We start from the raw sequence: 143,151 nt of genomic DNA, 5'->3' as shown, positions 1-143,151 counted from the left end.
GTTTTTCGGCAGACTCTGCTGCCCAGTAGAATGAATTATTCCTCACTCCCAAAGTTCAGTTTTCAAAGGAAAAACATGAACTGTAGTGTTAAAAGCTCAGCCTTCAACCATATAGCCATAAGTACTAGAAGTATATGTCTTTTTTCTTAAGTAAGGCAGCACCCAGACACCACCATGTGCCTCAAATACTGCCTCTCTATTGCTTCTTTCCATTACATTAATGAAATTGCCTTTCATGGAAAGCAAATGCTTGATGTATAATTGCTGACCTCTGTTCACCTTGCATTTTGTCCTTATTTCTCTGAATGCTCAAGGCTGATGTTGATAAGCATCCCAACCAGCAATAAGACCAAGAAAACTACAGCAACATCCCTTATTGCTACCTCTTATTGAAATGTGATCTAAACAATTCAAATCTGCTTTTCATTTTCAATTTAATGTAATTATATCTGTTTCCTGGCCAACATCTGCACAGTTTCCTTGCTACCTGGATCAGTGATAAATGTATGATTTGCAACTTATGAGTGCCTTTCAGCTAAGATAGTCCTGGTATTGACAGAAACACCAATAAGATTTTTATGCATGCTTCACTTCATTATTTTGCCATGATCTACATTTACAATAATAAATGAATTTGGAACTGTGTTTGTGCTATGCAAGATTCTAACTCACCTAGCTCCTTTAGAGCATCCTATACAATGAATGGCTGACACACATTTCTGCTCTTGCTGTTTCAAACCAACCATCACATCACCACTAATGACAAGGTGCTGAAACACTCTAATAATTAACCAGTGTCTTACTCCCACTACATTTCATACAACACTGAAAACACTGTTGTTCAACATGTTATCCTATTCATTTACTAGACACACCAAAATAAATCAAAACCTGTGATAAGATAACAGAGTTAAGGTATTTGCCCGTTCTTGTTGAGCATCTTCACCAATCATCTAGATGAAGGAATAGAGTGCATCCTCAGCAAGTCTGCTGACAGTATGAAGCTGGGAGGAGTGCCTGACAGGCCAGGAGACTGAAATGCCATTCAGCGAGACCTGGACAGGCTGGAGAGCTGGGTGGAGAGGAACCTGATGAGCTTCAACAAGAAAAAGCATAGAGTGCTGCACACGGGGAGGAATAACTGCATGCATCAGTACACATCAGGGGCTAGCCTGCTGGAAAACACCTCTGAGGAGAAAAAGCTGGGTGTCTTGGTAGAACAACAGATTGGCCATGAGCCAACAGTGTGCACTTGTGGCCCAGGTGGCCAATGGTATTCTGGGGTGAACTGAAAAGAGTGAGGCCAGCAAGTCGAGCGAGATGATCCTCCCCATCTACTCCGCCCTGGTAAGGCCACATCTGGAGTACTGTGCCCAGTTCCAGGCTCCTCAGTTCAAGAAAGACAGGGAACTGCTGAAAAGAGTCCAGCGGAGGGCTGCAAAGTTGATTGGGGGCCTGGAGCATCTGCCATAGGAAGAAAGGTTGAGACACCACAGACTGTTCAGCCTGGAGAGGAAAAGACTGAGGGGTGGATCTCATCATTGTTTATAAATATCTAAAGTGCAGGAGTCACGTGAATGGGCCCAGACTCTTCCCAGTGGTGTGCAGCAAAAGGGGCAGTGGCCAAAAACTGTGATGCAGAAAATTCTATAAAAACACTAGAAAGTACTTCTTTATTTTTAAGGTGACAGAGCACTGGAACGGGCAGCCCAGAGAGCTTATGGAGTATCCTTCTCTAGAGATATTCAAGACCTGCCTGTGCTTTTCTGTGCAACCTGCTGCAGGAAACTTTAGCAGGGGGTTGGACCGGATCTCCAAGAGGTTCCTTCCAACTCTTATGATTCTGTGATTCTGTGATCAGAACTTTCTTTCACTGTAAGCAATCAGTTTTCCACCTTTAACCACTGCTTACTGCACTATCAGCCCCCCTTGGAAGGGGCTGAAATAAAAGTCTGACCAGAGCAAATAGCCCAAAAGAGTGGCTTCCAAACATCCACTGCTGTATTAATAACATCAGTTTCTTCCATTAGCTTAGGAGGGCAGCAGCTGTGCTTTCCTTTGCCTATAGGAATCGCATAAGGTTTTGTAGCAATTATGATATCCAGCTACCACATGTGTCAGAACATTATTTCAAGCAACAAGATCTGAATGCTGGAGGGAAGTACTGTACAAACATATACTCTTAGCAAAATTCCACCTGTAATTACAGCTTACCCTACACCTCAACAAAAGGTAGTCTATTTGGAAACATACCTCCACCCAACAAAGTATATCTACACCTTCTCTGTACATCATGCTGCTTCTGAATTCAGTGCCCTCCCTCACCTGTAACCCCCAGCTCAAGGTTCAGCTGTCTGTCACTGAGGAACCACTTTGGTTCAGCCCTGCTGCATGCTACTGACTCAGCTTTACAAAGAAATGTGCTAAGGTGTGGAAAAGCACACAAGTGAAAACTACACAATAAAAGTAAAAACACAAAGAAGTTATTGTCAGGATGGGATAGTCAGCATAGCAAGGACTCGAGGATAAATGCTTGCATATGGGGTGTAATACTTTAATTAAAAAAAAAAAAAAGTTAAGAATTGGAATTCTCCAGTTTGTTCAGGTCCTTCTGAATGGCAGCAAAATCCTTCTGGTTGGATGGTGTATCAGCCACTCCTCCAAGTTTTGTACTGTCTGCAAACTTGGTGAGGGTGATGCTCTGTGTCAGCATCCTGGTCATTAATGAATGTATAAATAGTACTGACACTGGTGTTAACCAGACTTGCCTTCAGCTGGGCTTCGTGCCACTGATCACAACTCTCTGGGCCTGGCTGGGCTCACTTATCCATCCCATCATTTGTCAGCCTGGCAGGCTTTCAGGCAGCCTTACAGGAAAGAGTATTAAACGTAGTTTCTAAAGTCAAGGTAAACAACACTGAGTATTCTCCCCTCATCAAAGAAGCTAGCTGGCTAGCTGCCTCATCCTAGAAGGCAATCAGGATGGCTAAGCATGACTTCCCCTTCATATATAAATCCTGACTACTCTTAATCTCCTTGTTCTTCATGAGTTTCATAGTAGTGTCCACCTCTGCGGTAGACTGACCTCACGACAAGCAGAAATGGCAGAGAGAGTGCGCAATAATAAAGATAAGGAATGTTACAGTGCTGGTGTATTTTTAGCACTCGAGGCTTGGATGCAGAAAAAAACCAGCAACAATACAACCTATTTTAGAACTAAAATGCAAATGTATCAATACTTTGTAAGGCTTTTATTTTACCATCAGTAACTGGAACAAGAAAATCCCTTCTTAAATATTATTTATACTCCAGTCACTCACAGGTCTATTGAAACCACTGTGATATTTATTCTCCTTTCCTCTCTTGTAGGACAAGGCTGAATGGAACTTCCCACAGAGTAAAAAACTGGACTTAGTCCAGCACTGATTTTAAACTGTACTGTTTTTTTAACCAGCATAAGTGTGAATGCCTAGATGTACCAAACTACAGAGTAAACTGATCACAGGTATAGGAGTACAACAGAATAGACAGAAAGACACAACCTCACATCCACACTGAGAAAGCTGGGGATGAAAGGTGGCTTCATTAGAATGCCCAAGAAAAGCAACTTGTTTTATCAGAAAACTTTTAATGACCATTTGTCAGAGACCAACCTATTTGTAGCCAGCAAGTCAGGCAGGGGTTTTGATGCTGCAACACATTGTTTCTACCATTCTGTTTACAATAAGCCACTATTTCCTCTCCTCCACGTGGCACAGCAAAACCAAGAGCACTTTTCCTTTCCCATATCTTCTCCCCTTTGAGACTCTACTCCCTCTTACTAAACAGGATCTTGCAGCAGATACCACAGAGTGTCCACACAGTTTGGGCACCCTTTTGTAATTTTCCTGTATTTTTGGCCAATCTTTGTAGTTTGTAGTACAGTAATTATCACTATTAACTGCTTTCTTATTTCTCCTAAATATTCAGCCAAACAGGTAACAACAGTTTCAGATATGTAGCAAGAACATTTCTTAACCATACAACAAAACATAATAGTGTTCAATAGATTTCTGAAGAAAGAAAATGAGATGGATACTCCAGGTATGAAAAAATGCACGCTTAGAGAACATGTAAAAGAAGATAGGCATATGTCACTCCTGAAACCTTGCACTGCGTATGTACCAGTCAGATTCAAAGTGAATAGCAACATAAACATTTAGTTCTAGTTCTAAATATGGTTTTGTACTCTTTATCCTAATGTTCTTCTACACAGGATGACTGCATGCTGGCAACTGGTTTACTCTGCATGTGTCATAATTGTGGGCATTCCTAAAGCACTCCTAAGTAACCATACACGTAGTAGAAAATATAGATAAGGATTGCAAAGGGAATGGATCGATGCATTTAATCCAAGTCATGTAGATAAAAACTGGAATTGCTAATGACAGTTTTAGTAACCAATTACATTGGTTAAAATAAAATGCATATATACAGATAACTGTCTTGCATTATATCTTTAGTGATCTCTGATCTCATAAATCTGCTACTTCTACTCTTTACTACAAAACAACAAACAGTTTCAGTAAATAAAATAATTACAAGCAGAGCTTCCAAGCAGCTTTGCAGTGGCACAAACTTCCTCCGTTCCTAGAACATAATAAGCTTGGTACAGTGCAGGGCCTGCAGGTTATTAGGCTGAATGACAGGATGGCTGACACTAACAGCCTACCTCAGTTCTCCTTTTCAGCCAAATCTTCGAGATTAGCTTCTCTTAATTCCCTAGTTCATAGAGTAAAAAGATGAGGAAACTAAAATTATTTCAGTGTGGGCCTCGTCAATGCACTGTGACTCTATTCTTTCCTACAATTCCTACATACTTGCAGAAAGGTTGTGAAGGGGACCACTGGAAAAAAGCATACTGGGCTTCATGTTTTAGGACATGCACCAACTAACAGTGGTTTTGAATTGGCCTCTCTCCCTCCATCTCTCTCTATAATTCTGAAAGGCAGTGATGGAGAAAAGAAATGGGAATAAATGAGGGAACAGGCACATTAATACAAGAAGAGGATGTTGGGAAGGGAAGGGAGGTGCAACCATTTCTACACTTCCAAAAGTATTCATTGCCTCACAGACCGCCACAGATCCTGACTGAAGCAACATCTTAACTCTTCCCTCTCTCGCAGGATTTCAGGTAGAGTAAATATTTATATCTAAATAGCCAGCTTTATTTTGGCAGTCTTAAAAATTCTTATAAATTCTCCAGAATGGAGTGGCTAAATGGTAACTAAAATGTCATGCAGGGAAATGGAGCATTCAACTCTTCATGCAAACTGCAGCCTTTAGGAAAATACTGCACAAAGGGCACAGTGTTCAGGATGCACATCCAGATTGGGCAAAACCTACACAGCTTGAGTGCAAAAAAGTGTCCTCACTTGCAGGCAGGGTGCCCTAATCACCAGGCTACCAGTTGATTTAGGATCAGAGGACTGAACACAGAATGCAGATGATAATGCACTCCTACTGATTCCAGAGTTGAACACACGTGACTGCATGACTCCATACTGCAGTGTTTTAGACAATCAGCACTATTCAAGCCTCTGCTTTATTCATGTTAAAGAACTACTGGATCAGCATCCAGCCTTTTCCTTTCCTGGGTGAGCAAAGCAGCTATTAGACAAGCAGTGTTCATACAAGCACACATACTCGAGCCCCAGAAATGCTTGATTGCTGTGTGCAGATTCAGTTCTGACATGCTCTGGCAATAGTGGAGATACTGGCCTGAAATTCTTTAAGCAAAAACATTCAACTCAGCCCAGTTCCCTCAATATGCTCTGGGAATATCTAGCTGATGAACTCCTCCAGGCACAGCGGTAAGAAATACCAGGCTTAAGGTAAAATGCTTAAGGTATGAGCTAGGCTGCAGGGCAATCACCTCAGAAGCACACCTGAGAATGATTCAAAGCTGTTTTGGAGCTCTGGGAAGCTTTGAAATACAAATTTAAGAATCCCAAAAGCTCCAGCTATCTCTAAGACTGAACAGCAGCTGGTTTTGGGGACTGCTGCTTGCTGCTTGTGATTTAAGCATGCAAATTGTGAGTGAAGCAGGAATGAAAATTCCAGTCATTTACACTGACCTAATGCTTAGTCTTTCACTCGGTGCAATCCTGCACTGACAGTGGAAATTTCTGAATTTATCCTAATATTTGTCAACAGTACTAATCCATCAAAAATATGTTAGTTAGAACCATGGGTCTGTTCTGGATCCAGGTATGAAAAACTACATCAACCGTGAGGCTTCTATGTTCTTGTTACTATCTTTGATTTTGTTCCATAATGACAGAAGCAGAAAGAGAAGCGGAAATCTGCAGGTTCTCATAAACCAGCATATGAAACCAGAGCAGAGCTGCTGCTTAAAATGGGAACTGTTTGGAGTTGTATGTAAGACACAAGAGTTGACTTGAAGAACAGTCATTAACAAATCTAGCTACAGTTGACAAATGTAGGCCTATGTTCACAAAGATCAAATAACAATCTACAGATCTCCACCAGCCTTCTAAAGCATGTGACAAATGGCATCAATTCACAATACTTCTTTCAGCAGAAAAGAATGAAGTTTAAGGAAACAGGAATAAAAGCTCAGAGCAGCACAGTGGGAAATATTTCTATTTCACTCCCACAGAATGCAAGAATAATTCTGTGAAACTTCAGTAAATGCTTTTTAAAAACAATTTTGGTTTGTGAAAACATTCCTAACTAAAATAGTGTTTATCTGATGATGAGTAAGTGAAAAGAGCTGAAATAAGAATATAAACATTTGAGAGTGATTGGAAAGGGAGAAATAGCGCAGGTCTTAAAGAGACTTGCTATCTGACTGTACTTGGCATTTTGGCCATGATAGGGCCATCCCAACAGTGTGTTTACAAGGGTGCAGGCAATTTCCCACCAGCAATTTCCCGTTTTTTTAAATATGAAGAAGCAGTCATCACCCTTCTCTGCTCATCATCTGACTCAGGCTGTACCGATGGAGCCCTTCTCAGCATCAACCAACAGCTTCACCGTGGACCTTTACAGAAAGCTGGATGAAACATCCAAAGGACAAAACATTTTCTTTGCTCCTTGGAGTATTGCAACTGCTCTCGCTATGGTCCATCTAGGTGCAAAAGGTGACACAGCAATGCAGTTAGCAAAGGTAAGCTCTGAAATCAGCAGTGTATCACCTTAAAGCTGGCTCCCACATGACATGCATTATTCACCTGCCTACACAGAACAAAAAGGAGTAACATGAGAGAACAGTGATTTGTTATCATGTTGGCTGCAAGAAACTGCGTGCAGACCTGCAGGGCACTGTCCTTCCAATTTACTTCCAAGAGCTCCCTTGTCTGCTACTACCTCTACATTCAGCTTACACTTACAGTTGGCACAGCAGTCTGGCAGAGTGAAGTCACTGACATTAGAGACATTCTCATTCTCCACACCCAGTTAGTAAGCTTTAACCCAAGCTTGGCTGCACAGCAGCAACATCTTTCTTTGCTTGTGACATGGTTAGTCCATAAATAAGACAATACACCCTTGAAGAAGGAATGGTTTCGACTGGATATCAGGGGGAAGTTCTTCATAGAGAGTGGTGAGGTGCTGGAACAGGCTGCCCAGTGAGGCTGTGCCCCTTCCCTGGAGGTGTTCAAGGCCAGGTTGGATGGAGCCCTGGGCAGCCTGGTCTAGTATTACATGTGGAGGTTGGTGGCCCTGCCTATGGTAGGGGGGTTGGAGCTTGATGATCCTTGGGGTCCCTTTCGACCCAAGCCATTCTGTTATTCTGTGAATAATGGGGGTATACTAGAAATGAAAATATGATACCACTTATGACTTTTGCAAAAATTTCAGTGTTGTACTCCTAGATTATATGCATTCACATAAGCATTTCTCTGTGCAATGTACTTGAGTTGTACATTGGTGCCCCAATAGTAAGACTCTGAATCACACTGTGTTGTTTGTTCTGACTGACAATGATCTGAAAACAAATCTCACATTGCTAAGCATGACTTGACCATTTTTCCAAATAAATCCATGTCTGAGCAATCATATTGATATGTTGTTAAGTAGTGAATATGACTAAAATTTATATAATTATGGTATGGTTGTAGAATCTAAGTCTGGAGTAAGGTCTTGTTCTCTATAACTTTAAAAGAATTATAGGGTACAATCGCTAAATTATCCTAAGTAGAAAACTAACATCATTACATAACACTAGAGCACTTATATCTTCACAGAACAAACCGTTCTTAGGAAAATCTATCACTGCCACAGGTTCTTCATTTTAACCAGACTGCAAGAGAAGAAAGCCCTTCTGAGAGGACAGCACCTTCTCTGGGGAGACCAAAGAAAAGAGACATGGTATTTATTTCGACAAGACTCACAGAAACAAGTCTCTGAGAATGGGATAGCTCAGCATCACTGCCTTAACCTTCTAAAATTTGTCTATACCCACTGTCCTATTTCAGTAAGAACTATACATAAAAAATGTGAACAAGCAGGTAATATTGCTGCAAAACTCACAAACTCAGAACTTCAAAGCAGAACAGAGACACTGACTGACTTTCACATTTGTTACTTGCTTTTAGTTGGTCTATGGCAATAGGAATAACTAATATTCCTACTAACTTCAGGATTATTTTTTTTTCCGGACTGTAAAACAGCCATTGCCTTCACATCTGACTCCACTCCTGCCCTCCTACACTCTGTTCCAACTCTGCCATGCATCACACATCAGACAAACAAAATTCCCCTCTCAGCTAACACACACAGATTCACCCTTGCTCATCAGCTCCACAAAGACTTGACAGCAAGATGAACTGCACAGAACTTTTTTTGGTCTTCAAACGGACTCCTTAAGCTTCAAAAGTCTGTAAACTCAAACAAGCTGCGTTTCTTTAGCACAGAAATTAAAGGAGAGCTCAAAGAAACCAAGTTAGAAAAACTGGAAATAAAAAGGAGCAGTTACACCATTCTCCATCTGGATTAATGTTCAAGATAAATCGTTATGTCCACGTTCATTTTAGCTATTCACTGCCTTTGTAAGTTGTAGTAAGGTCTGCCTGGTGAAGTCCTCCAGACACTTCTCTCCATGACCTCTTCACTATGTTCCCATTGCCTTGCAAAACCTATCTACTGTTCTGTTCTCTGACTACCAATTTCTTCCCCACATGTTCTTTCTGGAAGCCTGTATCTCAGCTAGCGTGAAAAAATACCAGAGCAAGGAATGCCTTCTCACCAATCTTATGACAAGTCCCTACGCACCAGCAGCAAACAATCTCAGTGCCTCACATGTAGTGCATGGTATTTGCCACAGAGCAGGCAATTATACTGAATTGGCTCATAGGGAGCAGGGGACAAGCAGCTTACCCCCATAGTACCAAAGCCACAGCTGACAAGAAAGATCCTGCTCTAAAACCATCAATACCCACATTCTGGACAGGTTCCTTCCAAATTCCAAACAGCAACAGCAAAATTCACATCAAACAGAAAATCCGAATCAACTCCACTTCCTGACATTAGTGCCTGTCTGAACAGAGTAGCTCCTCAAAAGCTGCAATGCTGCCTTAATGATTTTTGTAATAACCAAAATTAGGCTTGAGTGTGACTGAAATGAGATGACCCAACATCCTGGGTGCACCACGTGAGGACAGCTGGTGTCCTCAAAGGTGTAAGCAGCTCCGCAGAATGAAATCATAACCCCAGAGGCATAAAACATTTTATCCAGTTATGCACAGTGCTGCAAAAGTGACAGACAGCCTACGACGAGCTCCATCCCTGCACACACCTTCTAAATTGAAATGATCTGGGGATTTTAAATAACCACAGAAGGCGTAACGCTTCAGACATAAATATTTCCGTACTAATTGGTGCCTCTTTCCAAGGGTGCTGAGTATGAGGAAACTGAAAACATCCACTCTGGCTTCAAAGAATTCCTTTCTGCCATCAACAGACCTAGAAACACTTACTTACTGAAAAGCGCTAACCAACTGTTTGAGGACAAGACCTACCCATTACTGCCTGTGAGTTGAACATTTCTGCTTAAGAATATTTTTACAAAAAGAGCATTTGAAATATATATCTGACAATCACAATTTTCCAAATGTTCTGCCTTTTAAATCTACTGCAGCCTTTAGAACTGTAAGAGTTCTACAGCTGAACTACAGGAATCTCTTTCCTCCTCCTCTTAGTTTCCAGCCTTTTAAACAAGACCTTTCTCTGCGGTCCCATGGATACTCAGCTTCCTCAAAAGCCTTTGGTGAGAAGTCTTCCAAAATGCCTTTTGGTAATCCAAATTGGCTGTAGTGGTTTGACCTTGTCATTTGTAGGCTTCTTGTCACCTTCAAAAACCTCCCAAAGATTTGTGATGTAGGACTTCCTATTACAGAATGCTGTTTCAATACACCACGCTCATCTACGTGCCCAGTAGGCCCGCTTATTCATTTGCCCTGAGCAGACTCATGAGTTTGTAATTCCCTGTATCTTTGAAATCTTTTTAAGAAATGACATTGTGTTAATCACCTTCCAGTTTCTTGGAAGGTACTGTTAAATGAGGTTACCGTTCTTTCATCTTGGAGGTAGTTTTAGTCTCCTGAGTAATTACTCAGTCATTAAATTAAATCAGTCCTACTGAATGCTCATTGCTCACATTCTACATAATTTTGTGTAACTATGGTTTAAGACTAATCAAGGAATTTCCTGCTGGGAATTTCCATGAACAACTTCACAGAAGACAGCAGTGTAAAAGTCAGTTCTAGTTTATTCTACCATCACATTCCCTTTATGTCTGACCCTCTATTGACCTCACAAACTCTTGGCAGCTTCCTTGACTGAAGCAAATCTTAGAACATTGTTTAAGTGTATGTGAGGCTATTCTTCCTCTTGTACTGAATATCATAAAACATAATACACACATACACTTCAAGTTCTTCTGAGAAATCAAAAAAATTTTTTTTTTTTAAAGTGTAGAATGTTTATTTCATGGGATCTCAAAATTTCAAATTTGCACACTGGATTTAAAACACAAAAATTTGAAGTACTGTTTTCTGTGAAACACAAATACTGAACTTTGAGCAGTCCTTGCTTATTATTTAATATAGAATCATAATCATAGAATGGCCTGGGTTGAAAATGACCACAAAGATCATCTAGTTTCAACCCCCTGCTACATGCAGGATTGCCAACCACCAGACCAGGCTGCCCAGAGCCACATCCAGCCTGGCCTTGAATGCCTCCAGGGATGGGGCATCCACAGCCTCTCTGGGCAACCTGTTCCAGTGCATCACCACCCTCTTTGTGAAAAACTTTCCCCTAAAATCTAACCTAAACCTCCTGTCTCAGTTTAAAACCATTCCCCTTCGTCCTATCACAGTCCAACCTTGTAAACAGCTGTTCCCCCTCCTGCTTATACGCTCCCTTCAAGTACTGGAAGGCCACAATGAGGTCTCCCCAGAGCCTTCTCTTCTCCAAGCTAAACAAGCCCAGTTCCCTCAACCTTTCTTCATAGGAGAGGTGCTCCAGCCCTCTGATCATTTCAGTGGCCATCATCATAGAAAGTATCAGAATTTATTTTAAGAGTTATCTAGTTTCAGATGAATTACATTTTCTTCAAGTCTCTATTAGTAGATTGCATAATCTGTTGAAATTATCTTTTTTACTATTTTTGTGCTTAAATTTAACTATATACGCACACATTTTCCATTTCTATCGTTCAGAAATTTTTAGAACTCATCACAAAATACTACCAAGCAAAGCCACAAGCTGTGAACTTTAAGACAGATGTGGAACAAGCCAGAGCACAGATCAATTCCTGGGTTGAAAACGAAACTGAGAGTAAGTATTGCTTTTACAGCTTTTTCTTCTCTGACTTCAAAATCATTTGCGTTTCCACGTGAATTGCTCTTGCAGTAAAGGATCCATAAAGGGTAGAAACTGGGGGGAAATGATGAATAAATTGCAGTTAAATGTCTCGAAGGATGCCTACCTCCAAAACTAACTGTTGCCCCTTGCAAAGCCTTTCCCTTGACTCTTCACATCATATTCTCTTCTGAATTATTTCTGTTCACAAGGAAGCAAAAGTAGATACTGGATGAGTCCACTCTGATTAATGAAGTTTATTTCTGCAAGCTTCAACTGGTTGCAGCTAACTTCACAGAAGCTCTTCTTCACAAAAGCTTAACACACTTAACATCTTTTACTACTAAAACTGAAATAAATGTTTTTAAAAATAGTGATGCTTCAAAAGCCTTTTATATACGTACACCATGAAAAATGTACAGGGGAAAAATCTCAGTGCAAACACTTTTGCTAGATAGCTAGGCACAGAGAAAGCACATCTGAAACTGGTGAGTCGTGCAGTCATACTGAATTAACAGTTCTATTTGATTGATTTTTAAGGGAAGATCCAGAATCTGCTACCTGCAGGATCTCTTGATTCTCATACTATATTGGTCTTAGTAAATGCTATTTACTTCAAAGGAAACTGGGAAAAGAGATTTCTGAAAAAAAATACATCTGAGATGCCCTTCAGATTAAGCAAGGTAAATTCCTTTAAAATGTCTATTATTGCTGAACAAGAATTCCCTAAATATTTCATGCGCATTTCATACGCCACTGCAACAGCACTCATAGTAGAAGCAGATGGTATAAACTCTGAGAACAGCAACACTGAAAATAAATCAACAGTCTCACTTACACAGATGCACAAGAATGGATTTTCAGGTAAGTTAGTAACTTCTTGGAACCAAAATAATTGAAAACACCATGGTTAAGCAGCTTAAGGACAAGACGAGATTTCTCTAAGTACTGAGATACCATTTTCAGAAGAAATTCAGTTACTTCTGAGAGCAGTACTTGGACACCTAGGTCTCTTCTCATGCTTTTCAGACAGAGGCTGTATAATCTGAGCTCAACTAATCTAAACTCTATGTTCTTTCCAAATACCCTGCCCATTGCGAATTCCCTCACGGGGAATTTCCAAGAGGGTTTGTCATTCTAGCCAGGTGCACACGGATGATGTGTTCATCACGCACTGTGGGCACAACCAAGCTTACAGTATTTCAGTGATTGTGCTCGGACAATTCCCAGTAGCTGACAGCATGCATATTTTTGGCTTGTGTCAAAGGTGAGCAGAAAGAATTTCCAATCGAAACACTTACCTTGTTTGACATAGATTATGAGTGCAAACACCTTCTGTATGCCTGGTGATGTCAAGCAACTGTGTCGATACTGTGGTTGTGTTATCTGAAACCTACTACGCTACATGTGCAGTTTTAGGACCTGTAATCGAACGTGGTGCACAGAAAGGGTTTCATTCACAGGGTGGCTGATAGCAAAGCCTGCTAACAGATAAGCTTTTGCACTTGTGTAACAATGGAAAAGAGAGAGTGGATACATCACTGGTCTCTGAACATAATACAGCATAACAGTTCAGAAGATTATTGTGTAATATAATTTCTTTTAGTAATCCAAACTTCTACAGTTTGGGAAAGAGAAAAAGCTAGCAGCAGTCACAGCAAATATGGTTCATAGGTAAATTCAATCAATCAGCACTGTCTGGAAGTATGCAAAAGGGCTGATGACATCCAGAGAATGAAAGTCTGGATTTTTTTTCCTCCCAATCAACACATTCACTCGAGAAAGATAAAGTTTTGGGAAAAACTTGAAACATACAAAGTAGTTACTTGCCTATCAAAGCTAACTCTATCAAAAGAGTGAAAATACATTGCATGTAATTACGTTATCAGGTAGTGTCCATGCCCTTTTTTTTTTTTTTTTTTTTTTTTTTTTGGAAGATCTCTGTGACTTTAAAACAGGAGAAATGGCACTGGAGAAGTATTCAAACGATGCTGAGTCTTACACTTGTTTACAATTTTTTTGCCTTCAGTTCAGCAAAGCAAGTATTCTTTACCATTCACCTTACGGAAAAAAGTACAACTTTTTCTTTTTTCTTTCTTTTTTTCTTTTTTTTTTTAAACATCTGAATCATTTCACAGACCAAGACTAAACCAGCACAGATGATGTTTCTGAGAGATACATTTTTGATGCTCCATGAACAAACAATGAAATTCAAAATTATTGAGCTGCCGTATGTGGAAAATGAAGTCAGCATGTTCATACTCCTACCAGATGACATCAGTGATAACACTACTGGGCTGGAGCAGGTAAAACTGACATACTGCATCACATGCACTACAAAGCACCAACAGAAATCAATGAAAACAGTGAGGAAGAATGAACTTCAAATGACACAATGACTTCTCAGTCTAGGTTTCGGGTCATGTTAATGATGCAAACATATTAATCTACCTGACGACACATCTAAAAAAGTATACTCCCTCAGCATATTTGGTGCCTCCTTTTCTACCTCCAGAACAGCAGAATAATGAAAGCAAGAACCAATTCTAGGAGAATTAATCTTCTGAGAGCTCTACTCATCAATTTTATGTCATCTGCAGTCCGGATTTCCACCTTATATTTTGTAATGCTGCTTCTCAAATTCTGTGTTGACTACCTTGACCCATGAGGTACGAACAGCCACTCATGATCATGCTGAGATTAGCTTCTGAATCTAAATACATCAGGCAAACATCTTTTTATTTGTTCTTGAGGTTCCACGCATTCCACTTAGCGCTACTAAGAGAAATACCTTATATATTCACACATACCACGCACTTACTAATATGGTTAAGCTGGACACTGCATAAAAGCAATACTTCTCATATCTGCTTTCAAAATAATGGATTATTCGGAAGGTTCACTCTACACCTCACTGCATTTAAGGAAACAGATAGGAGTATAGGTCACTCAGCACTATGCAGGACCATGTCCTAGTGGATATTCAGCTGCACCCACAGCTGGTAGTTGGACCTTTTAAATATAGAGCATTAGACACCAATGTGCATGCCTTATTTTTTCCTGTTGTATCATAACTGTATTCTTCTAAAATTCATTGCAGGTAGAAAGAGAGCTGACCCACGAAAAATTAGCTGAATGGTCAAACTCAGCCATGATGATGAAAGTCGAAGTTGAACTCTACCTGCCCAAGCTGAAGATGGAAGAAAATTATGACCTTACGTCCACTTTGAGCAACATGGGGATCCAAAATGCTTTTGACCCTGTTCAGGCTGATTTCACAAGGATGTCAGCAAAGAAGGATCTCTTCATATCAAAAGTTATTCACAAAGCTTTTGTGGAGGTCAGTGAAGAAGGTACTGAGGCAGCAGCTGCCACAGGTGTCCTGGTGATGAGGTCAAGAACACCTAGAGTAACTTTTAAAGCCAACCACCCTTTTCTCTTCTTCATCAGACACAACAAATCCAAAACCATCCTCTTCTTTGGCAGACTCTGCTCACCTTAGAGTTACTCCCTGCTCTACAGAGCAAGAGATGCTGGCTTGCCAGCTCAGGGGCAGAGCTCCATACTGCTGCAGCTGAGGGGACTGAGACCTGCACTCTTTCTGTGCATATTCCACAGCCTGAGGCAAAGCTTCAGCTACTCCAGATAGCTACAGCCGTGCCCACATTCACTCGCACAAGCAGAGCACCTGATTCAGATGCATCTTCACACTTCCACCCTGCCACAATTAGCCCCTGCTCCTCTTTAGCTTTTCACTGGCTCTCTGCGTTACAGAGGCAAACACAGCCAAAGCTGAAGCCTTCACCAGTTCACCTCCATTCCACTGACTGCCCCGAAGAAATAACAAGGACACGCTCCACGCGGGCTGCTTCCTCTCACTGTCACAGGTGTGGCAGAAGAGCCTGACCCACGCTGCTGACTTTACACAAAGCAGCGCCTGCTTCAAACTTAGCAGTACTGCTAATAAACGACCCCTCGCAGCTTAGTGGTGCTTTCTGTCGGCTCTACCAGGAGGGGGAGGCAGAAGGGGAAATCAGGCAGCAGGCAGCGAGGCGAGCACCACGAAGGCACGAACGGCTCCGAGCCAAGATGGCCGCCTCCCACCGCCGCAGGGAAGGGCTCAGGGCCGCCGTCCGTAGCTCAACTCCAACCCGCTCCCCTACGATAGGCGGCCCGTGGTTGGGCAAAAACTTCCGGGAGAAGGGCGGGGCAGAGGTCGGGGCAACGTTTGTGCTCGGTTGGGTGAGTGCGGAGCGTCTGCGCTGTCGTTTTCTGCGGGAAGCACGCGTTGGTTTTTTGAGGGGAGGCGGCGGCGTTCCCCTCGCGGCGGCGCTCCGAGCGGTTTCAGCGTGCCAGGCTGCCGGGCGTTGGCCGAGTGCTGGCGGCGGAAGGGATGTCGCAGTGCTCCACAGCCCTGTCATCCAGCCCTGTCTCTGGGTTTTGTGGCAAACAGGCGTAAATCGATGGAGAGGTGCGAGCTTCAGCCTGCTCCTGAGCCGCAGGGAGAGCGCGGGCAGTTGAGCTGCGCCCAGCCTTATTAGCGCTGTAAGGTGCTCGGCGTTAAATTGCTCCTGCTTCAGGCAGAACGGGAGGACTGTTTCAGTCCGAGTTTTCTTTTTGTCGGTGTTTTTATGGTTACGGGGAGAGGGAAAAACGAGTACAGCTGCAGCTGTTGAACGTAGCGAAGCTCCTGCCGAGAATTTGTCTTAGGGGAAACATGCCTGCGGAAACTTGCTGCTACCTCTTGTTTGAGGCCATGAATCATTAATACAAAGTAGGTGTTGGCTCTGTTTTATAGCAACGTACCAACACCAGGCACTGCCTTAGGGGGAAAAAAAAAAACACCACCATCTTTATTGCTAGCTGATATCCTGCAATGTCAGCTGGCACTTATCTGTAATTTACTCTGCTTTCTGGCACTCATTGCACCTTCCTGCAGGTGTGTAGCGTAACTTTGGGCTAGTTAGCTACCTGCTCGGCTGACGTATGTGAAGTCTGACAAGCACTGAGCTATGTATGTGCCATGAAGTTCCAAGTAAATAGTTTACTAATCTGTTTCCATGATGTAGACAATAAAAGGCAAACTGCAGAGGACTTTGATTTTGTACCACAGCAGGAAACTGCAGTAATCTGTCATGCTGACCAGATAAATTTCATTTGAATCCTATAGATCGACTCATTCAGTTGGTTTCTGGCAGACTGGCTGCTAGGTCTAGAACACTAGTGAAGAAGCAAGCTTGAAGGGAATACTGAAGATACGCAGACTTTGAGAAGGTGAGTTTGTAATTCTACAATTCAGATGCCTTTCTGCTTCGGTTTTCCTGTAAGGCAAGTAATTGTCTTTGTGGAGTCAAAGGAGACTTGTTCTGTCATATCATAGTGTGCTCATCTCAAAAGATGTAGTATTATTTATTGCTTGAAGAAGACCAATGACTTTTCTCACTACCAGAAAGACACTGAGGCCCCGGAGTGTGTCCAGAGGACGACGATGAAGCTGTGGAGGGTGTGGAGCACAAGTCTTACAATGAGTGGCTAAGGGAGCTGGGATGGTGCAGCCTGGAGAAGAGGTGGCTCAGGGGAGATCTTACCACTCTTACAGTGATCTGAAAGGAGGTTGTAGTAAGATGGGGCTTGGCCTCTTCTTCAGGTAGCAGCAATAGGATGAGAGAGGGTGGTTTCAAGTTGTGCCAGAGGAGGTTCAGGTGGGATGTTATGGAAAACTGCTCAGAGTGGTGAGGCACTGAAAACAGGCTGCCCAGGAAAGTGGTGGAGTCATGTCTCTGGACGTGTTTACGAAATGTCTAGATAGGGCACTTAAGCATATGGGTTAGCAGACGTGGTGGGAATAGGTTGACATTTGGATTAGATGATCTTAGTGGTCTTTTCTTACCTTGATAATTATCTGTTTCTGTGCCAATGGGAATTGCTCTTGCTACATATATATTTTTAAAACATAAAAACATTAACTGTCTCAAGTATATTGTATGGAATTTAAAATATTTATTCCACCAAACCAGTTTTTCATAACTTTCTACCCAAATCAAGATATTTGCTATATGGTTTATATTGTGAAATGTAAAAGAAGTAGTTTGTCAGTTTGTGATCAAATAAATTTAAGCCAATCTTGTTTTTTTTTCTCTCATAGGCTTTGAATGATGGATAGCCTCAGTACAGCTGTTTCCACTTTTGCTCTCGACCTCTTAAGAGAGCTGCGTGAGAAAAACAACACAAAGAATCTGTTCTTTTCTCCTTTTAGTATTTCTTCTGCTTTGTCTATGATTTTGTTGGGTTCGAAAGGTAACACTGAATCCCAAATAGCAAAGGTATGTATCCAAACTTAATGTATTGGATTTGATGCATATATCATCTATTTGATAATATATTAACTGCAGATCTGAGATTTGTGTTGCAATCTGTGACCTCTAATTGCTAAATTGTTACAGTCAGTCTGGCCTCAGAGGTCAGAAATCTTCCTGAAGTATGTACATAAGCAGAACCTGTTTCTACGGAATTTATGTACAGGAGGACTTCCTGCAGTGTGAAATCAAGAGATTCCTGGGTTTTGGGATGTTTGGGTTTTTGTTTGTGATATGGAGATCTTCCTTTTATGTCATTAAGAGGCAGTTGGGATTCTTTTTTTTTTTTTTTTTTTTACTTCTATATTTGTATTTGTAGAGCCAGAGATGAATCTCCAATAAGAGAAAATTTTTTCTATTATGTTTTTGGGCTTAATGTCACACTATGCATACTTCAAAAATGTAGCCAGATAATCAAGGGAAAGAAAATCCAACATATAAGCATGTCACATTAAACAGTCCGAGATTTCGAGAAACAAACAAACAAACAAAACCAACCAGTTGCTCATTCAGTGTACTAGTTTATGTTTTCACAACCTGTAGTCTTAATCCTGGAACTTCCAGAAGAAAGAAGTGATACAGAGCTAAGAACATTGCTCTGAAGTTCAGTGAGTACCCCAGCAAAGATTCAGAGCAAGGCAAAGCTGCATGGCCAATGAAAAGTAAAATTCATAATGTAAATTTGTAATTAAGTGACCTGGAGAGCAGTTTGGGAGTATAGTGGTGGGCCTGTTGTAACAGGGTAGGGTCAAATCTATCATTAAGTGTAGTGCACTTTATTCTGTGTTCACTAAGGTGCTGCCTGCCTCTCTCTTTCTGGTGTTGTAATTTGGAATAGATCATCAATACTTTTTCATTTGTACCTGTGGTAGTAGTCAAGAGGAAGAATGAGGATGAAGCTGAAATGTTGTTTTAATGGGAATTTAAATGTTTGCCTGTGTTAACATCAGCTCCAGCAGTGTATTTCCTGTTATCACTTGAAGGATCAGATTTGCATCTAAGGTATTAAATAAGATCCTTTGGTGCGATTATAATCAATGTGAAAAATTATGTGGAGTTTTTGTTTGTTTGTTTTAACTTCAGGCTCCTTTGTTTCTGGATTTTAACTGAGTTTTCCTAGGCTTGGTAGGGCGGAGATCATAAAGCCTAAGTTCTCTAAGAACTACCTTGTGCAGCATTAAGAAAAGGGCAGAATGTGTCTGCACTCAGACTTCTTTGGAAGCTAGACAGATTCCTTAGCAGGGGGGTAAACCAGGTAACCTTCGTAGCTCCTTTCCAATCTCAACCATTCTGTGATCCTCTAACACTTGGACAGAATGAAGATAGACTCATTTTTCGGCAACATAATTTCTTACTCATACAACATCAGTCTGGGTGCACTGTATGTGACTTGTGCAATGAAAAATCCGCTGGCTTCAAGTCTCAGATTTTAAGCCCAAAACTCATTTAAAAACAAAACAATTGTGCTGAAGCAAGTATGTCAGAGATGACATAGACTCCACAGAAGGTATTTGTCTCTCTGCAGGTGCTTTCTTTGAACAAAGCTGAGGATGCTCACAATGGGTACCAATCGCTTCTCTCTGAAATTAACAACCCTGAGACCAAATACATCCTCAGAACTGCTAATCGACTTTATGGAGAAAAGACATTTGAGTTTCTCTCAGTAAGTAAACATTAAATTTGAGTGTTGTGAGGTATAATGTACTTGCTAGCTATTTCCCCTGAAGTTTAGATAAAGGCTTTGGGTTTTACTTTCCAAATTTTTCTAGGCTGAGACCTACCAACCTGACAGTCTATGCAAAAGGCAGGATGTTAACTGAATGGAGAAGCTACTTTATATATAAGCTAATTATATGAATGCACAACTGGTGCAAAAACGTGAAATTCATCAGACTCCGAATCTTTGGGGTTTCATGATCCATTTTGGTGGCTTCTAGGATCAAATGATTGACAAATCTCCTTGCCTTTGATAACCTGTAACTATGATGAACAATAACTGCTACTGCTATCTAGCATGGGTAGAACTTTGTAGTTTCTTTTCTGTTAATCAAGTAATCCAGAGAACGTGCTGAGAGGAGTATGTGACTCTTTATATTTTCCATATAAGTGTGTATACACTTATAAGGGTCATAAGTACTGTTATTCATGTTTCTTTAGATGCTTTCCTAGTTGTAGAGGTATGGATCTAATTTGTTTTTGAGAGTGTTACAGAGTTGTATGTCTAAGAAGTCCTGCAGGAAAACAGATGCTGTTACACTGTCACTATGGTGCTCTCTTGTTGTTATTACTAATTTATAGTCTGTTTTTAATAAAAATGCTGGTTTCATTCCACTGCTAGATTAAAATTATGTGGATTATACTCTAAATGTTTCATCTGTGAATAAGATGTCCCTATATTAAACTCACTATATATTCTCACTATAATAAAACAAATTGTTTTTCCTCCAATCTAAAAATTTTCTGTTAGCCTGGGAGTTTTAGCAATGAAGTTTATATAGGGACAAGCTTATAACATTGTATGTTCTCTCATTCAAGCAAAAAGAAAACAACCCAAACAATCATTTCTCAGTTGAGTACTGTAGAATGTTCTGGTATATTAAAGAAGCCATTTGACTTAATAACGTAAAGGGGAAGATAATTCCTAGCTCAAATAAGTGATAAAACAACTGATAAAAACATGTCAGATGAAACCTGAATGGCTTTATGTGAAGCTGAAGGAAGAGAGGAAATAGATTTTTCTCAGTGTACTTAACATCTGTGGCTGAATGTCAATAAAATATATTGCTAAAAAGCTGTTTTAAACATTTCTGGCAGTCATTTATAGAATCGAGTCAGAAATTCTACCACGCTGGGCTAGAACAGGCTGACTTCAAAAATGCTGCAGAGGATTCCAGAAGGCAAATAAATGGCTGGGTGGAAAAGAAGACTGAAGGTGAGTGTTCTGCAGAACTCCCTGCTGTCTTTAATGTCAGCCAGGGCTTGCATAAACAGCTCTGTCAAGGTGTAATACTGTCATTTTTAAAACAAACAAAAACCTCACCCATTGAGATCCGTCTCTGGTTGGAACATAATTCCCTTATCTAATCTATCATTAATACATATTAGATACTCAGTATTACAACAGTTGCTTATGTACCACTGTTCAATTTGTGTTTCCTAAAGGTAAAATTCAAAAACTGTTGTCAGAGGGAATTATTAATTCAATGACCAGACTTGTGTTGGTGAATGCCATCTATTTCAAAGGCAACTGGGAACAGAAGTTTGACAAAGAGTGCACAACTGAAATGCCATTTAAAATTAACAAGGTATGATATGTTAATGTGCTGACAATGAAGCTCTTTGTAACATAGAAGAAAAAAAACTGTTCAAGTAGAGTACCTAAGGTAGTCTGCATGGAGCTCCCTATACTCCATCCCCTCAATATGAACACTCCATTTAGCTTCCCTTAAGTTTCACATAATTACTAAAAGCTTTAATATCACACACTTATTTTACACTCTCTCCTTTTTTCCTTTACTCCTCTTGTTTGTGTTTGAGAAACGTGGTGTGATACATGAACTTAGAACTGCAGAAGATGCTCGTATGAAGCTGCTAGGCTGTTTGAGAGTCATAACCAGTTCCACAGAAGTTGGTGAAATTGACTATTTCAGTGTAAAACAGAACAGAACTTCCACGTGTGCAGAAATGTCTGAACACAGCAGTCATCTTCAGTCAGAATGCTTTTCTTTTTGCTGTGTTTCTACCAGTACAGTGATAGAAATGAAATGAGAGGAAGAAAAAAAATCTCTCTTCTCTGTAGGCCTCCATGCTTGACTTTCTTTTGCTTTGAAAAGTACAGCATGGCAATTGAGGACTTGTTTATTATCATTAATAGGCTACAGCTGCCCCTTAGAGGTCACTTTCCATCTCTGGGTGTCCACCTGGTAATGTGAGCTGCTTAAGAACTCACCTGCTTAAAATAACCACTATACAAAATTGAAGCCCTTGTGCCTAATTTCAAACTTCAGTATATATATCCAAGAGTGCTTGAAACTGCTAATACCACTTTTCAAGCAGGGAATAGTAATATTGCTCTCACACTTCAGAAACCAGTGGACTGACTTGTTCCTGTTAGAAAGGGAGGTTTATTATCAATTTCCCACAGAAGTGTCACACAAAGCCCAAGCTTATGTTGTTGCCTAGAGCTTTTTCCTCTTCCTCCTCAGGAGGCAAATCCAGTGCTGTTTCTCTAGGTATGAGTCTCAGCCTAGACCTTTTCCTTCCTCTTTGCAGACACACAGTTTTTGGGATGCAGATAGCTATTGGGAAAAGTTCCAAGATGTGAGACTGGGGGATGCTGCCTTGGCTCATCGAGTAACACACTGTTAGATGTGCAGAGAACCACAAACTTCTTTCCTTACGAAACTAAGTGGCTTACATTTCTGTTTTCATCCTATTAATGACTAATCACCAGTGGGCTACAGAACTCAAATAAGCAATTAAAAATCCAAGGTACCAACCTGAAGTTTTAAACTAGTTATTTCACAGTCTGTCCAGGAGTAGTTACTTTAGCACACTAATAGCCTTCTGAGCATTCTGTGACATCTATTTTATCTGTGACTTCTGCACTTTGTTGTGACTCACTGGATGATGCTAGCATGCTGTGTGGCCTTTGCTTATCCATCATTTTTATGTGTCACTGATTGCTGTTGCAAAATCATTTCTGACATTGTTTTCACAGTCAATGGCAGTCATTTATAGAATTGAGTCAGAAATTCAGTCTCAATAGTCTTTCCTCTAAAAACAAAAAATGGTGAAGGTAAGGGGAAGAAGGGATTAGGCTCCACTGAAAAGGAGGAAAGTAATGTAGACAAAAGTAACTGATGCTCCATGCAAAAATGGAGAGAGATGGGGGAGAAACAGATAGTAAGAAGGTGAAAGATTTATCCCTCCATGTGCCTTTTAACAATTGAAAGTGAGGCTAGAACTTTCCTAGCGTTTGTATTACTTTATGTCACAGTACTTAGAACCACATGGAGTGAAATGAAGATATCAAAGTTGAAATTATTTTGTATTCATTTAAAGCAAGGAACATAAGCTCTGCTTATTACCAACTCTGTTTAGAGCTAGTCACTACTTCTAAAGTGAGCAAATATGTATTCTTGCTTCTTTACCCTAAAGCAAGTTTCACAGATATTTCCACACTAGCAATTACCAATTAAATCTCAGGGATTCTTACTTCGTATCTCTTGCTTTACAGAAGAGTGACTGTGCTATACTATGTTATACAGTGTACTTAGTTCTCTGTGCAGTCAAATAGTAAAAAGCCCTAAGTAATATGTGAAGCAGGCATCCAGTTACGACTGCCATGCCAGCCCAGTAGTAACTCTTGGTGTCTCCTTGTTTTTAGAATGAGACCAAACCTGTGCAGATGATGTTCAGGAAAGGTAAATATAACATGACCTATATTGGAGACTTGGAGACCCAAGTCCTTGAGATCCCTTACGTTGGTAATGAACTCAGTATGATCGTTCTACTCCCCGATGCAATTAAGGATGAATCTACTGGCTTGGAAAAGGTAAGTTGTTGAGCTTAGTGCAAAGGCAGTTTGTGTCCTGCCTTGAAAGAGAGTTTGCTATCGTGCATGTGTTCATAGTTCAGTTCCAGAGCTATTGTATCACTGATGCTCAAGACAGACTGAAATGCTCCTTGTGTTTCTGCCCCTAAAGTGGCATGCCATTTATCACTACTAGCCAAGCTGTGTGCTGCCTCATTACGAAGAGGCTCTGAAGGAGGCCTCTTACTCATCAGAAGCAGGGCTTAGCTGTAGTTATGGTGAAGCCATAGTATGATGAGCACCAAATGAGAGGGAATTTGGGGCAGCTCTTAGGAAGTCCTTATTAGAAGTTCTACAGTTTGACCCATAGATCTTCTTACTGAAGATGTGACAGGTTGTCACTGCCCTTCTACTTGGAAACTGCTCACAGAATAATCCAAGTTCCCTTGTGTTATGTTGATAAGATACAGATCATGCTCTGGCCAATGGGTTAATAAATTTTGCATTTTTTTCCTAATGCTGCCTTTAAAGGGTGTTGTAAGCAGGCTTTGTCACCAGCCCATCAGCTGAAAGATCCTGAAAGGCTGAAGAACTGGGTTCAATTTGTCTGGGACCTGTCATCAGTTCTCCTGTGCTTTTACTTTCTATATGTAAAATAAGGTTTTTACAATCTGATAATATTTTAGAAACTGAACTTTACTGTATCTACCATCCCCCAAAAAACATACAGAATTGATCTCAGCTGAAGCAGTAGCCTCTACTAAGAAATACAACTTGTACTTCTGGCTTGAGACCCTGTAAGCTCCTGAAAAGATGCATATTACATGTAATGTAAACACATACACAGGCAAAAGTAGAGATTAGTGTAAAACTTTGACTATTCTTATTTTAATTATCTAACATTGGGTTATGTTTTTTGTTTTTAAGCTGGAAAGAGAACTTACATATGAGAAGCTGATGGAGTGGATTAATCCTGAAATGATGGACAGTACAGAAGTGAGGCTGTCTTTACCCAGGTTTAAACTAGAAGAAAACTATGATCTGAAACCCATCCTGAGCAACATGGGAATGCGTGATGCATTTAACTTACAGGCAGCGAACTTCTCAGGAATCTCCTCTGGTAACGAGCTTGCGCTCTCTGAAGTGGTTCACAAGTCCTTTGTGGAGGTCAATGAAGAAGGCACTGAAGCAGCAGCTGCCACAGCAGGGGTGATGTTGCTCCGCTGCGCTATGATCGTTCCCAACTTCACTGCCGATCATCCCTTCCTCTTCTTCATCCGGCACAACAAAACTTCCAGTATTTTGTTCTGTGGCAGATTTTGCTCTCCCTAAAGAGACAGAACTGCCATTAACACAGTGATGTGATTTCCTTTAGGGTAGAACTGCTCTTTTGCACTTATTACTTCTTTCCACTGTGCCTGAATCCCCTGATCTGGTTGTCGTTTTGGGCTCGCGTAGAGTAACAAAGCTGCTTACACATACGCAGCAGCTTAGAACACTTAATATTTTAATACTTAAAACAGCTGCCTTACACTTTGCACCTGAGTTGTTTTCTTCCTGGCACAAGAAACATGAACATCCCACTAGCTCAGTGAACTTCCACCTGTCATGTATCTTGCTTGCTTTTTGTGGCCACCAGATAGCAAGGCAACATTAAAAAAAAGAAGCTGATTTTGTTTCTGACTATAGCGGAAGATATCTTAGGCTCTGCTCCCCATTTTTCTTCCTATCCCCACTTATTTTTAACTTTCACTTTCTTTACTGTTTTGGTAATGGAGGGAGGCTTTGGCAAGCTGTTTCTAAGAGTTACTAAGCACCTGCACTAGACAGAGGTTTTATTGTAACTGGATAGCTCTTACGCAAGAATAGGAATAAAAGTTCTGTTTGTAACAAGTGATCTTACAGGTTTTCGTGGAATATTCTTATCTTAACACCACATGTGCCACCTGGGAATACTAGCTATCACCTGGTTCATTAGTCTTTAAAAAAAAAAAATGTTTAAAAAACAACAAATGCCTATGAAGTATTTAAGTGACAGAGCTTTATTTTTTTTTCCAATCTTTGTATGTTTTTACCTATTCTGTGTTTGTTAAGCATCTTCGTTAAACTGGATGCCAAGGGTTTCTTAACACAGTGATTTGTTTTGCTGTTCTTGAAAGAATAAACAAACTTCTTGTGAGTGCTGTGGGAGTCTGTTTCTTCTTTGACCATAAATATTGCAATTTTTGTTTTCATATCTAGTGTGAAGAAAACAAGCACGTAATGGTGGAAAGCAGTCATCTTTCATGTAGCTTACTCAGAATTCATTGCTTAACATAGGCTTTTCTGAATGCTGCAAAACCAAGGTGCTTACCTGGAGTATGATGGAGTTCAGGTGTTTACCTTTGAAGGATTCATAACAAGGAGTTTTTAAGGCAAAGGCTCAAAGTCAGAGAATCACAGAATGAATTGGGGTGGAAGGGATTTTAAAGATTATCTAGTTCCAATCCCTTGCTGTGGGCAGGGCTGTCCAGGGCTCCCTCTACCCTGGCCCTCAACACCTCCAAGGATGGGACACTCACAGCTCCTGTGGGCAGTCTGTACCAGAGCATCACCACTCTCCAAGTGAAAAACATCCCCCTGCCATCTAATCAAAATCTCCTCTTCTAGTTTAAAGCCATTCCCTCTTATAAAAGTCACTCTCCCTCCTTATTTATGTGCTCCCTTTAGATACTGGAAGACCACAGCGAGGTCTCCCTGGAGCATTCTCCAGTCTGAACAAGCTAAGTGTTTGTTTCTAGATGGGACATTGCAGCTCCTCAGCCCTGTGCCCAATAGTCACCATTTGGGGCAGGGAAGCTGCCAATGTGCTGCCTGTCAGACTAATGCTCAGTCAGTGCTGGGAGAGCAGCAGTGGGTGGAAGGGAAGTGGGCAGCCTCTGCTTCCAGTCCTTTGTCTGGGAATAGGGTGGCAGCAGGATGAAAAACAGAATTTTTTCTGCCCCTTTCCACCTCTAGAGGCTGCTGCTGGAGCGAATTCGTGGTACCACACTATAAGTGAAAGCAAAAGCATGCTGCTCATTCCTTTTCTAAACAGAAAAAGCGATCACGTTAACATCTGCCGTAAAGCAAAGCCGTGAGAAGAGAGAAGCGAGAAGCAGCCGTATCTGCAAATCCCAGTGCAAACAAAAAGGAGGGATCCCAGCTGTACAAGCAGGAAGGTTTTACAGCATTGCCTGCCACCAGCCTTTGCGTAACCATCTGCCCGCCCCAGTGTTGCACCTTTCACCCCACTGCCAGATACCTCACAGCTCCCAGTGGCCCTACCTCCAGCTCACTGCTGGGTTCTCTCCTGCTGGTTTGGTCCTCCCTAGCAGCTGCAAAGCATCACAGGAGGTAAGTGCATGCTTGTTGTTTTCACAGCCTGAAATGAATCCAGCCCTTAGAACATACACTAGGGCATTGAGGAGTGCTTTCTGAAGCCTTCACTGAAACCTTTATTTTCCAGCTGCAGCCATGGAGAGCCTGAGCAATGCCAACGGCAGGTTTGCACTCGATCTCTTCAGAAGGCTTAACGAGACCAATCCATCAGGAAATGTTTTCTTCTCCCCTCTCAGTATTTCTGCTGCTCTGGCCATGGTTCTTCTCGGGTCCAGAGGTAATACAGAGGCACAGGTGGTAAAGGTCAGCAGTAATTTCTCATTTTATTAAAATTAAAAACTGTTAAGTTTTAGAGCTCAGACAATGAGAGGAGGGCATTAATTGTGTGGGCAAGGTTTTTGTCATGCTCACTCTTCCCCACTGCTGTTACCTGCCTGCTGCACTCCAAAGCCCTCCTATTGTAGCCCATTCTTCCTCACTTCATTTGGGTTGATTGATGAATTTGGAAACTAACTTCACTGATTTATCTGTCTTAATTTAAATTGATTAGCATTTCCAGCAGCAAGTCTTTGCTAGAATTTGTGAAGATTTAGGCTAAATATTTGTAAGGGGGGAATTTTTCACTGAGAAAGTGGTGAGGTGGTGGCCAGGTTGCCCAGAGAAGCTGTGGGTGCCCCATCCCTAGATGTGTTCCAGACCAGGTTGGCAGCCTGAGCCAGTGGGTGGCTGCCCTGCCCACAGCAGGGTGGTGGAAATGGGTGGGCTTTAAGTCTCATTCCAGCCCAACCCATTCTATGATTCTATGAGCCTTTTCCACAAAGAACTATTGTTTTGCAACATGTATTTAGTAATTGTATGCATAATAACGCTAAGCATATCTTACAAGTAAAAAAAATAAAGAGCTGTATTATTCTAAGTATGACAATTTTTATAATACATGATGACATTACCCAAGACCCAGTGTTTCTGAGGAGCCGAACTCACATGTCCATTCTCACAGTATCCCTAGGTTGAGCAGCAGAGGTTAAAAGAAAACGATGTGGCTCCTTTACTGGGTGCTTTGTTGTGGACCCAGCTCAATCCTTTCACACTCCCCAGCCTGGTTGAAAGCTGGGGTAAGTAGTTTCCGTATTTAAAGTTAGTCTTCTAGAGCGGGTGGTTTCACAACAACAGTTGCAAATTCTAGTGCAGGTAGCAGTGTGCCAATTTCCTCTCAGATTCCTGTTCAAAAGAGACTCTGCCTCTTTTTTCTCAGCAAGGCAAACACCTGCTAGTGCAAAGGGAAGTAAGCAAGAATTGTCGCTCTAGTTCCTATTAACTCTTTTGCCCTATGAATAAGCTCACCTTTGTATTCTGAACTTTAGGAAGAACTTGTTTAGACCATTAATTGCTGTCATTCTTAGTGAAAAGACAATAAAACTGAATCACTGCTTGTAGAAACAGACTTTGAACGTATATTCCTTATAACTCAACTGTCAGCCCCACCCAGGAAGAATCTACTGGGAGCAGAAATAATGCAAGAGAAGCGCAGGGGAGTTGGAGACAGAAGGTGTTTCAGCACAGTAACTTTCTATAATGCACATTCCCATAGCATAACGTTTAATTGATGAGAACATCAGTTAATTAAGGAGATAATGACTGATGAGTGTGAAGCGTGTAGGCATGGAGAAATTCATTTCTGGGATCATAATCCTACCTTAAGTTGGAATCACAGAATATCCCATGGTGGAGGGGACCCATGAGGATCCAGCTCTCAGCTCCACAAGGCACCACCCACTATTGTGGATCCTGCTGCCCTACCTGCACACCTTGGCTAGTCACTTTCCCCACAGGTACTTGTATGCACACTTCCATATTATAACAGCTTTGAATTTTAAGGCAATAGTTGTCTAAGAAAGCACTTATGTTTTCATAAAACCACCAAAGATCATAGCTCTTAGATTTTCTTAGTACCTCATCTTCCCCGAATGCTCAGACAAGCTCAGTAGTCCATGGAGGAGACACATGCAAATAGCACTCCAATAGGACTCTGGGTCACAATCTATTGCTACAGCTGCAGCTAAATGTAAAGCAGTAGCTTAATACAAGTGACATGGATAGCACAGCACTAAGGGACAGTTTCACTTGTTCTTTGAGGTTTACAGCTTCCAACTTCCTTCTGCTTTCTTTCTTCAACATAACTACCAGAGGCACCATACAGATACGCTTCATGTTCTTTAAAAACAGCAGTAGCAGCAGTTAGCCTACCTCTTTCATTTCAGACATTTCATTTTGATGAAGTTGAAAATATACACTCAAGATTCCGGGCTCTGACTGCAGACATAAACAGAAGGGATTCTTCCTGTCTCCTACGGATTGCCAATCGACTTTTTGGAGAGAAGTCCTACAGCTTTCTGCCGGTATGGGTACACAGAATATAGCTGTGTGGTGGAACCTGGGGGGAGGCTTTGAAATGTCATTATCTATTGCTCTCCTGTCTCCAGAGTGTGCCCCATAGCAAAAATGTCACACTAGCAAGTCCAGATGTCAAAACTACCTTTCCGCATCAATAAGCAGCATAGCTCAGGTGTTGCTGTTGTTATAGGAATGCAGCCATTTGAGTATTTGAGATAAAATCATGTCTAGACATCTTTCTAAAAGTTACCAGGCAGTCTGCACAAGTGTCGCACACATGCACATGCACTTCTGTGTCTTTAGAATGTGCAGATGCCTATAGGATGCACCTAAAGGATGTTATACAACAAATCCCTTTGCTTGTTCAGTTCCATTGCTTTTTCCTCAAGAGAAAAAGCAAGCCATGTAGATTCTTAGCTTAGAGTATATATAACATCCCATTTCTCTGTCTGCTGTTTTTTTAGACTTTTCATTGGTCTAGTACTACATAACTGTTCTCAAAAATATGTTAAGTAATCTGGGAGGAGATTCCCAGCACGCCTAAACAGCACACCTCTTAACAAGGGAGCCGTACCTCTGTGTGTATTTAGGTATTGCTATTTTTATTCCTCTCCAGCTCTTGCTGGGAGGAATTTGTTCTTAGTCATGCTTAAGCCTGTTTCAGGAGAATGACAGAAGTGCTGGAGCACCTGCAGTAAGCACTCCCTCAGATGTATACGTGGCAGATGTACAGTGAGGCTTACTCACTGGTGTTTCAAAGAGAAACAGCAAAAAAAAAAAAAACCCCACACCCAAACAGACAATGCACTACTAGAGCCCCACCTCAGAGCAGGTGATAACCTTTGCATGTTATCTACAGCGTAAAGATATGTTCTCTTACCTATGTGCAATGACAGCTGTTCTTCATGTTCCAAAAATCTAGGACTTCCTGACTAACACTCAGAAGTTATATGGAGCTGATTTGGCTGCAGTTGATTTTCTTCAGGCTCATGGCGAAGTCCGGAAGGAAATTAACCAGTGGGTAGAGGAGAAAACTGAAGGTGAACTATTTTTCATTAATGAAGGAACTGGCAGTTTTGCATACTTCAGGAGCAGGAACAGCCTTTGTTTCCTGCCACCTGGAAATGGAGAAAACTCATTTTCTCCAGGGATATTAAAATGATTGGTTGACAGAATCAAAGAATACCTAAGCAAGAGATTTCAACAGCTACATAAATCATAGAATGGCCTGGGTTGAAAAGGACCACAATGCTCATCTAGTTTCAACCCCCTGATATGTGCAGGGTCGCCAACCAGCAGACCAGGCTGCCCAGAGCCACATCCAGCCTGGCCTTGAATGCCTCCAGGGATGGGGCATCCACAACCTCCTTGGGCAACCTGGTCCAGTGTGTCACCACCCTCTGTGTGGAAAAACTTCCTCCTAATATCTAACCTAAACCTCCCGTCTCAGTTTGAAACCATTCCCCCTTGTCCTATCACTATCCATCCTCATAAATAGTTGCTTCTCCCCCCCATTTAAATCCATAGTTTGTGTTCAGGCCAACCCATGCAGGCTAGGTATACAGACATAGATTTGTACTTATGAAATGGAGATCACTGACTACCTAAAATGACAGCCTAGTATTATATCTTTCTTAATCTGATAATCCTAAACCTGGGTATCTTCTAGTTTTTGCTTAGCTGGCTGCAGGTGTGGCAGGGGATGCCACCCTGAAGTGATGTGCTGCAACTCTCTGCAGCTTAGGCTGCCCTGTGTCCTTTTTATCTGGGTAGTTAGATACAAACCAGCGGAGATGACAAGTCATATGTGACAGTCATAACTACAAATACTACATTTCCATCAAGTTACTGTATATCAAAAATTATAGCATGTACTAAGTATGGTGAAATAAAGTGACAGGTACCGAAAAAAGACCATATTTAATCAGAGGAACGGACTAGAATTGTCTATTTCTATGGCATCAGTATCTCTGTGGATAATTCACATGCAATCAACATGTTACACGGTTTTGTTGTGACCTCCCTTTTTTTGTGCCCTCTGAAGGTAAAATCCCTGATCTGCTGTCTGAAGGCTCATTTAATAGCATGACCAAGTTGGTACTGGTAAATGCTATTTATTTCAAAGGGAACTGGGCAGAGAAATTTGAAGAAGCCAACACTGCTGACATGCCATTTCGGTTGAACAAGGTACAACAGATATATTTTGGTAGTATATATCTAATAAAACAAGTTAAAAAAAAATGTCTTAACCTGAATCTTCACTTACAATAATAGAAGAATGCAAGCATGGACATTTTTGTGAATGCTTTCAGTTTACAAAAGAGATTCTTTATGAATTTCAGTATTTCAGCAATTTCTTCTATCACTTACTAGAACAGTGTCAGAGGTGATCCTCACATGCAGCCTAGGACCCTGACTGTGCCTAGCTGAGTTTCTGTCCTTAGGCTGGTATGAACCGTATCAAGATGGCTGCACATTCCATTTGAGCCCCATTTTCTTGTTCTATATTTTGGAACATATAGCTCTACGAGGTATGTATTCAGTCATCTGATTTACACTGAACAGGATTAACCTTTGGTTATTTCTGCTGTTAGAGAAATATAAAGGTACAGCAACTCAAATCCTGTTTCAATCTCTGCAGTGACTGTGCTATAGAAGATGAGGAAGAATGAAACATTACAATTCAATTACAATTCTATCTTTAGAAAAATCAGTTGTTAAACTGCCAGTCAGGAATCTGATGGAGGTGGTTTTTATAGTCACCTGATATAGTGCAGTAGGGGTTTCTGCAAGAACACAATTCTTATGTTTACAACTGGTCTTTGAAATTGGTATTTTAACATTTTCGATACCTTTTAACTACTCAGAATGAAAGAAAGACAGTGAAAATGATGTATCAGAAAAAGAAGTTCCGTTTTGGGTACATCTCCGACATGAAAACCCGTGTTTTGGAGCTGCCCTATGATGAAAGAGAATTTAGCATGATCATCCTGTTGCCTGATGATATTGAAGATGACTCCACTGGACTGCAGAAGGTGACCCATTTAAACTAATGCAGTTATTTAAGTGATACATTCAGCCGCTGAAAATTAAAGCCTTTAATGAACCTATGTTTTTAGAACTCCATGTCCATCATGCATATTTTTTAGATAATGCTCTGCTAACATCACAAGAATACACGCACACTGTGCATTGTGGAGAGGAATTGTGTTCTATTTTTCTTGTGGCCTTTAGCTTGCTGAACAGAACTCTGAAGATGAAAACTGGTGTTTTTGTTTTGTTCTCACGGTGGAACTTCCATTACCTTTGAAAGTCTTTATTTTCTTAAACTTACATTAGGCAAGTTTTTCTACTAAATAACCAGTAATCAGGAACATATCAGCATCTTCAATCTCTCTGGTGATTATTTTTGTTAATGATTTTTAATTACCTAATTCCCTTTAGTTGGAATAACAGGAAAAATGATTGGTTTTAGCTACCAGTGCATGTTTTTGTAGTCTCTATCTAGCAACAAGAAGCAAGCATCTGTTTTACTCCATTGACTGAAAACTGCAGCAACTTCACTTAATTTCAGTAGCAGTCATTAAATCTGCACTGAGCTATCAAAAACAGGGTAATCATTTTACACTTGCTTTGTAGTTGTATGGTACTCTATGCAACCCTCTAAATGTTACTGGAAGTAATACACTCCCCTACTGATGAGGTGTAATTCTTTGTGTTTTTAATTCTAGCTGGAAAAGCAGCTCACCTTTGAAAAGCTCCAGGAGTGGACGTGTCCAGAGCATCTATATTCCAGTGATGTCCATGTGCATTTGCCAAAATTTGAGCTAGAAGAGAGCTATGACCTTAAATCAGATTTAGCAGCTATGGGCTTGTTGGACATATTTGACAGTGCCAAGGCTGACTTGTCAGGAATGTCAGGGGCACATGACCTTTTCCTCTCTGAAATTGTACACAAGGCTTTTGTAGAAGTGAATGAGGAGGGCACAGAAGCTGCAGCTGCTACTGCTGGCATTGCGATGCTTTGCATGATTATAGAAGAGGATTTCAATGCTGACCATCCTTTCCTTTTCTTTATTCGCCACAACCCAACACAAAGCATACTTTTCTTTGGCAGATATGCTTCTCCATGAAAAATAACCCATCATTTGCAAAACAGTTTCTGCTGCAATCAGCAAATGCTTTGCTTATGAGCAAGTTGAATTTTGATACAGAATGTCATGGTTCCTGTCTTGAGTTCTCAGTAACTGTCACTATGATTCTGCATTTCACATTTAAATAATCAGATAGAAAATGGATTAGTAACTCTTAGCCTCCCCAGAGATTCAAGTTCCTGTACTCACTAGGAAGTAACCAAAAGAGTCTTAACTTCTTTGGCAGAAGTAGTCTTCTTTTTAAATTGGGCTAGCAGTGAAAATATTCTTGGAAGAAACTTGAACTTTTAGGATGCCAGATCACTCTCTCTCTTTGTACAGATTTCTCTGTATTTACAGAGAAGGCTGACAACACCCAATGCAGTACAGTCATTCCTCATACGTGTGAGCTAGGATGTAGTTGGAAAGCTATCGCTTCCATAAGGTCTTGTTCTTCAAATATACATTAACATCAAAATAATTAATTTAATATCATTAAAACTTCCAGGTACCAAAGGACTTCCTCCAAAACAGCTGAGTTTACCCAGCTCTGTCACAGAATAGAAGGTCAGATAACATTTGTTTGGAGACATCTATTAATAGACATAGGATTAAGCTATTTAAACAAAAGTAACCCCTTCCAGACATTAGCCAGAAAACTTACAATACAACTTTTAAATGATGAAAAAGAGAAACTAATGTATTTAGGTGATATGTCTAAAGAGAGTTTTTCAAATGTGGAATTAGGTGCCATTTTAGTTATTGAAAAAAATGTGAATGTTTCTTCAAGTTCATGTATTTTCAACAGAGGATAGCTTCTGGCTAGATGCTAGGTGAACCTCAAAAAAAAACTTTTCAGCGTCCCAGAAGATGACTGCCTATAGCCTGCAACAAATGCTTCATGTTTATATACAAAATTCAACATTTGTTGAGATCTGATGTCCACTACCTGTTTATACATAACTCCTTACATTGTACAGCCACCTTATACTTGGGAGCCAATACATGCTGTTAATATTCCATTTAGTTCCAAATGTTACTTTCCTGTGTTGTGTATGTTTTGGATACTGTTTCTTGTGTTCACCTGTACAGTCTCAGTTCTAAGCAGGGCACAGACATTTATGCAATTGTAAACTGCATTGCAATTTTTTCAGTTAAGCACCAAATAAAGAGTTTATCTTCAACTCATGTTCCAAACAGAGACATCTGCGCGTCATTTTGTATTTCAGAGTGCAAAAGTAACTGTCACTGTGACTAGAAGGCTAGCTCCAAAGAAAGCCACTGGCCCAGTACACACTGTCAGATGTATGAAGCCCTTGGCCTGTTCAGAGTAGATAAAAACAACAAAAAACAACCTCATCTCTAAAGAAGGAATTATTACGTGAACGTAACGCAATGGAAAGCTCAACAACACAGCAGAACAGCAAGATACCAGGCTGCAATGATCAAGGATTCACTCAGATCCAAAAACAGCAGGTGCAGAAATAAGGAAAACCAAACCCTCCTTACCTTCAGAAGGCCTAAATCATCCTCAGATAAACAGGGATCTCCAAATAAGATACCTTTACCTCCACTGCCAGCTCTTAAATAAGGTCTGGGAAGGGGTGCATCCTGGCTTCACCCCTTCTGGTCACTCAGCTTCATTGCTTGCACCTGAGCTCCCCTGGGCTGGCACTGCCTTCCTACCAGGTGCTCAATCACTGTTTCAAGCAATGGCAACTTTTCCACTGCGGTGAATCATTAGCTTCCCCTGCAAGCGTAATGGCTCCATCTGCTAGCACAGGGAATGAGGACTGAGTAACGCCTTACATTAAATGGCAGTCATTGAGTTGGCATATTAGTTACATGTTTCTGTGTTACTGGTGCCCTGGTTTCAAAGGCTGTGTTTAGTTTTTACACTTAATCCAAAATTCAGAGGAAAGTATGCTCATTGTGATAGGAATAAGGCAGAAATATTAGTGCTTACATAAACTCTTTATGATAGCCCATTAATTTCAGCAATTTAAAAAGATTTTAAAAAAACACTCCACACTCTGCCATTTGGCTGATATCTATCTGAATCATACAGTTTGAGTTGCTCTTCCTACAAAGTAAATGTCATAGCCTGGATAAGTAGGACAGCTATGGTTGGGTTTCACCTCCCCTTACCTTAGAGATAAATTTATATAATGAGTTAATTCAGAGCACGTTGAGTAAGGTTTGCACTGTTGAATCTTTTTGCATAATTACATGGGACCACAAATCAAGTGAAGTACATAAACCAGTGAAAAATCTCAAAAGTCATGGAGGCAGATACACGTCTTCATTTTTCGATATGTTTTGACTAGACAGGAATATCAGTGACCTGGGTGAGGGGATAGAATGCACCCTTGCCAAGTTTGCTGATGATACACAGCTGTGAGGTGTGGCTTATGCACTAGAAGGCCATTCAACAAGACCTGGGCAGATTGGATTGCTGGGTGGAGATGAACCTGATGAGGTTCGGCAAGGAGAGGGGCAGAGTCCTGTAGATAAGGAGGAATAACTGCATGCACCTGTACAGGATGGGGGATGACCTGCTGGAGAGGAGCTTTGCAGGGAAGAACCTGGATGTCCTGATGGGCATCAGGCTGGCCATGAGCCAGCAGTGTGCCCTTATGGCCCTGAAGGCCAATGGGATCCTAGGGAGCATTAAAAGAGTGTGCCTAGCAGGTCAAGGAAAGTGATCACACATATGTGTATGTTTGGTGCCCCTGCTAGGCAGGGGGGTTGGAACTACATGATCCTTGGGGTCCCTTCCAACCCGGGTGATTCTGTGATTCTGTGATTTTGTGATTCTGTGATTCTGTGATCCTTCCCTCCTACTCTGCCCTGGTAAGGTCACATTTAGAATACTGTATCCAGTTATGGTTTTCACTGTTCAAAACAGACTAGTAGTTACTGGAGAAAGAGTCCAGTAGAAGACCACAAAGATTATCAGAGACATGCAGCATCTTACTTACGAGGAAAGACTGAGAAACCTGGGACTCTTTGGCCTGGATGGGATTCTTATCACTATAAAAATTGAAAGGACAGATATCAAGTATATAAGGCCAGCCTCGTTTCAATGGTGCCCAGGGACAGAACAAGGGCACATAGTCACAAATCAGAGCATAGGAATTTCCATCTGATCATGAGGAAAATCTTTGAGGATCACAGACCAGCGGAACAGACTGCCCAGAGCAGCTGTGGATTTTCCTTCTCTGGAGACATTCAAAATGCACCTGGATGTTTTCCTATGCAACTTGCTGTAGGGAACTGCTTTAGCAGGGGGTTGGATTGGATGATCCCCAGAGGCTACATCCAACCCCCATAATTCTTTGATTCTGTTAATATGATCACTGCAATTAACTTAAGACTGTGGAAATAGAAAGGTGCAAATGAAATCAGAAATTGGCTTTTTGCTACTCTTTATCATATTGAACCTGTCGGATGTTTTCATGTCATCTTGTGACACCAAGTAAAGACAAGTTCCTACACATGTGCATTAAATGTCCATGCAAATTCTTACTTCTTAACAATGCATACTTTGCTCTGAATTTTAGGAAATTTGCTTCCTATTTATTTTCATGAAAATTGCAGTAGATACAAAGAGCAAAATAATACTCATAGAGCAAATTCTCATCTACAAAACACTATTTTTCGCCATACTCCAGCCCTCTGCTGAAGGAGGTTGAATAGTGTAGGCTGCACAGGAAAGGGTGAGTGAACACTTTCATGTCAGCACTTGGTACAAAAAGCAATGCTACTATTTTGTACTGCATCCAGACCAGAACAAGCCAAAAACTGTCTATCCACATTTCAGAAAGTGTAAACAGTTCATGGAAGATAGATTACTGTAAAAAGAAAGAACACATGCAGTATAAACGTGCAAATTTACTTCCCCCGAAGTACCGCAATTACAAACAAAAATCATGGAATGATGGAGGGTGATGGAGGCTCAGGCTGGGGCCTCTGTGTTTTTGTCTCTGCTCACCTCCATCTACATGTCTAGAAAGTACAGAGACAAATCACCAAAGCAGATCCCCTCCCAAAACATCCACTGTGACAAAAGCAAAAACTTATCAGAGGAAAGAGAGACACAGAAGTGTAAAGAATCAAAATCAAACCCAGTAACAGCAAACAGCGATTTAATCTACTTTGTCTTGAATTGCATGAATTTTTAAAACGGAGAACAGCTTTATATGACTACAATCAGGCTGGGAGCCTCGGAACAATAAGTTTCCATCAGAAAATTTATAGAACAATAAACCATCTTGTTATACGTGCCTGGGTCTGTGTATCATGGCCTGAGCCACCCAATGGGCCTGTGGGAAGACAAGGTGTGAAACAGTGATGTGCAAAACAGAGACGTGTGAAACACTGACACTGAGCACACGAGATGTGGGGGGGAATGGAGCGGGCAGCGGCGCTGCGGAAAGCCCAGGAACGTGTGCTGGGGCTGCAGTGCTGCTGGCATGTGTGCAGCAGGTGAGGCCGGCGCACGGTGATGAGCAAGCAATGGACGGCGACATCGCTGTGGGACGGGTGGTGATGTCACCCAGTGAAGGTGAGCACTGGCGACACGGCCGAGCCGTGGTTTGTGACGTCTCCGTGCGACGCATTGTGACTGCTTGGCCCACGCTGCTTGAACGCGGGCGCGGCAGCCCGGCCCGGCAGTTCGTGCCTGGCCTCCGACCGAGCGACTGTGCGAGGACTGGAGTGTGGACAGGGCGAGCTTTGGAGCTGAAACGTGCTCTGGGTGCTGCTAGCGCAGCTCTCAGACGCCGTCTCAGAGCCACTTTGCTGTACCCCGACCCTGCTGGCAGCAGGCAGCCGGGACATCGCGGAGAGGCGCGTGCAGCAGCGCAGGTAGGCAGTGTGGCAATGCCTCACGCCAGCAGCATGGAGGTGACATTAGATACCTACAGCCCCACAGACCTGGAGAAGTGGGACAGCATGGTTGCACCATGTCACGCTGCCACCATTTTTGTTTCCACTGCACCCAGCCGTCCAATAGCAGCAGGCCCCAGGGTCCACACTGCAAACAGGGCATGCGGTCCATCATCCATGCAGTGCGGGCAGACAGCAACTGTGAGGAGCTGGTCCTCAGGACAGCCAAAGCAGCATCCATTACACCATATTGGACCTATCAAGCTTTGCCATGCTATCTTATGGCACCATCTAATGGCAAATTGGTTACAAGTTACACGCGTAGTAAAAATACATAAAACCTTTACTTCCCCAAATCTATCTTTCACCATTACAAAACAAAATCACGGAATGATGGAGGGCGATGGAGGCCCAGGCTGGGGCCCCAGTAGATGCAGCAATGGACGGTGAGGTCACCAACCAAGGGGTTGTGATGTCAGCAATGGAGATGGCTGTGACCTCGCTAGCCCTTTCTGTATAGATCTGGGCTCTGGCAGAGGCCAGCGTGCACTCGTGCCTGTACTCCAGTTGAGCATAGATGTGAGACTTGGAGCACTGAGCGAGTTGGTTGCGTTGAGCTGTGGGGCTGCTGGCACCAGTTCTTGGTGCCCGTCCCACAGTATCAGCAGCGTTTCCCCCAGCCCTGCCTGCCTCAGGCAGCTGGGGCCGCAAAGGGTGCACTTGTAGCGTCAGAGGTGAGTGGTGCAGGACATCACGGCCCCTGCAGCAGCTGGTGGGGAACAGGGACTAGGCAGGTTTGCTGCTGAGGCAGCGAGTGACCGCAGGCTCTCTCTCTCTTTTGCAGTTCGTAACACCTTCTGCTTGCTGCAGCACCAGCGAGGGGAGCAGCTTCCCGACCTCAGCTCTCCCCAGCCCACCGCACAGCCCGGGGCCATGGACGTGGCATCCGACTGGGTCTGCCCCATCTGTGGGCAAATTCGGGAGGATGTCACCTACGTGACCCCCTGCCAACACCAGCTGTGCTACGGCTGTGCCATCTGGTGGGCCTACAAGAAGCCGAGTTGTGCCGTATGCGGGCACGAAATAAGAACTATCCGATACTCGGTGAGGTCGGATGATGACTTCCTTGAGTGTGCTGTCCCGCAGCCCGCAGTGCACTCAGATCAAGATCAAGGCCTGCAGGAGGAGCAGGGGCCTGCAGAGCCGGTGCTCATCCCACCTGAGCACAGCTTCCCAGCCGAGGTCTGGGCTGCATTTTTCAGAGAACATCAGGGAGACCTCGAACCCCTGCTCCAATGGCTGCAGGAGGAGATCCAGCAGCAGTCCAGCGATGACTGGTGGGAAGTCCATGCGGGACAGTGCACCACCATAAACTTCCTGTGCCAGCATGGACTGGACGAGGAGGCTTTGGTGCAGGCGCTGCAGCTGATCACCAACGGTGATGTGGTGCCCTTCGTGAGAAGGCTCATCGGCACCGCAGCAGCCCTGTACGGCCCCACGATCCGCCACGAGCTGGACCACCAGGACAGCCATGCTGCTGGAGGACGGGAGGACAGCCCTGCAGCCAGCGCCATCACCAGCACCTCCCATCAGGAGCCTCCCGCCTTGGGCCCAGGCCGCTCCACCAGCCCCGCAGGGCCCAGCGCCGAGGAGCTGCCCGGCAGCTCTACTGGGGGACCCGGGCGCCCCAGCACCGCCACTGCGCCCTCAGCAGAGGAGCCCCAGGAGGAGCCAGGGCAGGCGGCGGCAGCGGGCCCCTCCGCCCAGGGCAGGGACCGCTCGCGTGGGGGGCCCCGGCACCCCCCGAAGAGGAAGGCCAGCAGCAGCCGCCAGGACTCGTCCCCACCCCGCAAGAGGCGGCCCCGGCGGCGGCGCTAGGCCGGCACCGCACTGCCGTCACAGCACGGCTCCGGCGGGCCGGGAGGACGACATCTACCTCTCGGCCTGCTGCTTGCAGACTAAATAAATAAAATGAACATCTTTTACAACAAAGAAGAAAAAGTCTCTGTGTTATTGACCAGGCCGTTGGCGTTGCTGTCCCTACCCATGACGCTTCCTCCATATTCCACTCCTTGGGGAGGGCGTAGAAACACAACCTTATTTCCACCACCAGGAATCGGCACTCATGGCAGTGCTAACAAAACACGTGAGGGCTTCAACAAGTCGGAGATGGAGCACAAGTTACTCCAATGATCTCGCCATTTAAACTAGCGGGGGGAAGGGCAAATTTCTGCCCCTGGGGTGGAACACCTCCTGGCCACACCGCAGCCAGGGCCACTGTATGGGAACTGCTGAGTCACGGCCTGAACCTCTGATTGATCACCTGAGGTGAGCCATGAGTCAGCCAGAGGAGCACAGGTGAAGGCAATTCACCTGTGCTACCGGAAGGGGTGGAGCCAGGCTCCACCCCTCCTGGACCTATTTAAGAGCTGGCTACCAGAGGGGAAGGATCTCTTCTGGAGATCCTCCTCTTTGATATCTTCTAGTGAGCTCAACCCAAGGGTAAGCTCTTCTACTTATTCTCTTTTGTGATCCTTGTTTGCCTTACTCTTTTGATTATATTGCAATTATAACATCTTGGTTATACAGCTTTGCCTTACTCTTTTGATTATATTGCAATTATAACATCTTGGTTATACAGCCACCCAGCTGGACAGGACCCAGGAGTCCTGCCGGACTCTCAACTGAACCGGCAAGGAGCTCTGCCCGCAAAGGTGAGTGCTGAGCTGGGCTGCACGAGGTGCCAGCGTGCTGCCAGCATGCAAAGGGCGCTGATCCTGCCCCTCTGCTCAGCTCTAAGGAGGCCGCAGCTGGAGCGCTGGGCCCAGGCATAGGCTCCCCAGTGCAGGGGAGAGCTGCCCTTGATCATCTTGCACATCCTCAGCCCTGGGATGTGCTAACTGTCCCTGTCCCAACTGACCAGGGCTTGCTCGGCTCAGTGCTGAGTTTGGAGGATAGTGGGGCTTGCTGTGAGGAGCAGGGCTTGTCGTCAGCCTCAGAGGAGCCAGTCCACCACGCAGGTATGACACTCCCTTCTACGTAGGAGGACAAAGCCGAATTATTTAAGTGCAGGCATTCAATTTGCATGGCTCAGCTGTTCAATCCAAAGTTCATGCTAAAACACAGCTCAGAATACAAGACGGTGCTTTACTACAAGGAATATCCTTTCCAAAAGCATTTACCAAAATGTTATGCTAACCATCGCAAGTGATGCAACTTCAAAATCATAGAACCGTGGAATGGCCTGGGTTGAAAAGGACCACAAAGATCATCTAGTAGGCAGGGCTGCCAACCACCAGACCAGGCTGCCCAGAGTCACATCCAGCCTGGACTTGAATGCCGCCATGGATGGGGTGTCCACAACCTCCTCATGCAACCTGTCCCAGTGCTTCACCACCCTCTGAGTGAAAAACTTCCTCCTAAGATCTAACCTAAATCTCCCATCTGTTTAAAATCATTCCCTCTTGTCCTATCACACTTTCCACCCATGTTAACAGCCATCCCCCTCCTGCTTATACGCTCCCTTTAAATACCGGAAGGCCACAATGAGGTCTCCCCGGAGCCTTCTCTTCTCCAAGCTAAACAACCCCGGTTCCCTCAACCTTTCTTCACAGGAGAGGTGCTCCAGCCCTCTGATCATCTTAGCGGCCCTCCCCTGGACCCATTCCAAGAGCTCTTCCTTGTACTGGGAGTCCCAGGCCTGGATGCAGTACTCCAGATGGGGCCTCACAAGAGCCAAGTAGAGGGGAACAATCACCTCCCTCTCCCTGCTGGCCTTCCCTTTTCTAATGCAGCTCAGAATACAACAGTGTAATTACAACAGTGGAACAAACAAAAAGCTTCCAGGCTGCAAGCACGCACCGCTGGCTCGTGTCCAGCCTCTCGTTCACTAGGACCCCCAAGTCCTTCACTGCAGGGCTGCTATCAATGAGTTCTTCCCCCCAGTTATAAATAGCGGAGATTGCCTCGGCCCAAGAGCAGCACCTTCTCTTGGCCTTGCTGAACCTCATTAGGTTGACATGGGCCCACTTCTGATGGTGTAGCTCCTTCTGGATGGCTTCCTCTCCCCTGCACCGCTGCACAGCTTGGTGTCATCTGCAAACTTGCTGAGGGTGCACTTGATGCCATTGTCTCTGTCACTGATGAAGATGCTGAAGATCACCAGTCCCAAGACTGACTCCTGTCCTGAGGGACACTGCCTGTACCTCCACCCTGACACCGTTGATCACCACTCTTTGGCTGTGACCAGCCAAACAATTCTTAATCCACTGAACAGTCCGTCTTTCAAATCCACACCTCTCCAGTTTTGAGAGAAACAATCAATTCAGAGACTTTCATGACTACCCTGGTTCCAAAAATAATTTACATTTGCCATAGAAGAAGACATGATAAATCAAAGGATCTTCAGACTTACAAAACCACACTGCTGACATAAGTATTCAAACAAATGCAAAAGCATTGTTTTCTACAAGTTTATTAGTTGAATAAATGTTGTTGGAGAAAATTTGAAAAATCATAAAAGGAAGAACTACACTGCAATTATATTTAGTTTCCTGCACTTCCTCCCACAGTGTGGGAGAGGACAACACAGTCTCTTTGTTCTTCTGGAAAATAAACATTCTAAAAGTCTGAATTGGATACACATTTTGAAAAGCAGCATGATCATATTCCTTATTTCTCTACAAGAGCCAAAAATGGAAGATACTTTTTTCTCCAATTCCCTCGAACCAGTGGGTTACAGAAGTGACAGAACTCTATTGCAAAGCTTACTTTTGTATTTCCATACTGCCTGACTGCAGTGGTTTACAAAACTCCTTTGGAATGACAGCAAAAAAACAAGAATATTTCAAGGGCGGAGTGACTTCGTCCTCTCAGCTCCAGAAATATTGGGCTGCAATCAGCAGGGAAATCTTCATCCCAGTACAAACGTATGCATCATAAAAACAAGAAGTATTCAGAGCAGGGCTGTCACGTTCTTCGTTCCTTAAAGAAGTCTGTTCCTTTCAGCTCTTCTGGCAGATAGTCCTGCTCCACAGGTTCCTTGTACATGGGGTTATACTTGTAGCCTTTACCATAGCCCAAGTCCTTCATGAGCCTCGTCGGGGCGTTTCTCAGGTGCAGTGGAACTGGTGGTAAAGGTCCTGTGTGCATCCTCAGACATTCTTTGACATTGCCATACGCCCTGTACACCTCTATAGACTTTGGTGCTCTTGCAAAATACACTACACATTGTGCTAGAATGACCTGGAAACAAGGAAGGGGAAATGTTAAATGATTTGTTGTAAGCTCTAGTGTCTGTTATCCAGATGTTTTGTGTAGCATGACAAGGCCTTCATTTATATACTGACCTCCTGGTGCTGCTACTGTATGAACATTATTTCACAACAACACAGTCCTTCATGACTTTGGCTACTTGTAAAGAAGAGCTACTTTACAACAGCTGGATATATGACTATTTATAATTGAAAGAAAACAAGAATAGGAACAAAACAAAATTATTTGAAATAACACATGTGCTCAGTGGCATTTCAAGGACAGCTTCTATTTCTGGAGCAACAATGTTTTCTCACTCCAAGCCTTGCCTAGAACGGACCAATAGCTTTGCCTTGCTCTCACAATCTCAGTTTCTTTCTGATAATTACAACAAGATCTTACAATTTAAGTTACTCTTAGAACAGTGAACTAATGAAGCCTTTACCTCGCATTCTGGCATTCCAATGAAGTGACAACCTTGATAAGCAGCAACTGCTTGTGTTAAAGCCAGAGGATCTGCCAGCCCTGTAACAAGGGATAACATGAAAGCAGGTTAGTCAGTTTACTAGAATCACAGTGTTTCTTCTTCTCTGCCATGGAAGGCTACCCATGCACACTTCAAAGCTGCAGTCTCAGGTGGTGGTGGAACACCCACTAAAATACTTGGCAGCACATGAGATAGATGCTTTCCATCCATAACCTTCTCCCTTTTCCTTTTGAAAGCCTGAATCTGCTGCCACAGAGTGGCGGCCTGAGCAGTAGCAGGTAGAGTAGGATTCACTTCCTTTTTGTGAAAAAGAAATGGGGAACTATTGCTATACAGACATAGCTTCCCCAGATCTACTTAGTCTTCACTCATCATTTACATACTAAAAATGTTGCTGCTTCTGTTGCTCACGACAAACAAAATGCCTTAAAACTACTGACCCACCTATCATGAGGTTTGCACGTCACGGTAGGCTTTAGGCTTCCACAGTAATTACAACAGTGGAACAAACACAAAAACCCAGACATCCCTGCCACACACATTCTCTGTGACACAAGGTGTCCTACAGTCATGGCTAGATTGGAAACTATCGGTATTTATACACTGTCAAAACCTAACCTCAAAAATCTTTGTTCCTCCAGCAACAGTCACCACAAGGACGTCAAATGTAGGCTTCTGTCTGCATACACTTTTTGTTGGCCACGATCCATTTCACTACTTCATACCTGCTGTGCATCCAGTATTTGTTTTGGTATTTATTTCACCCCTACCCTACAAGTACTAAATGTTGAAGGTCAGAAGACTGGCAGATCTTAGTCCAACACAGTATCCCAACCAAGAAATGCTGAAAGTATGTACCTATATCTTCGCTTGCAAACCTCACCAGCCTCCTTGCCACGTAGAGTGGATCTTCACCACCTTCAAGCATTCGAGCAAGCCAGTAGAGGGAGGCATTTTCATCTGAGCCTCTCATAGACTTATGCAGGGCAGAGATGCAATTGTAATGTTCTTCTCCTATTCACAATGGGGGAGCAGAGATAAAGAGAGCTATTTGGAGGAAAAGGAGCAAAATACATTTAAGAGAACAGAACGTATTTCTTTAGATCACGGTAGGTAAACATAACCTGCTTCATCCAGTTCTCTTCAAACACGCATCATGCTGTTCATCGGTGTTTTCAGCACCTTCATGCTCTCACATGTTGATCACCACACCAGCAGTTAATAGCACAGTAGATAAAGATAAGAGTGGTCTGCTCTGTTGCTTAAACATTATAGGGCCAACAATTTGCTTCTGACACCCTACGGCCTTTCCTTCAGAAAAAGGAAAAGAAGTTGGGAAGAAGACCATGTATCTGTATCTCCTAATGCACACAAACTAAGGTATGAGAATATATCAGCCATGAAACATGGCTTTGGGATCTATACAGAGTGCTGAGAAGGCAGCAGAAGAATAAAAGAAAAGCAATTATATATGCAGGAGATATCTTAGAAAAAGAAATTTCACATCACATAAAGCTTGAAATAAAACTTGAAAACAAAGCATGTGGCAAAGACAGACATGAGTTATACACAGACATGAATTATACACAGGAAAAAAGGAAAACCTTGCAGTAGTGCCAGGATTTAGGATTTGTTGTTCTTTGTATTCCACATCATGACATCCTGTAGTGCACTGGGAGTTGAAGTGTTACTGCTCCAGTTCCATGGGCTGTTGATATTCCAGGTACCTGGTTCTCAGAAGAGAAGAACTACATCTCCCAGAAGATGGGACTGTTCCATTTCCATGTAGAGGGAAAGATAGAACTGCCCACAAGTCATGAAACAGCCCCCTTCTCTTACTGTTCATCTCTGTAGCGTGTGCTCCCCAGGCATCTTACCTAGGCATTAGGGTTTGATCCATCTCATTGTATGTAATTTATTAGTTTCAATTCCAATCAGATAGTATAATACTGTGTTATTTCACACTTTGCTATTATGTTTGGTAAATTAGTTTTCTCCCCTAGCTTGTTGCCACTGTTCTGTTTTTCAGCCCATCTCCTTTCCCCCTCTCCCAGGGAGGGCATTGGTCTGTGAGTCCCTCCATCCCCATTAGTCACGGAAACGGGCCAAACTGGCCCACAAACCATTGACATTTAGGTATACCACGATGGCACACCACAACGTTTGGAGGAAATAAGATCACAGCACACAGTCCTGACAAATCCCCTACGAGATGTTGCGTTCATCCTTGAAAACAGTGAGCAGCTCAAACGTGAAACACACAACATGAAATAAAGAATCCTCAGAAATAGAAGGGACTTCTGAAAGTCATCTAATCCAACTCCACTGCAGTGAACAGGGACATGCACAGCTAGATCAGGGTGCCCAGGGCCTGATCTAGTCTTGCCTTGAAAGTACCTAGGGATGGGCCATCAACCACATCACCTGTGCCAGTGCTTCACAGTCCTCATTGTAGAAGATTTTTTCCTCCTGCCTAACCATTGCTTTACCAATTTCCATTGGTTCATGCCTGACCAATCTGGTGGCCTTCTATGATGGAGTGACGGCATCAGTGGACAAGGGAATGGCAACAGAGCTCATCTTTCTGGACTTCTGCAAAGCCTTTGACGTGGTCCCTTATCACATCCTTCTCTCTAAATTGGAGAGGTATTGATTTGAAGGATGGACTGTTCAATGGATTACGAACTGGTCGGCTGGACGCAGCCAAAGGATTGTGATCAATGGTTTCATGTCAAGGTGGAGGCCCATAGCAAGCAGTGTCCCCAGAGGGTCAGCCTTGGGACTGGAGCTCTTCAAAATCTTCATCAATGATGTAGATGATGGCATCAAGTGCATCCTCAGCAAGTTTGAGGACAACACCATGCTGAGCAGTGCAGTCAATACATTGGAGGGAAAGGAAATCATCCAGAGGGACCTGGACAGGCTGCAGAAGTGGGCCCATGTGAACCTAATGAGGCTCAACTAGGTCAAGTGCAAGGTGCTGCTCTTGGGCCGGGGCAATCTCAGTTATTTATACAAACTGAGGGGAAGAACTCATTGAGAGCAGCCCTACAGTGAAGGACTTGGGGGTCCTTGTGGATGAGAAGCTGGACATGAGCACATGAGCCTTCATGTGATCATTAGGCAGAAACACTCTGAGCCACCTCTACGAAATCAAGTACACAGAGGATGGCTGGGAGCAAAGGTTCTATGAGACAGCAGCCACAAGCCAACAGCAAACATACAAAGGTGTTACATGAGAATTGTACCAGTAAACTGGTCAGATTTTCCTCTTTCTCCTCCTCCCTAATCGTGACTTCTTTCCCACACATACTCCGTAATATTTTTCTTCTCCCTCCCCACTGCCTATCTGCCACTTGCCAGCTGCTAATATACTGATATCTGCACAGCTGGCACTTCCTGACAATGAGCCATCATTTCCTCTCTGTAACAAGGCTAAGAGCAGACACATACACTACAACAACCTTTTGAAATCTCTCATCACAGCTTTTCAATAGGAACAGTTAATTGAGCTGCATCAGGCACAGCATACAAATGCTACCTGGCATGAATGTATGATACCATAGCAGAGGAATTTAAGTACTGTTGAAGAACTTGCACGGGCATTCAAGGGGATCTGTGTGATTTCTAATATCAGTCACTGTCTTTCCACCCTCTCACATAAAAATGCATGGTGGCCAACCTTTGCAATATCAAGTCACAAGATTAGCAAGAGTGGTTAGCGTAACAGGAAGCCTTGAATGTGTTAGATTTAAGTGACCTGTCCTAAGCAAGTTCCAAAATTCATTACCTTAAAAAGCTAGTCTCAAAGCAAAGCAAGCCACTCAGGTTTTTGAATAACACTGTTGTGAACACGACCACTACCAAGACTTTCAATGAAATAAAGACATCAATGGAAGTTTGCCGGCCACCGCAAGAACAAGCCTCCTAACCAAAATACTACTTTTTGTCTTAGACTTGCCTCTTAGACCTCAATATCCCAATAACCTTAAAAAAAACCAAAACATTTTACTACACAACTATTGGCAGGGTTGCAACTATGTCTCTCAATCCACCTATGCTTCTGAAGCAGAGAGAACAAACGAGGAAATTCTGACTGAGCCTCCTCTAGTGCAAAGAAAAAGCAGTTTTTAGGCCAGATTTAACTGTATCTGCTGCTTCATCAGAGCAACTGCTACGCAAGGGGGAGAAGTAGTGGGAATTATGGAGGCTCTTCCAAATGCTACTTTGCAGAAACTGTGTCAGGTACTCACCTGCTCGGTCATAGAGGATGTGCGATCGCTGCAGACCCTCCTTCACATGTTCTTCCGTTATGAGAACTCCATCCACAGAACAACCTTTGGTAAGGCTCAGCACAGTGGTCTTCCCTGCTGCCAGTCGGGCCTGTACTGCTAACTGAAGTCCATTCAATCCAGTCCTCGCATCACCATCACAAAGGTAGGCGAGAGTACTTAGAGCTTTTTCCTCTACATACACAGGTAATCTGCAACAAGAATATTTCGTGGCATTATCCCACCTCATGCTCCTCCCTCGCTGCGCATCATGCTAGGTAAGGCATTTCTTTATGGAGTCTGTCAAGAGGCAACGGGGTTTAAGCCAGCACTCCAGAATAACTGTACCTTCTTCAAGGAGTTTCAAACACCCTCTTGGTGTTTGAATGAGGAAACAGAAAAATGAAGCAAGATGGTCAAGTATCACATGTATCAAATTACCTGGAAATCAAGGGACACGCACAAGCAAGCTGTTGGCACAGTGCGCTGATGAGAGCCAATGATTGGAAGTAACGCAATGCTTCCCTATTCCGTGATCTCTAACCCAACACATTCAGAACTTAAGAAAAACAAACATTTAGCACTCAGAAGAACTGAATCACAGTAGTTTTTCTGAGCAATTAAAACCTCAAATTTTAACAGTCTGTACAGATTTTTACAAGTGTGGCACGCAGGCTCTCATACATTGCTGGCAAAAACACATAGCTAATAGTGGTGACTGTTGAAAAATGGTGTTTGGTAGATGAGAATTTGCTCTATTAAATAATGTTATTGTGCTTTTTTGTATCTGTGGTAGTTTTTACAGAAATAAATAGGAGGCATTATTTTCAGAGCAACCTACACACTACCATACGCATGGTTCTCTGCCTTACACTGTTCTCTCTGAAGAAGGACTCTATCCCAGCAACTCTCTTTCCAGCAAGGAAATCAGATGGATGTTCCAAAAAGTGAACAATTTTCCAGCACTGTTCAACACAGAAGACCAAAAGGAAGCCCATGTTAAACACTGATTTGCAAACCAGCCAATTCAAAACCTCTCAGTACTTCTAATACAGACACTCGCAAGCTGAACTGCATGGCGTCTTGGCTTGCCAACAGGAACCCAGGAATCCTTCATTTCACGGAGCTGCATGCCTACTGCATTACCTAGCACCAAATACATCATGTACCATCTAGTTTATCATCTGACTTAAATTTGAGATACCACACTCAGGGCACCACTGAAATGATAAAAGTAAAAAGCCATGAATGAAAAGACGAATGCATGTTTTTTCCTTTCATGTTCCCCAACCCCCACTAGTTCACTGAATGCTTTACAAGGCACAATGCGATGGCAGTGAAGATGACGACAATGTAACAACGCATATCTGACCGTAGGGAAACCCGCTAACTGATGTAAAACTGATAAGGAAACATTACACGTGTGATGGCACAACAAAGAAAAGGATTCCAGTTTCTGTAGTGACGCTCTGTGTTTCTTAAGAATTAAATTCTACGTTGGCTGAAAAGACATTAACATAAACCGCGGTCTTGTCTCTGCTCACCTCCTTCAACGTGCCTAGAAAGTGCACAGACAAACTCACAAAAGCAGAGCCCATCCCAAACATCCAACTGTGACAAAAGCAGGAACTTATCAGAGGAAGGAGAACACACAAAAGAGTAAAGAGTCAAACTCAAACCCAGTAACAGCGCACAGCTGGGAGTGATCTCCTTAATTTTTGAAACGTTTCAGTTGTATCATGATCTTTGGCTTGAATTCCATGCATTTTTTAAATGGAGAACAGCTTAAGATGAGGAATCCGAATTTCACTATGTAAAAACTGCCCAGTGAAAAATTCCAAATTGAATACGAGGCACCAGTGATGCAGGAGAAATAAACAATCCCACATTATTCAATGCAGTGAAAAGCTGTAGCAAGTGCACCTCTAATAAACCTTCTGGCACCTCAGTCAGGAGGTCAGCACAGCCACCTCGTCCACTCAGTTCGGACGTGGCAACATCAGCTGAACACCAACAGACCAGAAGTTACATGTGAAGCATGTCAGGCTTTTATTTCATCACATTTCACAAACTAAGTAGGACCAGGATAGCAATCCCTGACATGCATCAGATAACCACTGTAGGCCTGACAGTGGAAGTGTATGGGGTACGTAGCAAGCAAACCCTGTGCAGTTACTGAACAGAACTGTTCAGCAGGCTGTTACCAGCTGGGACTGCCTGGGGTTCTTGCATAGGTGGCCATATTCAGGCTCAGTACGCACACACATCCTATTCACTGGTGGTCAGTTAATTTCACAGCACTTTGACAAGCGCAGACAGTTGCCCCTGTGGCAATTCAGCATCTCTGTAATGAAAACCTATTAGTAATTCCAGTTCTCTTTTTTAGTCAAATGCAGTCCCCTTTTGCTATCCTGCTCCAGCTAATCAGCAGCCTTAAGCTGCTTCTGCAGTAGCTGGCTTTTCAGCAGACCAGACCACTGCACACTTAAGATTGAATAGAAAACATCAAATGCATCAATGAAGGAATGCTGCCAGCATCCGGGATAGCAGCATGACCATATGTTCCAATTTACTGAAAGGTTCACTCAACAGTAATTATGCAAAACTCATAGAATCACTAAGGCTAGAAAAGACCTCAAAGATCATCTAGTCCAAGAAACAGATGAAAGTGGAAATTTTATTGAATAGTAAACGTTCCTGCTGCACGTGCCTGGCTCTGTGTGTCATGGCCAGGGCCACCCAATGGACCTGTGGGAAGACACGGCCCAGGTGCCACTGACTGGTGGGAAACACTGACACTGAGCACACGAGATGTGGGGAGGAATGGAGCGGGCAGCGGCCCTGTGGGAAGCCCAGGAACGTGTGCTGGGGCTGCAGTGCTGCTGGCACGCGTGCAGCAGGTGAGGCCGGCGCACGGTGATGAGCAAGCAATGGACGGCGACATCGCTGTGGGACGGGTGGTGATGTCACCCAGTGAAGGTGAGCACTGGCGACACGGCCGAGCCGTGGTTTGTGACGTCTCCGTGCGACGCATTGTGACTGCTTGGCCCACGCTGCTTGAACGCGGGCGCGGCAGCCCGGCCCGGCAGTTCGTGCCTGGCCTCCGACCGAGCGACTGTGCGAGGACTGGAGTGTGGACAGGGCGAGCTTTGGAGCTGAAACGTGCTCTGGGTGCTGCCAGCGCAGCTCTCAGACGCCGTCTCAGAGCCACTTTGCTGTACCCCGACCCTGCTGGCAGCAGGCAGCTGGGACATCGCGGAGAGGCGCGTGCAGCAGCGCAGGTAGGCAGCGTGGCAATGCCTCACGCCGGCAGCATGGAGGTGACATTAGATACCTACAGCCCCACAGACCTGGAGAAGTGGGACAGCATGGTTGCGCCATGTCACGCTGCCACCATTTTTGTTTCCACTGCACCCAGCCGTGCAATAGCAGCAGGCCCCAGGGTCCACACTGCAAACAGGGCATGCGGTCCATCATCCATGCAGTGCGGGCAGACAGCAACTGTGAGGAGCTGGTCCTCAGGACAGCCAAAGCAGCATCCATTGCACCATATTGGACCTATCAAGCTTTGCCATGCTATCTTTTGGCACCATCTAATGGCAAATTGGTTACAAGTTACACGCGTAGTAAAAATACGTAAAACCTTTACTTCCCCAAATCTATCTTTCACCATTACAAAACAAGATCACGGAATGATGGAGGGCGATGGAGGCCCAGGCTGGGGCCCCAGTAGATGCAGCAATGGACGGTGAGGTCACCAACCAAGGGGTTGTGATGTCAGCAATGGAGATGGCTGTGACCTCGCTAGCCCTTTCTGTATAGATCTGGGCTCTGGCAGAGGCCAGCGTGCACTCGTGCCTGTACTCCAGTTGAGCATAGATGTGAGACTTGGAGCACTGAGCGAGTTGGTTGCGTTGAGCTGTGGGGCTGCTGGCACCAGTTCTTGGTGCCCGTCCCACAGTATCAGCAGCGTTTCCCCCAGCCCTGCCTGCCTCAGGCAGCTGGGGCCACAAAGGGTGCACTTGTAGCGGCAGAGGTGAGTGGTGCAGGACATCACGGCCCCTGAAGCAGCTGGTGGGGAACAGGGACCAGGCAGGTTTGCTGCTGAGGCAGCGAGTGACCGCAGGCTCTCTCTCTCTTTTGCAGTTTGTAACACCTTCTGCTTGCTGCAGCGCCAGCGAGGGGAGCAGCTTCCCGACCTCAGCTCTCCCCAGCCCACCGCACAGCCCGGGGCCATGGACGTGGCATCCGACTGGGTCTGCCCCATCTGCGGGCAAATTCGGGAGGATGTCACCTACGTGACCCCCTGCCAACACCAGCTGTGCTACGGCTGTGCCATCTGGTGGGCCTACAAGAAGCCGAGTTGTGCCGTATGCGGGCACGAAATAACAACCATCCGATACTCGGTGAGGTCGGATGATGACTTCCTTGAGTGTGCTGTCCCGCAGCCCACAGCACACTCAGACCAAAATCAAGGCCTGCAGGAGGAGCAGGGGCCTGCAGAGCCGGTGCTCATCCCACCTGAGCACAACTTTCCAGCCGAGGTCTGGGCTGCATTTTTCAGGGAACATCAGGGAGACCTCGAACCCCTGCTCCAGTGGCTGCAGGAGGAGATCCAGCAGCAGTCCAGCGATGACTGGTGGGAAGTCCATGCGGGACAGTGCACCACCATAAACTTCCTGTGCCAGCATGGACTGGACGAGGAGGCTTTGGTGCAGGCGCTGCAGCTGACCACCAGCGGTGATGTGGTGCCCTTCGTGAGAAGGCTCATCAGCACCGCAGCAGCCCTGTACGGCCCCACGATCCGCCACGAGCTGGACCACCAGGACAGCCACGCTGCTGGAGGACGGGAGGACAGCCCTGCAGCCAGCGCCATCACCAGCACCTCCCATCAGGAGCCTCCCGCCTCGGGCCCAGGCCGCTCCACCAGCCCCGCAGGGCCCAGCGCCGAGGAGCTGCCCGGCAGCTCTCCTGGGGGACCTGGGCGCCCCAGCACCGCCACCGCACCCTCAGCGGAGGAGCCCCAGGAGGAGGCAGGGCAGGCGGCGGCAGCAGGCCCCTCCACCCAGGGCAGGGACCGCTCGCGTGGGGGGCCCCGGCGCCCCCCGAAGAGGAAGGCCAGCAGCAGCCGCCAGGACTCGTCCCCACCCCGCAAGAGGCGGCCCCGGCGGCGGCGCTAGGCCGGCACGGCACTGCCATCACAGCATGGCTCCGGCGGGCCGGGAGGACGACATCTACCTCTCGGCCTGCTGCTTGCAGACAAAATAAATAAAATGAACATCTATTACAACTAAGAAGAAAAGGTCTCTGTGTTATTGACCAGGCCGTTGGCATTGCTGTCCCTACCCATCACGCTTCCTCCATATTCCGCTCCTTGGGGAGGGCGTAGAAACACAACCTTATTTCCACCACCAGGAATCGGCACTCATGGCAGTGCTAACAAACCACGTGAGGGCTTCAACAAGTCGGAGATGGAGCACAGGTTACTGCAATGATCCCGCCATTTAAACTAGCAGGGGGAAGGGCAAATTTCTGCCCCTGAGGTGGAACACCTCCAGGCCACACTGCAGCCGGGGCCACCCAGCTGGACTGGACCCAGGAGTCCTGCCAGACTCTCGGCAGAACCAGCAAGGAGCTCTGCCCGCAAAGGTGAGTGCTGAGCTGGGCTGCACGAGGTGCCAGTGTGCTGCCAGCGTGCAAAGGGCGCTGATCCTGCCCCTCTGCTCAGCTCTAAGGAGGCCGCAGCTGGAGCGCTGGGCCCAGGCATAGGCTCCCCAGTGCAGGGGAGAGCTGCCCTTGATCATCTTGCACATCCTCAGCCCTGGGATGTGCTAACTGTCCCTGTCCCAACTGACCAGGGATTTAATGATGCAGAACATCTTAATATGTAGTATCTGAATTTCAGTTTTTAACATCTGTCCCATGAAAAATTCCAAATAACACGAGGTGCTAGTGATCATCCAGTTAATGTAGGAGAAACGAGAAAACAATTCCATATTCTTCAACGCAATGAAAAGCTGTAGCAAGAACACTTGTAATAAACCTTCTGCCCCCTTCAGCAGCCCTGCCAGTTCCAAGAAGGATGAGGTGCCAATCAGGCTCCCATTCCACCTCCACATTGGATCTGTCAGTGCCTGGTAAGGAGCTGGCAGAACCTATGGCAGGGCCCCCTGGCACCAGCCCACCTGGGGGGACCCAGTGAACCTCCAAGAGGAAGGCCAGTAACTGCCAGGACCTGGCATCACCAAAGCAGAGGCCACCCAACCAGCAGCAATACAACAGTGATGGAGTTGGTGAGACTGGGGCTGTGCAGCAGCTGGGCCACACAGCAGCCCCGTCATTGCTGTCCACGTCCACCATGGAAATAAAGCAGAAACAAAGAGTGAAGAAAATGTGCTGGTGCTTCTAACAGCATAATGGTCGCAGCCATTACCTCCCTATCCCTAATGCTTTCTGCCCTTTTTCCTGCTGCTGTGCCGCTGTTACATTCCAACCAAGATCCCCATGGGCCTCAGTGAAGGGAAGCATAGATTTCTGCATGGGAGGAAAGTCACCACATTCTACCCAGCTGGACAGGACCTTGGAGTTCTGCTGGACATTAAGCTGAACTAGCAAGGGACCCCCTAGTCACTAAGTTGAATGGTGCCCTGGGCTACGTGAAGCCAGGTGCTGCCAGCACGTGAAGGGTGGTGATCCTGCCCCTCTGCTCAGATCCCAAATGCTGGACCCAGAACTAGGCAGCCCAGCACAAGCGTGATGACATAAAGAAAAAGATGCCTCTCTGTGGTTCAACTCTACAGAAAGAAAAGACCACAAGTGAAAAAAAGAAGCAAGGTAGTCTAACCTTATTATGAACTTGCAGCAACAGTGGGAACAAGACAAGAAAAAGCCACCAAGAAAACTTAAGGAAATAGATCATGGTCAAGTACACTTTTCCTTTTGATAACTGCTATATATGCACATAGTGCAGAGCCAATGAAACCGATGAAATTCAGCAATGGCTTCACTCTCACTGCGCACACAAGGTACCTGTAGAAACTAGCGAAGATTCACCATCAAGGTAGAGACCATTAAGAATCATCTTCCTTTCCAAAATCTAAACAAGGTCACACAAGTGACATGATACCAAGACCATCTCAGAAACAGATTCCTAGTAGCAAATGCAGAATTTCACACTGCACGTGGTTAGAAACAAACTTACTCCTTAAGGAAACTGAAACCATAATTTAACGTTCATGCCCCTCTTCTGCCTTTTGGCTGGAGCTCTGCCTCCCTTCTGAAGTGGGCATTCCTCACATCTGGGGACATGCAGTGCTACAGCACCTTTTTCAACTCTGAAAAAGGTGACCAAAGTGAACAACCAACTCAGCTGTAATTCTTAACATCTCTTTCATTTGTTCCCCAGGATAGATTGAACACTTATCTACCTGTGTCTAATGCTAGCCCTGCTGTCTAGATGTGGTGAGGTAAAAAAGGTGAAAGAAGACACAGCTGCTCCTGGAGAGTGGTAGGTGGAGAGGAAATGAAGGAGCAAAAATAGCATGGGGTGTGAAGCAAGGAGGAGTTAACAATGAGACCAAAACTGAATCAGAGAAAGGGATAGAATGGCTTAAAAAAAAAAAAAAAAAAAAAAAGCCAAATTCCACAGCAAGATTATCTATGAGCTACTGATCAAAACCAGACAGCAGTAGAAAATACAAATAAAAAAGGTTAAACAAGATTGCAACAAAACCTCTTAAATTCTGACTTCAAAGCATCTGGCTCCCACTTGGTAATTGGTGTGGGGCACTTTCTCTTCATGGATATATTTTTGAAACTGTGTTAGTCTGACAGTCTGCTTGCCAGACTTCTTCGAGTTTGATTAAACACCACATTGTGCTGTTTAAATCATCTACTGCTAACAGGAGGTTACAGATACAGGGAATCCAGTGAAACCCAAACCCAAACAACTGCAACTGAAACTATGCCTCATACTTTAATCCTATACAGAAAGGAAAGTCTCTGAACCTCAGTCAGGGTGTGGCCACAAGCACAGCTGTGCCTTTATGTTAAAGATGACATGTTCTATTGCCCTCTCTTCCAAGATTCCTATCACCACATAGATGTTAAAAGGAGTAAAAACAAGCCACGATACCTTAAAAAAATGAAAAGGATAATAAAAAAAGAAAAAAAAAAGGCAGAAGAGGGGACGACATCTTTCAGTCCCTTTCCTGACCACAGCATCCCAGCTAGCTATCCTTACTGCTTGCATTCTGTGATAATACTGAAAGGACACAATATATTCTCTTTCATCTAATTCACAGAGTGCCTACACACTTCCATCACATCAATACACTTCAACTGACTAGCAGTACACATCACGAAACAATTGTAATGATGGCTTTCATGAAAGCAGCATAGGACCAAGCATTATTCTTATTTGCTAGCTAGCCATTTCAAAAGTCAAATATACATCCCATAGAGATGAATCTTGATCTCACTTATTTCAGACTCTCCCCGGAGTTTAATATGACTATCTGGTTTGGACAAAAAGGGGCAGAAAAAATAAATAATCTATTAACATCTCACAGCAAACACTCTCAGCACATCACAGAACATAATGTAGCATTTATGCTGAAGCTACAGACCAGCAACATCCTCTCTGATTCCATTGAAAAAACCCTTAGAAAACAACAAACTTTTGTCACGCGCTTCCAAGTTAATTTAATAGGGGATGCCCCATCTGCTACTAAGTGGAAACATGATGTGTTCACAACCCATAACAAGAAGTAATGCACATTAGGATACGAAAAAGACTCAGTTACAGGCTTCCACAGCAAATCCTCAGCAGAGGAATGGATTTAAATATCCTGGGGGGTGAGCCAGGAGCTACAGGTCCAAGTATAAAACTCTGTCCTAATCCAGACGGTAAGATTATGTTTTGGATGGAGAGAGCCAGTGCTCTGAATTCTCTCCCTCCTGTCACCCTGCTGCCCCTGCCATATGCTGCCACTTCTTTTCTTTACTATCAGAAGTGGCTAGGGTTTCTCTTCCCACCCCCTAAGCGCTTCATCCTCTCCCTGGCAGGCAGTCAATTCCTCAGGCTGTGCACGTTAACACCCTGCAGCCCATAAAGTACTCACTCTGAGCTCTCGTCGCTGCTGCCAGTCGCAGAGCTGCTGTGCTGGTTGCCTTGGCCCAAAACTTGGACCCCTAAGGACTTGACGGCCCGCAGCAAAATTGCCTCCATCGCCTCAACTGAGAGCTTCTCCAGAACGATCACCCGGCAGCGGCTGAGAAGAGCGGCGTTGACCTGGAAGGACGGGTTTTCTGTTGTTGCTCCTATCAGAGTCACCGTCCCGCACTCGACGTGAGGAAGGAAAGTGTCCTGAGTATGGGAGGGAAGCAGAAACAACTGATTTCAATCAATGACAACCTGAAACATCCCATGTGAGTAGGCTACCTAGCATTTTCAAATACTTTCTTTTGCGTTGTGAGTCTTTGGGTTCCCTGCTGATGTGACAAATAACCTCACTGACAAGGCAGCTCATCTGCTCAGCTAATTAAATGATTTAATTTCATACACATGGTGAGCTGTTCACCTTGGTGATCCATTCTTGCAATGAGAATGACTCTACCAGCTAAAAAGGAAGCATCGAAAGTCTGTAAACTTTTAGTTTACTTAGGCAACTTCATTTTGTTGTGTGGCAAAAGAGGTAACATGAAAATGCCTTATCAAACATAACAAATAATGAGGCTGCTTCTAACTCTTTGAACCAATGTGTAGGGCTACAGTTCTCCATCTAATTCAATAGAACATCTCAGAAAACTACAGGAAGATCACAACACAGTTCCATATCCATGTCTTAGTTCCATAACCATGGATGTATCCTTAACCGTCAGGACAGAATTTAAGCTTTCCATGGCATGACTAAAAAATATTATATGTAGGAAAAGAAATAGGAAACAAACAGCCAAGTAATGGCTGCAGCAACATACTGTCCCAAAGAACCATGCTATGCCTTTATTTTCTCTGTTGTTGCAGAGAGGAGAGCACAGCATTAAAACAAACACTCTGTGCAAATCTGCATTCCACACTTTTTAAAAAGCAACCTGGAATGTTATCACCATGGTGCAGGCTGAAATGAAGGTATGTACAGGAAATGTCACTAATATGAAGTAATAAAATTCCAGGAAAATGTCATCTAAAGCCCAGTACACAAATCAACTACAGGTACAGCTCAGCCTTTTCTTTCAATCTTTGAATCACAGGAACAGCACATCGATGTCCAGCAGTTAGTTAGAGACATAAATACTGCATTACTTAATTCATTTACCACAAGCGTTAAAATTAAAATCAAAAGCCCAAAGTAAGTTATCATCTTAAGCAGGGAATTTCACAGATGTTCTGACAAAGGCTTTTTCCAAACAAGCAGTGCAACACAATACCTGCTGAGATTTATTGAACCGATGGATCTCGTCGATAAAGAGAATGGTTCTTCTCTTGAAGAGTCTTTTTTCATTCTGGGCTTGGTTGATGACATCTCGAACATCATTTGTCTTGGCACTTGTGGCTGACAGTGTCACAAACCTCATGCCTTTCTTTTTGCTGCTGTTGGCAATTATATGTGCGAGGGTAGTCTGAAAAAGCAGTAGGGGATAACTTTGTAACAAAAATAATTTGGGGCACAAAATACTAATTTGAAGACAGTACATAAATAACAAAAACATATATTTTGGACACAGGGACAGTGCTGGCAGTTCAGAGAATAGGGTATTTTAGTTCATGCAACTGTAGCCCACAGAAGACTCAGAAACTTTCCGCTAGGAGTAGCTGCCAATTCCACACTGCATTTCTAAGGCTTGCACTTTTAAGTACCAGACCTACTCAGTCTTAACACTGAAAATGCCAGCAACGACAGCTGTCTCTCTCACCATTGAAGAAAAACTCTTCTCCAAAGACACAGTTGTCACGGGAGATGGGTTGACTGCAATTCACTGTACAATTATTCTGTAGAGTATTTTAAAGGATGAATAGCTGGTCTGAGATACCTGCAGAAGAGCTTACAGCGTTATTGCATTTAAGAAAGAAAAAGCTACATAAATGTTGTTACAGCTTTTTCTATTTCCACCACACATAATAACTAAATTTGTCAAAAAGCAGCTCCCCACAAAAGAACGAGAGCACTGAAAAACTACATGCTTACTTCAGAAAATGTAGCTCAATCTAAACAGTCAAGAGTCATCAAGCCTGGGGTAGAAAAGGGTAGCTGCCTAAACCATTGGCTAGTTTCAGTAAGCAGCTCTGTTGTTCTTCTCTCCTTGTAGACAGCTCTGTCACACTGTCATTTATTTATAGCACATTTCATTGCCCCCAGTAAAGCACAGAGGCAGCCTCCAGCACTACCTTGCAAGCAGATTCCCTACACCTGAACACAGGCACGGTCTTCAGACCTTCCATCACTCCTCTCAGGTGTATCTGCATGCCTTAAGCTGTATTACCTCCGTCTTAAAGTACTGCTAGAGAAAAACAGGCGTTTTCTCCATCACCTCACTTCTGTTAAAGGGGGAGGCGAGGACACTGGAGAGCCTCAGCAGCTGAGGAGCAGGACAGGTGCTGATAAAACTGCTTCAGAAGACATTCTAAGCACTGAGGTTAAAGCAGCAGGTGCTTCAAACCTGATCCTCTTGAAGAGAGACTGCAGAAGCCACCATCTATCAGACCACTGCCACTGGCAGTGTCCTAACAGTGCTGCTCTGTCTCTTTAAAGGATCTCCACATCTCTGATATGGCAACCAGCCTAAGATGGGACGGGGGTAACAAAGGGGAAAGATGTGTTATTATCTATCTTTGCTTTCGGTTTTGTAAGAGGTTCCTGTCTTCAGAAGACGTATCATTTCATGTCTTGATGTAAGACTTGAGCCAGATCCCCTCTTCTCTCTGGGAGCTCAAAGCAGCAGCCCTTCCCCTCCTGGGAATGCTGCAGAAAACAAGACTGACATAAGCATTTTCCAGAGTGTTGTTCAAGCCTATAGACATCAGGGAGGGCTGGGAGACCAAAAAACAGAAAGAAGAACAAAAAAAACCCCAAAAAGTGACACTTGAAACCGTGCTAAGAAAACAAAACTCTAAGACTGAAGTTGGTGTTTCCTTACAAAAGGGACTTGATTCAACATGTATTCATGCCTCACCAGCACTGAAAGCAAGAAAACCCCCAATATATCAAATCTGAATATGAAAAGTGCACCACTTCTTTCTCTAACAGTAACAGTGGAGAGAGGAAAAAGTAGAATTTAATTTGCTATTCTTCTTACAGCACCACTTAAACTGATAACTCACACTTCATCAATATCAGGTGACATAGATGAAGAGATTTGTTAAGGTCAACACAAATCTAAATCGAGGCATTCAAGACTGCAGAGATCACCTTTTTTTTTTTTTCCTGCACACAGGGTGAATGGCTTTTTCCACTGTATCATTCAGCACAACCTCCAGCAAGGGTCAAAAGTCAAAATTTTTGCACGGTATCTCAGTACAAGCAAAGAAATTGATACTTGTAAGCCAAAAAGAAACTGAACCCTTGAGTTTTTCAGTCAGTCAAATCAGACATACAATCTTCAGATAAAATGTTTTACCATTTAAAAAAGTTAGAGGATACACAGGGATCTGTATTTCTACCCTTATTTTAGGAAAAAAAAAATATACAAAGAAATTTGTAGGGAAAGGACAAAGAAATCTGTTTGAAAGTTACCATTAAAACAAGGATCTATTTGACATCTGCTATGTGGTCCTCAGCCAGCATATAACCTCTCCCACTCTGCCAACTGCTGGGTCAGCAAAAGCTGCATTAATAATAACATACACTGTATTTCAAAAGCACTGCTCGATGAAGACAGACGCATTCTTGGCTTCTTCCCTCTATTCTCTCCAGTCAATCATTTAGCCCATCAAACTGCTCATCAAATAGAGGTCAAGCCTACCCCATTCTTCTGTAACCCTATTATTTCCTATTATTCCATTTTTTCCCCCGCTTTTTCCTCAAGCAGAAGTCAGTATCACGCTACACCAAGAAACTCCAGATCTCCTACACACAGAACGCTTAGCTACTGAAACTCTTCTCCACTGTCCTGGAATTTTTTTCATGTCAACCCAAATGAGCATTTCTTTTCCCACAACAAAAAAGACACCAAAATAAAAACAAACCCAAAACCAAAACAAACAAGCCACCCACCAATGAAACAAACCTACTCCCACAAACAGCGCTTCCAGGCTTTGGATTCAATGATTCTTACGGGCTCCTTTCAACTAGGGATATTCTATGATTCTGTGAACGAAACAGAAACCTTGAGCCAAGCACATCTCTCACTGCCAGAGCACACAGCTCAGATTTGATGTTCAGGTTAGCAGGATGTTAGCAGGGCAAGAACTCCCTCTGCAAGTATCCTTGACGGAGCAACTCTCTTTGAATTCAACCTAATTTCCCATTCTGTGTGCTACCATAATGTCACATTCGGGGCCAGAAGAACATAGGAAAATGCAAGTACAAATAATACCTGTCCTATTGATGCTGACATAAACTGACTTACCACTTAAACACAAGGAGTTGTTTACATTTCAGTAGTTCTTACTAGGTCATTAAACAACAAGCACTGCATTAGAAGCCCCATCTAGGTATTAGGGGTCATACTGCCCAGCTCTTTTCAGAAAGAGAAGCTGAAAAAACTTGGAAGAGCAACATATATAGTCAGACCATAGCAAAGAAAAATTCTGTCAAGAAGGTGTCTGTGAAACCTAATATAGTTAAGTCATGTTACTGGAAGATCAGGTAGACTTTGTTTAAGGACCTGCCTATGGCTTCCTGTTCATGGTGTCTTTCCTTATTCATTCTTGAGTTGCATGAATTTGGCAAAACAACTGTTGCAGATATCAGTCATAGAAAACACACAGTCTTTCAGCTGTCACAACCTCACAGCCCTTTCATGTCTCTCAACCTCTTCTGGTTCTGATGAGCTGACATTCATACTACGTTATATGCAAACAAGCTGTGGTGAAGAACTCTCCCTTGCAGCTGGATAGACCCCACCCTAACAAGCTTATCCCAACCAGTCTGAAAGGGCATCCAGTCTGCTAAGGTATCTTCAAGTGACCAAAGCAGATGTGGTACCAGTGTACAGACTGCAGCACATCACAAATTATTCCTGAGCATGGATAATCTGGCTGGCATCTAGGCTTCTCCACCAAGGGATTTTTCTGTTTTTTTCCACAGTGGAAATTACGCATGCAGTACTGATGACAAAAGATGGAGAAAGCCCAGTACAAAAACAGCACAACAGGCCAGATACATCTACATACTTATAGAGTCTTCAATTAAGTTACCAGAGTTATGTTCTGGCATCCTGCTGCTCTCTGATTATAACTCGCCCTGTATTTTTGCCTCTTCCTTTATTCTGGACAGGATTTCCAAACCTTTCTTTACTTGCTGTTACCATCAACAGTTTTTTTCTCACCTTCAGCCCTCCTCTGAGGGCAGTGGGAGCCACGGCCATACTGTGCTTGATGACCAGTCACAGTAGGCCACGTGCAGTTTCACAGGCCTGAGATGGACACCATCACCAGCATCAGCCCCTGCAGGTGCCTGATGGGGAAGCAGCTCCCTGAGATACAGCTTAAAACTGTCCTATCCAGCACCCCTGAGCTGAACCCACACTGTGCCACAAGAGACACAGGCAACACATCAGGTTATGCCTAAAGGAAATTGTCAGGACGGCTGATGAACGTGGCTCTGACACGCCTACTGAGATAAATGCAATCAGAAGTGGCAGCAGCTGGCACTTACATAAGGGCAGATGCTATTCTTACTCAACTTGTTTGGTTCCTCACACCCCAAATAGCCTACTGTGAGACTACTGGAGGAGTAAAGTGTCACCAAACAACAGCAACAGCATGTGGCTTAGAGCACTTCCAGAATCCAAGTCAGACCAAGCATAAACAGAGGCAAGGTCACTGCACATCATTTCCTGAAATGGAGCAGTGTCTCCATTTGCTGCATCCAGGCTTGTTTCATTATATTCCAACTGCTTTACAAATATGCTGAGCTAATTCCAGTTTTGTCTTCCCACAGCACTACCCTACCTAAGTTATGCCGGGTTTAAATTGGCATAAGCAAAATTAGGCATCTGAAGACTTCACCTAGGCAACTGCAAAGATAAGCTTATTGTTCAGAGTTGTTCTGGACTCCATGCTTCTGTAAAAGACAATACACATTTCCAGATAAAAATCTCATTTTCCATTTGCGCTGCATCTGATGCATCCTGACAAATGCCTTGAATAAAAAGAAATAGAAGGGTCTCCTTGAAATATAAACTCAGAGGTCATCTGATGGAAACTTCCAGGATAACTTGTGGGTGATTTTTTATGTTTTGCACTTGTATCAACATGGCATATTAACTTGGTACCAACTTGCATATGCAGACCCCAGAAAATCATGCATAAATGCTCTGTGTCCTATTAATTACAGGGAGCAAGTTCCAAACACGTTGCCTACATTTTTCCTTGTTAAATGGCATACACAAGAGGGAATGTTTATCGTATTTAAAACAGAACGTTCAGGTTTATAAGGCTTAAACTCTATCTGTGGCAGCAAAATTATTCTGTGCTCAAGTTACTCGTGTCCCCTCGCTAACTCTTTACTAAAATTGGTGCCCCATGGCAGACAAGCAAAAATCTAAATCCCTGCATTAAGGTGTCATAAATCATAGTGCAGCATACTCAGATTACACCAGGATTGATGCAGGCTTTTAAAAATGTGCATAGTCAGGATGAACAAGCTAACTGTTCAGAAGTTAAAAACCACAGCATCTCTTTGAGGCAGCTTTTCTTCTTCTATTCTCTGTCTGGTCAGCTTACAGCAGAATTCACATTCACGTATTCAACACTAATAGTGCCAAAAGTAAAAACAGAAACAAAGAGACATAGCAAGCTCACCTATGAAGCAATCTGACTTCATAAAAAATTAAGGTGATAGATTAGAAGTACAAAGATCATGCTGTCCTGAAATAAGAAGGCTCATTACAGATGAAAAATCAAAAGATAGTCAACTCACAACAGAAGTATCCTGGTTTTCATTGTGTTTTCTTGACTAGCCAAGTGCTCCAACAGCAACTAAGATCAGAACACAATGTATTTTCAACTAGGTACCCAACTTTGATGTATTTCATAATAAAAATTCTCAGAAAGCATTCTTGATCTTCAGTGTCAAATACTGCATTTGATTCTCTTCTAGCTCAGATGAGAGCAGTCTGTCATGGCTCAGGTTGGAAAAGACCTTGAAGACCATCCAGTTCCAACTCTCCTGCTGTGGGCAGGGTTGCCAGCACAGAAGTCCAGACTGATAAATAATGTATACATGCATTTGACATCTGTCCCCAAGTATTAACTCCATGTCCACTTATTTTTTTACTTAGTCCTGCTTTACTCTTTCTAAAAGAAGCGCTGGTTAACATGTTATTTGGCTATAGAAATGGAGGAAAGTAGAGATGGGCAGCAATAAGCCAATTCCATGGGTAGCAGGAGAATGAAGAAGTTTAAGAAGTCCAAATGATCACCTTACAAAGCATGTCCAAATTTAGATCAACATATTTAATCACATCCCACTTTTAGCACCAAGCCTCTACTGTAAGGTTAATTTCTTTGATGGACAGAGCTTAGCACGTGAGCTTGCTGCATTTGAAGCTAGACAATATGCAATTCTTTTTCAGTATTTTTCCTAGTGAAAAGGACTATGCTTAGTAGAAAAAGGTTTAGATATCAGTCCACGAGATCCTTAGACAGTGCTAATACTTATTTTTTCCTTCACAAGACCATTTAAATTTCAAACATTCATTTATGTGATTCTTTGTGTAAAAAGAAAATAGACCTGCTGTCAGTCAGTTCTCCAAGCGTTTCAGGTTACTTCTCCATGAAACATCTTCTTAGACATTTTATGTATATTCATTCAAAATGGTACATGAAAAGAGGAAGGCAGGCAACCATGTACTCCTTTTTCAATCTTTAAGGGGATTAGTTTACTTTGCATGGGCAGGAATTAATACCCAAGTGAAATACAGAACCCTCATATGACTTCAATTCAACCACAACTCTAAAAGGACAGTCATTATGCAAGTCATATGGCAAGTCTGATCAGTAGCAGAATTTAAGCTCAGCAAGTAGCAAGCTTACTAAACACAACTGCACTCAAGGTGTATGAATAAGGAAGGTACACCACGGGTGAGTGAAAGTGACATGACAGGAAACAGATCACCCATTATCCAAAACCAATCTTAGCAACACAGGAGGTTCCAAAAGTAGATCTGTAGCATCTGTAGCACAACAGTGAGCCGTCACCACCTTAAGAACAAGCTGTTCCATAGCTTTTCAGAATATCTGTAGACTCAGCAGAATACAACTAAAAGTACACTGAGCTCAGTTGCTGTCCAGACACTGAATGTGACAATCACCTCAAAAACCCACAAAAACCTTTAGGAGCACCATTTTTACGTGCTCCCTCCATCTTTCTTCACGAGAGGTGCTCCAGCCCTCTGATCACCGCTCTCCTCTGGACCCACTCCAACAGCTCCTTTACCTCATCTACTGTTTTCTTTCTGGTATTATCTTGCTGTTTTAAAGGAAGTAGCAATGGTGTACATTCATCATCTGATTCTTTTCAGGTGTGTGTTGTCTAGCCTGAACAACCTAATACATCATTGCCAACAGTATTAATCCATGTATCAACCACTCTCATACCTTCTTCTTATTAATTGTGATTAACTGGTATTATACAAACATCACACACATGAAGTCGCTTTTTATCTTCAAAAGAATTATACTGACAATGACAGGGTAGCAACTTGCTCTTAGCTGCTTTGCTAGCATTAATTCATTAGTCATTATCTCACATATCCCACATTTGCTTTTACACACAGTCAAGACAACCACATGCATACAATATGTAAAACTTAAAGCTGAGCACACATTAGACTGACAGAGCATGTATTTTGCTTGCTTAGCTTCTCCCCCCTCAAATCCCAATATGAAATACAGGGAGAATGAGTCAAGCTGAGATCTTTGAGTGAACAAACTCAAGGCATTTATTTGGTCCTTCACTCACTCCAGTTGTGGATCCTTTCACTGCCATGCTGCACTACAGTGCCTTTTGGGATTTTATCAGCCTCTGTCCTTGGTATCTTAAAAGATGTAGGATACAAGAGTGCAGCAGTCAGAACCTGCAACTGGAAGATCAACTGATGGCTTGCATGCATGAAGGTGGATGTGTGCCTAACAGAGCACACCTAGCCAGTGTTGGCTGCCTTCCACACTGAAGTCTTATTCTGTCAGGAGACAGAACTTTTGCGCTAAAGCAAATCTGGGTTTGCAAGCTGTTATTGTAAGCTTACTTCATTTCCTATACATTTAGATATAAGGAAAAAGTTTTTATTAAGTGGGGGTGAAGCACTGGCATAGATTGCCCAGAGAGGTGGTGGATGCCCTGTGCCTGGAGTCACTCAAGGTCAGCCTGGACAGGGCTGTGGGCAAGCTGATCTCACTGTAGGTGCCCCTGTTCATTGCAGGGGAGTTGGACTAAACAGCCTTTAAGGGGCCTTTCCAAATCAAATCCTATGATTCTATTCTGTTGCTGCTTTCAAGCTTCCCAGCTTCTACATTTATTTAATGGATTAGGAGTTTACCAGAAGAAGCCCATTGGCTGCAATGAACCTAATCTGGCCTGTGTAATCAAAGTCCAAGCTGCAGCGAATAGGGATGATGGGGGTGGGTTTTTATTCTAGAAGTAAGCTACATTTTTCGTAATCTAAGTTGCAATTGGAGTCCACCAGCCTCGCAAATGAAGCCGGGCAGAGTGCAGGGCCCTGAGAGTGAGCCCAGCTCCAGCCGGCGCAGGGCCAGGCACTCACCTTGCCGCAGCCCGGCGGTCCCCAGAGGATGATGGAGGGGATCTCGTGGGACTCCAGAAGGGACCGCAGCAGGGTGTGGGCGCCCAGCACTCGCTCCTGCCCCACGTAGTCCCGCAGCGTGTCCGGCCGCAGCCTGTCGGCCAGGGGCTGCCCCTCCAGCCGCTGCGCCACGCTCGCCCCGCGCAGCGCAGGCCCGCCGCCCTCCTGCGGCAGCTCGGCGGCATCTCCCCGCCCGGCCCCGCTCCTCCCGCCGGGGGCTCCCGGGCTCCGACCCCCGCGAAACAGGGAGAAAACGGGGGCGGCCGCCGGGCGGGCCTCCTCGGGCCGCTCCTCCGCTTCGCCGCCCGACTTGGCGGAAGCGAGGCGCGGCCTCTTGGAAGGAGGCGAGCAGTCCCGCTGCGCCTCGCCCTCCGCGGCCTGCAAGCAGCGGTCCAAGTGCGCGTTGATGAGCGCGCCCGGCAGCTCCCGCAGGCACACGGGGCACGACACCCGCGCCTCCGCGCCCTCCATCGGTTCCCGCGGCGTCGTCGGGGCAGCGCCGGAGCGGGAAGCGAGGCGGCCCGCCCTCTGCGCCCGCAGCCCTTCGGGAGCCGTAGTACCGCCCCTAGCGGCGGGAGGACGTGCTCACTGCCGTCTCGTTCGGAGGCCTGACGGCTCTCGGCGCTTCCTCGCCCTGCGCCGCGGCGATCGCGGCCCGGGCTGCACGGCCGTCGGAGGAAGGGCCTCGCCCGGGCGGCTGTTGAGTGCCCTAGGTAGAGGTGGTCCTGCAGGGGGCCCGTTCATAGAACCATGGAATCTTTAATGTTGGAATAACCTGCAAGATTATAGAATCTTGGGCTGAAAAGGACCACAATGCTCATCTAGTTTTAGCCCCCTGCTATCTGCAGGGTCGCCAACCACCAGACCAGGCTGCCCAGAGCCACATCCAGCCTGGCCTTGAATGCCTCCAGGGATGGGGCATCCACAGCCTCTCTGGGCAACCTGTTCCAGTGCATCACCACCCTCTGTGTGAAAAACTTCCTCCTAATGTCTAACCTAAACCTCCTGTCTCAGTTTAAAACCATTCCCCCTTGTCCTGTCACATTTTCCACCCATGTAAGCAGCCATTCCCCCTCCTGTTCATACGCTGCCTTCAAATACTGGAAGGTCTCCCCAGAGCCTTCTCCAAGATCATCTAGTCCAAACATCAGCCCATCCCCCCATGTCCCTCAGTGCCACATCTCTGTTTTGTATTTTAAATAAAAGCATAGAAAGCTATGCCATCAGTGTCCTGATCTACCACCTGAATTTGACCCCGTGCTAATTCTTTCCACCTTACGTCTTATTTTCTTTCCTAAATTATATATTTAGATTTAATTATATTCTATTACGTAACCATTCTCAGCTTGTAAATTTCAGGTCAATCTAATGTCAAGATGTGTTATGCTGGGATCTATGAGGTAAACAAGTCTGGCTACTATGTAAAAGTAACTGTCTCTCAGCTTAAACATTGAAAATGTCTGGTTTGCAAGCAACCAACTGGTAGGAAATAGTTTTCATTGGAACTCAATATGGAGGGCGAAGGACAGAGTTTTGAGTAAAGTGCTGTATGACCCATCATGTAAACCTAGTTCTAACTGACAGGATTCCAATCTAAAAACTGACTGAGAAAGAAGAAGGGTTGGGTGGGTTCTTCTTTTTGGCTGACATGTATTTGTGCTCATTTCTATTTCTGAGCCATTTTAAATTCATCGTGGAATAATAGAATCATAGAATGGCTTGGGTTGGAAGGAACCTCAAGGATCATCAAGCTCCCCTGCCAAGGCAGTGCCACCAAATTCCAGGTTCTTGGTACTAGACCAGGCTGCCCAGGGCCCCATCCAACCTGGCCTTGAACACCTCCAGGGACGGGGCATCAACAGCCTCTCTGGGCAGCCTGTTCCAGGACCTCACCACTCTCTCTATGAAGAACTTCCCCCTTATCTTCCTTTTACCAGTTATACTTTCATTGTACATGTGCTATTATTTTGTAGGGCTGTATGTGCCCCCTCTACATACAGCTGGGCAAGTTTCCGTGGTTCCATGTCATGCTTGTGGCTTCTGTGCACATTACTGAAGATATGACACACGAAGCAAGCTGTTTTGCTTAAACTGAGAGACTGGTGTGGTGAGAAGACCCAGAAGAAAGTATCTCCGAGGTCAAAGTTAGGGAATGTAAATGACTGAAAGAAAGCTTATGCTCCTTTGAAAGAAAGAGAGCTCAACACCTAACCAAACACATTTTTTCACTTTCCTTTCAATAAGATGGAGGGTTACAATCTCACACTGCTCTGCGGCACACAATGAGGATGGGATTGAATCCCTGGGACTGTGAAGGGGAAAACTGCAAACGAATTTCACTCTGTACACCTCAAAATTTTTCTGTTGCTTAGCTTATCGTTTCAGGAATATATTAAGATAGTAATGGGGGAGGAGGCAGTAACATTTGAATCTGATCCTAGTCTCTCATTGGTAACACAGCACAGTAATGCCTTCAGGCTTGTCATCCCACTAATATTTTCCCAGATAACTGACCCATCGGTCAGGTTGAGGGAACAACATGCCCTTTCAGCAGGACATGTCATTCTCGTTAGATGGATGGCCACATTTGCTTGTCACAACCTGCAAGATGATGTGTGCTTTGAGGAACTATGGAGAGTCTGAATCAACTTTCCCAGTTTGCAGTCTGGGAAAGTCATGCCAAAAATGGTCTTGACAGCCAAGTAGCGCTAAAACACGTGGACTTTGAGTAGCTGGAGATATGATGGTGGGGAGAGGAGATCTGTAAAGCTCACTTGCTTTTTCCGACAACTTTGGGATATGTTCCATCACCCATTGGTGCTGAATAGACTGAATGAGGATGATAGCTTAAAGGTTAGACTGAGCCCTTGTGGTATGGCACCTGAAACTGTTAGTACACGTAGCAAAACTCATAAGCCTTGCTCAGATAACCTGGGGAAGAAATAGCTCTCAAAGAGTCATTTCGCTTGAAGAAGATGGAAAGGGATGGTGGAACCTGAAGAGCCAGCGATGATAGCTGGAGGCAGCAGACCCAGCATTTTTACATACTGGGTGCAAAACTCATTCAGATGATGAATGTCTCACCATCCCGTGCTGATGTTTGTGCATATCACTTATTAACAGCATGCTCAGGGATGTCTCTCCCACTCTGGGCACTCACCTGCTGACAGATCTGTGAGCATCTCAGTCACATATTACCACCATCTTACAATAACTGAGTAGCAGAAATCTTTCTAGAAGACTCATTTGCAAGCTGCAAGCTTGCAGTGTAAGTCTTTTACTGGTTTTAATCTATAATTGTCACCACAATCTGTAATTGTCAACACCTCCTGTGTTACTTGTGATAGCTTAAGTTATCTCTCACATTTGGGAAGAGTTTGGAGGGATAAATAAGGGCAGTGCAAAGTGAGTTGGTGTGGGTATACATCTAATCAGCTGCACCTGTACAGATGTGGGATTGAAATACAGTGAAGGATATTTTATGTTGAAAGGTGTTTGGGTAAAAATAGCTAATTTAATTGGGTGTCTGCTTCCCTGTGCTGCTAATGACTGTACACATTCTTAATTATGCCATATAGTTTATGGTATTTATGCAAGTTAAAATAAAAAACATGAGCTGTGTAATGAGGTTGACCAGATCCAGCTTTCTAGATCTAAAGCATTACCACAGTGCTTTTGCAGCAGGGCTTCCAGTACAGTGAATGAGAATGTTTTTGTCCTAGGTTTCTTGGGCCAATTCTGAGTTGCTAAATAGTGTTTCAGAGTAGTTTCCTGTAGTCTTTTAAAATTAGTTGTGCAGAAGGGAGTTGGATTCAATGATCCTTGTGGATCCTTTCCAACAGATATTCTATGATTTTCCAAGTGTAAATAAGTAATTACCTGGGGAAGGAAACCCAACCTTACTGTGGAATAAAAGCTTTTCTATAGGAAATTGAGACTTGAGACAAGGTTTTATGTTTCTATATTATGTCATACAAAACACATAGTGAGGATCTGCAGTGGGAAAGAACTCAGCTGAAGAGTGTGGTCTTCTGCAGCACTAAATAGAAGACCTGAGATCACAGTCATTTTGACAATTATGTATTTCCACGGTATAGGGCAGTGGAAAGAAAAAGGTAATTGTTTAATATATAAAAATGTAATGGACTTAATCTTATGGCCATCACTTGTCACTTTGTGGAATTGGAGTGGAGAGAAAGAGAACACATCTCAGCAACAGGGAGCCACTGAATTGGTAGAAAAATGGGTGGTGATCCATAAGCAAGGTCTACAAGAAACAGTAATGTATGATGATTTGGTGGAGCTAAATTGTCTCTGTGAATAAATTAAACTACGTCCATCCTATAGCCTGCTTAAATTGTTTAGTTCAGTGCTGAAAAAGAGGTGGAGAACCATGTATTAACAGCTGGTTTTGCTAACTGTATTTCTGTATTGGGTCAGAATATATACAAACAGATAACTGACATATAAAAATTTCCAACAATAGCAGTTTTCTACACTTAAATTCATGAATAATGTTGAAACTTCCAATTTGTCTTTCTTTTGTACAGACAAGAAAGAGGAGAAATCAGAAGTTATGAGTGTTCACTGGTTTATGAATCTAAGGTGGAGACGAAAGCAGAAACTAAATTCACTGGACACAGTATGAAGCTACTTAAGATTAACAGGCTGGAGGAAATCAATACACGATACAACAGTAGCAGACTGGAGAAAACAGCCTTTTTTCAGACCATGAAAAAAGTGGAGAGGACTGGAGGTTTTTGTGAGGAAAATTTCAGTGGATCAGATCGTGGAACAGAAGATGCAAAGGTAACTAACTGCATAATTAATTTTGTCTTTCCCAAGTGCTTTCCTTTTCTTCTTCCAGTTTAGAATTCATTAAGTTTATTATGTTTATTTCCCGGTAGCGTCAATTTTTGCATTTCTGTTTGTGGAAGTATATTTCGACTGTGAGAGACTATTCAGAATCTTCTAATCTTCTGAATTTGTAGAAGCAAGCATGTGGTTGTTTTTTGTTGTTGTTGTTGTTGTTTTTAAGGGGGAAAGGGGGTTATTCACAGTTGGACTTACATTCAGAAGTTCCAAAGAGGTTGTGCAGTTGTGTGGCTCTTCAAAAACAGGTGGTAGACATAGATTTTGTTGGATTCGTACTTTAAAAGCATTGGTCACATCTAACAGCAGTAGAATTTGTGGAGACTGAATGAATCGCAAGGGAAGAGCAGATTTCCTGAAGGAAATAAGGTAGCTTCAACCTTTGCTTCCCTTTAACACTTAGGGAGCAGGGAATGGTTCCTGCTGTGTGCCACAATTACACAGTCAAGCACTGTCCACTGTTGCTCTGGGCAGCATCTGTCTCTGTTAATAACAGAACTGGTTGCCATTGTATGTGATCTCTGGCAGAAAGATTACTGTAATCAGCCAAAATGTGTTTCCTTTTATCATTATGCTTTTTCTGTGGGAGACTCTAGACATTAACATTGACATTGACGTGTCATTTAGACAAGAACTAAGAGTTATGTTTGCAGTAATGCAATGAGTTGATTGGGACTTGAAGAAATATACGTGCTATAACTTCCTGTGTTCTGATTGTTTGTACTGATATGCAATTTTTCAAATATTCTGAATGTTTTCATCTTCAGGGGATACCCTGGAGCATCAGTGTAAATACAGTGATGTTTCAGTTTGTGTCAGAGCTAAAAAAAAATCCATTTTTCTTTTTCTTTTTTTTTCTTAATCTGCTGGGGCTCTTTTGTACAAAATTCTTCCAATCTTCAGTGAGCTACTGCAGTTCTTACTTTTTAGAAAATGGTCTGCATATGAAAACGAAGTATGTGAAATAGAGATAAAGTGTTTCTTTTAGAAAGTTTTTAGAGTTACAGTGAAAATGAGAATTAAAAAAAAAAAATCTGGAGGGTTAAAGTTTGGAGGTTGTTATTGCCTCTTTTAAGTTAGATTTCTTCCAGTGAAAATAACAACTTGCATAGGTGAGAAAGTAGAAGTTGATCCTGCTGCTACATAGCTCTTCCTTTATCTCTTTATGGTCAAGCAGAAGGTGTTGAATGTGAACCTTCATCCATAGCTATGAGATCCCCTTTACGTACATTTATGTATTTTAGTTTGATGAAAAATTGTAGGCAGTAGCTGAGATGATGGGATTTTTCCTCACTTTTTGCTGCAAAAACTCTTACCTATTGTCTTGGTTCTTGCTTCTTCAGTCTGACTGGCTCTTTGTTAGGAGCAAGATAAGGCAGGAAGAGTTTGGAGGTGCTGGAAGGAAAAAGTGAATAGGCTTAGGAGATGAACAGCTGGTTGCTAGTAGTAAGCTGGAGAAATACTCTGTATTCCCATTTTAGATCCTCAGTTTCCTGGGGACAAGACTTCAAAGGTGAAAGGCAGTCCGACTGAACTTTGGTGAATTACCAGATCACTGGAGTGAAGTTTCCAGATATATAAACATCAGTTATATTTCTGCTAAGCTTTTACAAGTTTGGAATTTAATTGCAAAGCTTAACTTTCACACAAAATTTTTAGGAATTTCTCAGTGGGATACAGGATTGGGCCATAGCTGCAATATGAGCATTGATGAAACGAAAACAAAGACGTTACTTAGAAGGATCTTAACTTGGTCTGCTTTCCTGACAAACAGTTTTATTATACTGATCAGGAAAAGAAAGAAAGAAGATTTTGCTGGCAGGAAGCGCAGTAAACTTTGCTCAGATGTATGTATTCACAGATGTGTGCTTGTGGACACACGTACATAATTTCTGTGAATGTAGTCCTGCTCACTTTGAAAGCAGTAACAAAACAACCCACTCAGTGGGAGTGGATTACAGCTCAAGGGAGCATCTGGCAGAGAGTGGTCAAAGTGTGTTCTTCCTGGAAGAAATAAATGCTGTGCATGACTAATTGAGTATAATTACAGAGGACAATGATTGCCCTCCACAAAACACCTATTTTTCCAGAAATACTTTTTTTCTAATGTAAGCAGACATAATTTTCATCTTTTGGTATATTCTCATAAAAACAAAAATGTATTCTAAAAAGACTCTCTAGAGTCATTAAAATACAAGTAGGGAAAGCAAACCCACCAACTGCCGACCATCAGTTGTGAATAATGACTTCACAGCATTAAGTATGGCTTGGACTGTCGAGAAGCTGCAGTATTACAGTCCTCTAGATGTCACTCTTTGCCACATCAGTTCACCAGACCCATGTTTTGCTGGAGGTGACTCCGATGACCCACAACAAAAGTGCTCTTTTATTTAGAATGTCCTCTTCCCCCCCCCCCCCCCCTTTGTATGGCTAACAGAACACCTGTCCATATCTTGGCTAAATTCTGTCCTCAGGAATCAACATGAAGTTTTGCTTCAGGCGATACATTAACAAGTGCAAAACTTCATTAATAAAAGTTTCTCTCAGCCTCTAAATCAGAGCGCCATGTCTAATGGTTGGGTTATTATAGTCAGAAAAATGTAAGTGGACTTCAGCCAAGATTGGACCAAGTTTTATTCCCAATCTCCTTTTCAGTTTGCTAAATTTCTGTCATCAGGCATAGTGTTGCTGTGCTCAGTCTGGCAGATCTTTACAAAATCTGCTTTTTGAAGTGTTCTCCTCAGTTCCCAAGTTCATGACAATCCATCGCTGTGACTCAAGGTGTATGATTCCATGATTTCAGGTAATCATATTTTACCTAACACTCTCAGTTCCCATTCTTGGAATATCTGTCTTTCCCGGAAGGAAGAAGAGTATCAAGATTACCTGACTGAAAAAACACTAACTCAAAAGCACTCTCCACAGCGTAATTCCATAACAACTCAAAACGTTATTTGAGAATGCTCTGAAGCCTTGAAAGCCAAATGATGAGTAAGGAAAGAACCTCACGTATAGTTTTTAAATCTCTTGTTGTTTAGAAATGATGCTTTGATTTTTATACTTTCATTTGTAGCTTTTTGTATTTGAGATTTCCAGTGTTCATATTTCTCCACTGGCAGAGCAAGTGTGTTAAATCCTTTGCTCTGATAAGATAAATCACATGCAGAAAAGAAATTCTTACTGTTTTATCTTCCACAATGAGTGTTTGAACTCTGTAATTATGGGCACCTGTTATTTATATTATTATACCTAAGAATTATATATGCTGTGTATCCTTATATATGACAATAAACTATGATACTCTTTGTTACTCAGACTTTTCATTTTCTGACTCTATAAGTAAAACAGCTTCCCTGGACTTATAATCCTGGTGGTAGCAGGATTTTTTTTTTCTTTTTTTAATTGAAACTGCTTTCTCTAATTTTAAGACACCATTTTCAGTTTTTTTGTTTTTTTTTTTTTAAATTTTGCCAAGTTTTGGCTGCTTAGGCCAAAATTGTTTTTGCAAAGTTTGCATCAAATTGAATTGCTGGGCAAAATTCAGCAGCAGAAGTCGTACTTGTTTCTCGAATTTTTTGGGGAAAGAACTTATGCTGGTGATATTGAAAGTCTCACATCCATTTGGCTGAAACAACCCAGCACCTCCATCCATTAGATCGAGGGCTTGGTACTTGGTAGGTGAGCAGTACTGAACATCAGATGGAGAGATGGCTTGTAACTGATCTGTATGTAAGAGTGGTTTGGATATGAGAGCAACATGGATAGACTGTAAGTGCAGTAAGAAAAGGAACTGTAATCAGTAAAGCATTTCAAAGTGACCTTCCTATGCACATGCAGTTTGATACATTCTAAGTGAATGTCATACATTTTGTTATTTGGGTTTTTTTAAAATAGATGCTTCTTGCCTATTAAAAAAGAAGAAGCGCGCAATAAATGGTCAGTGGTCTGCACTGCTAACTGCAAAAAGATTGCACTGTTTGCTTTCGTTTGAGAAGTTCTGGAATGTCAGAGTAAACCTTTCAAGTCCATGCAATATATATCTCGTGTAGATCCCTGCACCTGTTTCGTGCTTGTCAGTCGGCCATCACTTCTTTTCCTTATAGGTTCAGGGAATGCGCTGAAGTATGAGATGGGATCCTGCTGCGTCTCCAAGCCTTGTCTAGCTAGGTGGTTCTTATGGAGCTGGGGAGGGTTCTGAGGGTGCCTGCCAAGTTGCATTTGCTAAATCAGGAGACCCAAGTTAATCAGTTGATTAAAAGTAAAAGTATGGATCTACTCCTGCAAAGAAATGTTGCCTGGATTGCAAGTAGTTTCTGCCTTTTGGCTTCTTATTTCTGGCACGCACTGTGGGCTGTGTTAAGCTGTAGAAGAAAGAGAAAGATTCCTGCACCTGGAAATACACAGGTAGTAGATATACTTTTAATAATTAAGATGTATTCCACTGATCAGTATTGATATTGTCAACTGAGTGAATGCTGCTTGTGTTTAAGTGTAGCCAGTTAAACCTGTGTATTCTTTCCTGGAGTGGGGAAAAAAAAAAAGAAAAAAAAAAGACTTTTTTTCCTTGGAACATGTTCCTTTCTTTTATGAGAGCATATGTTGCCATAGACCTAGGCAGCTGCTGATGTGCTTTTCAGGAAAGTGCATCTCTCCCTTTGCTGTCGAAGTGGTTTGTCTGCCCATTAAAACATGATGCATCCTCTAGTGACCTCTGCTGGGTGTTGGATAAGAGATTGCCTAAAATTTACCCTCTTCAGCCACAGTGGGAGTGAGGTTGCCAAACCTTCTTGGTCCCACAGATCTCAAAGATTCCCAGTGAGGCTGCTGCCCATTATTTTCCTCTTTGTAAAGTTATCTTCCTTCAGAACCAGCAGCTAAGCCTTTGGAGGGATTTGTTATTACATCATTAGAAGTTGCAATCATATTTGTTGTGATTTTCCATGAAGTAATACAGTGCAATCGTGTTTTAGAAGAAGAATTCTTGATAAGAAATGTTGCTCGAATGAAGGAAATGTATGAGCTCAGAAAGGCAAAAAGCAATTAATCTAGAGTAGATTCAAGAATGTAGATTGACAGAATTTTTAGGATTTTAATTTGTTTACTGCAAATTTTTTTTTCTTAGAATCTCAAAACTGATTTAATGTGAAGGTTTTCCATTCTTAAACATCTGCAGCCTTACACTGTGTATTTGTCTGGCAACGTTAGCCAGGGAACCATGGCCTTGTGGGAATTTAATAGAATTTTCCACATGCTTTGTTGAAGAGCTCAAAGGACAGTGATAAAGATAATAATTGAAATATTACTATGCATGTCATAACTCAGTACAACATACTTAAAGAAAGAGAAGAAAGCCTTCTGTAGCAAGGGGATTGAAACTAGATGATCTTTAAGGTCCCTTCCAACACGAACCATTCTGTGGTTCCATTCAATTCTACAAAAGCCAAGAAATTGTGTAGAATTCTTTCTATAATCTTCTATGATAAGAAATTTGTTACGTGAATGTTCTCTAATCTCTCAGAAACAAATGTTCTTTCATAAATCTGGACTGATGTTTTTCTAAGTAAAATTCAAAAAAAGCAACTAAAGACTTTATTTAAGGTTTTTGATGCTGTTTCCATTTATATGAATTCTGCCCTATGGCATATAGATGCATGGGAAATAGGAAGAAAGGAAAAAAACGGAGGGGACACTCAGAAAATAATAACTTGTTATTAATTGCTTTGTTAAAGTCTCAGTTACTCAGTGATGATTTGTTTTTCAAACATTTTTTCCCTTCCAACTGAAGATTCTGATTCGATGATCTTTCAGCCCTCTAACAGAAGATGGAGAACTAGCTTTTCAGTACCAGTCAAGGAAATGCTGCTTTGCCAAATTTAAAAATCAGTCACGGTCAGTTACTAAGCCCTTCATAGCATACAGTTATGTATTTTATGTAAGACATTCAGACTGGAGTGGTGAAGGGAAGAGAAAACGTTAAGAGTACATGTCAAAACCATACCAGCACCTTGTTCTTTATAGAAACTGGCTTTTGGATTAACTGGCAAAGAAAATAATAAAGTCTGTGGTTGGTGACATACATTTTTATCTCTGGTGCAGTCTTGAGTTATCATTTCACTTGCAGATGAGCTTGAAAAAAGATTTGCTTTCCCTTTAGACATAATTCAGTGAAATTTTTCATATTTTCTTGTGTGAAGGGTGGAATGTAAGAAAAAAGCAGCTTAATTCATCCCACAGTTAATGCTCGGTGTGCTTCTACTGCCTTGTTACTACTGCATAGGTTCTCTGAAAGTAAAGTCTCCTTTTTATTTCTGTGGTAACTACAACAGATACAAAGAACACAATAGCACTATTTGATAGAGCAAACTCTCAGTTACAAAATACTATTTTTCGACACAGTCACCACCATTAACTCTGTGTTTTTGCCAGCGATGAATAAGAGTCTGCATGCCACACTTGTAAAAATCTGCACCAATGGGGATGACCCACTGTTTTACAGCAGCTATACCAGCATAATTTCTAGGAAAATATTGCCCATGCAGTCCTTTTATCATTGACCTTGATAGATGGAAGTCAGAAGGCACCAAATCTGAACTGTACAGTGGGCGTGATAAGACCTCCTTCAGCAAAGTCTTTGACACCATCTCCCAAAGTATTCCAGAGAGGTTGGCAGCCCTTGGATTGGACAGGTGCATCTTTGCTGAGTAAAGAACTAGCTGGAGGGTTGGGGCCAGAGAGTGGTAGTGAATGGAGCTAAATCCAGCTGGTGACCGGTCATGAGTGGTGTTCTTTAGAGGCCAGTACTGGGGCATGTCCTGTTCAATATCTTTACTGATGACCTGGATAAGCGTCTTGAATGCACTCTCAATAAGCGTTAGTTACATGCAAGAAGAGGTCAACCCTCACCTTGTCATAATCTCCCTTCAGGTAGCTACAACTACAGTAACTAACAATAGAGCTAGAGAGAATGGCCTCAAGTTGCACCAGGGGAAATTCAGGTTGAATGTTGGGAAAAATTTCTTCTCTGAAAGAGAAGTTAGGCACTGGAATGGGCTGCCTGTAGAAGTGGTTGAGTCACTGTCCCTGGTGGTGCTCAAGAAACATTTAGATGTTGTACTAAGGAACATGGCTTAATGTGGAAATGTGGGTGGTAGGTTGGACTGGATAATCTTGGAGGTATTTTCCTCCTCGTTACTCTATGATTGTATGACAGTTCAGCCAGGATTGGTGATGTGCTCCAACATTGCCACCATTGTTTCCAATGCGTTGAAGCTGATGTTCAACTCCATAGTCAGTTCCCTGGTCGTAATCTGCCGATTTGTCACTGAGTTGATGGAGATGCTCTTCATTTCATGGTGTGACACTTGTGTGTCGCTGTCTGAGATATGACATCTTTCACATTACCAGTGCTGAAATACACCATGCATCCATCACCTCACTCTGCTCACATCCACTGTTTGGTTTCCATAAATGTTCAGCAAGCACTGATGAATGTCAATGTGTGCAATTTTTTCTGTGTGGAGGAGTTCCATTACACACCTTTGCTTTGTATGCACTTCCATGTCGGATGTAATTTTGCCCCTGCTGCCCTCTGTCACATGGCGACAAAACATAATGGAATATTGGTGGAAAAGTTCAACCTCTACTGCCATACCACCATCATCTGCCTCTGATGTTGTAGGCCAACATAATAAAATAGGAGGCACTGTTTTCAGAGCAGTATTTTCCAGTTTTTAAGACCTAGTGTATTAATTGGTATTTCTTAGCAGGAGGACTATATGCATTGCATTTCGAACGAAGAATAATTTTAAATACTATATGTTAAGACTATTGAAGATTGCTTTCTAGTCCTTATTTGTGCTAAGGCATTCTTTTCCCACATTTTTCCATAATTTGGTGACTGTCAGAGCTCCATCAATTTTGTTGCATGAATCCACTTTTGAAATTCAGAGTGGTAGCACCTGTTAAACATCTGTCTTTTGATTGCTTCACATCTTATCTTACATTTGTTCTTTTGAGTTATAGGTCCATACAAGGTGCAAAGTTCCCAAGATATCTCCTAAGCCCTTGTGCATAGAAAGGTGACATGGGCTCAGAAGTATTCCAAAAGCAGGGCAAGCTTCCTTGCCTGAGACTGTCAGTAGGGCTGTACTCATGCAGGGACTCCTGGATAATCCTTGGCTTTGGAAGGAAATGAGCCAACAGCATGCTGAGATCAAGACTGCTGTGTCATCTCAGGACCCCATGGCATGTCCATTCCAGACTTATCCTTTCCCTTCTCTTTCTAGAGAAGAATTGTTGTTGTCTGCAAGTTAACCACCCCCAGTGCTCCCTTCTCCCTCTGCATTTTGATATGTTTCTTGTGGCTCCCAGACCTATGAAGACTTGGACATGTTAATGGTGATCTCTAGTAGAAGTTGTGTTTAAGAATGTTACTTTATGAACTCCCAAATTGGGGAGAGAAAGTGATGGGATCTAAGAACATCTAGGAGAATCTTGCTCATTTTTCTGTGCTTCTGGAGAAAATGTGAGTTTGGCTTCCTAAGGGATTCTGATGGAAAGGTACGACCATTTGGTCATGCTGCTTCTTCCTCAAAGCAAAGCTAATTGAGAAAGGAAAATTAGAGCTACAACAAATAATTTTTAGCAGATGCATTTTCTTTCTGCATGTCACACTCCTTCAGAAGCAGTTAACTATACTTTTGTTAAGCCTTCAACCGGCAAAGAAATGAGGTCTGCATTAAAGTTATTTATCCTATCCTATGAATATTACTGACCTCTTGAAGGCTGTGGATCTTACTGGTCTTGTGCCTGTTGGTAGCTGTACTCTTGGACTTTTTTTTCAAGTGCCAGATTACACACAGCTTAAAGGAGTCTGGAAGAGAGATCTCTGAACAAGTTACACCTTTGTCATGATGCTGTCACATCCCTGACACATCATTTTGCCAGGTAGATAGCAGCTGTGACTGAAAGTAGACGTCCACCTTGGGTCCAGTTCTTTGTCTTGTCTCTGACAGGCCCATTATTCAGTTACTAAGCACTCAGTTTCCACAAAGATTATAAAGCAGTGCTGGAAGGTTTGATGTGCAGAAGAATAAAAAAATAAACTTTAAAATAGATGTTGTTTCCCTTCTTAGCTTTGCTTTTTGTAGCTGCTTAGTGGTCTGTAAAGATCCTTTTATACTTATTGCATGTGTTATGAGCAAACAGAGGCCCTAACTGAAATTATGCGAGGCACTGTACAGATAGGACCTACTTTGAAGAATTCATTGTCTGCACAGCTGGATCAGGGATTAGTAAAATGAAAAACAGACACGGAGTTGCTGGTCAGGTCATGCCCTCAGTCAGTGTCAGAGACATCTGTAATATGGAAATGAAATTGCTGACTGTCTAGTATCCTCTTTACATAACTATATGCTGAGATGTGCAGGGAGGCATGCCTCAGAACCCTCAGCCTGCTGGATCCCAGCCATTTCATGAATGCTTATTACTTTGCAAAGTTCCTTCGTGCTATTTGATCCAGAATCTCAAATTTCAGAAATATGCAGCAGCTTCCTAGATGTTTTCATTATTTTTGGATGTTCATTTACATGCAACTTACTCCTTCCTCCCCGAGATCCTTCTCCTTGTTTTTTATTTAGATGGTGAGTACTGTGGTGAGAGGTTTATTTGTGGCTGTTAAAACACGACACATAGATCAGTTTTGATACATCAAAGGCATAGATGCTTATTTTAGTGTAAAAAACGATTAATCTTGGCTGGTTAGAAAAATACCTCCTTCCCTTTAAAACTTATCTTTACTCTTGGATGCATGGCTTAGCATAGGCTTCTTTCAATCATGACCATTCAAAGGTGTCTTATCACGCGTTACCTACCCAGCCAATTTGTAATACACACTGAGATGGAGGGAGATAAATCCAGACCGTCCCTGTGACCTTTATCTTCTGGCACTCTTGTGCAATGTCTAGTGGACACGTTTAGAAGTCACAGTGCAATAAAAATGACTTGCCAGTGCTGAGTACAGCGTGATCATTCCAAACAAGGGCCTTTGCATAAGAGAGGTCGCATTTCTGTCATCTCAAACAGAAACCTCATGTGTAATGAACATTTTGATGAGCTGGGGATCTTCATTTTTCCCCGTACATGGACAATCCAACATAGATCCTCATGTTTTTTTCTTAAACGTGTACTGAAAATATTTGTTTTTCACACAATTCCCTTAGTTGCTTGTATAGAAAATGTAACTGTTAGGTACACGTTGAACAGAGTATCAAGAAGGGTATTTTAGTTAAATGCGTTTAAGTGCTTGATTGGCATTTACAAGTGAAATTCCTGGGAGGAGTGAAAATGGTGTTCTACTATATGTCCTTATGCTAAAGAAAGCATGCACAATATTGTTGTAATACACATACAGGAATTTGTGATACTACTAGAGAGGAGAGAGTTTAGTTTGCTATCTTTGGGGCTAACTAAGACATACTGGTACACATGCCTACTTCATGCCTGGACTAATCAGTGATTGAGCAGATACATGGACAGACAGGTTTAATTTCAGCTATGGCTGTATCTAGTTATGAGCCTGTTTATTTGACCTCATATCTGAAATAGCGACTATAGTTGAAGATGGTAGAAGAAAATTACAGCCTTTTATCTTAACTATTGGCATTGAGACAACAAGGTGCAGGATAATTTTCTGTTGACCTTTGATGATATTAGAGCTCTTAATATCATCATTACATATTAAAGCAGATGCTCACCAAGTGAAGTGTTGCTTTTGCCAAGCCAAATATTTTCCTCCTTTTTTCTGGAATTCATGATGTTTCATGTTTGGCAGTTCTGAATGTGGAAAAACTGCCAAAACCATCTTGCTCCTACCTATTTTAGACCATCCTACAGATACCAAGGTTTCTTATGTATGCCTACACTATACATTTTTTTTCCAGTTCCACATTAACAGGGAATTATTATAGTTTTGTAACAATGGAAATAAACAGAATGGAAATACAGCTTGCTGGTGAGGGCATCTTACAAGCTGCAGGGTCTGAAGTCCATATAACACCACTAATATAGAAGAATGACCAAAATCCAGGCAATTAGGGCAAATGAATCAGACAAAATTATTAGAACTGTTAGCTTAAGTTTCTATAGAGAGGTACTTTTACCCTAGTAATGTATAATCTTCTAAGCTGTTCTTCTTTCAAGGCAATATTCTAGCCGCTAAAAGGCAGAAGATCTGTTTGCTTCTAGCACTACATCCACAATCAGTATCTTGAAACTCTGCTGTCTAAGAACTTCATTTTTAGTTATAGAAAAACCCACTGTTAAAATCGAGACATACAGAAAAGTATGGACATATGCAAACACTTTTACTGTTCAGAGTTACCTTTGAAGGTAACTCATCACTTTTCTCATCACTGTCCTGCTTCCACATACAACTACTGCCTCTCCCATCACGTTACTACGTTTGTTAAGCACAGTACTTACAGCCATCTCCTTGCTGTAGGGAGAACACCTTGTACACAGTACATAACAAAATACTTATTAAAATTCTTTATAATAAAGTTCTACAGCAAATATAAATCATACATTCAACTGTAAGTCATTCAAATTTAAAACTTGTTCGCTTCTGTCAGGCAGAACAACCCTGGATGACTTGGTTAGGAATTCATGGTTAGAATTCCTGACAAGTCCAGTGGATTTTATTTAATGATCTTCTTAAAGAATCCAGATGAAATATTTTCTGCCTAGCAGTAATTGCCAGCAGAGTCATTCAAGATATTTTTGAGGGCCAGTGTGGGATTTGTAAAGAAGGTTTGTATGATGCCTGCTTGCACTATTCCTGGCCTACATGGTCCCCCTGCTTCATTAGTGGTTATTTCATACATGGTTAGGTAGTTCAGGAGGCCAGCTTAGAATGCACATTTCTTCCTTAATTTCCTCCTCAGGAAACACAAAGCATTATTGCATTAGAGTTTACTTATGCACCGTGTGAATGAGTGATGAATGAGTGACAGTCGTCACGTCAGAGACCTTACAGTGTAAACAGGCAGCCACTATGGAGCTACATAGAGAAGCAGGGGCAAAGGGAAAGCAACATCCAAGGTCACCCAGCAGACAACTGACACAAGCAGGGCTATCAGCCTGCCTTTCTGACTTCCAGGCCAAGACTTGAAGCATGCTGCTACTGCTGCGTGACCCTCTTGTAATGAAAGAAGTGTCTTCCTCATCACACCTGTTTCTTATATCTGGGAACATATTCTCTCACGGATGTTGTATGAAACCTTTGTGGTTTTATCTAGCATTTGCCAAGTATGTGGGAGATTTTTTGTTTCTCCCCCAAAATTCTTCAGTCATCTCCATTTCAGCATCATGTGACTGTGGTAGAGAAAACTGGCTTCTTACCTACCTCTAGGTTCCAAAATCAGAGGAATGCTTAATTGGAAGAATATGAGTTGGCAATAATGATTTGAGTTGTATTTCCAGATCTGCCAAGTCTCCCTGAGTTCCCAGGATCTCCTGCATCTGGAATCATATGCTTAACATAAGCGGAGTCTGGCACTGTGAATGGTTTCCCAAAGTCTTCAGCAGACACCAAAGAAAAAAAACAGACTCTTTAAAGTTAAAAATGTGTATATACTATTTACATTTGACTTTAGAAAGTTAATTATGCAGTTCAGCTTAGAAATCATGATAATTTATAGTAATTAAGAAATGCATGGAAGGTTAAGAAGTGCATATCTTTAGTGTTATATAGAAGTTTTATCAGCACGGACTTGGAATGAGATTTTACATTTGAGTTTCAGATGAAACACTGAAGTTTATGCCAACAAAACATTTCACAGGGAAAAGAGTTAATGTAGATTTGGAGTACCTGTCGACTCATTGTTCAATATGTGTCCTGATTTTTTTCTTGTCAGCTTATAATGGCATGCTTCCTTCAGTCTTTGTGGTACTTCACTGTAGTCCCAAAGAGTCATTAGTTATCTAAGAATGAGATGAAGATAAAAGGTGGGCTTTTGAACTGCATTAGGTATTTAAAGGACTGCTATCTGTCAGTGAATTATCATTGCAAATAAGCAAGTACTGTTTGTTCCAGTGGAAAACTGAGATGTTTTACCTTCCTGTGGGCTAAAACCACATGCTAGAGGATATGGCCAGAGATGTTTCAGCGTGTGGGTGGTCCTGGACTAAACATTATTGACAGTGATGAAATAATCACAGTGATCACATGCTTAAATTTAAGCATGTGCTGAAATGCTTTGTTAAATTGGGGCTTTTAGAATTATTAATAACATATGTATTAATTTGCAATGATGTTGTAAGATCCTCAGTCCCACATACAGCTAATGAAAACACAATTATTCTTTCAAGGACATCATATTCCATGTGTAAATAAAAATGAAAGGAGAACAACACAATGAAGCAATAAAGTAACTGTGCAGTGAACTTGTCATTGTCGATATCTTTTGCTTAACCATGTAATACTTTAATCATTAGAGATTTTTTTTAAGCTTCATGCTTTAGAGTTTAGCTTTTGTTGGGATTTAGCTGTGTCATGGGTTGTATGAACAACCTTCCACTGGTGATTCCTTGGAATAAGGTAAAATGTGAAAGAGTAAAGGAAAAGCTGAAAGGTAAATCGGAAGAAAGAAGGAAAGCTGACTCTTTAAAATTTCTTTTTAAATTTCTTTTTAAATTCTGGAGGACCCGGATTGCCTCTCTTTTGCAGACGTTCTCCATTTAGATCAAACCAGGCCAGACTCCTTTGGAGCTATTCTTGCTGACAGAAGCCGAGAATTGGTCTGGTGTGTTTCCATTAGCAGGAAATATAGAAACCTGTGTGTGGACAATTCCCTTTCCTCCCCAAACAGTTGAGCTCATTTCCCTTCTTTCATTTCCAGTATTTTTGTTTTTATTTTCCCTGAATGTTACACAGGATGTCTGCTTTGTGAGCACCGGGTCTGTGTGTGGAGGTGCGTATCAGCGGGATTCCTTACAGTGTGGGGAACAGGAACTTGGACATTTGTCTCCACTACCTGAGTATCAGTTCAAAGTCCATGATGTATATAGTATATATATACTCTACTATGTGTTTGAATGGCTGTGCTAGGAACTATCTGAAAGGTTGCTCCCATCTGAATGCAATGAAAAGAGAAGAAAGCTTGATGAACAGGATGCAAACCTTCAAACCTAACATGCTTATATTTTCATTAGGAATATTGCCAAACATTTGTTAATCCTACATTCATTTTCTGAAAGAACTTTGATTTTTAGGAGCTATTAGTTCTCACGCTGTGTCCCCATCATCTTACTATACTTACGTTAGTAAGTATTGGCTTCCTAGTGTTCATAGAAAGTGTCTGCAACACTGGTAAAAGGGGCAAACTGACAAAAAAAAAGTAAAGCTGGTCACTGTGTCTGTGCAGACATCCACTGAATATCTTAACAGACTGCCAAGTGCTTTGCATGTAGTTGGAGCAGGAATAAGATTTCCTCCAGCAGTGAGAAGTCCTCCACAGTTAGCTACAGGTATTTTTTGAATTCTCTGCAAGTTGTATTTCAGTTCTATCTCAGCTCAACACGTGGATCCCACACACCTTGTGTACAGTTCATTTATTTGAGCGTCTGATAAAGACCTGAATTTACTAAAGTTTACAGTGACCTCCAGTGGTGAAAAACCTTCTGGTAAAATGACATAGCTAATATCTCAATTCTGCCTGGAAATCATTCATCATCAAGGGGTTTCAGGAGAGGCAGGTTTCAGTCTCATAGAATGTTTTATATCTGTATTTGTTTATTTATCATGTTTTGTGCTCTGTTTCTGATGTTACCTTTTTATCTTGGATTTTTCTTATTTCAGCTCTTCTTGCTTTCAGGATTCTTTTGCTTTTTGAATTGATAATAGTTGATAATGGAGCCATGTTGTATGGGAGCTGCATGAGGCTTTGCTGATTATGTGTTTCCTAGGATTATAGCACAAGATCAGTTCTGGTCTTTCTCCCCTCATAGATCTTAAATTTCATTCTTATTTTCTGTAAGCTTCCCAGCACACAGTTTCTTTCAGCTCCCTCATTTGTCTTTCTAGATTTCCCCTGTATTTACTAAGTCTCCCATTTGTTGCTCGTTGAGAGGACTTCTTCCATTTCACTTAAACTGACTTCTTCAGTTTTCTTGGTGAAGGGTTGATTCTACAGTGTTTTAGCCATCTAGCTAGCCCAGAACCCACAAAAAATATGAAAATTTGGATTTCTGGAATTGGTGGTGCTGGAAGATGGCACTGGGGATGGAAGAGGATATTTCTGTGTTTTGCAAGACAATACCTTTGGGTTTTAATGTCACTTATACCAATTTTTTAAATAATACTTTTCTTTGCCCACTGTGACTTTTGCACTGTGGGTAGCACAGATTAGTCTGGCTGCCATCAAATTCATGATGTTCCTTACTTACATTTGTTAGCGTTGCTGACCTTACCCTATAGGAAATATGGAGCTATGGGATGAAAACGGAGCTGGATTCTACAAAGTGTTTTCAAGATGTCAGGTCATTTGTGGTTTTATAGGAAAGAGGAGGGATTTTTTTTTTTTACTAATATGATTCTGGAATCACTTGCTTTTCCTGGATGATTTTCATTCTTTTACACTTCATATACCATGTAGACATGCTCTGTGATAGGCATGCAAAGGATCAGAAATCATCAGACCTTGACCAGCTGTTCTGGATGTAAATTCATGTGTGCGTGACTTGGCTGGATGTCATTTCCTAGGAAAATGGTATTTGAGAGATTATCAGAATGAAGTAGCTTATTTTGCTTGAGACCGGCTAAAGTTTGGCAAACAATCAAAGTAATTAAGCAGCACAGCAGAGAAGCCCACTGAAATAAAAGTATAGAATTATTCTTCTGTAAAGTTTGCACTGACTCTGTCATATATCCTTCCTAAAGGGGTCAGTTGGGTTCTGCTGCATTTCCTTTAATGGGGCTTTCCACATCTCTGTTGTGACCATATAGCATGGAAGTTTCCCTCTAAAAGAAAAGGAGATATTGCTCTTCTTCATCAAGTTTCTGCCTGGCTTGCTCTGAGTTCCAAAGGGGCAGCTATGCTTGTAAAGGAGAATATTCAAGTCCTAACTGATATCAAGTCCCCTGATAGGGAACATTTGTGCCATACTGGTGAGAAGCCAATGCAATCTGCAGAATAATCAAGCCAAGAATTGTTCAGCTTAATTTTGTCTGGGGATTAGTCTGTAGCTTGCTCCTTGTGAACCTTGCAAAGTCCTGGAAATGGAATGACTTCCTAATGTGCTGTGGGGCAAACATAACTAAGAATAGGCTGTTCATTTGATTTTCAAGTAATAGGCATAACCATGGCTGATTCTGCAGTGACAGACACGTTGCTCACTCTGGAAGGATTCAGCAGTGATCTCCAGGCACTGGGACACGGACATCAGGTTTCACACCCCTGGGAGAGGTTGTGGACCTCCACAGAGATGGCGATGCTATCAGGGCTGTTCGAAAAGTTAACATGCTCTAGTTGTCAGCAGCACAGCAGGTGTTGGTGTGACAAAGGGTCAGACCTGTGACATGAAATGTGATGATGCAGTGGCTGCCGTTGAATCCTCTGTCCTGACTTCTAAACCGTGAATACCAAAACTAGCTGGGAACTGAAGGAACTAAGCCCCAAAGTCTCCTAAGTTCACTAATCATGATGTCCAGTGAAATGAATGTTAACTATAACAAGGCCACCTCTTTCCAATTGTTGCAGTTCCTTAAATGGCTCCAGGCATGTTCTTTTATCCCTGCTAATAATAGATAGGATTTACAGATGGCTCATATGCCAAGGATTTAATTCCAAGCTCTATAAAAATGTGACATAGCCTCAAACCGGAGTCTTAAATGTTCTCTGAGAATCTACTTATGTCAGTACTTTCCAGGAGTTCTTATTGAGGACAGCATTGCTTCCTTTTTTGGTTCAGCAATGACAGTTGGCTGTTTTCCGAGGGATCCTTGACAATCACAAGACAATCTTAATGAATTAATGCAAGCTAATTAGAATGTGTGGTTATAAACATCTAGCTGTATCCTAAGACCTTCAGATCTCTCTGTATTAACGTTAGAAAAATAAAGCTGTTTGCATCTAGCAGCGTTATTTCCCTGCTCAAGATGAATCACAGTCACAATATTTGTTCACTCAGACAATCAGCATCTTTATAAGGAAGGCACCTCTGATACTTTCCATGGAATTTATCATGAAGGAAGGCCAGAGTGCAATCCACTGAAACAATTTCCAGTTTAGAGGCTCGTGTTTCAAATGATCATTGTTTCTGCCTCCAGATTGGTGAGGTGGGATAGCAAAAGGGGAAGGGTGGAAGATCTGGATTTATTTTTACTTATTTTTCTTTCAGTTTAGAAGTCTCTCCATATTTCGTGGGCTCTGTAATGAGTTTTCAAGATTTTAAAATAATTCTGCTCAAATAGTCTCTCCTGAACTTGGGCAGACCATTCTGTTAGTGTGAGGAGGACTGCAGCATGAAAGAGACTGATTGAAACCTTCTAATTTGCAATCAGTTTTACCTCTGTGCAGATTTTTATGAGCCTGAAAACCTGAGAGACCTCAAAAAAGCGAATTGCATTGATATTAAACTGCACCTCTGTGTTTCTGTTTGGGACACATAAATCACTGTCCCCCCCCAGTGGATTAGGATCTCCAAGATTCATACAAATCACTGTGTGTAGGTCTCCTGTTAAAGGTTTAGTATGTTCAGGCAGGTGAAAGCGTAATTGTGCACTGAAACAGTGTGAAATTAGAGCCCACCAGCAACCTCCCACTTACCCTCCAAGCACACAGGGTTTGTGTATGAGGTAAGTCAACGATTCTTCTTTTACAGCTTCCTCATTCTTCCAAAGTCTAAGCAGTGCTGTGTGTGGAGTTTGTGTGGAGAGCGTGCTGGCAGCAGGTGCTCTGTAGTGTCTAAATGCCCAGGTTGCAAAGATCCATAGCTTTGCACAAAATGCTTCTGAACACTGTCCTGAGCACAGTGATATTGTATTTAGGAAGGGTGGTGGGCTGACAGGTACTTCTTGTCTCTATGAATGCAAGACAAAACCAGTGTTTGGCAGAGAGACTTCCTGCTCACCTAAGAGAACCATTCAACCAGCTTTGCCTTTGCTGCTTTAATTCTTGATGTCTGATTGTGAAGCTGTGGAGACACAGTCCCTCACTGAGGTTCAGGGCTTTATCTGCTCCTCCTTCTGTGACACGTGACACTTAATGCCTTGCAGCTACAGTCCTGAGCCACGACACTTGATTCTGGGCTGTGGCAAGCCAGACATCTGATGCTTCGTGCTTGATCTCTGACACTGGATCTCCATTAGGAAAATTACTGGTACCTGATCTGCCTGATCACAGCTACTTGATATATGGTGATGATCCCCATTGTGGCATGTTTACCACTGAAAGTAAATTTGAAACAGCTAGTACAGCAAAACTGAGGAATTGAAGGATATGGCTTTACTCTGTGCATACTGTGGCTGAAACACGACATTAGCAAACCATATCTTGTTAAGAGAAGAGGAAGTGCAGTGATAAAAGATAAAAAATAAAGAAGAATTATGAAAAAAAAATACATCTATGCAAATCCCAATGGTGTATCTGTTTTCAGAGCTTCATGCTCTACTTTAACTCTGTATGTTGTACTTAACATGGATCAGCCTTTGAAACAAAACCTAAAACACCTCCCCCCAACTTCACATAAGATCACATTTTAATGTCAAGTTTAGTAGATTCTGCTTTGTAGTTATAACTCAGGTCCAGCCAGGAGCTTTACAGAAGCTATCAAATACTTTCACTAAGCAAGCTGGTTGAAATTTGTTTGAAAAGAAATTGATAATCTGGTTCATTTTGTAAGGTTTTCAGTTTCACTACAATCATTTTGTGATCTTGGAGGAGGGGAATGCAATAAACAGAACTGCACTGAAATAAAAAGTGATATGAGGCATTCCAGCAGCGTTACAAGCACTGCTTTGATTGCCTTCTTCACCAATTAAGCTGGACATAGCCTTTTCTCATCTGTCCACCAAAGTCTTCTGTTTTCGTGAGCTATCATTTTCCAACACATTCTAGTGTTTTGTTTCAAAACCCTTTGATTAGCTCCAGTGACAACTATTTCTAATTCTCGCATTGGATCATATGAATCACAGAGGGTGTGAGACTTGTGCTCCTGATAATCTCAATTAATTTTACATGATGTCAGATGAAAAAATTAGGTAAAAAAGTGCAGTGGTCATGAAATTGAATCCCGCAGGCAGAAGGGTGAATGAGGTGATATAAAGACTTCAAAATGATTCCAGGCAGGACTGAAGAGCTTGAAATTGTCTATGCTATAAGGTAGCACAGACCTGCAAGCAAGCAATATTTCAACTGCATTCCAATGAGAGAAAGGAAGGATTACAAGCAATTATGTAGGGACTTTCATCTGAATAGTCTGAATTTAGATCTAGGCCAGCATTCCAGCTCCAGATCTAGTAGGAGCATCTTAAATTGGGGAATATGAAACTCTTTTAGCTTCAGACAGTCAGACAGCAGCCTGCTGCCAGAAGTTACATCTTTGCTGTTATCATGAATGAAAATATTCCTTGTTATTTTGTCCAATACTTTTGTGTGTGTGTCTGTTTACTCCCATTGCCCCCAGAACAGCAAGTAATTAGTGCGAGCATCTCATTTTAAATGAGATTATAATTTTTTCATTTTAAAATGAAATTTTAAATTTTTAATTAGTGTGAGTTTCTCATTTTAAAGCTGTTGTGCAGTAACTGTGTTGAGCATCTTTGTCTTGCACTGGGAGAAATAGCAGTCAGTCATTTCCCATCCATCTTCTCACAGTGACCATGACTTTTTAGAGCCACAAGAGTACTTGGAGGCATATGCATAACTTACTGAGATTAAGGCAAAAGAACTAGTTAAAAATGGGAAATCTCTTTTAAAAATCAAAAGAAGAAAGGAAAAAAGAGGAAATGAAAGAAAGAGGAATGTTTCAAGAGACTATAAAGCTAGCTAAGCAAGCTAACAAGAAAGCAAAGAGCAGTGCATAATTGCAAAGTGAGACTGTTGTGTAAAATTGGCTTGCCTTTCCAAAGATTATGGACTTGTTTCAACTAGTGAATATTACCTTTCCAGTGGCAATATCCAATGGATGTTTTGCAAAGAATAATTCCTTTCGGAGTGCTAAGCTGTATTATTTATGTGTTGTGAGGAAATAATTGGTGGTTTCTGATCTAAGCCTAATCCATCACTCCTGCAGATGCCATTCCTCCAAGCAACATACATGACCAATGTATGAAAAGGAGTAATGACAAAAACAGTCTACCACTGTCCATCACCCTTGGAAAATCAGATGGTCAAAGCTGGGATCCCTCAAGTCAGAAGGGAAGGCACTACCACCAGGGAGTTTTCCTCCTGTCTGTTCCCCTGTAGTAGCTCTCCTGTAGTGATCTCTTTCTCTCTCTTGACTATAGGGGGTGCTAATCTTAGGCAAAGCATCTTTACTGGTAACTGAAGTTATGATTTATGAGCTCTGGAGGTTCTGTAACTTCATTCTTGTTATTCTTATGCCCAGCATTAAGCAGTATAATGGTATCAAATGCTGGAGAAGCAAAAGGAGGAAAAAATTGTGACCTGTGTCTGTGATCTCAAAGATATTACTCAAAGATAGGAGTTTAAAAGAAAAAAAAAAAGCTTATAATATAAGCTTCCACCTGCTGCATAGTGAGGTAGGACCATTTTGATCCTCTGCTATGCCCTTCCATGGGACAGAGGCCGTGGAAATTGGCCAGATGGTTTCTTTCTGGAGCCTAAAAACCGATGATCAAATTAGAGCAAGTAATCTTGATGGAGTTCTGTAAATAGAAGAGGTAAGCAGATGAGGATAGGTCAGGGGAAGAGAGGAGAGGGCCTCTGAGGTAAGAGGACAGTTTGTTTCATAACAAAACTGTTCTTCTCATGTTTCCCTGTCCCAGAAGTGGAGTCACTAGACACTCAGGAATCCAGAACTAATCTTTCATTAACATAAATACTACAGACTTATTCTGAGCAATGTTATGCTTTGCTTTTTTTCTTTTTTTTTAATTTACTATGGAAAAAGACAACAATATCGTCTGAAAGCATCATAAAATGCAAAAGATCAGCTTCCTCAAAAATCACTGTTGCATATGCATATTGCATATGATATTTCTTAACACCTCTGGTTTCTCAAGTCAGTTTCCCGTTTGTGTTTATTAAATGTTATACTGCTACACAGATAGTTTTCCATGATCAGTTGTACAATGTAGCAAGAATCATTTCTATCTCATTTTTCTTTTTGTTTCAACAGTGCAAACTTTTTGGTCCCCTTCATGCAGAAGCACAGGCAAGTTAAAGGCATGATCAGACCATGCTGGCTAAACATCAACACCCTTTGTGTTCTCAGATAAGATAAGGAAACCCACTGGTGATTGAGCCAACTCCATGGGGCAGGGGGAAGGTGAGAGTATGAGCTTCTCCCTTGCCTTCCTTCCAAGAGACTGGCAGGCAGTACTTGCTCCAGCCGCCTGCTTCCCTGAGGAACTAGGCCCACTTGCCAGTCCATGCAGCTGGAGTCCTGCGTGAGCTGGTCAAGGGATGGACGTTTTTCAGCTTCTGTGAAGAGTTCTTCCTTTTGTAACATCGCAGCTCAGATATTTTCACCTGAACATTCAAGCAGTTCACAAGTAAGAAGAAACAGCAGGCAAAACTTCTCCTCTGAGACTTTTCAAAGAGCAGTCAGAAATGCTTCTGGATGCACACAGTGATACAGGAGGGTGAAACGCACAAGCATGACCACCTGTAGCAAAGGCTGCCTTGCACCTGTTCTGCCTGCTCAGGTGGAAGTTCCTTCCAAAATGGATCATACTTCAGTTCAGATGTCTTTAGCTTAAAGTCCTCCTCATAAAACTAAGTCTGAACCCCACAGCGTGGACTTAGCAAAGGCTTAGAGCTTCCCGGTTGGTAGCCTGCAGGTGTGCAGTGGAACTGAATTTTAATTTGAAACGGGTGACAACAGGAAGCACAACGTGTGCGTTTTGGCAGAGGGGTGACACAACTGAGGCAGGCTGAGTGAACTGGTTCTCCTGCGCTTGCTGGGAGAATGTATCTTGCTTCAGATATTGTGTGCTACACTCAACAATGCTGAAGCCATTTTATTTGCACCAGGTTTTCATTCCAAACCCAGGTTTATTGATGCTGACGGCTGGAGTCCTTTGAGGTCTGATGAAACACTGCTTCATGTTCTCTGGAAAAGTACAAAGCTGGTAGTCACGTGGAATCAGATGTTGAAGAGATAGGACGGCAGTTTGCTAAGTGATAATATGTGGTAGTGAGGTGAGGCTTCTCTGCAAGCAGCGTAGCACTAACAAAATACTTTTTTCTAAACGGAATAAAAAGTAATCCCTCAGCATTTCCAGCCTGAAACACATTTTTTCAGCAGTGGAATATTAATGAATTGGTAATACTAGACTGTTTTATTTAGCCAGCTTCTGTAACACTGTTGTACTTTATTGTTTATTCAAACCACAGACTTATCCAGCAGTTAATGTTGATAAAAATTCTATGAAAAGAAACTTCTGTCTGGGAAAAGCTGCAGCTGGCCAAAGGGAGCGTGCTTTTTGCTCAGCCAGCTGGGCTTTTCCCAGAGGCCAAGCACCTTAAATCTTACATGATTTTACATCCCCTGCACATTAAAGCAGGGAAACAGCTTTCCAGCTATAGGTACTGTAATCCAGCTGTGTGTCTTTTGGGTCACTGTGCTCATTAGATGCCCAAACTGACCTCAGACAGCAGTTTCCTTTCAGCATTTCTATAACATAAAACCTTAGCTCATCTTCTTTACTAAACGATCGAGATGTCTTTTGACTGCTGATCTGCCTTAAGGAACGTTGCTTCCCAAGAAAAGCGCTGAGAAGCTGAAAAAATGGCAGAAGTGCCATATAAGAGTTTCTCCCCTAATTCTTATAGACTGTCATAACGTCTGGCCACTTAGAACTTTTTAGTGGCCTTTCTAGATAATAAACTGGAGACTGTTACAGCGCCTTTATTCTTAGGATCTTTTTTTCCTTCCCATTGAATGCTTCCTTCTTTGCTTACCCATTTTATTCCATTTAAGCAGGTTCTTTGCTAATTCTAGGCTGCCTAAAGAGGGAGAAGCAAAAGGCATAAAGGAAGAAATGTAATTGTGCAGGAGTGCATCTGCCAATGCCATTACAGGCTCTTGAAGGCAAGAGAGGTACCTGCAAGGAAAGTCCTGCCCTGTCTCAGTGCCCTCCAGGATAGCAAGTTCTGTGCAAATATAATATTCAGAGAATGTATGAATGAACTGACCGTGTGAAATCTCTTTTGTAAGAGCCTTAGAAGTCAGTGATGTCTAAGTGGTTTTTTTTATAAGTTACCAAGGGGAGGTAACTGTCAGCAGGACTCCTCTACCCACTGTTTGCATAAGTGGCAATAGCAATATATTTAGCAGATATGTAATGTCTTTATAAAGTTTCTTTTTCTCTTGGAAGTCTGAATTTGAAGTTTTTTACGATATTAAGTCCAAAAGTTATGTTCAATTTTTGGATTTTTTTTACATTGAACTTTTGAAGTTTGACAACTTTATTCTCTTAAGGAAAAAAAAATAAAAATTGTCATGGAAGATATTGATGATTCTCAGTTTAGATAACATACCATCATTCTGCCAGCTACCATCTCATCTTTTGGATCTCATCAGGTAATTGAAATCTGAAGTACCACGCAGGATCTTTTTAATGCCTTGATACTGATGCTGGTATTCATTTCCCTGAACATCTTCAGCTGGACAGTGATGGAGGCTAATCTTTACAGCCAGGTGGCTGGGCATATGGAATGATCATTTACTTGGAACATGAGGGAGTTCAGGGATGCAAAAATAGGTGATGATTGTGATGGCTTTCAAAGTTCAGCTGTAAGGTTAAGAGCTGGCCATGTTTCATTTTGTTGGGATGATTGCTCCACGTGGAAGAAAATAGCTGCAAAAGAAGGCACGTAGCTGAAAGTATCTGAGAATATCCACCATTGCAAAATGGTGTTTGTTAGCACGTACCCTGAGCGGGACAGAAAGACAGGAAGACAGATTTCAGGGACCTTTACCTCACATCCATTCATTCTGTCATATGAAGTTGAGCAGCATGGGTTACTTGTTTGGGAATGAAATTAACGGATCAAAATGGAGAAAAACTATAATTTTTAACTTCCTGGATTTTAGGGCTTTTTAACACAGCTCAGAAGCTGAATTTTATGTAACGCTTTTTCTTTGAATTCTCCTCTTCTAAAGCATAAAAGTATGCTATGGAAACTTGCCAGGCACAATTTACAATCTATTAAAATATCGAAAAATATACACCCAAATGAGCAAACCTTACGAAAATCAACTCAAATTACCCTTTCTCTAAAAACACAGGTCTCTGGTGTGTGCGTCTCAGGATGCTTGTCCTTCTTCTACACAGCCTTGGATTCTGACACTTATGCTACGTAGGAATGTGCTGTTTATTTCACACTTTTCTCACTAGACTTCTAGAAGAAGAAATCGATCAAGGTGTTTTCAGCACACTGCTTTTCGTGTTGATTTGCTTAGTTAAAATCTGCTTAATTCCAACTCTGGTTGCAGTCATGGTAGTAAAAAAAAAGTGTTTGCTTCAGCAGAGCCTGCCTGGGTAAACAAACACTGCTCTGGCTCACCTGCAGAAGGAGCTGGTTCCTGGTTTCGTACAGTACTTCAGCAGCACAGGAGAATAAAATAATTTCTTCACGAGTATATGATGCAAGAATAGGCAAATAGTGTTGTGGAGAGAGTTTACTAATATTTTACAAAACAAACAAGCGAAAAAACCCCAAACTCTTCTTCCCACTTCTGCACTTCCATAAGCAGTCTCACAGCAGAGACAGCAGGGAACCGCCAATGCAGGTGAAAATGAGTTGCCCTAGTTGTCACTCTGAGGCCCCCACTAGCCTCACTAGACAGGGGATTGCTATCTCTGCATTGTTTCACAGTAAGGAAAACAGTAGATTAAGGTATGATGAATCTGAAGGTAATTGCCTTTGTTTGTTGAAGATTTGTTTTATAAAGCTATCCAACCACAGAGTGGCAGCCCGAGACCCATGAGGAGGATCTCAACTGCGCCTTCTGTTAGTATTGCCTGTTGGGTGGGCAGCCACCACAGACAGTGCTCCCTGTTCCTGTTACCATGGGCTCTGATACTGCAGACTGGACAATAGGTGTTAGGTTTTACAGCTCTATCCGAGCTGTCAGTGTGCTCCTTCTGGAGGAGATAATGCGTCATTTATAACTCTTCTACCTCCCAACAGGCCAGGCAGCTCTGGGACTCTTCTCCACAGCTCTTCTAAAGATTTTTTAATCAATATAGTTTCCCTTTCTCACTGAAATTACTTTTGCTATATTTTTAGTATGTTCTGATGGAGCGAAAGGTGTTACTTACATCCAATTTTCCATATAACCACTTCTGATGACTGTCTCTTTCAAGTCTTTTCAGCCTATCCATCCTGAATTAACTTTTTTGTTAGAAAAGGCCATTCGTGGTTTATAAATTTTAATACAGGATGCTAGCTGCCAGAAAGTTTTGGAATGCTACCAAAGACTTTAACCAGTCTACCCAGCAGATGAAATGAGGTACAGCTCCTGCTGCACCTGGAGACAGTGCTCCTTTCATTGCTCTGTTTCAGAGTTATGACACCTCGGCTTTAGCCTCAGAAAGTCAGGAATTTTCCTTTAAACAGGCTTCCTGGAAATAGAGTTTTATGCTATTAATGGGTAATTTATCACACAGTATTTTTCAGCCTTAAAAAACTCCGGGTTTGGAGGTTTGTTTTGTTTTTAATGTAGTAAAATGGAGACAGCTAAGCAGAGGTAAGACTTTTGAGGTGGTATCTTGACAGCGGGAGATGATAGTGGTGACTAGCCCTTGGTGGAAGACTGTCATGCTTTTTCATGGTGCTTCCATCTTCAGCTGCTAAGCATACAGATGATGATTATAGTGCCTTCTGTATGCCCTGCGTGGTTCTTACCCAGAGAAACCCATTAGCTGTGCGATGCCACTTGTGACTGAATTGTGCATGACCTGCACAAATACTGCACCTCACAACTCACAGTGGATGAACCCTCCTAAGCAAATTCTTTGCCATACAAAAAAGATCTTCAGAGTTCTGCAGTGTGGGAAATATCACCCCTAGAGTATGGGTATTGTCTTCCATCATCGTTTTCATCTTCAAAGAGCTAGACATTTCCTAAAGTGATATACATAGAATCATGGCGTTGGACTGGATCATTAGAGGTCATCTAGTCCAACATAGATCAGTTCACTTTTTTTTTTTTAATTTCTTTTTCTGCAAAAGGTGGTCCTATGAACACTTTCAGAGAGGTTCCTAATTTGGAGGTGATAGTATTTCTGAAAGGCCAGCACATGGCATATACAGATTGATCACTGATCTGTAACCAGACTCACTGCAGTTTGTTTCGGAACTTGCTTTTGGGGATTTATCGCTGCAGTATCTCCAGGATACTTAGTTACCAAAGTCATTATAGTAAAGGAAGTCAGAATTGGTAATTAATTAACAGGTCGCAGAATAGCTGCATGCAGAGAGCCCTGCGGAGCAGTAAATTCCCTAGTCGTACCTCATGAAGTTCAGTGCCAGACTTCCTTGCTGTACTCTCCTGCCCTGTATAAAGCTGTTTCCTGTTCTGACCTTGAGCAGAGTTCCAAACTAATGTTTTGGGCAGACCCCGGGGGAGCCATAAACGTATATCACTCATGACACAGTATGTCGCTTAGTCTTAGCCATACAGTTATTTCAACCCCCACAGTGAAAGAGTCCAACACAACTGCTGATTGTAGAAATGCTTCATTTTGGTTCAATTCCCTGATCCATGCTAGGTGTCTTTGGGGCGGAGAGGGAGAGGAAGGAGGGGAAGGAGAATAGCATGGTTTTCCCCGTCAGCTTACCATCACTGACATCTATGAACTTTCGGTACACAGCGTGGCTTTCTGAATCTGTTTCAGAGGTTTCATGCTTGCTCTCTAGTCTGTGTCAGAGCTGAGCAGTTGTAAGCTTATATTGTTTCTCAGGGAGCTGTTGTGTACTAGAGACAGAGCAGACATGCTTTAATTCTCACTCGTGCACTCCTATATACAGTGCTTTCTCTGCTTTGTGACTAGAACATGCAATCCCTGGGTGTTTTAGACAGCAGCTCTACTGTTTCCTGATAGCCCAAAGCTGTTTCTTATTTGAGGCTGCAGAGATTTCTACTTAAATATTCCGTAAATGATGAAGCAATCTTCTCCAAAACATCTTATTTGCAAATGATTTAAGGAGACTTCTTTGCTAAGGATGTCTGCAGTTTATGATCATTTCACAGTAGGTAAGAAAACCTATGATTTCCCTGTGAAACACAACTGATGATTCAGAGATAAACAGTACTACTGGAACTGCTCTGCTAAATCCTATGGCTTAGTCCAGCCATAAAATGTACATCCCCATGGCCAATCTGGGAATAGAACTTGCATCTCCCTTGATCAGAGTTCCATAAAAAGATTTGCCTTTGCTTATTTGCAAAACATCTCCAGAGGAGATCCTTGCCTACTGGTAGCCAGCTCTTAAATAGGTCTAGGAGGGCTGCAGCCTGGCTCCCCCCCTTCCAGCAGCACAGCTGAATTGCCTTCACCTGTGCTCCTCTGGCTGACTCATGGCTCGCCTCAGGTGATCAATCAGAGGTTCAGCCGTTCCTCAGCCATGACTCAGCCGTTCCCATACAACAGGTCATGATGGCATGGTCTAAATTAGCACTTGTAAGCCAGGGCTAGTTGTTCATGTTTCTTTTTCCTTAACATATACCCCATGCAAGCCTGATTCTTGCTCAGACATAGGTGTGGGAATGTCAGAAAAACACATTTTGCTTATACTTAGGAGCGAGCAATGGTTGGAATGGGGAGCGTGCATCACACAGGTGCTGCAAACTCCTGAATGGCAGGGATCTACATTTTATTTATGAAGAAAGAGCAGAGGAGAGACATTCCAAGCTTCTGCAGTAGTAAAATATCAACCCAGACATGGGAGTTCAGGAGGTACATTGTCTAGAACAGCTTACAGTTGATGAGCATGGTACTGTGCTCTCCAGATAAAGTTCAGTATAACATATCCTGGCACACAGCTTGGAGCCCAAAAAGTTGGAATTTGACTCAAACATTTCCACTTGTGCTCTTGTTTATTATAATGGTTGATGCCAGCAACCATAAATTTACGAGGTGCTCTGTCTGGGCCTTTAACAGTTATGAAGAACTGAGCTGAACTGAGCTAAACTGAAGTCAGGTTAAAAATGGGATTGGGGAGGAAAACTCTTTATGATGCGAGTCTGATAGAAGAAAAGGTAAGGCAGAGCAGTTAGCTTCTCAGCAGAATGGTCAGAGGACCAAGAGCTGGTGAAAATCAAGAGTACAAGTCTTTTAAGCAGAAAGCAGTTATCAGGCTTTATTTGCACAGATAAATTATCACATATGAAATATATGTTTAAAAGCAAGTATTAGCTCTTCTTGCTGATTAGATTGGGTGTTCTGGACTAGCAGGATATTTTTCTGAAGCTGTGTTGCTCTTACGCCTGTGAGACTGATATCCAATCAAAAAGATCAGAGCCTGCTAAAAGCTTGGTCTGGGCACCTCTGAGCCTGAGGCTTGTGATTCAGAAGCACAAAGCTAACAGAGCTGGGGAAGCAAACTGGCTTGTCTGTGATAATTTCCTAATGCTAGCCAGATTTTTCATATTCATGTGTACAGAGAAAATAACACTGACCACGGTGTGAGTTCAAGAGAGAAAGCAGAAGGGAGACTTTTTATTTCTCTAGCCTGCCCGGTCTTCACCTTTAACCCCTTTATGAGTCAAATGGCTGAAATGGAACCTACCTATTTCTCTTGTTGACAAATGTAAAGCTGATGCTACACATGAAGTTTTATCTCATGTCTTGCAGACTTGTGTCATGTCTGTAGAGATGTTAAAAATATGAAAGTCACTGGAGCTGTCACTTATCCACTGCTATTCCTTTTGCTTTTTCATTTGAATTTTAGACGTATACTTTTTTGATTCCCATTCAAGAAGGGTTACAGTTACTGCAGTTTGTGCCCTTAATCTCCTACAGCCATTTTTGCCATTTTGGTGCTGTGCAAATTCAAATGATTGACTGTTATCACAGTGATACTGAGAGCTGAGGAAGAATGGCATGGATGAGGAAATACCATCCAGTCAAGCTGGTATCACTTTTTTTGCCTCAGAAGAGAGAACTGAGGAACTTCAGAACTCAGAATCATTCAACAGGCTTTCCAACCATCAAACCAATGATCCTGAAATCTGGCACCAGATGTAGCAGGGATAAAACCATCCTCCTCTGTAGGCATCACGGGAACTGCTGTTGCAATTCTACATCCAGTGTTCTGGCTTGGAGGGTAGTTTTGGGTTGGTTTACACGGACTGTTTAGAATAACAAGAATAGAAATGTGACAGAAGTATTTTTCTGGGGCTAAGTGAGAACTGAATGTAGTCAGTGAACTCAAAGCTCATTAATGAAGCAGGCCATGGGTAGTATGGGAACATAAGAAAAATAGGAAGAAACCGCTATAGTAAACTCAGTCATCGCTAAAACTTGTAAGAGGAGAAAAAAATAGCTGTTTTACAGGTTTATTTCATAACCATATATATGTAGTCAATAAGAGATTATTTAAATTATTGGGAAAAACATTCAGGTATTCAGCTGTTAAAATATCTCAGATTATTCATGTATACTGTTATTACATGTTATTAAATTTTATCACGTAGATTTACCACGTAATTGTGGTAATGATGCACACTGCAAAGAAAGAAATGTGCAAATCCTGTAAATAATACTAGTTTTTATAGCAGTCATTACCTGAAATAACTGACTCTCACTGAAAGATATCTGAACATGAAAGAGTATTTCCAGTTTGCAGGGCAAGAGGCAGCAATCAGCTTCCTAGTTCTGAAGAACTTAACTGGCAACACCTCCCTGGACCCAGGAAGAAAACTGCTGTTAAATTTCTTTTTGTTGCTCTTCTAACCTCCACACAGCAGTACTCTCTCCTAACTCATGTCAGCTTCAGACAGAGCTAACACATACAGATAGGCTTGTAGTGAAGCATTTTCATAGCTGGTTTTCTACATTTGAAAAGTGCCTGGCATTTTTTCATGTTGTGGCACAATATAAAATCAATAGGACTTCACTGAAGATATCTGATAATAGGATTTTGCCTCACAGACCTTAACATTTTTATTAGTATTTATAGTATTGGTTTGAGGTATTTCACATAACATTTCCCTGGGCAGCTGTTAGAAGAGATTTAAATGTTTAACATATGTGGCTGTGCGCAGTAATATAACACATGAATTTGCCATTACTATCCACGTGTCCTTTTTTTTTTATCATTTCCTTGCTGTTACAACATAATGTTCCTTTTGGAGAGGATCCCTGCAGCTGACAGGCTTTCCCTATGAAACCCCCTGAGCAGGAGCCCTAACTGGGTGGCAAGGCACAACAAACCTTTAACCTCGTGCTTGTGCAGGGCAGTGGGGGTCGGAGGAAGCTCCCAGTGAGCTTCTGAGCTGGCACTTCACACAAGATAAACGGCTCTGCAAACCTGGCCATTTTACAGGCATGCAAACACCTCTCCTGGAATTCTGTGTCTAACAGGCTTCTGCAGATGTGAAACTGTCAGGAGGGTTTAGTTTATCTTTCTAACAGGGATGAACGGAAAAAGGCAAAGGGATTTAAACATAACTGCTCTCTGCAGGAGCCTCCATGATTTTCTTTGCTTCAATCTTCTTCATTTTTTAACTGCTGCTCAGTATATTATTCTTCCCATGAAATAGGGATCCCTAAATTCCCTGTCGTTTTCTTCCCTCCTGTCCTGCTTCCTATTTTAAAATCATTTAACCTTCTCGGTCCGCTCAGAGAACGTGCTACGCACAATGACACGTGGTGGTCACCTCTTGGTAATGTCTGTTATGTAAAGAAGAGATTTTGTTCCACGCTTCAGCGTCATGCATGGACACAGTTCACCTTTCAGTCACAGTAACACGCTGCTCCCAGTAGGTGACAAATGTGCCTAGGAACTTCTTTCCTTTATTAACCTGTGGTAACCTGAGAACAAGCTGCTGAATTAGCTTATCAACACTGGCTGTATACTGATTCATAAATGACTGTGAGAAAATACTTTTTAAAACGTCAGCTGTGTTTGACTGTAAAAGGCACCCAGAAATAAGGAGATCTTTCATATCCTTCAGTTTGTGAACAGAACCAATCTTTACAGAATATTCAGTGCTCTAGATATTCAGAACTCACTGCATGCTTTAGCAAGTTATCCCTCACACTCGCCATTAAAAGGATGGATAAACTGAGGCTGGTTTCTCCTGGTTCGCAGGAGCACACAAAAGAAGCTCTTGTTCCTTTGAGCAGGGCTACAGTCTGCCTGTTTTCCAACAGCTGACTTTACCTGTTGCATTCTGTGAGATTCTGCACAAGTGCAGACTGTGCTATGTGTGGTCAGTCTATGACAGCCACCTGTCTGAGGCAGTCTTTTCCTTGTATCTCAAAAGCACCCTTTTTCCATCAGAGTGATCCATACCGATGTGCTTTTAGCTCACGTGGAATATGATTGACTTGAAAAAAAGCTCTGGTTCTAATATTTACTTCTTAAAATCTGCTTTTATTTTTCTAACTAACATGAGAAGTGTCCAGCAATTCAGACTCATCCTATTCCTATTCAGGCTGATTCTTCTTTGTCCAATCTTGTCCTTCTGAAAAGAATGAAAGTCTTCTGCAAAAATTAAGCAGACTGTCTGAGTTATTAATATTAATCACTGTTTTTATGACATGTTCTGACAGGCAAAGTAAAGAAAGTCTATCAATTTTTGGAATTTTGGATGACAGATCACAATAAAATGTAAGAGCCCCTTAATTTGTAGCAAGTTAGTATAGCCTCAGTAAATACAGATATGAATTGAGATTTTGGATGTGAAGGGAATTGCTTTTGTGTAGAGAGCTAGATACGTTGTAGCTGAAATATTAAGCAGAGAATAGGGCTCTCATTTTTACTTTTTATTTTTTTTCCCCAAATCTCCATTCAGCATCTCCTTCTTTTACTTTCCTCAGTGTATTTGTTTTTAACAACTCCATCAACTTCCTGCTGGCATAAGATGCTTCTCAAGCAATAGAGGCTTTCATCTGAAAATCTCACCTTAAGACGTAGCAATTTCAAGCAGCCATGCTTAAGGGCCCTTACAGGGCCCTTATTCTCTTCAGAGCAAGGATCACATTACATATTAGGCTTCTGGAAAGCAGCAGCACTACTGCCAAAGTGTCTCGACTTCTCATGTATCATGTAGCGTTTTTGCTGACAAATTCCCTTGGAGTGCAAATAGTTCTGTCCCTGCTAGGGCTGATGTCACTGAACCGAGTGCATTTAGGATGCTCATCTCTCTATTTGCTTCATTTGGAAACAGATATATGCATATATATTATTAATGGATTCAAGGCGCTTTTCTTCCTAAGTAATTTGGGTATCTCTTTCCTCTGTTTTAGTCAAATGTGGAAGAGTAGTTACTTAATTAGTTGAGTTGGAGTCAATAAAGTAGGCTGTATACCAGTGCAGTCTGGATGGGAAGCCTTTGCAACTGATACCGTCCTCAGCAGCTGAGCATCAGAGCGTTTCCTCCCCCAGCCTAAACTTGCAAAATGACCACATCCAGCAGGCAAAGCTCTTCTACATCTATGGTCAACAACGTGGCAAAAATGTTTGATCCAAATGCTTTGCAAAGCCAGAGGTCTGATAATACAATGGAGCCCCCGCAGATTCGTCGTGTTGTAAGCAGTGATGTCAGCACTGAAAGTTTTAACGTCATGGATATGAAGTTTGCCTTCCTTGAACAGAAAATAGATAAGCTGTTGATGCTGCAAGACAATGTGCTTAAGAAACTGAACAGCGTTTCCCAAGAAATCTATTGCATTGAAAAAGATATCGAGATTGTAAAAGCAGAGACATCTGAGCCTGGATTGAAAATGGAAAGAAGCAAAAATCTGAGAAATAATCAAATGAAGAGGCTTTGCCTTAAGATGAAGAAATCTCTTTCTGATATAAACAGGAATGCAGAGCAGCAAGTTAAAAGACTGGATGGACTGGAACAAAGCGTTTCTGCAATACAGAAGCTTGTAGGGCCTCTGGCTGAGAAGGTTAAAGCATTAATAATTCATCATTCATGTGGAAAACATCATATTCTGAAACGTAAGCTTTGCAAGGCAGGTGATTATACAAAAGCAGCTGGACATGGTTTTGGGATGCAGATTTTCTCAGCGACAACAGCTGATGCTCTGCTCAAGAAGAGGAGTGAAAAGGTGAGCCTAGGTTTCTTTCTCATCTTGTCAAGAATCATTGCAAGCCACAGATATGTTGTCTTACATGCTTAGCTTTTCCATTTCATTAACATTTAAGAGAGAACAACCCATAATCTTTAGAAAAATGGAATGTATTAGAACAAACCGAGCAAGTTTTGGTAAAAAAAATACAAAAATCTACTCACCTCTGACTACTACCTCTGCTTTTTTCTAATGATATCTTCATTGTTATAAAACATAATTAGGGGTCACTGACATCAGTGACGAAGATTGTAACAGAGATCAGTAGGTTTGGGTCTTGAACATTTTACTGGATTTATAATTGTTGAGTTAAATCAAGTTGCAGCAGTCGTGTTAAATATTGTGTGGTCCAGAGCTCAGTGAAACTGTTGAAAAACCTTCCAATGACTACAATAGACTTTGGAACAGGAATGTGCATGTGTGTGATGTCCTTTATTCCAAAGAGGAACTTAACTGTTCTAATGTTCTGATCTTGTATTTTTGCTGACATCAGTGGGGAGGGAGATGTTCTAAATTGGGATCCTAGGTAAGGTTACTGTAACTGGAGATGCAGCTTTTGTAAACTTCCTTGGAGGAAAAATGCCTGTGTCACCATAACGGGAGTTTTGTTATGTTCTTTACAGGCCAGATTCAGAGAACACACACAAAAAAGGCTCCTTCGATTATCATAGACTCTTGTAAGGTAGCTTAAACATTATTCATAGCTTAAAGAAGCCCAGTAGCACTAGAAAAATAAGAAGTTTCTTCTAACAACTATGTCGAAACCAGAATGAGCTAAAAATGTTGCCTTTGTTATTCTTTTTCGCATTCATTTTATTTCTTCCCAGAAAATCACAGTCAGACTTCACTGTTTGATCATTGAAGAGTAATTTAAGGAATTTATCTCAAATTTTTGAGCAGAAGAAGAACCATGTGTAGTTATTAATGGAAATGACCTTCCTTGAAAATAGGTGCCCAGTATTACTTGGAAAGCTGTCCTCAGCATACCAGGTGCTTTTTAGCTTGCTTACTCTTAGGCAGTTTCATTTCTTAGTTAGACACGATGTGTTTGAGCTGTAACAGGAACTTTAACAGTAGCCACTGGTGAGTAGCAGCAAAAGAGCATCCTGTAAAGATCAGTCCATTGAACTGGATGATTCACCACTATGTAATGGTATAATCTGTGCAGCCTTGTTTCAGTAGTTAAAGGGAAAAATAGCTGCCCTGCTAAACAGCACAAACAGTAAAAGTGGTTTTTACAGGCCTTCTTTGAACATCAAGTTGGACTAATTTCAATGAATGAATTTGAACAAAAGAGAATTTTTCACCTTTTGTACCATTACCTCGATGAGAAAAGATTATTTATTTTGATCTCATGGCTTCTTTTGCTTTTTAAAACATCAGTGAAAACATCTGTTGTGAAAGTCCTATTCACAGGGAGGCCCACAAGTCATCTAAGTAATGGCAGGATTGCTGAGACAGAAGCTGTCTGTGGATTAAGAGAGAGAAGGTGACCATGGTTGCTTCACTGGTGAATGTGTGGGTGCTGGTTTGTGCAGCAGATGAGGCAGGTCATGGCTGGTGCTGTGGGGGGGAAGTGATGTTCCTGACAAGGGAGATGGGATGGGAGGGTTTCCAGATGTGTAGTAGAACGTGGCAGGCTTGGATTTGATAGGAAGACCCAAAGAGAGGAGGGGTGATTTGGATCTCTGCCTTTATTCCAGCAGCATCTCCATTTGTAATCTCCTCACTATTCCACTGTTGTTCAGAGTGACTTTTGGGGAGGTAAGGAGTCTTTAGTCCTTTAAGCCCTGTCTAGCACCAGGGCTTATGAAAGACAGCAGGAACATGTCTGGAGTCATGCTGGTGATAGTATTACTTTGCTAATATTTTGTTTGTTTTATTAGATAGCATACATATGTTAGCTTGTCATTGCCTTCCTGTCTGTGTGTTTGATTTATTAGCATAGGACCATCATAAAATTATCTGCCTTTCTTTTGAACAGCAGATGGCTTTAGTAAACACTTAGTCAACTCAGTTCTAAGTAGAAACATGAATTCAGCACTACATTAAGAACAATGGGAGGGTACAGTATCCCTCAGCAGAGACTCAGCATGCCTGTTGGTTTAGTAGCAGCCAGTATTTATCTGCATTCAGGACAAACTCTTCTGCCTAATAGTGAAAAACACTTCTGAGCAAGATAGTAAGAAGCATGGTCCATAAGACTCTGTGAAGCTGCTGCCTTGTGCCTCTCCCTGCCACATATTCAAAACAGATTTACAAGTGAGGTTTTAAATTATTGTGACAAAAGGAAAAAAGAAAGGCTAAGAAACGGAAAAATAGGGGGTTAGATATCTTCTCACCCTTGCAGAATTTTGCACCTGAGATGTACCAGTGATACCTGGTGGCACAGCAATGAATAGACCTACCCAGTTATGTGACACCCTTGCTTCTGTTAGCAAAATCTTTATTACTGTCCCTGGTCTCCACCTGAAAGCAATTTCCAACAGTGCAGAATTGCCAGCCACCAGTCAGTAAGACCAACATCTTTGTTATCCCAGTTGGCCTCCATATGGCATTACTGAGCAATCCTGCCATCAGTTTATACATGCTCAGCTCTGTTCTGTTTCCTTATGGCCATTCGCCTGTTTGGAAAGACAGTACCTGTTTTTGTGCCCTGCTGGATGTGATCTGATGTTTGGGATGATGTGCCTTGCCCACCTTTCCCAGTGGCCATGCCATGTGCTGCTGAGCTGAGGTGGCTGAGCTGCCTGACAGATAGCTGGCTGTCCTCAGCCTGGATCTGCAAAATAATCCAGTCAGCCCTAATTACAAGTAGGTTGTGCAAGAGGTGGCCATGATGCATCCATATAAAGCAGTGTGTTGTGTTCACATACTGCTTAGTCACCTGTCCTCCTATCCTTCCCTCTTTAGAGAGGTGCTCTTTGATTTATTAATTGTAGAATTGGTTTTGACTCTTTCCTAACTGGCTAGTCTTATAGAATTGGATAGAGAGCAGTTGAAGAGGTGGAACAAACAAAAAGGGGACTGCTTCTGTTGGATGGGAAGAAGGGCAATGGGAAAGATGTAAAGAAGTGCTGATAAGTAGCTGATGATAAGCAATTTCTTTTCTGGCTTCAGCAGCATCTGGAACAGTTTCCAGATCACAGGCCCCACTGGGACTTCTTGTGCTCTGCAAAATACAGGGATCACTTTCTTCTGAAGCAAAATTTCTGTTTTCCTGCCTTTTACTGCCATCCTGAAATACCACTGCTGCCTTGTACAGGAGCTTAGTTTATTTCTGTTTTGGGCTGAAGTTATAATATTGTGTAGACTGCAGACACTTCACGCTTTGTCAGCACTGCCAAATATCTCCCAGCCATTTTCCACCACATACGGCATGACCCCATCACCAGTGGCTGAGAGGAGAAGCATGCATTACTTTTTTTTCTGAGTTTTTTTTCTTACTACTACCACTCAGGGAAATCAGCAGTTCTACACCAGTGTCTTTAAAATCTTGAGGTTTTCCTCAGTTTCACCTTTCTAAGTAGTCCGTGATAATCCTGTTGCAAAATGACGCTGTGACTCCACTTTCAGTCTTGTTCATTCCACTTACCAGAAAGGAGGGTAAAATAATATTTCACTTATTTCCTCCAAATTAAACAGTTTAGCGATTCTATACTATTAACCTGGAAATACTCACCTGGAGGGTCATGAAGTCCATTTTATTGCCATCATGAAGTGATGAGGAACTTTCTGCATTTGTGTATAACCAAGATGTTATAATCGCAATATAATCAAAAGAGTAAGGCAAAAGCAAACAAGGATCACAAAAAAGAATAAGTAGAAGAGCTTACCCTTGAGTTGAGCTCACTAGAAGATACCAAAAGAGGAGGATCTCCAGAAGAGATCCTTCCCCTCTGGTAGCCAGCTCTTAAATAGGTCCAGGAGGGCTGCAGCCAGGCTCCACCCCTTCCGGTAGCACAGGTGAATTGCCTTCACCTGCGCTCCTCTGGCTGACTCAAGGCTCACCTCAGGTGATCAATCAGAGGTTCAGGCCGTGACTCAGCAGTTCCCATACAATTTGCTTGCAACTTGCTGTAATTTTGGTCACTTGCCATTTCAACAAGCTTTTCCACAGGACTAAAAACTATGAGCAGTTTGAGGCTGTTTCCCACGTTAAAACTCGCCAGCACTGGGATTTGTGCTTTCTGTTTGAACCCTCTGTCCCTCCTGCACAGGTATCACAGTGCAATTGCAAGTCACTCATTGCTTTAATTGAAGTTGGCAATTAAACTTCTGTTTGCAATCTGTGTTTTAAGATCCATTCAGCCTCAGCTTGTAACCATTATTCTGATTCCTTCATTTTGCCTACAAATACTAACTGGTCCCTCATGCATTATTTTCCTTCTTTCCACATTGGCCGTGTTCTGTAAATATTTCATATTCCAGCCGAACAGGCAGGAGTTGTTTCATTTTCTTCTTTAATTCTGTCTGCAAGAGTTTCTGCAATCCTCAGTAGTTTAGAGGGTAGAGTCTTTGTGCAGGATCTCAGTAGATGTGTATGCTGCTTGGGCAACACAATGTCAGTGGCTTTAGTTGCCTTTATAACTGGAAGTGCTTCTCTGCTCCTCGGAACCAATGCCTTTCTCCAAATCTGTCCTCAGTAGAGATAATCCAGTTTTTGAGTGAGCCATACACTATTAGAGTTATAATTATCTCCCTCACTTTTGCTGTTTATAAAGCCTTTAAGTTTTCCCCAGACAAGACATCTTCATCTCGTTTTGCCCTGCTTTCTCCCTTACTGACACCAATAGGAGGTTTTTCATGCACTTCTAATTCAGAACATTGTATACTTTTGCTTTCTTTTAGCACCTGAACTTGCCCTCTGCTGTCAATATTCCTTGGATAGGATCCAGCCCTGGGCACTGCAGTTGTGGTTTTGCTCCTTCTTTACTTGAGGAATATGTGGAATCAAAGCAGGCACTACCGAATTCTAAATACCTGCACATAGCCTCGGATGGCTTTTTGGTATGACATTAATGCCTGTGTGTTACTGCCACCATTTTAAGAATCCACTGCAATTCCTTTGCAAATCTAAAGAGACCTCATGTGATACAGATGTAACTACAGAGTGCAGGAAAGCAAGACAAAGGTCATCAGGGAGCAGTCCTGTAAAAGAAGGCTCCTTTGAAGAGGAGAAACAGTAGTAGGAGGGATTTGCCCAGGGAAGAAGTCTTTGCTCACTCCAGTTATCTACAGTCCACCTTTTGACATCAGGAGTTCTACCTATTCAATCAATTTTCAGGTGTCCCCTAGCAGGGGTCAGATATATCTGCTGGTAGGTAGGATACCATGCTTGAATGCCTCCTCCTGTAGGAGAGTGCCATTGCAATTAAATGCAGAGCCTTCATCATGCTGGCTTTTGATGACAAGGGAAACTACTCAGGAATGTATTTGATTTGGTGTTGCATTGGCAGCATCCTGGGCTTTGCATACACGTGCACCAGTGACACGGAGCAGCGATGTTGGCTGGGCAGCAGCCCCAGCAGAGCCTGGGATGAGTCCAAGCACATTCTTTTTGTTGCCTTTGTGGTGAGGTCCCACAGGAAAATATGTCTGTAAAGGGAAAATGAAGAGAACTTCCCCTCCCCACACACCCAGAGCCCCTTCATGTTAAATGAAGTTCGTTTTCAGGAAACCTGTGTTTCTGGAGTCCAATTAAAAGTGAGTCATCAAAGCTGCAGGGAATGGTTTTTGAAGTTTGTAACTCTTTGGAAGTCTCCCAGTGGTGTGATTTCCCAAAAGTGGCTTGTGAAGGATTGTTCAAGAAGTCTGAATGTATTTGCTGTGGATTTCATTATATGCTTAGCACAGATAGGTTAGTAAAGGTGTGAAATATGAATGAGTCTTCTTAACTGATGCTGTAGCACAAAATTGCTCTAGTAATGGATAGGTGGAGATTTTGGAGTTTTGAGCTGGACTTTTCCCCTGCTTTCTCACAGTGGAGTCAGTGGAGCTCACTACAGAGAATGAGACATTTAACAGTAATGTGAAAAATGTGGAGAATGGCACCTAGAAAGCTCTTGGGATGTGGTGCAGGTACATATGATGCACATGAGCAACCTGTGAAGCACATGGGACCCTGTCAGTGATCACACATGAGAAGACATCCAGAAGTGTGGAGGAGAGATGTGAGGCAGTCTCACCTATGATGATGTTATCCTAAGGGAGTTTTCTGCTTTTAGTATGTGTCTTCATGCAGAGATTACTACGAATGGCTTTTTGAGACAGCATGTCACACACAAACTCTCTTATATTTCCTAGAGAGGCAATTATGATTCTCATGGCTAAACTCGTTTTGACGTGTGATTGAAAGATCCTTGTGATTTGTGTTTGAATTACATAGAAGAGTGATTTCTTATCTACTTCAAAGAGCACTGTAAGTATTGTGGAAGATATTCTTTCTGCCAGAAGGTGCCAGTGGATTGTGTAGCATAGCAAAAAATAAAGTCACGTGGCAGATGTACCACCTGCCATGAAATTAGAGTTCCCATGGGTGCATTTTCTACCATATATAAGTTTGTATCAGAATTGTTCAGCATTGCTGAGTTCTTGGAAGGAAGACAAAGAAGGAATGAATATTGAAGAGGAAGATAAAAGTGAAGGAGAGGCTGAGCACTGGGTTCTGGGGATAGTGCAGGAGTCATCACAATGCATTCTGGTACCCCAGGACCTCCACTGTACACAATGCATTCTCCCACGTGTGAAGTACTGAGAGCATTCATCTCACAGTGGTCAGGTGGAAAAAAACATGGCTAATTTCTGGATGTGAATGAAATGGAATCTTCACAAAGCTTGAGTAACTACAATCATATTGATGAATGGATGGTGATCAGAGCAGATACTAAGCCAGGATATCTTGTAGTAACAATGAGCTACAACGTATTTTAAGAACTTGAGAAATAGAAACTAAGCCAGAAAAGTGTTCTAGATGTGTGCAGTATTGCATGTCTTGATCTCAGATGAATGAAATTGAGAGTAACGTCTTGTCATCAAATGAAATGTGATGGAGTGATAAAGGACCTCTAGCTAAAAACTTGGGGCTGCTTCATGAGGCCATTCATTACAATTTTATTTTTTTTTTAAATAGGAAAAAAAATCAAAGAGCTTTATTAGCTGTATAAAAAAATTGAAAGTTAGCTAGGAAAACATTCCAAGGTTAAGACTGCTTCGGTATAAAGAAGGAATTTAACTAAGTGCAGCTCATTAAAAAAGGGTCAGATGTCTATAAAAAAACATTAATCTCTCACTGCATTTTAAATCTCTGTTAAAGTATATTATATTTATGCATACGATTTCTTATTGCTTAATTTCTGCAAGGTTCATGATGTACTTTTTCAAGTCAATTTAAAGAATTTTCAAAAGTTTTAGCCTCCAGAATATCTTGCATTATTCTGTTATCACCACGTGGGTTTTTATTCTCTCTCCGTTACTTAGACTCTAGCAAAGTTCTTTATGAAAGAGTCTGTTTAGTTTACAAAATGTGTTTTGAATACACAATACCAACTTTTGTAGGTGAAGGCACCTTTTTACTTTGGTGTATTTTGTGGCATCACAGTGTAACCTTTAGTACTTAACATTTTCTGGTATTAAAATGAAAACTTCATTGAAAACTTTGGGCTGGTATGGATAGGGAAAATGTCTGTAGTGCCATAATCCTAGTTGTATATATTCAGATCGTTAAATAGAGGCAAAGCAATAGGGTGGAAGTCTAATTGGCACTAAGGAATATTGATTCATATACTTTTAGAAATTATAGACAGAAAAGAATCACACGTCACCAAATTTCAGGATGAATAATACATGAATAAATGAAACCTCACCGGAATTGAATTAAAAGCAAGAGCACAGTTATCAGACTGAAGGAAGAAACATGAACAGTAGGCAGGCAGGATGGATGCCACTAAGACACTTCCATGCTTTTCAGGTGAAGTTTTCAGAAAAGCATGATGGCCTTGGGTGCTCACAGGCTGCAGAGTCTTGGGGGGACTGGCCTGGCTGCCTGCACGTAGGCATCTTGGCAATGGGTGTCTCTACCCAGGTGGACATCTTGGGGACACGTGCCCTGGATGAACTCAGGGCAGGTTGCCATGTCCCCTGCAGCAGGCGTCTGGCCAGGAGGAAGGAGCCCATTGACTTCAGCCAGCTCCAGTAGACTTGGAACAATCTGACCCTTTGAGGGGAAGAAATAATGAGAGCAAGCTCGTGCTTTTACTGCTGGATTAAGTTTTGACAAATTGAAGTCACATGTTGCTACTAAAAGCAAAGCCCTTCACGTGGAGAGAACTGGAATGCACATGCATATATCACTGATATGTCTACAGATTGTACTAGTCAAATATCTAGTCCTTGCATTTGTTTTTTTATTCTGCTGCACTACTGCTTTATACTTACTGCAAATAGTTACATTTATTTATTCTGAAGATTGCCAGTAAATGTTTTATTTGTATTCTTTTTTTTCCCTCTAGTTTGAATTAGCATGAGCTCCTCATCTGCTATTAAAATGTAAGAGATCAGAAGTGATGCTTGAATAAACAGTGTAGTATTTTATGTAACACTCTGGCAGCTTCAGATTTTCGGCATCATCCAATATTCCACTAGGTGTGGATTTTCAAAAGCTGACTTCTGTATTTCACACCTGCAAACTAGAGCAGTATTTAGTAGGAAGCACTGTGTGCCTGCAATTAGTTCTGAACGCAGAAGTGAAATCTGGCCCCATGCATCAAAGAGCTCAGAGGCAGTTTCTCTGGTTATTTGCTCAGCTGACTGTATTTGATCAGAGCTGATGTCCTCAGTGGTGTGGTGAGGTTGACATACTTACAGGAATCCGAGTGCATTACTAATTGCAGTCACATTGCAGAATGAGTAAGTCCAAGGGTTTTCCATGCTTCTTTCAGCACTTTCCACCATGAAAAACAGACTAAGCATTGGTTGATTCTTTGTGATCCACTGGAACTGAGACATTTATATTTAAGTTCCATATGAACAAGGCTCCGATTTATTTTTCAAGCGTACTTGGCTAGTTCTGTTTAGGCCTTTTGCAGCTTGCAACTTCCTGGGAACAACTGCATCCCAAATAATTTTCAGCCTCAATTCTCATGTTTACATCACAGTTTCTTTGTCCCTTGCAGATCAACATTTTCTGAAGAAGTCCTGCCGAAATCCTTTCATGCAATTTTATCTTGTTTTTCTTAATTGTTTTTGTTTCTCATTGATTTTCTTTCATGCATGTTTTCTATATAGCTTTATGAAATTAAAGCAACACCACTAACTTACACTGTTAAAACACTCAAAATTCAGTGCCTGACCCTGTACATTTTGTTGAAACGCATTACAATGCTCAAAGAGAGAATGTATTCTCTCTGGAAAATATTTGGAAGTTTCTGCATTTTTCACACCCTTCAGATACATTACTAAATGACAGCATTGGTTTCATAGTACTGCAAGAAGAAGGCAGGTGGAAAAGAAACGCCAGTCACCATCCTACCACAAGTCTAGGAGTGAAAAAACATGCTGAGCAAACGGCATAAAAATATTTGTAAATAGCCATAAATGTAGAAGTAATAGCTGCTTTTGAGGAGCTGGCAAGGCATAAAGCACCTCTAGATGTCACTGTAACATTGTAAAATACAGATGAGAGCACACTAGAAAGCTGTCAGGATGGTTTATACTCTCTTGATTCCTGGTAACTGTCTCAGTCAGCCTGTAATAAATTGTTGGATGGTTAAAAATGTTGTTACCAGATGTGGATTAACAGCAAACATCTTTTTGAATTGTTTTCAGTAAGACTGCTACTAAATTTTTTTGTAGAATATTAAATATTTCTAGTTTTCCTTTAACGAAACTAGTTTTAACAGCAAAAGCTAGTACAGGGTAACAACTCATCTCTGGAAGGCTTTTAAGTCCCTGTGGCTCAATCTTGATATTTTCTGGGCAGATCACAGATTACTTGGACTCACCAGATAAATCAGGCTGCAGATTCATGAGGAACAATGCAACGTGAACACTCTGTTTGCTGACTGATGTATCTATTGCCTTTTCCACAGGTCGTCAAAGAAAAGTTGCATTTGAGTGAGACGGGAACAAATTCAATACAAGAGGAGGAACCACCAGATTCAGCAGGTTAGAATGTTTTTTCTTCTGATCAGTTTCAAGTTCCTAAGAGCAAAGCTGCAAAGTCCTTACTACTTCACTAATAACCCTCACAGAAGTCACCTGTGCTCTCCTGAGCAGCTCTTGCTTGGGTTCTGTATGTGCTCACCAGCATACATGAGAATAGTACAAGAAACGTTGCCATCACATCCAAGCAACTTGTCATGTGTCTATGTGTAAAGAATTATGGAATCATAGAATCATTAAGGTTGGAAAAGACCTCAAAGATCATGTCTAAGCACTGACCCATCACCACCATGCCCACTAACCATATCAGTGCCACGGAGGGCCACGAAGATGGTGAAGGGCCTGGAGCATCTCCCCTATGAGGAAAGGCTGAGTGAACTGGGTCTGTTCAGCCTTGAGAAAAGGAGACTGAGAGGGGACCTGATCCAGGTCTATAAATATCTAAGGTGTGGGGGGCAGAATGGCGAGGCCGGACTCTTTTCAGTGGTGAATGGAGACAGGACAAGGGGAAATGGCCAGAAACTGGAGCATAGGAAGTTCCGCACAAACATGCGCAAGAACTTCTTTACAGTGAGGTGACGGAGCACTGGAACAGGCTGCCCAGGGAGGTGGTGGAGTCTCCTTCTCTGGAGATGTTCAAGACCTGCCTGGATGCCTACCTGTGCTACCTGGTGTAGGGAACCTGCTTTGGCAGGGGGGTTGGACTCGATGATCTCTGGAGGTCCCTTCCAACCCCTACAATTCTGTGATTCTGTGATTCTGTGATCTGCATATTTCTTGAACACCTTCAGGGACAGCAATTCCACTGCCTCCCTGGCAGCTTGTTCCAATGCATTACTACTCCTTCAGAGAAGAAACTGTTCCTAATATCTAACCTGAACCTCCCCTGATACAAATTGATGCCGTTACCACTGGTCCTATTGCACCTGAGAGAAGAGAGCAATCATCTCACCTCACTGCAACCTCCCTTCAGGTAGTTGTAATGAGTGGTTAGGTCTCCTCTGGGCTTCCTCTTCTCCAGACTAAACAAGCCCAGTTTCTTCAGTCACACCTTGTAAGACTTCTGCTTAAGACTCCTCACCAGCTTTGTTGGTGGTAAACTGCTCAAAGAAAAGCTTTGCACCAGGGTCTCATTAACCTGACAATAAATTTGAATGAGAAAAGCTTTTTCCACTGCTGTTTCTGAAAGGCCCGTAATGTCCCAGTCCTGAAGAAAAAGAACTCTGCTGAAGCTTAGGGCTTTTCATTCACTTAGGAGATATTTACACTGAAGTTGAAAGTAGGAGAAGAAAGCAAGTGCTTTGTTCAAAATACAGTGGAGGTGATTTTGAGCATGCAAGTTCCACTTCAGTATGGTTACTGACTCTAAGAGAACTACTGACATATTTCTTGCTGATCTATTTGCTTTCAGAGGGGGTCATCCAGAACAGCCAGTCCTGTTGTCACGAAGAAGAAGTCGATAAGCTCAACAAGGAAAATGCTGAGAGGGAAAGTACTGTTCTGCTACAGATGGATTCCCCTGAATCTCATTCTGAAGAAACAGAGGAGAAAGAAGAAATAGCTTTTGAAAGCTGCTACAGGAGAAGCTCAGTACAGGAAGAAGATGATGCTGTTGATGATGCTTGTCAAAGGATAACTGGGCAGGAGATAGAGAGGGAGTCAGCAGATGAGGAGACGAAGGAGGAGCAACAGGTGCCTGGAGTTGAAGAACAAGAAGAGAGGATGAATGAAGGGGAGGGAGTTGATAGTAATAATGAAAAAGAGGATGAGGAGCCATCAGCATCTTCCCAAAATGAAGATGAGGCAGGACAAAGCCATGATCAAGAGGCACCGGAGGGAACGTAAGGCCTGAAACTCAGACTGTACATTCTTAAGAGACCCTTGCTTTAGAAAAACATGTAGTTCAGGTTTTAAGTCAAAGTAACTAATTAGTATAAATACTAGTGAAAATCCAGTCCGATACAAAAATATAAAATGACTTCATCTGTCTCTAATCTCTAAGCCTGAAAACAGACAGTCAATCTACCATACATAGTACTGGCAGTGTATTTTGGTTACTTGCTTAGAAGAAAGAATATGAGAACTGTTATATGCTATTCTTAATCACTGATGAGCATTCTCCCACTCTGTAATGTTTATTTATTGCAGCATCATAGAACATATGAACAAATTAAGGTTAGGTTAGGCCACGTACCATTTGCAAATTAAGTTACTACAAAATTTAGTAACTTGATAATATAAGATTGTAAAACTTTGCCCAGAAAATTATACTGATAAACTTGTTTACTGTAGTTCTTTCTGTGCTGCATTTATATTTAGCCTTTCAGGGATAAACCAGTTTAAGCTCTCAGGAACCTATAAGAACAGAGTGAAATCCCAGTCCTCTCCCATTGCTTTAAAGGTGAGATTGATAGTCAAATGTTAAAATCAGTAGAACTCAAGTAGGCATTTCAGTAATGAAGAATCATTCTGCTGTCACGATTACTTAGAGGTCATTTTATTCCTCTGAGTATTAAATCAGTTTATTTAACCGTATTATTTTACACCATTAAGCAAAATAGCCTAATGTTTGAATGCAGTATGTGTGTAGGTGTTTTTCACATATATTTCTAAATTTTCTCTGCTTTAAGTGTACCTTGCTCTAATGCCATGTTTTGTCTTTGCAGGTGTAAAGGCTGTGGAAAAGGTACAGGAAATCATAGTTCAGTCACTGAGCAGATCTGCCAATTTCAGTATATGGTAGCAGTAAGCTTTGAGTGAATGTTGAAGGCCTAATCAAAGATGACAGCAGAGCAAGCTACATGCAGAAAGCTCTGATGGAATGTGTAAAACTAAAATAAAATCCAGGGCTTGTACAGGAAGTATTTCTAAAGGCAAAACCAAACCATTTTATTTCACCAGTATTGAGGGTGATGGCCAGACAGAGACATCCATAGAGAATAATGACATAAAGAACATAATTAGTAAGAGGAAAAAGAAGTGGATGGTAGCCCTAATGGGAAGCAGTTGTTCACAGACCACATCGTAAAGTGATGGGAAATACGATAGTTCTGTTTGCTTCCATCGAATTCTACCAACATTTATTACCTGAGGAGTTGGCTTATCTTTTCATAGAGGCTTCTGTTCTTACAGAAATTAGTCACAACTGATTTGCTTTTGCCACAACTACTCCACTGATACTATCCTCTTTCCCTCTTCTTTTGACAACAGAGAGCTAGAACTTTCAGACATGGAGTAGTGGGAGGAATTACATAATGTGTGACAAAACTGGTTGACTTGTGGAGGTGCTAAGAACATATATTAACCACAGTGTTCTGGATGTAGTCTGAAAAACCAGGTTCCTCACATCAGTGCTATAGCAATCTGAAGTGAGAACTGTAGTCTATAAAATAAAGAAGTACAAACTGCTGTGTGGAGGCCTGACTGATGCTGCTGAAAAGTTGTATAAATGGTGTTCAGGCACTGAATTCTAAAGCAGAGTGAAGCAGAGATTTCTAACACCTAACACTTCTGCTTGAGAATTTCAGTGTTTATCCCTGCACATAAATGATGAAACATGAGGTGATGGCCTGATGGGTTTGAAGATGTTTACATATGCATGCACACACATAGGAAACAATGGTTTTCTTTGCTTTGGGAATGCAGGGTGGAGTGGGAAAAGGAAACAATGAATTAAATATCTGTGTGAGGCTCTTAGATTCTCTAACAAAAACAGGAGATAGTAAGCTAAAAATCTCAACTCATAAGCTGTCCTGAGCTCTGGCAGATTGTTAGGGATGGCATTAAAGTTAGTGTCTCTCTCTTGGAGTGTCTTTCATCTGTAACAGCAAGACATTCTTGAATAGTGAGAAATCCCCTTTGGTATGCAGTAAAACAAAAATGGAGGATTTGTCACTGAAAAAATCTTGAAGGCTAAAACTCAGACACATGATCTGACTTCTTCAAATGAGCACTTTCTTGCTCAAAGTTTGGTAACATTTGAGAGTTGAGCATTCAAAACCCCATATTCTTCCACCAGTTACATGCTGGGGCCCTTGGAGTTTGTGTCATTAGGGTCAAATTCTGCCTTTAGGGTAGATGCTCGTTTGGTAACATACAAAGGCTCATACTTAAGGACGTGCAATTCAAGCTCTGCAGAATCACAAGTAGGTGGCAAACCTCCTGGAGCCCCAGCTTTTCACAATTTCTTGACCATGAACTAACTTCCTGTCCATGTAAGTTATTAACAGTCAAAAAAATCTAGGTACATAGCTGGTATCCTGGATATTTGCTTTCAATAAGGACACTCCACTGTTACATTAATGAGTGTTCCTGCCAGCTACATGCTGTCATGTTTTTCTTTTCTTTTGTTTGTGGTTTTAATCATTTTCATTGGAGGAATGAATGGTTTTCAAATTGCTCAACAAGCCCCTCACAAAAAAGACCTGGCATTCCAGACCAGAGAGCTCATGTTAAAGCACTGTGGCTCTAACCTTCCCAACCAGCTGAAGTATTTGTCACCTTGGTCAGCCAAAGGTCACTCCTGGCAATATCAATCAAGTGAAAAACAACATGAGTATGAATTTGGAATCGCAATGTCTTGCAAAATATTCAAAGAGAAATCACGCATGCAGGGCTGGTATGCAGCAGAGATTTTGACATGAGGATGGCAGAACATCCCACGTGCGAAGGTCTTGACAATAATAATGGAGATCTACATTTGTGCCAAAACTCTGTGTCTGTGCTCCAAGGAAGCCATCTCTTTACTGTGTCCCTCTTTTCCATTTACCTGTCTTCTTTTTTAAGCATAGCAGCTCTTCAAAGCAGCGTGTGTCTACCACATTGGACCCTGAGCCATATTGGAAACCCCAAGTGTTACATGACAGGATGAAACTCCATTGTGTGCACAAGCAGTTAATGAAATCTCTAAAGGCAGACACAATGCTGGGGAGCATGACAAATTGTATCAATCAGATGGCCAGTAGAGAAGGGATTCTTTGCTATGAACACCATAAGAAGGGAGATGACATCATCTAGCTGGGCTTACAGAAAAGCTCTGTATCTCTTTCTATACCAGGAGAGAATTACAGTATATACTCATCTATTAACAGTTCCTGGGAAATTAAAAATTGGATAGGAAAAAAATCCTTCCAAATCTTCTAAACAAACTGTCTTGTGGGCATGAAGCTGCACTGGCTTAGTCTAGCAGTCTAGCCTCATGCTGCTCCTGACACTCACAGTGCAGAAGGTGCTAAGTAAGTAGAGGAGTACTTGTCTTAGTGTAGCTCCCCTGTGACACTGTGCTTTCTGAACCAGAGCTCTGGAGTAAAACCCTTTCTGAATAACGGAGAGACATATCTATTTAACTTACAGTAAGATTATTCAGTTCTTAAATTAATTTATCTTGGGGAAAGAAGGACTGAAATATATGAGGCAGACAAGCACTGCATGTGACCACTCATACGCTGTTTTTTCTTCTGTAGATGATACTTCTACTCCACCAGCACCATTTGATCACCGGATTGTTTCAGCCAAAACGGTGGGCATCAGCAGTTATTATAATGTCAACAGGAATGAAATCTTGGGAGGGTAAGTCAAGTGAATCCAATCAACATGTAAAGCAAGGCAAGAGTTTACAGCCAGGAACCCCAGGAGGTAAATGGAAGCATCGTGCCTCCCTAGAAAGGCTAAGCTTTAACAGTACTTAGAGAGGAATTAAAGCAGGAGGTTGGTTTTACTGTGTGAGTGAATTTTGGCTGAAGGTTTGGCACCACCAAAGTTGGTTTGTATTTGGTTTTGTTCTAGGTCAGCCATCTGCCCTCAGGTTTTGTCATGATGCTTCTAGGATGTGACAGTACTTCACATTGAAGCCAGTGGGATATAGAAACACGTTGTAGCCTTCTTTCCCTCAGCATAGCCCATCCCTGAAAATACCTGAATGTTTTCAGGTAGACCAGCAAGCTAATCTGACAGACCAAGTGGCTAGATCTTTCATGCTGCCATAGTTTATGATAGAGTGATATTGTCATTTCTGGTAGCAACATGATCTTGAGAAGGCTTTGTTTCATCGTGAAATCGCAGCCTTCCCTTGGGGTAGAATGATGAGGTGGGGAGAGGCAGATCGTGCTCATAAGTGAGTTATTATGAGTTATTATCATTACAGTATGTATTTCTGTTAGCTTGCCTTGGATACCTCATCACACATTAAAAGATGTTAGAAGTAATGAAGTGAATGTTAATGAATCATAAAAGTGGAATAATATCAACTGCAACAGTGTAATTTTGGTGTGCCTAAATGAGCGGTAGCAAGTCTGATTTACACAATAAAATAGCAGCAATAGAGCAATTGAAATGGAACTCAGTAGGGAGAGGAATTTTTCCATTCTGTATAACTTAGTTTGCACACAAGGGCAATGCAACTGTATGGTTTGATTAATATTTTTTCCCTTTTTTCCCCAGAGGACGATTTGGTATGGTACACAAATGTGAAGAGAAAGCAACAGGTCTCAAGCTAGCAGCCAAAATTATAAAAGCCAGAGGAGATAAAGAGAAGGTTGGTAGTCTTTGTTCATTAATGGACCCCACACTCTTCTTCACTTACTCAACAGACCATGTCCAAGTGGCTCACAAGCCATCATAGTCATAAAACCTGCTGACTTACCATTGGCTCTGCAGCTGTTTCTCTGCTCATCAAAGTCTTCTTTCTGGCTTTTCTCATATTTTTTGTTTTACTTTTTTAATCACAACTTTTCCTACTTTCTTTTCATATCTTTGTGTTTCTTTGGCTTTCCTTTTTTTTTTTTTTTTTTTTTTTTTTTTTTTCCCCCTACTTTTAATTCTATTAGTGTTTTTTCTGATGGTCTGGCCTGTGAAATAGCATACTTCCCCCTCCACCCCACTCTATCCTTACTGCAATGAATTCATGTCACTGTGAGGTATGCTGATTACAGGCTTGATCTGGGCTCCTGACATCAACACAAATATAAATGAGAAGAATTAGTCTGACCTGTTTTGCAAAACTCATGGCCATCTGGGGCTTGCTTTCATAAGAAAGACATTCCTAGCATCTTTTCTGTGACAGCTGTGTCATTAATGGTAGTCAAGGGTGGGATCTGTCTCAGCTATCTGTGGTTCTCTAAGGTATAGCTGTCTGTGGGTAAGCTGATCATCAAGAATCCCATTATAGTCAGAAGAGAGATTGGCACCATTGGATAATGACTCAGCCACCCTAAACTGCACATTTAAAATAGCTGGACTGAACAGAGGCATCTGTCTTTCCCCCCTGATTGAAGAGGGAGGTTTTGAGGACTGTCCTGGACTTTTCTTAGACAGATTACTGCTTGCCCATGTGTGCTTTTGCTCTTTTTTTCCCCTCCCTTTTTCTCCTTGCGTATTACTGAAGCAGCCCCCTACTCAAGCTATGAGTTCAGTCTAGTGCTTATTGCCTTGATGTCTACCATTGCAGGAACAATCAAAGGCAAACCTTGGATTTGCTTAACACAAGTGAAAACATGAAGATAACGTAGATATCTGGTCCAAACTGAATTTGTCTTTGTCCATGTGCCTGTCTTAGAAAATAAAAAACAACAAAAAAACAACCTCTGAAACAATATTCATGATTCTTTACAGAATGAAGTAAAGAATGAAATCAGTGTCATGAACCAGTTGAATCATGTGAATCTTATCCAGCTCTATGACGCCTTTGAGTCAAAAAATGACATTGTCCTAGTCATGGAATAGTAAGTGTGTTCTTCCAATTTCTGTCTTTACCACTTTTGCTAGAACTGTTTGTTTCCTTCTTATTTTGCCCGAAATTAGAAATAAAGCTTTTAGCAGGTAGAAAGGACATATGAAATATGTTCCCAGGAACAATAATTGGGAAAAAAATAAGAAAAAGTGCCATGGAGCCATTTATGTATTTTTTTCAAGTGATGCTCCACACTCCAGGTGATGTAAAGCCACTATACCATTTGAGGATAGAGCTGTTATGTAGCTTGTCTTTAATTTCAAATGGTACTTTGTGTCAACTAAGAGACAGGCATCTCAGAATATCTCCACTTCTGTGAGGCAAATGAAAAGACATCTTACAATGAATAGATGCCTACTGTAGATGCTGTGGATGATCTTTTACTGGATGCCTGAATGGATTAACCTGCCTTTTATGCTGGTTTATCAGGCTTATTAGTTTCAAAATAGCTGCCTTAAAAACAAATAGATGTTGCTTCTTTTTCTGGAAGCCAAAAAGGATGCAGCTAATACACTGAAATGTATGGCAGAAGAACTTGACTTTTCTGTATATTCGTAGGTAGTCCCATGGACTTGATTTACACAATTGGTATAACACAAAAGAAGTCAGCATAGATATCAGTCAGTAAGATGGAGGTATTCTGAAATGTAATAAGAAATTAAGAAGTCATTTTCATTGATTTTATGTTGCTTCAAATTGAAATTTTATATCATGTCCCTCTTAAGCTCTGATGGAGAAGACCAAGGATTTAATGCAGATTGTGTAGCATGTTGTCTTGGTTTTCCATGTGATGTCATTAATTCCACTGGTGCAAAATTATGTCCCAAGACAGCATCTCTCAATGAATGGGAGACTAGGTTCTCAAACTTTGAAGAAATTATGGCTAGTATGTATCAGTACCGAGTATGTGGGAAATTCAGATCAGAATACAAGCTCATGTTGTAGACCCCTCTCACTGAACCTGATCGTGAATCCTTAAAATAGTCAACAGTTTAAATTCTATACAATTGTAATTGCATGGGTTTGGATTTGGACTTGAACTTGATGACCTTTTCTCATCTTGATGTCTTTTTCTCATCAGTGTGGAAGGAGGTGAATTATTTGACCGAATAATTGATGAGAACTGCAATTTGACAGAAATGGATACAATCTCATTCATAAAACAGATCTGCGAGGGAATTCAGTACATGCACCAAATGTACATCCTTCACTTGGATCTAAAGGTAGAGAACTTACACGTTTGTTTTGCGCAATGACAGCTGTGGAAATTTTGTTCTTTAATGTTAGGCCATGCCGCTTAGCAGATTCCCATGGCAGAAACAACAAATAACTTTATTCTGCTTTTCTTGAACTGATGTGTATTTACTTCAGCCACATTGAGATCAGTTAAATCACTACAGAAGTAACTTTGATGAGAATCATGGTCATATGTCATCAAGCTACATAGCTCTTGAGTTTTCTGCAGAATGATTTTACAGAAAGCCAGAAAGATATTGGCAACAATATCTTGCTATTTTCATTTTTTCCATTTCCATCTATAAATATTGTGCAAATATTATGTAATTCAGCTGCACAAGATCTCTGTCTTATGCATCGGCCATGGGATAGAAATTAACTCCATTTACACCATGCTGAGGCCAAATACATAAGAAAGTATTTGCTAAATGAAAGTAATAAAAAAAGTGGTTGATGCAAATAATACAGCATCTGTTAGGTTAGACAAAAACTGCCAGTACAGCTGAAAGTACAGAAAAGAGTGATGGATTCTCCACTGAGTATTTTCTTGGCAATCTGAACTATTCAAGTGTATACACAGAAAGTCCCTTCTATCTAAAACCAAATTTACCAACTGCATATTCTTACACTGGCTGACTGCTAATTGCTGTCACACTTAGAAAACAATTTGTAAAGGTATGTTTCAATAGTCTGGACATTCAAGCTGGATCTTCTTTCCTTGAACCAAGTTTTTATTAAATAATAAAATGGAGAAATATGGATTTGAAAGCTAGACTATTAGGTGGATAAAGGATTGGTTGGATACTTGTAGCCAAATGGCTGTTGTGAATGTCTCTATATTCAGATGGAGGGCAGTCACGAGTGGTGTCTCCCAGTGGTCCATTTTGGGGCTGGTGCTCTTTAAGATCTTTATCAATGACAGACAGTGGGATTGAGTGCACCCTCAGCAGGTTTGCTGATGGTACCAAGCTGAGTGGTGCAGTTGACATGATAGAAAGCATGGATGCTATCCAGAAGGACCTAGACATGCTCAAAAAGTGGGCACATGAGAACGAGAACTTAATGAGGTTTAACAAACTCAAGTGAAAGGTGTTGCACTTGAATTGCAGCGATTCCAGATATGAGTACAGGCTGGAAGAAGAACTCATTGAGAGCAGCCATACAGAGAAGGACTTGGGGGTCCTGATGGATGAAAAGCTGGATATGAGCCAGCAGTGTTCTCTTGCAGTCTAGAAAGCCAACAGTATCCTAGGCTGCATCAAAAGATGGGTGGCCAGCAAGGGCAAGGGAAGTGATTGTACCCCCTCTGCTCTGCCCTCTTGTGGCCACATCTGGAGTACTGTGTCCAAACCTGCTGCCCCAGCACAATAAGGATGTAGAGTTGTTTGAGCAGGTCCAGAAGAGGGCCACAAAAATGACAGAAGGGCTGGAGCACCTCTCTTTTGAAGAAAATTTGAGGGAGTTGGGCTTGTTTAGCTTGGAGAATGGAAGGAACCAGGGAGACCTCACAACAGCTTTCCAGTACTTGTTGGAGCTTCCAAGCAGGAGGGGAACAGCTGTTTACATGGTCTGATAGCAAAAGGACAAGGGGCAATGGCCTTAAACTAAAAGAGGGGAGATTTAGGTTAGACATGAGGAAGAAATTTTTTACTTAGAGGGTGGTAAGGTGCTGGCATAGGCTGCCCAAAGAGCTGGTGGATTCCTCATCCTTGGAGGCATTCAAAGCCAGGTTGGAGGGGACCCTGGGCAGCTTCATCTAGTGGCTGGAAGCCTTGCCCGTGGAAGGGGGTTGGAACTAGTTGATCTTTAAAGTCCTCTGCAACCTGAACCTTTCTATGATTATATATTTCTTACCTTTATTTAGTCCAGAAATAAAAGGGGATGATGTCTTTAGTTTTACAAATGTCTATAAAGTGCCCATAACGTATTCCTCAGCTTTATAATAAAGCAAAAAGAACTAAAAAGTGCAAAGAGAGTTTTGCCTTTGTTGAGATTTTTATTACAGCTGCTGTTTTTGGCTTGTAATAACTGAGTTGTTAGCATTTATATTATTGCACATGTTAAGCAAGTGAACAGATGATTATTGGGATCTGTTTCAGTTGCTTTATCAATTCACTTGCTTTACCAGACTTACTTTTCTCTTTCTTTATAAACATCTAGATACCAAAAACCTATCAAGAACTTCACATAAGTCTTTGAGACATATTAATTATGTTCTTGGAGTTGGCACAGTTTTTATATGTCATACTGCTGACAAAGAGGCCCATATACAATGTAATGAATTCTTCTCAGAGACCTTTCTTTTCATGTGCTGGCCAGTTACAGATTCTCCATTCTATTTTGCTTACTCACAGGTTGTTGTCAGTAACAAATGAGTTTGAGGAAGAATGTTTGAAATTGAAAGAAATTCATCTTGACCATACTCATCCGTGACCACAGAAACTATGGACATATGATGCTTACAAGTCCTGAGTTTAAAATGAATTAGTAATGGTGATGAAGGTTAACTAATGTTTTAAGTGTTGTGGGCTGTTTTATTTCAAAGAGGACTTAACGAGCAACGAGACAAAGTATATAAAACTATAAAACTGCTGGCAGTGAATTTATTTTAGATATTTACATTTTGAAGACAACTGGCCAGATTCTATCCTCGCTCCCTTCTGTTTGATTTGTGAGTAATTTAGTAAGCAATGGATTCCTTGCAGGGGAATGAAGAACAATTGGCCCTGTGAAAATCCAGAGGGATTTAACCTGTGAATCCCACCTTCTGGTAAAATATGTGATGAAAACATAAAGCTGCTGTAACTAGCATAATATGTCAGTGCTCAATCAGACAGTTACTGCCAGAACATCTATGAATACAGAAACTTACAGAAATAAATTTCAAAGCCCAGTAAATTTGTTTAAAAAAACCTTTTAAAAATTCCAGAGTCAGCTTGCTAAGGTCTGCAAAATCACCATGCCAGCATCCTGAAACCTCACTATTGAAGTCTACGTTCTCTGTCTCATTCCCCCAACAAGTTCTTTATCTGAACTGCTGCCTTATGTCAAATTGAAAAGCAGAAAAAGAAGCAGTTATCAAGACACAGAACACTCAACCTCAACTGCTGTGTGATAGAAGAGGTTATACCCATACTGAGAAATCTGATCAGGGTGGAAAGAAAAAGGTGCTTATGGCATGTTTACCTTTTTCTCAGTGGTTTTCACCCGATGGTTTTCTAAAAGCTCTGTTTGTCATGCTTGTTTCTTACTGAAGTCTTTTCTGGTTTTTCTTGGTAGCCTGAGAATATCCTGTGCGTGAACCGATCTGCAAATCAAATAAAAATTATTGATTTTGGATTGGCAAGAAGGTATGTGCCTATGTTACTAATAATTGTAAATGAATGAGGAAAGAAGCAAAGAAATATTACTTCTTTGCAGTTACATCTTTGACCCATAATGGTCTCCTACTGCTCTTGTGACAAGTTGGTTCCAAAGACATCTTTTAATAAGGAATGTTTGAAGTTGGGTAAAAAAAGTTTTGTTCTGAAGCCTTTTTTCAGATTGAAGGTTCAAAGAGTCTGATTCTAACAAATAAGTATACTGGTACAGCTGAAGTCGACAAAATCTGTGGAACCCCTTGTCTGTTCTATTCTCAAAAGAGAGCATGAGAGAACATCATGGTCTTTTACAGTACAATTCATGCTTTATCACTTTCTTGTTTAAGCAGATACTATAACTTATGATATGGGGAAGATTCCAAAGCACGATAACAGCTGCCCTAAGTCATCTTTGAAATCTGAATTTCTTACTTTGTTTAGTTGTTGAGTTTTATCCTGAAGTATGATATAAGCTTACAAATGTTTTTCATTCCTATGTATGGGTATTTATTTTTAATTTGTACTTCTATCTGTTCCTTGATCTCCTCCTGAATGTCACATACGCTTCTGACATCCCACTAAGTGCTGGGCAACTTACGATATAACTTTAGAGCTATAATGTTCTTTTATTAATGTTTCCTTTGACTAGATATAAACCCAGGGAAAAACTTCGAGTAAACTTTGGAACTCCTGAATTTCTTGCTCCTGAAGTTGTGAATTATGAATTTGTCTCCTTTCCTACAGACATGTGGAGTGTAGGAGTCATTGCTTACATGCTGTAAGTACGATTCGATCTGCTTTGTAAGCTGTTTTCAGGTTATCTGTGTCAGTCATCCAAATTTGTTGTTATTTGGAAGACTGACAAAATCTGTACACAAAGTAGAAAATGTAGGCCTCTTTCCAAATTCCATATTCAGGAATCTGACCCTTTTTCCAATCACCATTAACTTTCCTTCTTTGTTTCACTACACTATCTATCTTGAGCAATTAGGTATTAGACTAGAATACTGTGGACCTCTTGATAAACTCTCAGTATATGTCTGCAAAAGCAGTCAGAGATCTGGAAAATATGACCCTCAATGAAAGACTGTAATGTTTATTTTGTTAGGGAGAAAAAGTGATTATTTAAAAATGTAAATAGAGAAAATGGGAATGGTCTGGAAATTTTCTTAGATAATAAAAATTCTAAGGTGGGCCAGAAGTAACAGAACAATCATAGATGTCACATCAGAGATCATGTACAGGAAGGGAAAGAGACAGAAAGACTTAGCATATTCCTCTTTACTTAGCCTCAGTGGATTGTCTCCTTTTTTGGGTGATGATGACAACGAGACTCTCAACAATATCCTGGCCTGCAGCTGGGATTTTGAAGATGAGGAGTTTCAAGATGTTTCTGAGCAAGCCAAAGATTTCATCTCTAAGCTTCTCATCAAGGAAAAATGGTACGTGATTCCTGGATCTTGGAAACATGTGCTCGCTACCATTGTGTCCTACTTGTATCACTTGTACTGTTCCACTGCAGAATTATCATTACAGATCAAAGTTTTTAATGTCCATGTAAAATATTTTTATATGCCATTTTATTGATGTTCACTGAGTCCATAACATTCTCTGAAGTTACCTGAATGAGTTTTTGCTAGTGGTTTCCTGGACTAGCTGCCATCTGGCATAAAATATCCTAAAATGACAGCACTGCATGACAGCAGAACACAAGATCTGTAGGAGATAATTGTTGAATTATGAAATTCTAGGAAAAATACTTAATAGGATTCTGTTTTTCTTTTAGCTGGAGAATAAGTGCAACTGCTGCCTTAAAACACCCATGGTTATCAGACCACAAGCTCCACTGCAGGCTCCAGGTTCCTAAATTTAAATATATTTGTGCATTGTAGATCTGCTGTTGCCTGTCTCTGTTGGCATATCATTATTTGCTTTGAAATTTCCCTCATCTGTTTTTGAGTCCACCTTGCTGCTGAATTTCTTGCCAGTGTAAGCCATGTGTGTTCCCTCTCTTTTACTTAGCTGCTGTAATTAATTTAACTGATAAGTGTGGGAGATTCAGACTGTTGATGAGCTCCTCGTTGGATGAATCTGAGTCCACGCTGTAGTTCAGTGGTTCAAGGGAGGGATCACTTTAATCACCTTCCTGATTTTTTGCAGCATTGAGTGCAATATTCACTACCTCCTTTGCAGATAAAGCAAATCTAGGTTAAGTAAAATGACTTCTGTAATGCCTAGGATCATAGAATCATAGAAGCATAGAATGGCCTGGGTTGAAAAGGATCACAATGACCACCTGTTTTCAACCCCCTTGCTAACTGCAGGTTCACCAACCACCAGACCAGGCTGCCCAGAGCCACATCCAGCCTGGCCTTGAATGCCTCCAGGGATGGGGCATCCACAACCTCTCTGGGCAATCTGTTCCAGTGCCTCACCACCCTCTGAGTGAAAAACTTCCTCTTAGTAGCTAACCTAAACCTCCCCTGTCTCAGTTTAAAACCATTCTCCCTTGTCCTATCACTAAGACTATTATTAATTATTAAGATGATCTTCATGAAATAAGATGAAAGATTGTGATGATAGTAAAATAGTAGTAGATCTGCTGATGAGAGGTGTGGGTTTGGGGCGGGTATGGACTGAGTAGTGTCCTGACAAGGCTGTCTTTGAGAGACATTCCTGTTACACAAAGTAAGGGTAACCAGAAGTAGTGTAAAATGGGAAATAATAATAATCAAATAAATTGTTATAACTTTAATTGAAATTTAATTTTCTTGGTCATTTCCCTGAACAGCAATGCCCTTGAGCTTATTAGATTTTTTTATTGTGAGCACAGACAGTAAAAATAAGAGAGTTTGTTTCATAAAACAGCATTCAGTCCCTTTAGTCTGGCTCCAGAGAGGCTCTGACTGTTGTAACCTGGGGAACGGGCTGTCTTTTCCAAATGCTGCAAGAGCACAGGCTGCTCACCTGGCATGCTGCTTCCTATCACCAATTTTCTTTTAAGAAGAGCCTGCCCCTAACAGGAACCTTACAATTCATGCACCCTTTTGGCTCCTCCCCTAGAAACTTTTTGTTCATGCCATTTGCACTTTCCAAACCAGCTTCACTAAAGATGCTGATGTTGCAGCGTTTTAGCATTACTTTAACTAGAGCTGAGATGTGACTGATCTTCAATTAATGCTTCAGTAATGGCAGCTGTCTTTCTTTTTTTGTTTTTCTCTAGAAGAAAGTTAAAGGAGACTGTGATTCCCGGGCACCTTCAGATCCATAATCTCTGAAAGAGCTGCAAAACAGAAGGTTTGTTTGGGGTCCTAAGTGTTGTGTTTTTTTTTTTAATAAATAAATACCACTGCACAGTGGAAGTGATCAGTGGGAAGCCGAAAACCAAGCACAGTTCTAACTATACATTCCAACATGTATTCACCACTATCCTCACTGTTGTTTGGAAAGCATTCAAAATGTAAGCTGGCTCTATCACTTGTACCAACTCACAGCAGTGTACAAAAACCCTTGTATATGTGAAGCCATATGTGCTGCAAACCTCATGGGGCAATATTTCACCCAATAACTTCTCAGTGTTGAAAGCTTTCAGATTTTCATGCTGTGGTTAGAGTATGGTTTTTAAAGGGTAGGAATATGAAAAGTAATTACTTTTTAGTAAAGGCATGGGCCAGACCCTCAGGGCAGTTCCAGTAACTGTACTGAAAGGAAAGTGAGGTGTTCCCTAAAAGAATTTGCTCCACACTTCTAAGGACCTAATTCTGACAGGACACTCCTCTGCCCTTTCAGCCCATAGCATCCAAAACAGTGTTGACAGAGCATCTCTTTCAATCTCCCCATCTTTGCCTTTTCATTAACAAAAACTTCATTAGTGGTTCTCAGTCTGGCTTGGCTGCCTCCTCCATAGTGGCCAGGGAGATTCAAGCCCACTCTCATGTTCCGTCTCTACTCTTTGACCAAAGCATACTTGCTCAGCCACTTTGAAATCCAGCTATCTATCTCAGGAGCTGCTGTATCTCCATAAACCAGTATAGCAATTCCCAGTCCTTTTACAAAATACCACAGATGTTAGTGACTCTGCTGAAGGACCATGGGAACCACTCAGATGTTCTGAGGACATCTCTGGGCAAAACTCAGTGGGGTCAAGATGTGGACAAGGCTGAGAACACACACACTGTATAACCACTTCCTCTTAGTCATGCATCACGAGTAGCAACCAGGGTACCAAAATAAAAGTAGCGCATTTTTCACTGCTTGCAAGTCTTTAGTGCTACCATCATCCACTGTCTGCTTGATAAGGCAAGGGATGCGATGGATTTTATTCGCAGTAGATTTTGTCCAGAAACATATGAAAAAGATTGATTGTTGTGAGAGGTTGAATTTTTCATCCTGTTTTGACTAACCAGAGGATTTAAATCCAGGTACTATACAGTGTGATCTAATCCCACACAAATTAATGAACTTTAAATGAGCAATTCTGGGTACATGAAGTTGTCTTTCCATGGTACACTGGAGGTCAGTGAGGACTAAGGTACCATTATTATCTCCTGCTTGCCATATGAAGCCACGTAACTGTCTGATACGTAACATCTCAGCTTCACCTCCTGCAATGGGAATCCATTGGGAATAAATTTTCTTTGTGGTCCTCAGCATTCATCCCCACTTCACTGGTGCTGGAAGAGGTTACATGAAATTTTGGTCCAATCACTTGTGTACTTCTATGCAGTACATTTCAAAAGAGGTTTTCTTGACCTGTTGCAAGACAGGTTTTGTCTGTATCTACCATTTCAAGTTACTGTCTGCACAGCAACCAAATACTAAAAACGCACCAATCCAGGAAGCGCTGTATTACACACATTTCCATTGGAACCAACATCAACTCTGAGATAAATTGACTGCTCAACAGCAGTCAAAACTGTTTGGTAATAAACCTTTTATTGCTTTGTAGCATAGTAACTCACCCATGACGTAACATGGAGGGAAACCTCGTTTTGGCTTTTGCAGTGTTGTTTCCTCTGTGTGTTTATTTCTATTTGGAGCTTATTTAAGCTTGCTTTGAGTGGATCTAGTCCTGCTTTGTTTTTGAAGCTATTTTTATCAAGCAAGTAGTGTGGTTACCACATTTACCCCAAAACAATACACCCAAGTGCCAGCTGATTTAGACCTGGCATCATAAGTGCTTGCAGTGGTAACAAATAAACGGAGAGGTATGCACTCTCCCTTTCCATGCTGGGGTGTGTACAGCAAGAGGAACAAAAGCAGAGTAAATGTGTTTCATGGGAGACATCCAGGAGCTGTTCTCCACCTAACAGAGAAGGCCTTGTCTTTTTAGTGTTCTATAAAACATCTCACAAATAAGATGTTTGCAAGAGCCCATTTTAAACAAGTAATCAAGAATCTTGTAAACAAGAATCTTCAGCACTGCTTCAGCACCTCTTTTCCTTAAGCACAAAGAAACCACCGAGTGGTTGTCTTAGAATGCTTAACCAAATAAAAAATGTATACTGCTGAAGTAACTGGATTCTTCTTTTGTTTGTTTTGCAGAAAAGCTGCTGTGTGGTTACTGCTGCTAAGAGATTGGAAAATATCAGCAGGCTTGGTGCTTTACCTCCCTGCCATGACTGAGTCTTTTACTAAATGGACCAACAGCACTTTTGCTGCAGGATAAATCCCAGAATCTCTGAGCTGCTGCTTCTCTATTCAGCTTTCAAAAGAAGGAGAGTATTTTTCTATTAAGAAGTTGTTTCTTCTGGAGCTCCATGTTCTCCATGTCCAGGAGTGCCACATTTGCTCAGTTTCATAACAACGTTTTTTCTATTTTGTCCTCCACTCTCATTTAATTATCAAATGCTCCTTAAGGTTCAAATTACCAGGTTAAGTTGTCTGTTTCTTGTCAGCCAAGAAGACAGCTTGGCACTTTGTTATCTGTGTAGGCAAGGCTGTTTGACACTGGAATCAAATCATAAAAACACACACACACAAAAAAACCAACCAAACAAACAAAAAACAAAAAAAGTCAATTTAAAGCTGCATAATGTAGAAGATTTGAAGTTTATGAGCTAAGGAATTGCTCAACTTAAAGCCATGATAATTTAATACCAAGAGAAGTGAGAATTGAGGCTTTCCTTGCAGATAGGCAAATTTGCTACAACCATAATACATTTTATGATTTTTTAGCCTGGTGAATTACTGTTCATTTTAAATACACTTGGATTAATTCCATGAGAAAGAAAAGAAGGCACTATTCAGTCTTGCCCAAGCAGACTCTCTTCTCTGCTTTGCAAGTTATTTTAACAGAAGCTGACTTCACACCAGTGACTTTCCTTATTGCTAAGAACTGATTAAGAATATTGGCAAAGAGAGTCAGTCTTCTGCTCATTATAAGCCCTGTTTTTTCTAAAGATTTCTTTTCTCTCTTTTTTATCTTACTCCCAAGCCTTTCTAAGTAAGGAGTCAGAACAGCTGAATTCTGATACTGTTTGAATATGGTTCTTTATTAAGTGAACCTCAGTCTTACTTGCTTAGGCTGTGAGGTTGGAATGAGACTTATACCCTGCTGTATATGACTGCCTGGTTTCAGATCTACACACATAGCAAGTATTTTATTCCATGATGCTGACATATTGCAGTGCCTTTAGTTTTTCTTTGATTAATCCAGTTCTGTTCAAACTACAGATTAACATAGTTATCTCTATATATTTAATTATATATTTCATACATGTTTATATTTATGTCTTTTATTAAAGGGGATCAACATGAAGACAAAACCGAACAGCATTATTCATTACCACCCAATGAATTATTTTCACACCTTTGTCCTTTCTGAATAGCACTCACAAATGAAATAAAAGGGCCCACTAATGGGACATTGTGGCCATGACATTATCTACAGCCAGTTCAATCCAATGTTTTAAAGCCATCGTGGTAGATCTATTAAGACTGCTTCTGTAAGCCAATAGGGCTTCTTACAGCTCTGAAATCTGAGAAATATTGATGTGTTGTAATAGCTGTGAATAGATGAGAACCATTACTACAATCACACAGTGATTTGCCATGTAACTGTGATACCACGTAGAGCACTGCCACCTTAAAATCCTTATCTGTAGTCTTAACTGAAGTAAGCTTTGACTAGCAGAAATGGAAGTTTTTCTGGGAAAGCAGCTCTTGAGCAGCCTCAAAGCAAGAAAACCAAAATATAACCTTTAGGTAGAAGCTAGGATGCTTTATCTTTAGTCACCATTCATGTTTCCCTGTGCAAAATGAATAGAAAACCTACATTTCTGTTAGGGCTGGAGTTCCCATTCCTATCTGACTACCTTCAAAATACTGTTAGCTTTTTGTACAGTAAAAAAGTTAATGATCAGTCTCAAATACAGCTGGCTAACTCTGGAATGACAAGATCTCATTGCACACTTTACTGCCAGTATTAAAGATTTGGGGTTTTGTTTTTCCTGTGGTGGACATTTACACGAGTACGAATAAATTGCATGGCATTTTGAATCTCATTAAGTGTACTAAAAACAACAGTGTGACTATAGTCTTATCTGCTTTGTTGTTCAGTTTAATTAAGAAAATTTATCACTTGTGGATCTGTTCAAGTGAGTTGTGTTTCAGAGCTTCATGCCATAAGGATCAGCCCATGTAGAGTCCAATGTGCTGAGTTGGCCACTGATACTCTGGAAGATTATTGAGGAACATGGCCTCTGTTACACACATCCACCAAGGTCAGCTGTACAGCTCTTAGTCAGAAATACACATGTGAAGTATTAGGAAGGATGGAAGAGTTTGACACATTTCAACTGTTTTGAGAAGGAAGACCCTTTCAAAAGGCAAGAGCTTAGGGCAGGGTACTTCTCTACTTCCCTGCTTGTGCAACCGGGCAGGGTGCTAAAATATTCAAGGGATTTATCTTTCAGTCTTACTAACATGGATAATGATGGTTGTATTCTTGAGTCTTACCTATAAGCTGCCCAACATTTCATCCTTGGAATGGCTACTGTAGCAAAGGATGAATGGGACAGTTGGAGGAGGATTGCTTGAGTGAGAGCAGTGATTGAAGGCACTATTTGGTTCCTGGCACAAGCACAGGTCTGCAGGTGTCCATCTGAAGGGAAAACTCCTAAGCATGCTTCCTGCTACTGCCTCAAAATCTCTAGATTGGCAGCACTGAGAAATGCCCATTACTAAAACCATTGTTGCTATTAAGGATACAAAAAATTACACTGCATAATTATCGCTATAGCAGTCTGCCTGCAGTAAATGCTTGTAGATACGCTTGTTCGTAGATTTGCTGGCTGTTGCAATTTTAGTCAAATTATACTTGACATAGCTTCATTTTACTCTCTTTCTAATTTTGTCTCATTGCACTTTGAGCAGCATGCTGTTCTGTGTATGTTGTTGTGTTCCTTAAATACATCTAAAAATAACTAAACACTATTATATTAAGTTATTGTTTTGACACAGCATTATTTATTTTCTACTAGGTAAAAGTCAGTTGGGTTCTATTAATCCAACAGCATCCATGGGAGTTTGCTTATTGATCATTTGTGTTGCATGTTGGTTTAAGATACTTTATGTGGAAACTGTGAATTACCGCGCTTGAGAGCTGGAAGCGAGAAGGGCACTTCATTATCTGTGGTTACTCCATTTAGCCTTGTATCCACAGACAGTCAGAGGTCACCAGGGAACAGAATGATATTAGCAACATCACTGGTAGCAGCGGGGATAAAGTGTCATGATTGAGTTAGGAAAGCAGAATTTCATTTGCCTGACATATTTAAGAATTAGGATGCTGTTATTCCTACTTATGTACATACAGCAGAGAGACTCAGCCAGATAAAATCTCAGTTTTACCCAGGATACACTAGAGTAGTCTAACATTAGCATCAGAGTTACTAACAAGTCTATTTGATTCAAGGTGGATGCCACTGGCTTTCCAACTCTTTTTACACAGTGAACAACCTGTAGGCTATGAAACTGATGAAAACATATACAAAAGAAATATTTCCCTACTATATTTGTGAGAACCTGAAGCCAGTCACTCCTGAGTACCCTCAAAGAGTACGCAGTTGGCAACCTGTGAAATCTGGTCTGGAGTTAACAACAGAAGCTACTTCTTAATTTCTTTTTTTATGTTCCTTCCAATGTCAGAATCTGAATGAAGTGAAAGCCTAAGCTAAGCTCTTCCATAACTTGATTCCTACCAGGAATAACAGTGCAGCTCTACAGAATTAAATAAGGAAAATTTTTGGTCCACATTTTGAGATGCAAGTAGCATGGGAGCTCAGTTTAATCTTCCATCCTCACAGAAAAAAAAAAACCACCCAGAACACCTAATTTGCCCTAGTCTTGACCAGTTAAAATGAAGAGAAACTTAATTTCTTAGCAGTTGAAGAAGTTCAGTGAAAATACATTTTTCTGGTGTGATTAAATTGCTGCAGTAAGTGTTGAGATATTTTAGCATCTTTGGTTTTATGCTGACATTATGAATTACAGGCAGCCTCTTTCAGTAAAACTTCTCCCACCAGGAGGTGTTCTGCTCTTCTCCACCAATAGGGATCTGAAAACATCCCATTCCCTTCACGTGGCCCCACCAGTGAGCACAGCACTTTCCTGCTGGTGAACTCTTAATATGGGATAAGAATTGTAGTTCTGCTTAGTGCCAAAGACACAGCAGTGATGACTGAGCACCGATGCTCCAAACTCCTTCCTGCTTTCCAGGAGCATGCTGCATCTTCACATACTACTTTTATCATCACCAATATATACTTGTCCTCATGTCTTGCGTGAATAAAACTAAATACTGCATGAATCCATTTAGGGACATTAGATTCTTTCACCTTCCATGAAGGCTTAATAGCTGAACAACTAACTACCTGTCTAAAGTATAAGTTGAAGACCTGTAGAGGTAATGCTTTGTAAATACATTTTTAGCCACGTCAGTAGAGTTAGCAAGCACATTCTGGTGTGGCAGAACTACTATTTGTGTACCCCACAGCAACTTCCCTTAGAAGACAGGCATATGACAACTAAATCTCAAAGCACAGGGATTTTCATGCCATCTTCCATATCTGGTTTTGTAGATTAAGTCATGTTTCTCTGGTACATGTTCACTTGGAAAAACCTAAAGCAATCTTGTAAACAGACAACAAGAATAAACGCTGATTTTGTTTACTATAGAGTTTTCGTTTGTGGTATTTAATGTGCTTGTCATTTGCACTAGAAAGTAATGGAAACAGTACCTTTATCCTATGTGCTGGCTATGAAAGTGTATAGATACACAAAGGAAGAGGCAATTCCATTAAAATAAATTTAAGTATCTAAATCAAAGATCTGCTCAGGCTCACATCTTGTACTCACACCTTGCAGCAAAGCCTCTGCTCTCTCTGCAAACAACTAGGGCTTGAAGTACTTCTGGCTGAAGCTGAAATCTTGCTGCAAGTCCTTAGATGAGATCTCTAGAGAGAAAAGAAGAGATTGCTGAAATAGCTAAAAGAGGTTCTTTCTCTCTGAATTGTCATGCATTTCACTGTCAGCTTGTTATTTGGTGTTGCTGTCTGAAGAACACACACACCCCACCTGTGTAAGCTCCATGCAGCCCAGAGATCACTCATCATTTCAGCACAGCTGTACTGGGTAGCCTCTTCCTTTGGCATGTGGGCTACATAAGGAGGTAAGAGATTACTCTTCCAAGTTATTTGACTGTGTAGTCTTTGCATAAAGGCTTTGCTTTCCCTTTCTCCCCAAAAAGTCTTCTAGCAGTCCTTAACTTTATCAGTGACAGCTGCAATATTGTTCTGCTATTGAGATGCTGCACCTGCATTTGACCTTTGTGTTTTTTTCTGAAGCCAGTCACTATGGTTCAGATTTTAATGCCTTTGAGCCTGATCAAGGAGGTGTTGTTGTTGTTGTTTTTTTTTTTTTAGTATTAGCAATTTGTGCATTATGGCTGATGAGGAAGACTTTGTCATAGCATTTCAGTCATCTCAACAGCTCCTGCTAAATACACGCCACTGGAAAAAATAAAATAAATGTGGATAAAATAACACTCAGCTCCCACTGTGTGTCTGTAAAGCAACTCCACACTTCTAAAATGTGTTCACTAAGTGCATGTGGTTAAAAATATGTTGACTACAGGAAAAAAAGTCCAACAAGGGACATTCATAATTCTTCATTAATTAATAGTCAACCCTTTTTCTCCCCCAATTATTTCAAACACCTGCTCACAGTAAATTTCCTTTGCAGCTTTTTAATGCTACTTTAATATTACTCAGGACTTGGAAACATACACTAAGCTTCTCCTATTTTTAATTATTTTCAAATTAATTTCAGTTTTCTGAATATTTTCAGTCGTGCCCATTTGTTCAATAAAACTGAATTTTAATTTTAATTTTTTTTTCCTTCTTAAAGGCCTCCTAAAGTTTCCAGAGACTACTTTTATGGGCTGTTTTAATGAAAGGTTTTGGAAAGGGACTGGAGATTTCCAAATTCCTCTCTTCAAGTCTCCTCATACAAAAAAAAAAAAAAAAAAAAAAAAAAAAAAAAAAAAAAGAAAGAAAAGAAAGAAAAGACTTCGCTCAGGTTGACTCACATCTTGCACACAGCAGGTATCCATTCACCTTTGAGCTAAGCCATTTAGCCCTAAGGACACAGCCCAACTGGTGCCATCTCTGGGCTACTGTAAAGTGTGCTGAAAGTGCAGTGAATCAGAATATCCCAGGTTGGAAGGATCTTCAAATCCAGCTCCCAGCTCTACACAGCACCACCAAAAACCCAACCCTATGTCTGAGGGCATTCTCCAAACACTTACTGAACTTCAGCAGCCACCTTTCCCTGACCCCAGCTGCCCTCCCCCGACGCAGCTCCATGCCGTTCCCTTGGGCCCGGTCGCTGTCACACAGAGCAGAGCTCAGCGCTGCCCCTCCGCTCCCTGTGAGGAGCTGCAGCCGCCATCAGGCCTCCCCTCAGCTCCTCTGCTCCGGGCTGAACAACCCAGGGACCTCAGCTGCTCCTTGCACACCTTGCCCTCCAGACCCTTCGGCATCTTTGTAGCCCTCCTTTCATTGCTCTCTAAATGTTTTATGTGGCACCCAACCCTGCCCCCAGTGCTGGCGGTGCAGCTGCGCAGCACAGAGCACAGTGGGACAACACCTCCCCTTGCCTGGTGGCAGTGCTGGGCCTGGTGCACCCCAGGGTACGGCTGGCCTTCCTGTCTGCTAGGCCACACTGCTGCCTCAGATACAACTTGCTGCCAGCCAGAACCCCCAGATCCCTTTCTATAGGGCTACTCTCAGCCTCTTGTCCCCCGGTCTGCATGGATATCCAGGGTTGCCTTGTCCCTGATGCAGAATCCAGCACTTACTCGTTTTGAGCTTCATGTGCTTGGTGATTGCTCAGCCTTCCAGTTTGTCAAGAACTATCTACAAGGCCTCCACCTTCAAGAGATTCAGCAGCTCCTCTGAATTTGGTATAACCTACAAACTTCCTTAGTATGCATTCAAGTCCTGAGTCCAGATCATTCATAAAAACACTGAAGAGAGCTGACAGTAAAACGGAGCCCTGCAGAGCCCCACGAGTGCCTTCTGCTCTCTTTGAATTGGACCCTAACTGGAGCACATGGCAGAGCTGTGCCCTGTGGGCCACAGGCCTTTCTAGATGCAGCAGTGCTGCTGTCACCCTCTGCAGTGCCTCTCAGTGCTGAGCTAGCAATATCTGCCCTTTGGCTGAGCATGGGCAAAGCTGTGGTCATGAAAAAGCACGCTCAGAAACAACATTTAAAAGGAAATAAGCGCAAGCCAACAAACACTAGCATAAGCCAGGTAACATATGCAATGCTAGAAGGAGAGCAAATTCCTTGAATTTATCAATCCAAATGTGGACTGTATGAGCTCAGGGGATGGAGATGGCTTAGAAATACAAGGCAGGGTCTTGTTTCATTAAAATGTGGTGGTCTCAGTGTGGCAATGGAGCACTGGTGCTGCAGCACACTGCTGCCTCCCACTTGGTCCCCTCTGTTCTGTTAGAACCCAGCAGGTTCCTAATCACTTATCAGCAAAGCTTGCTTCACCAGTTGTATTTGAACAAGACAAACCATCAGACTGCTGAAAGGAGCGGTTTAATTGGCACCTATATCTGCTAGGATTCTTAGTTTTGCTTTTAACTTCTTTTTTTTTTTTTTTTTTTTTCTTATTATGATTCACTTGTGCAAACTTAAGAAAAATTCATTGAAAGGAGCTTTTATCGTCTGGTTTTAATGCCTGCCAGTGCCCACCTTTCAGGGTCTGGTTGAAGCTGTCTAATGATATAATTTATTATTTTTTCTTCTTCCTGTGACAATGCTATCTCAGTGCAGTTCAGAAGGCCTGAATTGTTGAACTTAGTCCTGTGACATTGGCAGGAAGAGAACATATCAAAGTTATAGAATCATAGAATCATAGAAAGGCCTGGGTTGAAAAGGACCTTAACAATCATCTAGTTTCAACCTCCCTGCTGTGTCCAGATGCAAATTAAAATTGTCACATGAAGTTGCACTTTGTTATTTGGGTGGCAGTGCCACATATTAATGACCCAGAAATTCTTCTGCAATGCATTTAACATCAGATCAAGGTTGAATTTCATCTTCTGATAATCTGTTGCCCAAATGCTTCTCTATGGTTGTTGTTTTTACATTGAATTGCAATTGTACGCTGAGCTTCAGCACCACTTGGGTGTACTCAGCGCTTCATGATTGCTGTGCTCCAGCAATCTGCACAGCACATCAACCAATCCAGACAGCCAGCTCCATCCCTCAGCCCTTATACCCCAAGGCCAGGCAGCCGTGTTACCCTGCCGATGAGCAAGGACTTCGGTTGAGACACCGTGCTGCAAAGGGCTCGCGCGGCCACGAGAGGTCAGCATTGCTGTTTCTTATTTAATAAAACTGTCTTCGATGCACTTACTGGGAGGGCGTTTTCGGAAGACAAAGCAGACTTTCCAGCACGGGCTGGGGTAGGCAGCATCGTGGCACCCCAAGCCTCAGCTAGGGAACACTTTGACATCCATGTGGAGATGGGTGGCCTTTAATATCACTCTGACCACCTTATTTTCAGGCTCTGCACTAAATAAGGGTTTTAGCCTCTTCTCAGCCCAGGCCTGTTCTCAGATAGTGCAAAAGGGCTCAAGGAAGAACCTGAGGTATGATGCCAGAAATGGATCAGAGTTTGTGCAACATGAATACTGGCTAAGGCAAATGTGAGGAATGAATGGAGGAACAAGGACTGCTTCTTATGTACTATCATTTCATACCATTCTCACTTTAGCAACCTTAAACTCCTCTGCAGAACCTGAACAGAAAACAGATCTGATTTCAGATTTGCATGTAAATCTGCTGACATAAGTAGAAAAACATGAAGAAACTTGCACACTCCTGATATAAATAGAAAACTTCACACCATATGGTTTGTACATCAAGAGAGAGGTTCTGTAAGATGTTAAATACATCAAGTGAGATGATGACTACTCTTATTCTGGCTTAAATGGGATGTGAGGGCATTAGGCAGGTACGGGGTTGGTACCTGATCTAGTAAAACACGTATTCTGTCTTTATCCATGCACAGGAATGCTGTGGTAGTCCTAAGGGAAAGGGTGAGAACAGATGTGAAGATCCATGCATTATCTTGGTTTGTTTAAAAACTAAATGATCATTATTGAAATAGAAATAGAAATTATATGGTCAGAGAAATCCTCTGTTATGGCCATATCTGATGTTCAGTACATAGAATAAGACCTCATACATTTAATTTA

General features: G+C 41.9%; 6 protein-coding genes across 14 annotated transcripts in view; 5 read left to right on the top strand and 1 right to left on the bottom strand.

Annotated features, from left to right (window-relative positions):
- Nucleotides 1–873, top strand: part of LOC122179401 (heterochromatin-associated protein MENT) — a 6,525-nt gene extending 5,652 nt beyond the window's left edge. For both annotated transcript variants that reach the window (XM_042870243.1, XM_042870242.1), the window contains one exon: nt 1–873. This exon is cut by the window's left edge and continues 380 nt beyond it. In XM_042870243.1, the coding sequence (XP_042726177.1) occupies nt 1–34 (34 nt within the window). In that variant the 3' untranslated portion in view covers nt 35–873.
- A 6,091-nt stretch (nt 874–6,964) lies between these two features.
- Nucleotides 6,965–15,370, top strand: LOC122179405 (heterochromatin-associated protein MENT-like). The gene is made up of 7 exons (XM_042870252.1): nt 6,965–7,171; nt 8,287–8,373; nt 9,897–10,034; nt 11,727–11,844; nt 12,409–12,551; nt 14,007–14,174; nt 14,969–15,370. The coding sequence occupies exons 1-7, from the start codon at nt 7,004–7,006 to the stop codon at nt 15,368–15,370; spliced, it is 1,224 nt and encodes a 407-aa protein (XP_042726186.1). The 5' UTR covers nt 6,965–7,003.
- A 579-nt stretch (nt 15,371–15,949) lies between these two features.
- LOC122179402 (serpin B6-like) lies at nt 15,950–25,924 on the top strand. Of its 3 annotated transcripts, none has more exons than XM_042870244.1 (8): nt 15,950–16,110; nt 17,039–17,142; nt 18,014–18,191; nt 19,750–19,887; nt 21,039–21,156; nt 21,387–21,529; nt 23,614–23,781; nt 24,688–25,924. In XM_042870244.1, the coding sequence occupies exons 3-8, from the start codon at nt 18,021–18,023 to the stop codon at nt 25,090–25,092; spliced, it is 1,143 nt and encodes a 380-aa protein (XP_042726178.1). In that variant the 5' UTR covers nt 15,950–16,110; nt 17,039–17,142; nt 18,014–18,020; the 3' UTR covers nt 25,093–25,924. The 3 variants fall into 3 exon arrangements, with proteins under 3 accessions (XP_042726178.1, XP_042726179.1, XP_042726180.1); XM_042870245.1 differs by lacking the exon at nt 15,950–16,110 and adding an exon at nt 16,221–16,339; XM_042870246.1 differs by lacking the exon at nt 15,950–16,110 and adding an exon at nt 16,529–16,642.
- Nucleotides 25,925–26,841: 917 nt separating this feature from the next.
- On the top strand, nt 26,842–34,831 carry SERPINB1 (serpin family B member 1). 3 transcript variants are annotated; one of them, XM_042870249.1, is made up of 7 exons: nt 26,842–27,135; nt 27,248–27,397; nt 29,382–29,519; nt 30,437–30,554; nt 31,559–31,701; nt 32,382–32,549; nt 33,246–34,831. In XM_042870249.1, exons 2-7 carry the CDS (start codon nt 27,272–27,274, stop codon nt 33,645–33,647), a joined length of 1,095 nt encoding a protein of 364 aa, XP_042726183.1. In that variant the 5' UTR covers nt 26,842–27,135; nt 27,248–27,271; the 3' UTR covers nt 33,648–34,831. The 3 variants fall into 3 exon arrangements, with proteins under 3 accessions (XP_042726183.1, XP_042726182.1, XP_042726184.1); XM_042870248.1 differs by having other exon boundaries at nt 27,248–27,423; XM_042870250.1 differs by lacking the exon at nt 26,842–27,135 and adding an exon at nt 28,121–28,235 and having other exon boundaries at nt 27,379–27,397.
- Nucleotides 34,832–42,995: 8,164 nt separating this feature from the next.
- WRNIP1 (WRN helicase interacting protein 1) lies at nt 42,996–67,992 on the bottom strand. The gene is made up of 7 exons (XM_042870170.1): nt 67,476–67,992; nt 58,977–59,168; nt 57,671–57,915; nt 48,531–48,760; nt 45,136–45,291; nt 44,236–44,315; nt 42,996–43,781 (listed from the first exon to the last, which is right to left on the bottom strand). Exons 1-7 carry the CDS (start codon nt 67,983–67,985, stop codon nt 43,506–43,508), a joined length of 1,689 nt encoding a protein of 562 aa, XP_042726104.1. The 5' UTR covers nt 67,986–67,992; the 3' UTR covers nt 42,996–43,505.
- On the top strand, nt 57,632–135,907 carry MYLK4 (myosin light chain kinase family member 4). 4 transcript variants are annotated; one of them, XM_042870168.1, is made up of 15 exons: nt 57,632–57,977; nt 72,065–72,323; nt 115,977–116,052; nt 117,461–117,890; nt 118,716–118,735; nt 121,512–121,617; nt 122,488–122,581; nt 123,658–123,767; nt 124,857–124,998; nt 128,291–128,361; nt 129,020–129,148; nt 129,660–129,812; nt 130,157–130,229; nt 131,594–131,667; nt 133,915–135,907. In XM_042870168.1, exons 1-14 carry the CDS (start codon nt 57,922–57,924, stop codon nt 131,639–131,641), a joined length of 1,767 nt encoding a protein of 588 aa, XP_042726102.1. In that variant the 5' UTR covers nt 57,632–57,921; the 3' UTR covers nt 131,642–131,667; nt 133,915–135,907. The 4 variants fall into 4 exon arrangements, with proteins under 4 accessions (XP_042726102.1, XP_042726103.1, XP_042726101.1 ...); XM_042870169.1 differs by lacking the exons at nt 57,632–57,977; nt 72,065–72,323 and adding an exon at nt 76,600–76,790; XM_042870167.1 differs by lacking the exons at nt 57,632–57,977; nt 72,065–72,323 and adding an exon at nt 104,902–105,867 and having other exon boundaries at nt 131,597–131,667.
- Nucleotides 135,908–143,151: the final 7,244 nt, after the last annotated feature.

This window comes from Lagopus leucura, unplaced genomic scaffold (assembly GCF_019238085.1).
Source record: "Lagopus leucura isolate 7727_CA_CO unplaced genomic scaffold, USGS_WTPT01 Super-Scaffold_100002, whole genome shotgun sequence".
NCBI classification, from domain to species: domain Eukaryota; kingdom Metazoa; phylum Chordata; class Aves; order Galliformes; family Phasianidae; genus Lagopus; species Lagopus leucura.
This window is presented reverse-complemented; position numbering and strand designations above follow the sequence as displayed.

Bases quoted from the DNA above. Each gene is read 5' to 3' on its own strand.
- SERPINB1 (XM_042870248.1), top strand. From the start codon at position 27,256: ATGGAGAGCCTGAGCAATGCCAACGGCAGGTTTGCACTCGATCTCTTC. The intron at 27,424-29,381 runs GTCAGCAGTAAT...CTTTCATTTCAG, and splicing joins CAGAGGCACAGGTGGTAAAG to ACATTTCATTTTGATGAAGT. The intron at 29,520-30,436 runs GTATGGGTACAC...CCAAAAATCTAG, and splicing joins AGTCCTACAGCTTTCTGCCG to GACTTCCTGACTAACACTCA.
- LOC122179402 (XM_042870244.1), top strand. From the start codon at position 18,021: ATGATGGATAGCCTCAGTACAGCTGTTTCCACTTTTGCTCTCGACCTC. The intron at 18,192-19,749 runs GTATGTATCCAA...GTCTCTCTGCAG, and splicing joins CTGAATCCCAAATAGCAAAG to GTGCTTTCTTTGAACAAAGC. The intron at 21,157-21,386 runs GTGAGTGTTCTG...TGTTTCCTAAAG, and splicing joins GGTGGAAAAGAAGACTGAAG to GTAAAATTCAAAAACTGTTG.
- WRNIP1 (XM_042870170.1), bottom strand. From the start codon at position 67,985: ATGGAGGGCGCGGAGGCGCGGGTGTCGTGCCCCGTGTGCCTGCGGGAG. The intron at 57,916-58,976 runs GTATTGTGTTGC...TCCCATACTCAG, and splicing joins GGTTCAATAAATCTCAGCAG to GACACTTTCCTTCCTCACGT. The intron at 48,761-57,670 runs GTGAGTACTTTA...TTCTTGTTGCAG, and splicing joins AGCAGCGACGAGAGCTCAGA to ATTACCTGTGTATGTAGAGG.
- LOC122179405 (XM_042870252.1), top strand. From the start codon at position 7,004: ATGGAGCCCTTCTCAGCATCAACCAACAGCTTCACCGTGGACCTTTAC. The intron at 7,172-8,286 runs GTAAGCTCTGAA...TCACTGCCACAG, and splicing joins CAGCAATGCAGTTAGCAAAG to GTTCTTCATTTTAACCAGAC. The intron at 8,374-9,896 runs GTATTTATTTCG...CCTCTTTCCAAG, and splicing joins GACCAAAGAAAAGAGACATG to GGTGCTGAGTATGAGGAAAC.
- MYLK4 (XM_042870166.1), top strand. From the start codon at position 105,211: ATGACCACATCCAGCAGGCAAAGCTCTTCTACATCTATGGTCAACAAC. The intron at 118,736-121,511 runs GTACAGGAAATC...TTTCTTCTGTAG, and splicing joins GTGTAAAGGCTGTGGAAAAG to ATGATACTTCTACTCCACCA. The intron at 124,999-128,290 runs GTAGAGAACTTA...TTTTCTTGGTAG, and splicing joins TCCTTCACTTGGATCTAAAG to CCTGAGAATATCCTGTGCGT.